A 139,820-nucleotide genomic window follows, 5' to 3' on the forward strand; every position below is an offset into this window, starting at 1 on the left:
CCCTATGAAGATTTCCAGAGCTCTTCATCAGCTTCTCCCTCCTCCTGCCTGCTCTGTCCTGTCAGTTCCAGCTGTCTTGACCTCCCCAGATTTCCATCTCTGGCTCTTCAACTCGGAGAGATTACTGAGCTCTTCTTGGGTTTCCCTTCTTTGTGCCAGTCTGGATTTTACCTCCAGGCAGAAAGCCTGAGACAGGGTAGGACTCACCTCATTCATTTCCTCTTCTCCTGAGCCGCCTGCTTCTCAAGGCCAACTGAGCACTTCGTCTAGTTATCCAGTTGTTTCTGACAGGAGTGCATGGGAGGACAGTCTGATGCTGTCAGGGCAGGAAGCAGAAGATTCTATTCTTCACCGGAGCCGGAGCCGGCAGTTCTGTCCTCTAGTTGTTTTTAACATTTTAATGTAAAACAGCTTTAAAGTTACAGAAACGTTGCAAGAACAGGACAAAGAACTCCTGTACGTCCTCCAGCTGGAGACCCTATTTACGTGTCACCAGTTGCCCCAGTAGCATCGTTTCGAGCAAAGGATCACACATGGCAGCCAGCTGTCTTGCCTCTGCAGTCACTGTCCAACTGAGTCAGCCCCTCAGTCTTTCTTTGACTTTCAGGACTTTACATTTTTAAAAGAGTCTAGGCCAGTCACTTTGCAGAATGGACCTCATTTTGGATCTGTCCAATGTTTCCTCGTGGTTGGACCCAGGTAACGCGTATCACATGCACTGTGTTCTCTCCCTTGTAACCTGGTGGATGACGCCTGAGGTTTCCTGGTCGCACAGCTGGTGGCAATAACTTAATCCACTTGATGAAAACAATATGTGCCGGGCTTTTCCAATGTAAAGTTTCTTTTCTTCCTTTTGTATTTAATAAATGTTTTGTGGGGAGATACTTTGGGACCATGTAAAACCCTGACCCTCACTCCCTTTCACCCACTCAACACGCCTGAGTGTTTCTTGCTGGAATTAGTTCTTCTATGGTGGTTGCCAGACCGTGATGTTCTCATGTCTGCACTGCTTCTATCCCTGCCATGTCATACACTAGATTTTTTTTTTTTAGATGTTGGGGGTAGGAGTTTATTAATTAATTTATTTATTTTTGCTGTCCTGGGTCCTGTGCGAGGGCTTTCTCTAGTTGTGGCAAGCGGGGGCCACTCTTCATTGCGGTGCGCAGGCCTCTCACTATCGCAGCCTCTCTTGTTGCGGAGCACAGGCTCCAGACGTGCAGGCTCAGTAGTTGTGGCTCACGGGCCCAGTTGCTCCGCGGCATGTGGGATCCTCCCAGACCAGGGCTCGAACCCATGTCCCCTGCATTAGCAGGCAGATTCTCAACCACTGCACCACCAGGGAAGCCCTCATACTCATACACTAGATTTTAATATGTACCTTAAGGTCGTCTGGGGAGGGGGTGTTGCTACTTGAAGAGTCATTGAAAAGTGAAAGAAATTATCGTGCAGTTAGTCAATTGATGTCTCCTCCGCTGAAGAGGAGTCACGGATGAGGGAGCCAGAGGTCCAGAGCAAAAGCAGGAAGGGGGTGAGCTCCATCCAAGCCTGTTGAATTGTGGGTGACAGTGAAATCTGTGTCTAGTGAGAAGGTGGGAAGAGGAGACGAGAGCCTGGACACCCTAGGTGACACCCATGTAGCCCACGCCCTGCTGGTCCCCTCTCAGCCGCCCCCAGAGTCCGGCGCCGCTGGATAAAGCGTCGCTGGGGTCTCTTTGGTCCTCAACTGGCTCTGATTCTGTTCTTGCGCCGGGTGTGGGCTGAAATGCAGCAAAGCAGAAAGCGACCGCCAGAGGGCGCTGCCACACCCCTTACATTCCGCCCTGAGGGTTGTCCGAGACTCAAGCGAAGATCTTCCGCTGGCGTCAACCTTTGATAGCGATGGCGGCGGTTCACTGACCCCCACCACTTCCCGGGCACTGCGCTGACTCTTCGGGACTTTATAGTTTATTTGATGCTAGCGGAACCTCACGGCGTAGGAAATCGTTACCTTTCCCGACGAGGACCCGAGGCTCAGAGCGGTGTAGTGACTTGCCTGAGGTCACACAGCTAGCAAGCAGAAAAGCTGGCCTGACCCCACAGGCTGTACCCTCCGCACCTGCCCTGCACAAGCGCTTCCAGGGATTAAACTTCCGTGTTGAAGGTGTTTTTCTAGGTACTCAGGAGTCATAGACAAAAAAGTCACGTCCCTATGGTAAAGGAGGGTGGACGTCACAGTCTTGAGGATTTGGTCCCTAATTCTTTAACATGCCCCCAAGACGGGGGGTGCTGCAGTTTAGTGTTTGGGTGTCTGACTTCATCACCAACTGAGTAAGAAAATGGGGCAAGAGAAAAAAAGCAGGACAGTGAGACATCCAGGGAGCTGGGACACACCAGGAGGGAGGGGTCTGCTGAGGACATTGGGGTGCCTGGTACATCCCCACCTCTTCCTAGGCTCTGCAATTAATAGATACCCAGTCTGGTAAATTGCTTCCTTTCCTGGAGCCTCAGCTTCCTTATCTGTAAAATGGGATCACAATTGTCTGGCTATGAGAGCTTGGAAGGATAGAATGAGATTATGTATTAAAGGCATAACTACACATTGGTGTCAGTGCTGGTAAGAGAATGTATGGGCACCAAGGGGAAAGGGCAGCTGTGAGAAACATGCCCAAGGAAACCAACATGTCCAAGAGGGGCACCAAGGTTTCTGAGTCCAATTCATGCAGGCTGAGAGGGGGTTTCTCTGTCTTGAGGACTGCGGGAAATGGGAGACTGGAGATGAAAATGACACAGTTATCTAGCTGGAAAAGCCCAAAGAATCAACCACCTTCTACATACATACATGCCTTACAAACTCAAAAAACATTAGAACTAATAAGCTGGTTTCAGTAAAAGGTGATTATAAAGGAGAAATTTACAAAAACAATACCCATTCCCTCCACTATAATATCAGTTTAAAATATAATGAAAAAATATCTACTCTCAATAACAACAAGATATAAAGTACCTTGGGATGAATTTAACAAACATGTATAGGATCTAGATTTAAAGGTAAACAAAAATAAAAGTAAACAATAAAACTTTGCAGAGAGACAGAACAGACTTGATTAGAGAGGGATACAGAGCACGGCCTTGAAAATAATATATCATGTTATTAAAATATTCGGATTTTAATTCCATGCTCAGTTTAATCATTACATAAAAATAAATTCTAATACATGTATGAAAATAGTCAAGAAATATTTGAAAAAGAAGAATTATGATAGAAGACTTTCTTACTGTTACTAAAACATATTTTTAACCTATGTTTATTAAAACCATGTGTTATAGGCATAGAAATAGCTATTCAGATCCAAGGAACTGAACAGAAAATCCATAAGTGGGCCCACACTAAAATATGATAATTTAATATGTGATAAGGGAAGCATTTCAAGTTCTTGGGGAGAATGCTTAATAAATGGTGTTTTTAAAAACCTGGCTAGGGCTACCCTGGTGGCGCAGTGGTTGAGAGTCCGCCTGCCGATGCAGGGGACGCGGGTTTGTGCCCCGGTCCGGGAGGATCCCGCGTGCCGTGGAGCGGCTGGGCCCGTGAGCCGTGGCCGCTGAGCCTGCGCATCCGGAGCCTGTGCTCCGCAACAGGGGAGGCCACAACAGTGAGAGGCCCGCGTACCGCAAAAAAAAAAAACCAAAAAAACAAAAACAAAAAAAACCTGGCTAACATCATAGACTGAAAATAAAGCAAAATGCCTATCTTATATCTGAAGCCAGATTTATTAAGAATTTAAACGCAGAACAAAAAACAAAACAAAAAGCACCAGTTTTACTGGAAGAAAATATATTATAGGTTAAAGTTTACATAACTTTAAAATAGAACTAAGCAAAAGCTAACATCATAAAGAAAACAACTGGTAAACTTAACAGGTAAAAATTACCATAAATGAAATTCAAAAGCAAATGACACTGTGGGGAAAATAGTTGCAACATCTATGAAAAGAGATTAGTATTTTTAATCTCTAAAGAGCTCTTCAGAAATCAATAAAAAATGTTTATTTTAGTAGAAAAACTGTCTCTGGGCATAAGTAGGCAATGTACAAAAGAAAAAAACATATGAATACCCAACAAATACAATGTCCAAAATAGAGTAATATCATTTCTTGCTTATTAAATTGGCAAAGATTTTTTAAAATAATAGTAAGACCTAGAGTAGAGGGGTGTGTAAGAAAACAGGTATTTTCTGGGGCACAGTTTGCCAGTGCATGTCAAACACCATTCAAAGGCATGTGGAGCACGTTGGGATTCCCAATATCCCTGACATCCCTGCCCTGTACTGTGAAGAAACCCTTTTTAATCCAACTGGGATAATCTCACCCTCTTGCCACAGCAATTGGCCAGGTAACCCAAACTGGTTTAGGTTTGGCCACTTTACCCTAATCAAGCCAAAGAGACTCAAGGAAGATGTGCTGGGGCTACTGGGATGGAAGATTACTTATTCTTTAGCAAGGACTCCTAGACTTCTGCTCTCCATCCTTTTCTGTAAGGAATGGAATGCATTGAGAACCCTGGAAGTGCTGCAGCCATTTTGCCACCATGAGGGATGGTGCCAAGAATGAAGCTGTCCTGAGGGAGGCAGAGTGGAGAAAAGAGGATTGGGTCCTTGATGGTATTGTGGGACCAGTGAATCACAGCAACCTTGAAGCCTGCTCTACCTCTGGACCTTCTGGCTTTGTGTGTCAGTAAATCCCCTCTATTGTTTGGTTTGTGTTTCCCTAGAAGCAGGCCTAGAGCAAAGATTCAGTGCAAGGCAACACCAGTAGGAGAGTCTGGAAGTGAGACAGGGGAGGGAAGTGTGTTTTATGAAGCCACTTCAGGGAGGCACATCGAGTAAATACACTTAAATGTAACTGTTATTAAAATTAATGCAAAGAATAAAATAAAATTAATGCCTTTGGTGACAGCAAAAAGTTGGAAATAAACTAATATCCAACCACAGGGACTATTGAGTACTACACAACAAATTATTACAAGGTCATCAAAAAGCCCACAACACTGCAGAAATGTAACCATTGACAGAAAGATGTTCATGATACATTGTTAAATAAACAGAGGCGATTACAAGAGAAAAAGTACAATTGTGCCAATGTCAGTTTCCTGGTTTTGATACTGTGCGATCTTTGTATAAAATATTACCACTGGGGGAAGCTGGGTGAAGGGTGCTCCCCACCTCTCTGTACTATTTCTGCAACTCCCTGTGAGTCTACAATTATTTCAAAAGAAAATGTGAAAACAAGAAAAAGAGGACCTACAGAATAATCCTATTTTTTAGAGATCTCTAACATGTATATGGTAAAAGTTTCACACCTTGGTAGTTAAGACTGCTTTTCTGAATAAGTGAGATGACGGATTTTTCTAGAACCTTTTTTCTTTTCCTTTATTTTTCCCCCCATCTCTTTGTACTTTCTGTAATGGAGCAGTTTTAGGTTTACAGGAAAAATTGAGCAAAAATTATAGAGAATTGCCAGATCCCCTCTATCACCCTCCCCAATTTTCCTTATTTTTTAACATCTTATTTAGTGTAGTACACTTGTTACAATTGACAAGCCAATATTGATACATTATTATTAAACAAAAGCCTCCTGGTGTTGTACATTCTATGGGTTTCGACAACTGTATAATAAGTGTATCCACTATTACAGTATCGTACAGAATAGCAGTTTCACTGCCCCCAAAATCCTATGTGCCCCCCCTCTTATCCTCCTATCCCCTCCGCAACCAATGATTTTTTACTGTCTCCATAGTTTTGTCTTTTCCAGAATGTCATGGAATCACCTGGTATGTGGCCTTTTCAGCTTGGCTTCTTCCACTTAGTGATATGCATTTAAGGTTCCTTCATGTCTTTTCATAGCTTGATAGTTCATTTCTTTTTATCACTGAATAACATCCCATTGTATAGAGGTACCAGTTTGTTTATCTAATGAGCATTTTTTAAAATAAAGGGGGAAAGAAAACCCTTCCCTTAGAAAGGGGTATAAAGCACATTTGAGGGAGATGAGGGAGAACAAAAAGGTGTGTTCAGAGCGGCACCGTACAACAGTGCTGTGCACTGGTGAGGCCGGAGCACAGCGGGCATGCCAGGGCACAGGCATCAGGTTGCCTGGACTGGAAAGGGGCCTGGGGAAGGAGGGGCACCGGCAGGAGGTGCTCAGCGGGAGCCCTGGGCCTCTGGGTCCCGGGAGAGAAGGTGGAGGCACGACAGGTGCAGGAGCGGTTAGATCTTATGTGGCTGCATGTTGACCTGTGTATTGAGGAATTTCCTGCCTAGCTCATGGTGGTTTTCAAACCACTCGTCTACCCTTTCCTGGCAGCTGTGGTCTGGAAAAGCTCATCACCGAGCCATCGTTTTATAAATATGCTGCAAGAATTTCCCAGGAGGCCAGGGGCTCAGAGCCTGGACATTTAGCACCTTCGTGGCCAGACTAGCAAGCTGCTGGCTGTCGCTGGTGCTAGGGTGTAATTCACCAGCCAACAACAGCCTGAAAGCCTGATGCCACTGCATCCCCAGAACCAGGGTAGCTGCGGGACGTGGCAGAGTAGCTGTCCCCTCAGTTCTGAGACTCTCATATCCAGGGATGACTGTGGCCTTAAAGGCCATCTGGTCTACCCTTGGGTGTGCCACTGGGATCTCCACGGTAAGCTGTCTCTCTCTGTCTACCCAGAAGCCCTGGTTTCATGGCACAAGGCCATTTTCCACAGTCAATGAGACATTTGAAGCCATTCAACTGGCACCGTTCCTTTCTCCAGACTAGAGGACTTCCGTGGCCATCCTCCTCTCCCTCAGACTCTCCATCTGCATTGACTAGCCCTGTGTATAGGCAGCTGAAGCCTCTCTCCTTCCAGGGAATCGAGTTTAGGTTTCCCTGTCTCGGTTGTGAGCACACCTCCTGTTTTCTGCCTGGGTTAGTGCCGGGGGATCCATGATTTCCTGGGCTCTTGTCTGCACCCATGCTGCTGGACCCACCCTTTCCATGCTGGGGACAATCCAATCTTCCTCTATTGATCTCACACTAGTTTCGCCGTGTTCCTTTTATGCTCTGATCATCAATTAAAAGATCCTTTCTATTGCCCATGGTCATTTTAGCAAGTGTCCGCTCATTTGGGACTTCCATCTTACCAACGGTTGTTCTAGAGATCCATTCTTGGTGTGGTGCCCTTTTCCTGCTTTTTCCCCCCGATATGGTTGACCTGTGACCACCTTACCAAGACTTAACTTGGGAGGAGACAGTCTTACCACTGGCCCATCAGCTGGTGGGATGCCCCCTTCATTTTGGACTCCAGCCCCCTATCTTGTGTGGACCACCCAGAGCCCACTTAGGAAGGGGGGGATCAGGTGGGGCTCCTTGATGGGCAAAGTGGGCTATGCCTTCCTGGGGCTCCCACCTTGTCCCCTTCCTGCTGGTCCTTCAGGAGCCACACCTGCTCTCTGGGGCCCCTTTCTTTACCACCTGCTACACTGGGTCTTACTGCTCCTGTTGCTCCTGGCGACAGGGGGTCCCATTCATCTTCATAAGCACGACCTTTTATTTATGTTTGGCTGTGTTGGGTCTTCGTTGCTGCGCACGGACTTTCTCTAGTCGAGGCGAGCAGGAGCTACTCTTCGTTGCGGTGTGCGGGGTTCTCACTGCGGTGGCTTCACTTGTTGCGGAGCACGGACTCTAGGCGTGCAGGCTTCAGTAGTTGTGGCACGTGGGCTCAGTAGTTGTGGCTCGCGGGCTCTAGAGCACAGGCTCAGTAGTTGTGGCGCACGGGCCCAGTTGCTCCGCGGCATGTGGGATCTTCCCGGACCAGGGCTCAAACCCGTGTCCCCTGCACTGGCAGGAGGATTCTTAACCACTGCACCACCACTGAAGTTCCAGCACGACCTTTTCTGACCTGAGCTCATGGAAATATTTCCCTCGTGTCAAGTGGGGCTCATGTTCATTTATTGTCAGTCTGGGAACCTAAAGCACTTACAGTCTGTGTGGTGACATAGAACTAGCATTGGGGAAGGTGGAGCTTTGTGCATGGAAGATAGGCAAAGTATACCTGAGTAACAGGCCTGTGGGTGTTCTGCCTGGTGCTGGCACTGATGGAGCTGCCGGAACCTGCTCTGGAGAGCAGGAAGCCGGGATCCACCTTAGAGCAAGATCTGGGCATTGAAATCAAGCATCACGCCTCGGGCAAGTTCTTGGGCTTTTTATTTTGAAATAATTTTAGATTTATGCAAGACTTGCAAATATAGTACACAAAGTTCCCATATACCCTTCACCTGGCTTCCCCTAACATTAGCATCTTACATAACCATGATACATTGATCAGAACTAAGAAGTGAGCATTGGTACATTACTCTTAACTAAACTTCAAGCTTTCTTCAGATTTTCCCAGGTTTTCCACTGGTGCCCTTTTTTCTGGTCCAGGATCCCACATCACGTTTGGTCATCATGCCTCCTTCATTTCTTCCAGTCTGACAGTTTCAGGATCTTTCCTTGTCTTTCATAATGCTGACACTTTTGAATAGTACTGGTCAAGTATTTTGGTATTTTGTAGAATAGCCCTCAGTGTGGGTTTGTCTGATGTTTCCTCATGAGTAGATGATAGATATGTTATGGATTTGGGGGAGGAAGACATCAGAGGTGAAGTGTCCTCATCACATATCAGGGTACATGATGCTAACATGACCCAATGATTCTATTAAAATTGATCATTGGGGCTTCCCTGGTGGCGCAGTGGTTGAGAGTCTGCCTGCCAATGCAGGGGACACGGGTTCAAGCCCTGGTCTGGGAAGATCCCACATGCCGCGGAGCGACTGGGCCCGTGAGCCACAATTGCTGAGCCTGCGCGTCTGGAGCCTGTGCTCCCAAGGAGAGGCCACGATAGTGAGAGGCCCGCGCACAGTGATGAAGAGTGGCCCCCGCTTGCCACAACTAGAGAAAGCCCTCGCACAGAAACGAAGACCCAACACAGCCATAAATAAATAAATAAATAAATAAATTAAAAAAAAAATTGATCATTGGGCATAAGAGGGTCTCTGCCAGATTTCTGCACTACAAAGTTACTATTTTTTCTTTTCCACACTCCCTAGTTAGAAGGGAGTCTTCCTTCTTCCCTCCCTTCCTTCCTTCCTTCCTTCCTTTCTTTCTTCTGCACCTCGTGGCTTGTGGGATCTTAGTTCCCTGACCAGGGATTGAACCCAGGCCCTGGCAGTGAAAGCACTGAGTCCTAACCACTGGACTGCTGGGAATTCCCGGGAGTCACTAAATTCAATCCACACTCATGGGAAGGTGAATTAAGCTCTAGCTCCTGGAGAGCAGGTATCAAATATTTGTGAACATATGTTAAAACCACTACTGTAATTAATAAATATTGGGGGGGGGGTGATATCCTGTTTCTCCTTAAAATTGCTCACAGTTTTTAGCATTCATCACTATGAATCACTATGGCAAAATAACGGTGACTTCTATTCCCCCCATTCCTTCTATATTCATTATTAGGAATTGTTCTATAAGGAAGATGTCCCTTCTCCCTCATTTATTTATTAATTCAATCATTTATTTGTGTTAGTATGGATCCATGAATATTTCTTTTATTCTTTGCATTATAGTGCAATATTACCTTATTTTGTTGCTTAAATTTTTCCAGCTTTGGCTAGTGGGAACTCTTTCAGGTTGGCTCATATGTCCTTTTTGTTTGTTTTAATAGACTATGTTTTTAGAACAGTTTTAGATGTATTAAAAAATTGAGAAGAGAGTAGAGAGAATTCCCATATTCTCCCCACTTAGTTTTCCTTCTTTTTTTTTCCCCCTTTCTTTTTGGCCACACCATGCAGCATGTGGGATCTCAGTTCCTTGACCAGGGATCAAACCCACACCCCCTGCCTGGGAAGCACAGAGTCTTAACCACTGAACCGCCAGGGAAGTCTCCCAGTTTTCCATATTATTAACATCTTACATTACTGTGGTACATTTGTTACAATCAATGAGCCAATATTGACACACTGTTATTAACTAAAGTTCACAGTTTATTTGGATTTCCTCAGTTTCTAGTTAACGTCCCTTTTTTTATCCCAGGATCCAACCAGGGTCACTCATCTTGTCTCCTTAGGCTCCACTTGACTGTGGCAGTTTTTAGACTCTCCTTGTTTTTGACGACCTTGACAGTTTTGAGGAGTACTTGTCAGGTATATTGTAGGATACCTCTGTAGTGGAATTTGTCTGATTTTTTTTCTTAGGGTTAGACTGCGGTTCTGGGTCTTTGGGAGGAAGACCACAGGGGTAAAATGCCATTTTCATCATATCGTATCAAGGGTACACACTATAACGTGACATACCTGTCGATGTTGACCTGGATCACCTGGCTGACGTCATGTTTATCACGTTTCTCTCCTGTAAAGATACTCTTTTTATCCCCTTTCCATACTGTACTCTTTGGAAGGAAGTCACTCTGCACAGCCTACACTTAAGAAGAAAGGAGTTATTCCATAAATTAATTGGAATTCTTCTCCACAGGGGATTTATCTATTGTCCTCCATCTATTTATTTATTAAATAATTTATTTATATCAGTATGGGCTCATGGATATTTATTTTATACTTTGGGTTACAATCCAGTAGGACTTTTTTGTTGTTCAACTTGTTTCATCTTTGGCCATTGGGAGCCCTTCCACTCCACTCCTGTGTCCTTTTGACATACCTCCATTAATATGAGGTTTTGCATGGTTTTTTAAAAATACTTTCCTACTTTCAGGCACTTCAAAATGCTCCAGATTCATCTTGTATTTTTCCTGCCTCAGCCCTAGAATCGGCTGCTTCTCCAAGGAGTGTGGCTCTTTTTATTGAATAATGGTATTTAGATGCTAAGATCTGGCTGCAAGGTATGCTTGCTGTTACTGCTGTATCATGGCTTCTGGTCCCTCTCAGAGGATAAAGCCAGGGAATATATATATATATTAACACATGTATACACGCATATCTATTTTTATTTCTGTATCTATGTATGTGTGTATATTACAGTAAACATAATTTCATACTGATATTTCCTACTCTAATCCAGCACTACAGGGTTCCTTCCAGCATCTCATCTGATTTTAACAGGTTTTATTTTTATGGCAGTAATACACGTTGGATGCTGCAGGAAGGCTGTAGTAAACTGCAGTTATCCCCAGTGCCTTCATCTTCAGTCTTTCATCTCGACATGCCCGTTACCTGCCAGACACTTTGCTACCTGACATTGGTCTCACCCATCAAGATGAGTCGACATGCTGCCAGAATGACTCTTTTGAGCCCCATCTTATGCCTGGATCCGCCCTGAGGCTGCACATAATGGAAGCTAAGGACTAGGGAATTAGGTTTGGCCCTGCTCTGGGGCCTGTTAGCATTGTGATAGTTGAGGCATCAGGCAAAGTTTGGGAAACCCATGAGGTTAGCCTAAGATGACCCGACAGGGTCTCTTGGTCCTCTCGGTCTTGTTTAACTCACGCTCCCCCATTTCAGTATAAAGTAAACTAATAGGGACTTAAGTTAGGACAGTGATGCGTTAGAATCTTTGATGCCTGAACCGCGACACTGGTGAGTATAGTGCACCATTGGGGCTGAGATGAGCGGAGTTAAGAGATGACGTGGCACTGTTTGCAGATGACATGATACTATACATAGAGAATCCTAAAGATGCTACCAGAAAACTACTAGAGCTAATCAATGAATTTGGTAAAGTTGCAGGATACAAAATTAATGCACAGAAATCTCTGGCATTCCTATATACTAACGATGAAAAATCTGAAAGTGAAATCAAGGAAACACTCCCATTTACCATTGCAACAAAAAGAATAAAATATCTAGGAATAAACCTACCTAAGGAGACAAAAGACCTGTATGCAGAAAATTATAAGACACTGATGAAAGAAATTAAAGATGATACAAATAGATGGAGAGATGTACCATGTTCTTGGATTGGAAGAATCAACATTGTGAAAATGACTCTACTACCCAAAGCAATCTACAGATTCAATGCAATCCCTATCAAACTACCACTGGCATTTTTCACAGAACTAGAACAAAAAATTTCACAATTTGTATGGAGACACAAAAGACCCCGAATAGCCAAAGCAATCTTGAGAACGAAAAATGGAGCTGGAGGAATCAGGCTCCCTGACTTCAGACTATACTACAAAGCTACAGTAATCAAGACAGTATGGTACTGGCACAAAAACAGAAAGATAGATCAATGGAACAGGATAGAAAGCCCAGAGATAAACCCACGGACATATGGTCACCTTATCTTTGATAAAGGAGGCAGGAATGTACAGTGGAGAAAGGACAGTCTTTTCAATAAGTGGTGCTGGGAAAACTGGATAGGGACATGTAAAAGTATGAGATTAGATCACTCCCTAACACCATACACAAAAATAAGCTCAAAATGGATTACAGACCTAAATGTAAGGCCAGACACTATCAAACTCTTAGAGGAAAACATAGGCAGAACACTCTATGACATAAATCACAGCAAGATCCTTTTTGACCCACCTCCTAGAGAAATGGAAATAAAGACAAAAATAAACACATGGGACCTAATGAAACTTAAAAGCTTTTGCACAGCAAAGGAAACCATAAACAAGACCAAAAGACAACCCTCAGAATGGGAGAAAATATTTGCAAATGAAGCAACTGACAAAGGATTAATCTCCAAAATTTATAAGCAGCTCATGCAGCTCAATAGCAAAAAAACAAACAACCCAATCCAAAAATGGGCAGAAGACCTAAATAGACATTTCTCCACAGAAGATATACAGACTGCCAACAAACACATGAAAGGATGCTCAACATCTTTACTCATTAGAGAAATGCAAATCAAAACTACAATGAGATATCATCTCACACCAGTCAGAATGGCCATCATCAAAAAATCTAGAAACAATAAATGCTGGAGAGGGTGTGGAGAAAAGGGAACACCCTTGCACTGCTGGTGGGAATGTGAATTAGTACAGCCACTATGGAGAACGGTATGGAGGTTCCTTAAAAGACTAAAAATCGAACTACCCTATGACCCAGCAATCCCACTACTGGGCATATACCCTGAGAAAACCATAATTCAAAAAGAGACATGTACCAAAATGTTCATAGCAGCCCTATTTACAATAGCCCGGAGATGGAAACAACCTAAGTGTCCATCATCGGATGAATGGATAAAGAAGATGTGGCACATATATACAATGGAATATTACTCAGCCATAAAAAGAAATGAAATTGAGCTATTTGTAATGAGGTGGATAGACCTAGAGTCTGTCATACAGAGTGAAGTAAGTCAGAAAGAGAAAGACAAATACTGTATGCTAACACATATATATGGAATTTAAGAAAAAAAAATGTCATGAAGAACATAGGGGTAAGACAGGAATAAAGACACAGACCTACTAGAGAATGGACTTGAGGATATGGGGAGGGGGAAGGGTAAGCTGTGACAAAGTGAAAGAGCGGCATGGACATATATACACTACCAAACGTAAGGTAGATAGCTAGTGGGAAGCAGCTGCATAGCACAGGGAGATCAGCTCGGTGCTTTGTGACCGCCTGCAGGGGTGGGATAGGGAGGGTGGGAGGGAGACGCAAAAGGGAGGGGATATGGAAACATATGTATATGTATAACTGATTAAATTTGTTATAAAGAAAAAAAAAAAAGAGATGACGTGGGCAAGCTTCACTACCGCCTTTGATCTTCCTCTGACATCAAAGCCCATGCGCATCTCCTCTCCTTCGTGGTTCCCTGACCTCCCCGCCCCTCTCTCTTTGCCGTCATCTGGATCATCTGGATCGCTCTCTTTCTGGAATCCTGTACCTGCAGCCCTTCCCTTCTGATCTTCTTTGACTCTTACCCCACCTGCTGTTTGGCCTCACCGAGGCCTCCAGCCCTCCCTGTTACTCTGCCGTGATTCACTTTCTTCCCTGCAGGGCTTAGGCCCGTTGGCCAATCACTCCAGTTACTGGTCGCCAGCACCCTTCGAATCGTCTGCAAAACTAGAGCAACAATTTATTAATTCCCAGTGAACAAAATTCAAAAGCAGAAGTCAACAGTCTCACCCACTGCTTCAGGATGATGGCTGCCGGCAAGACCAGGGAACCCGATGAGCACGAGCCCTTTGCTGCCCTGCATTTGCTGCAAAATGCTTTCTGTGTACCGTCAGAAGCAGTGCTGTGTGGAATACCACGCAATGACTAAGGCATTCTGTAACTTTGTTTTCAGGAGAAGTTTCCCGGGCAGCCAGCATCTGGGTGCCTGCTCCAAGCCAGGCTTGCTCAGAGATGAAGGAGTGGCCCCTGCTGTCACGGAACCCACACCCAGCAGGAGAGACGGACAAGGGCACTGGCATAGACCCAGGGCTGTGGGAACACAGGAAGTGCCTGTAATTCAGACAGAAGGGGACCTGGAGGGCTCCTGGAGGAAGTAGCATCCAAAGGGTGATAGAGGTGGGCAAAGTGTGGAGAGGTATGTACGGGCCGCGTAGCAGGAAGAACAAGGGCATATCCGGGGCACCCCAGGAACTCAGTCTGGACAAAATACGACCAGGGAGGGTATTAAAGAAAGAAAGACAGGCAGGCCTTCAACAGTACCAGGCTTAGTAGAGTGAGCTACTACATGGCTGGATAGCAGAGGGTGTTATAGGGGGAGGTGGGAGGAGCACACTGATTAGATGAGGGGAAGATGCTGTGGGGTGAGGGGAGGTGTCAGGTCACCAGAGTCCAGGGCATACCGGGAGGCAGGCAGGAAGGAAGGACCAGTCACCTGCCCTATGTGAAGGGTCTTGGAGGCCAAAGGGACAAAGCGGGAGCCGTCAGGAGGCAGAGGGTGCGTGCAGGGTGGGGAACGAGGAGACGCAAATAGGCAGCGGGATTAGTGAGAGCAGGGGGGCTGGCCTGAATGAGCAGGCCAGCACTGCAGCCCGGGGGGCCAGAGGGGGCACTGCGAGCCGGAGAGCAGGGAGAACAGACCTGAGAAGACAGAGAAGCCCCAGGAGCCCCGTGCTCGGTAGTGCCAGGCTAGCCCAGCCACAGATGTGCTCAGCCTTTGTAGGACTCTCACCATCTTCCAGGAACCGTCCTGTGCGGGAAGTGAGTGGGGCCCAGGGAGTGCAGAATGAGGCCAAGGTGGAGATGAGCCTCCAGCTCTTGGGCCACCACGGGTAACAGTCCTCTTTTCAGTGACAGGGGAAGATGGACTGGCCAAGGGACATCTGACTGATCCACCTGCCTTCTTGGGCTCGTGAGAAGAGCCCAAGTTCAATCCGCGTTTCTCTGTCCTTTCACTTTCCTGATTGAGTGTGTGGCAGGTGAGGGGTGTCCCGAGCCCCCAGCCATACAGATGGCGGTCAGGGTGGAGATCAAGTCCCAGGACACAAAAGCTCACTGTCTGTGTTTTTGGGGCAGAGGGCGGGGGCGGATTAGGTAGAACGTTGGGTGTTTGCTCTCAGGGTGGGAGTATTGCTTCCCAGGCGGCTAGTGGAGGGGCTCTGATGAGACAATGGGCCTGGTGGACTAACATGGAGAGAATGCTTTGGGCAGAGCGACTTTGCAGGAATATTCATGACTGTGGAAACAGGCAACGGAGATGCTGAGGACCTACATGGTGTGGTCTGGTGTGGGGCCAGTACTCAGGGTTTTTTTTTCTTGGCCACACCCTATGGCATGTGGGATCTTAGTTTCCCAAGCAGGGATCCAACCCGTGCCCCCTGCATTGGAAACGTGGAGTCTTAACCACTGGACCGCCAGGGAAGCCCCACTCAGGCTTTCTTGATGTCAGAAGGATGGTGCAGGATGAGCAAAGGATATAAAATGTCACCTGACAAGTAAACGACTGAGCCCTCCCGCCCCTCACAGGGACCGCAGGGGAACTACCCTGCACACTTTTTCTTGAGCCTCTTTGGCCAGCTGGGTGGGGCCTCTCGTCCCTTGGGACCACCTTGCAGCAGCAGGGGTCATTTTATAGCCAAAGGGCCCGGGTGCACTCTGGAGACCATCATTCTTATCCATCCAAGTAACTGCAGACTGGGCGAGCCCTCCCTCCCCTGCCCTAGAAGGTTTAGGAGCTCGGGACTCAACTGTCCCAAGGTCAAACCCCATCTTTGCCCTTGCATGACATGCGTGACTTTCTGCAAGTTGCTTACTGTCTTTCTGCCTATTTCTTCATCTGTAAAATGGGACCATAATAACCTACCCATAGGGCTGCTGTGAGACTAAGTGAACTATACACATAAAGCTATCACAGCGCCTGGCACTGAGAGCATTTAATAACTGTTACAATTTTCTACATGTGATACCAATCTCACCCAGAGGGAACACCTCCAGCATAAAGCCCACCAGTCGTCTCACATCTGCATTTTCAAGGTCCGGTGCGTGAAGGTTACCGACCCACTGGACTGGGCCTACACTGACTACATTTGAACCCCAGATCCTCCGGGAGGACTTCCTTCCTCCCTGGCCCCCCAGGATGCTAGAGCTCCATTCAGTTCTCCCACCACACTCTGTACACCTCACTTGCTGTGTTCTGGAGCTTCTGCCCTCCAGCCTGAGCTCCTCAAGGGTACAGCCCCAGACTGCCTATTCATCTATCACCATAGCCGCAACACTGCCCAACCACTGCCCCCCTCCGCCCCAGGAGGCGAGTGTTTGTTGGATGAATATTCTGAGGACAGCAGAAGCCCCCTGTGGGCTCTGTTCTCTTGGAGCTGACACATCAGCTAGCTGTACTTCTATGAATTCTTGGAACGGAGATGGGTTATGTGTCCAAGATATTTGAGTCAAAATGATCTTGGAGGTGAGCTCAGTGTAATGGTCACATGGAACTAAGCTTGGAGGATGTGACACTTAACACCAAGCAGGACTGTAGCCAAGGGAAAGTGGACCCCATGGTCAGAGATATGAGATGAGAAATACCAAAATGTGGACAATCCAGGTGGCCAAAGCTCAAAGAAAAGAAACAGGGCTGGATTCGTTCCACTGCCCTTTGGCAAATCATGAAAGTCGATGCATATTCTGGATGTGGATTTGCATTCCTTGCCCATACTGCTTTTCCCATCGTGACCATCTGTGGACTAATGGAATGCCTTATTCACAAGCATGGTATTCCACGTTACTTTTCATCGAGAAACTCATTTCACAGCAAATGAAGTGAGGCAATGGACTTGTGACCCTATGATCCACAGGTTTTACATCCTTCACTACCTTTACAGCCTTCACTACCCAGTGGCAGAAGCATCTGGGTAAACAGATTTGGAATGGCCCATTGAAGACTCAGTTACGGCGCCATTTGTCCTGAAAGGACAGAGGTGTCTTAGAGGTGGCAGTATATGCTTGCACGAGTCTCTCCCATAACCAGAATCCATGTGCCCAGGCATCAAGGAATAGAGGTGGGAGCGGTTCCTCTCACCAGTCCCCTCAACAAGGAGGTCTGTGCCTACCAGGGGACACAGAAATGGCTCCATCGGACTGCAAGTTGCCACTCACCTGGCTATTCTGGGCTGTTCAGGACACTGAACCAACAAGCAAATAAGGGGATTATTCTACTGCCTGAGGAGCGTCCTCAAGGGGAAACCTGGGCGCTGCTACACAAAAGGGGTACGGAGGACTGGCTGGAAGCCAGAGAGGCCTGTAGGGTCTCTTTTAGAAATAGCAAGAATGAATGGAAAACTGTAGTAAGTAAAGGCTGGATGGTTAACTCAGATCTTTCAGGAATAAAGGTTTGGATCAACCAAACCAAATCAAGAATCCTGACCAGCTGAGATCCTCGCTGAGAGCGAAAGAAATAGAGTCCGTCGTGGAAAAGGAAGTTACAAATGAGTATCGGCTCCAGCCTCATGATAGTTACAGACTCTACATAGTCTTGCTTGTTACGTGTAAACGCACATAATTTTCCTCTTTCCTCGTTATTTCATGCAAGTTTTGGGGAAGTTTTTCCCCTTTAGTTTCGTTGTTCTATGTTCTATTCAGATGAGCTTGTGACTGAACTGGAGGAATCAGCGTAGCCCAGAGACCCACGCTCACTGCTGAGCATTACATTTCCTGTTTGCGGAGCGGCTAAGACCGTCTTACAATTAGTTGTAAGTTGGGCAGAAACCGAGTTGCTTTTGTAATACTACTAAAGTCCAAATATGTGTAGAAGGGTATGTGTGGATGCTGAGTGGCTAAAGGGGAGGACTGTACCAATGACTAAGCCCTTACCTCTCAGTTTCACACTCACTGTTTTTAACTGTTTTTGTGATACTGGGCATAGACCTGGACACAATTCTACTTTGCCAGCTGGCAGACCATTGGATTCCCCCAACAGGGTGCACTTCAGTGCTGGAGGAAGGAAAAGGGACGAGCTCCAGCCTCACCTCTGCAACAGCAGCGTGTTCCCACAGCTGAATTCAGCTGCCGCTCCCAACAAGCTCAGACCAGCTTCCTTCCGCCCTCAGACACCAGCATCAGGTGAGCAGCACCTCAGTACCTCAGAGGCACCTCCCCCTGGAGTCACTACTGCCTTGGTTTTTTAGTGTCTCCTTTAGGCCTTTTTAACGACTGAGTCAACAATTCTACCATATTGTTAAAATAACTTGCATGGTTTCTGCTTCCACTTGGACTGTGACTGATATACACGGAAAGGAAATTTCTATATATTGAAATGAAGTCTCAAAACTACAGTTTTAAATCTTTCATCAACAGTCACTGAGGCTCTGCATAAGTTTCATTCTCCCATGGTATTTCACATGGGCACTGGTCATTGGAATGCCCCACTTGTCCATTTTTGGGCTAAATAAAGCATTCCAAGCTGAGTTCCGGGGAAGATGGCGGAAGAGTAAGACGCGGAGATCACCATCCTCCCCACAGATACATCAAAAATACATCTACATGTGGAACAAATCCTACAGAACACCTACTGAACGCTGGCAGAAGACCTCCCAAAAGGCAAGAAACTCCCCCCACGTACCTGGGTAGGACAAAAGAAAAAAGAATAAACAGAGACAAAAGGACAGGGACGGGACCTGCACCAGTGGGAGGGAGCCGTGAAGGAGGAAAGGTTTCCACACACCAGGAGCCCCTTCGAGGGCGGAGACTGCGGGGGGCAGAGGGGAAACCTTCCGAGTCGCGGAGGAGAACGCAGCAACAGGGGTGCGGAGGGAAAGGCGGAGAGATTCCCGCACAGAGGATCGGTGCCGACCGGCACTCACCAGCCCGAGAGGCGTGTCTGCTCACCCGCCGGGGCGGGCGGGGCTGGGAGCTGAGGCTCGGGCTTTGGTCGGAGCGCAGGGAGAGGACTGGGGTTGGCGGCGTGAACACAGCCTGAAGGGGTTAGTGCACCGCGGCTAGCCGGGAGGGAGTCCGGGGAAAAGTCTGGAGCTGCCGAAGAGACAAGGGACTTTTTCTTGCCTCTTTGTTTCCTGGTGCGCGAGGAGAGGGGATTAAGAGCGCTGCTTAAAGGAGCTCCGGGCGCGAGCCGCGGCTAAAGGCGCGGACCCCAGAGACGGGCATGAGACGCGAAGGCTGCTGCTACCGCCACCAAGAAGCCTATGGGCAAGCACAGGTCACTGTCCACGCCCCCCTTCCAGGGAGCCTGTGCAGCCTGCCACTGCCAGGGTCCCGGGATCCAGGGACGGCTTCCCCGGGAGAGCACACGGCATGCCTCCGGCTGGTGCAACATCACGTTGGCCTCTTGCCGCCGCAGGCTCGCACCGCCTCCGTACCCCTCCCTCCCCCCGGCCTGAGTGAGCCAGAGCCCCCGAATCAGCGGCTCCTTTAACCCCGTCCTGCATGAGCGAAGAACAGACGCCCTCCAGCGACCTACACGCAGCGGCAGGGCCAAATCCAAAGCTGAGCCCCGGGAGCTGTGTGAACAAAGAAGAGAAAGGGAAATCTCTCCCAGCAGCCTCAGAAGCAGCGAATTAAATCTCCACAATCAACTTGATGTACCCTGCATCTGTGGAATACCTGAATAGACAACGAATCATCCCAAACTAAGGAGGTGGGCTCTGAGAGCAAGATTTATGATTTATTCCCCTTTTCCTCTTTTTGTGTGTATGTGTATGCTTCTGTGTGAGATTTTGTCTGTATAGCTTTGCTTCCACCATTTGTCCCAGGGTTCTATCCGTCCTTTTTTTAAATAATTATTTTTTATTTAATAACTTTATTATATTTTATCATACTTTATTTTATTTTACTTTATCTTCTTGCCTTTTTTCCTTCCTTCCCTCCTTCCTTCCCTCCTTCCTCCCTTCCCCCCTTCCTCCCTCCCTCCCTCCTTTCTTTCTTTCTTTCTTCTACTAATTCTTTCCTTCTACTTTTCCTCCTTTTTATTCTGAGCCATGTGGATGAAAGGTCCTTGGTGCTGCAGCCAGGAGTCAGTGCTGTGCCTCTGAGGTGGGAGAGCCAACTTCAGGACACTGGTCCACAAGAGACCTCCTAGCTCCACATAATATCAAATGGCGAAAATCTTCCAGAGATCTCCATCTCAACACCAGCACCCAGCTTCACTCAACGACCAGCAAGCTACAGTGCTGGACACCCTATGCCAAACAACTAGCAAGACAGGAACACAACCCCACCCATTAGCAGAGAGGCTGCCTAAAATCATAAAAAGTCCACAGACACCCCAAAACACACCACCAGATATGGACCTGCCCACCAGAAAGACAAGATCCAGCCTCATCCACCAGAACACAGGCACTAGTCCGCTCCACCAGGAAGCCTACACAACCCACTGAACCAACCTTAGCCACTGGGGACAGACACCAGAAACAACGGGAACTACGAACCTGCAGCCTGCAAAAAGGAGACCCCAAACACAGTAAGATAAGCAAAATGAGAAGACAGAAAAACACACAGCAGGTGAAGGAGCAAGATAAAAACCCACCAGACCTAACAAATGAAGAGGAAATAGGCAGTCGACCTGAAAAAGAATTCAGAATAATGTTAGTAAAGATGAACCAAAATCTTGGAAATAGAATAGACAAAATGCAAGAAACAGTTAACAAGGACCTAGAAGAACTAAAGATGAAACAAGCAACAATGAACAACACAATAAATGAAATTAAAAATACTCTAGATGGGATCAATAGCAGAATAACTGAGGCAGAAGAATGGATAAGTGACGTGGAAGATAAAATAGTGGAAATAACTACTGCAGAGCAGAAGAAAGAAAAAAGAATGAAAAGAACTGAGGACAGTCTCAGAGACCTCTGGGACAACATTAAATGCACCAACATTCGAATTATAGGGGTTCCAGAAGAAGAAGAGAAAAAGAAAGGGACTGAGAAAATATTTGAAGAGATTATAGTTGAAAACTTCCCTAATATGGGAAAGGAAATAGTTAATCAAGTCCAGGAGGCACAGAGAGTCCCATACAGAATAAATCCAAGGAGAAATATGCCAAGACACATATTAATCAAACTGTCAAAAATTAAATACAAAGAAAACATATTAAAAGCAGCAAGGGAAAAACAACAAATAACACACAAGGGAATCCCCATAAGGTTGACAGTTGATCTTTCAGCAGAAACTCTGCAAGCCAGAAGGGACTGGCAGGACATATTTAAAGTGATGAAGGAGAAAAACCTGCAACCAAGATTACTCTACCCAGCAAGGATCTCATTCAGATTTGATGGAGAAATTAAAACGTTTACAGACAAGCAAAAGCTGAGAGAGTTCAGCACCACCAAACCAGCTTTACAACAAATGCTAAAGGAACTTCTCTAGGCAAGAAACACAAGAGAAGGAAAAGACCTACAATAACGAACCCCCCAAAATTAAGGAAATGGGAATAGGAACATACATATCGATAATTACCTTAAATGTAAATGGACTAAATGCTCCCACCAAAAGACACAGATTGGCTGAATGGATACAAAAACAAGACCCATATATATGCTGTCTACAGGAGACCCACTTCAGACCTAGAGACACATACAGACTGAAAGTAAGGGGATGGAAAAAGATATTCCATGCAAATAGAAACCAAAAGAAAGCTGGAGTAGCAATTCTCATATCAGACAAAATAGACTTTAAAATAAAGACTACTAAAAAAGACAAAGAAGAACACTACATAATGATCAAGGGATCAATCCAAGAAGAAGATATAACAATTGTAAATATTTATGCACCCAACATAGGAGCACCTCAATACATAAGGCAAATACTAACAGCTATAAAAGGGGAAATCGACAGTAACACATTTATAGTAGGGGACTTTAACACCCCACTTTCACCAATGGACAGATCATCCAAAATGAAAATAAATAAGGAAACACAAGCTTTAAATGATACATTAAACAAGATGGACTTAATTGATATTTATAGGACATTCCATCCAAAAACAACAGAATACACATTTTTCTCAAGTGCTCATGGAACATTCTCCAGGATAGATCATATCTTGGGTCTCAAATCAAGCCTTCATAAACTTAAGAAAATTGAAATTGTATCAAGTATCTTTTCCGACCACAACGCTATGAGACTAGATATCAATTACAGGAAAAGATCTGTAAAAAGTACAAACACATGGAGGCTAAACAACACACTACTTAATAACGAAGTGATCACTGAAGAAATCAAAGAGGAAATTAAAAAATACCTAGAAACAAATGACAATGGAGACACGACGACCCAAAACCTATGGGATGCAGCAAAAGCAGTTCTAAGAGGGAAGTTTATAGCAATACAATCCCACCTTAAGAAACAGGAAACATCTCGAATAAACAACCTAACCTTGCACCTAAAACAATTAGAGAAAGAAGAACAAAAACACCCCAAAGTTAGCAGAAGGAAAGAAATCATAAAAATCAGACCAGAAATAAATGAAAAATGAAGGAAACGATAGCAACGATCAATAAAACTAAAAGCTGGTTCTTTGAGAAGATAAACAAAATTGATAAACCATTAGCCAGACTCATCAAGAAAAAAAGGGAGAAGACTCAGATCAATAGAATTAGAAATGAAAAAGGAGAAGTAACAACTGACACTGCAGAAATACAAAGGATCATGAGAGATTACTACATGCAACTATATGCCACTAAAATGGACAACCTGGAAGAAATGGACAAATTCTTAGAAATGCACAACCTGCCAAGACTGAATCAGGAAGAAATAGAAAATATGAACAGACCAATCACTAGCACTGAAATTGAAACTGTGATAAAAAATCTTCCAACAAACAAAAGCCCAGGACCAGATGGCTTCACAGGCGAATTCTATCAAACATTTAGAAAAGAGCTAACACCTATCCTTCTCAAACTCTTCCAAAATATAGCAGAGGGAGGAACACCACCAAACTCATTCTACGAGGCCACCATCACCTTGATACCAAAACCAGACAAGGATGTCACAAAGAAAGAAAACTAAAGGCCAATATCACTGATGAACATACATGCAAAAATCCTCAACAAAATACCAGCAAACAGAATCCAACAGCACATTAAAAGGATCATACACCATGATCAAGTGGGGTTTATTCCAGGAATGCAAGCATTCTTCAATATATGCAAATCAATCAACGTGATACACCATATTAACAAATTGAAGGAAAAAAACCATATGATCATCTCAATAGATGCAGAGAAAGCTTTCGACAAAATTCAACACCCATTTATGATAAAAACCCTGCAGAAAGTAGGCATAGAGGGAACTTTCCTCAACATAATAAAGGCCATATATGACAAACCCACAGCCAGCATCGTCCTCAATGGTGAAAAACTGAAACCATTTCCACTAAGATCAGGAACGAGACAAGGATGCCCACTCTCACCACTCTTATTCAACATAGTTTTGGAAGTTTTAGCAACAGCAATCAGAGAAGAAAAGGAAATAAAAGGAATCCAAATCAGAAAAGAAGAAGTAAAGCTGTCACTGTTTGCAGATGACATACTATACATAGAGAATCCTAAAGATGCTACCAGAAAACTACCAGAGCTAATCAGTGAATTTGGTAAAGTAGCAGGATACAAAATTAATGCACAGAAATCTCTGGCATTCCTATATACTAATCATGAAAAATCTGAAAGTGAAATCAAGAAAACACTCCCATTTATCATTGCAACAAAAAGAATAAAATATCTAGGAATAAACCTACCTAAGGAGACAAAAGACCTGTATGCAGAAAATTATAAGACACTGATGAAAGAAATTAAAGATGATACAAATAGATGGAGAGATATACCATGTTCTTGGATCAGAAGAATCAACATTGTGAAAATGACTCTACTACCCAAAGCAATCTACAGGTTCAATGCAATCCCTATCAAACTACCACTGGCATTTTTCACAGAACTAGAACAAAAAATTTCACAATTTGTATGGAAACACAAAAGACCCTGAATAGCCAAAGCAATCTTGAGAACGAAAAATGGAGCTGGAGGAATCAGGCTCCCTGACTTCATACTATACTACAAAGCTATAGTAATCAAGACAGTATTGTACTGGCACAAAAACAGAAAGATAGATCAATGGAACAGGATAGAAAGCCCAGAGATAAACCCATGCACATATGGTCACCTTATCTTTGATAAAGGAGGCAGGAATGTACAGTGGAGAAAGGACAGTCTCTTCAATAAGTGGTGCTGGGAAAACTGGATAGGGACATGTAAAAGTATGAGATTAGATCACTCCCTAACACCATACACAAAAATAAGCTCAAAATGGATTACAGACCTAAATGTAAGGCCAGACACTATCAAACTCTTAGAGGAAAACATAGGCAGAACACTCTATGACATAAATCACAGCAAGATCCTTTTTGACCCACCTCCTAGAGAAATGGAAATAAAGGCAAAAATAAACACATGGGACCTAATGAAACTTAAAAGCTTTTGCACAGCAAAGGAAACCATAAACAAGACCAAAAGACAACCCTCAGAATGGGAGAAAATATTTGCAAATGAAGCAACTGACAAAGGATTAATCTCCAAAATTTATAAGCAGCTCATGCAGCTCAATAGCAAAAAAACAAACAACCCAATCCAAAAATGGGCAGAAGACCTAAATAGACATTTCTCCACAGAAGATATACAGACTGCCAACAAACACATGAAAGAATGCTCAACGTCTTTAATCATTAGAGAAATGCAAATCAAAACTACAATGAGATATCATCTCACACCAGTCAGAATGGCCATCATCAAAAAATCTAGAAACAATAAATGCTGGAGAGGGTGTGGAGAAAAGGGAACACTCTTTCACTGCTGGTGGGAATGTGAATTGGTACAGCCGCTATGGAGAACAGTATGGAGGTTCCTTAAAAAACTACAAATAGAACTACCATATGACCCAGCAATCCCACTACTGGGCATATACCCTGAGAAAACCATAATTCAAAAAGAGTCATGTACCAAAATGTTCATTGCAGCCCTATTTACAATAGCCAGGACATGGAAGCAACCTAAGTGTCCATCATCGGATGAATGGATAAAGATGTGGCAATGGCAATACAATGGAATATTACTCAGCCATAAAAAGAAACGAAATTGAGTTATTTGTACTGAGGTGGATGGACCTAGAGTCTGTCATACAGAGTGAAGTAAGTTAGAAAGAGAAAAGCAAATACCGTATGCTAACACATGTATATGGAATCTAAGAAAAAAAAAAGGTCATGAAGAACCTAGGGGTAAGATGCGAATGGAGACACAGACCTACTAGAGAATGGACTTGAGGATGTTGGGAGGGGGAAGGGTAAGCTGTGACAAAGTGAGAGAGTGGCGTGGACATATATATACACTACCAAACGTAGAATAGAGCTAGTGGGAAGCAGCCGCATAGCACAGGGAGATCAGCTCGGTGCTTTGTGACCACCTAGAGGGGTGGGATAGGGAGGGTGGGAGGGAGGGAGACGCAAGAGGGAAGAGATATGGGAACATGTGTATATGTATAACTGATTCACTTTGTTATAAAGCAGAAACTAACACACCATTGTAAAGCAATTATACTCCAATAAAGATGTTTAAAAAAAAAAAGTAAATTATCAAGGAATAGAGGTGGCCTGGGGTGATTTCTTACTTCCAAATCTAAACCTTCCTTTGAACTCCCTTCCATTCCAATATTCCTCGTCCTAAATTTAGAAGAATTAGAATTAACAACTATATTTTGATATTAAAAATGTAAATTGCGGGCTTCCCTGGTGGCGCAGTGGTTGAGAGTCTGCCTGCCGATGCAGTGGACACGGGTTTGTGCCCCCGTCCGGGAGGATCCCACATGCCGCGGAGCGGCAAGGCCCGTGAGCCATGGCCACCGAACCTGCGCGTCCGGAGCCTGTGCTCTGCAACAGGAGAGGCCACAACAGTGAGAGGCCCGCATACCAAAAAAAAAAAAAAAAAAAAAGTAAATTGCTATGGCAACGATTAATGTCAATCAGAGAATAGTTTTATGATGCACTTATGTCAATGATACTGCAGTGTCTGGACTATTCCACATTATTTTGTTCTGGAATGCGTTTAAAATGAAGACCCATGCACTGAAGGGCAGAAGCAGCAGTAACAAACGACCCGTGTCCCCATTTCCATTGCATTCAAGAGTCCACAACCAGGTTCTTGCTGATGTTCTCCATTTATTACTGCAGTACACAACTGCTCTGAAAGTGCAGCACTGACTCACTCCTGTCACAGCTTCTGCTCCTCCACTGGCTTACACCTGGAAATTCATTCTTAGAGCATCGTGGACCACAAGCTTCTCTCTGGGTGGGAAATTATTGTCACTGCCAATGTCACAGGGAAACACACACACACACGTGAGTAGAGGGGTAAGATGAGAAGAGCCCTGGAGAGGAGTGGGGACCAGTTTCTGAGGGGTCCTGGAAACAGCCTGCCTGTGCAAAGGGGACAGTGACGCCCCACCTCCCAGCAGCAACCTGACATGTCTACTAGGTTGGCTCTGGTGCACCTTTTCTCCTTCGTCTCTAGAACTGGTGATACTGTAACCGTAACTGTGTCCTATCTCAGTGTAGCAGAGGCGCATGGAGTCAAAAAGAGTTGAAAAGACCTCGCAAGCTAACGTGGAAAACAGGTGGCTTGGAAAAACTGACTCTTCAATCCCCGATTTAAAGCTGTTAGGCAGATCTGGAGAGCTCTGGGGGTAAGATGCTGCCTAGCAGAAATAACTCTTGCTCTAGCCAGCATGTGTTTGATGGGAAAAAAAATAACTTTTGAATACCGCAAAGAAAAGGTTGGCGGGGGAGGCATGTGCAGCTCTAGAAAACACAAGAGATTAAAAAATCTGAACAAATGAGATAAAAGAAAAAAGTAAACACAAATATGGACAATACACCATAACACTCGGCCTGACGAAACCCTCACTCACGAACATTATACACATATGCACCCACACTCACACACTAATAATAGGCAGACACCCAAAGGAGGGCAAATCCAAACATCTGCTCTCTTTGGAATCTTCATGGCAAATCTGAGTTTAGGCAAAAGTGAAGACCTCCCTGGGTCTAAACTCAGAAGGCAGCCTTTGCTCTCCATTTTAGCCAATGTTACTCCGATATTTGAGCCCTTCACAACTGTCTGGGCACTAGAATTTATTCTTCATATTCCTGGAGTTTAAGTCACTGCTAGATCTTATCTGATCTAACTTCACTTGTAATGGAAGCACCTCCCTTTTGGCTCTATACTCCCGTTCTTTTAGGAAAAAACATCCCAAGACAGTGGGTAATTCCAGGGCGTTCAGGAGTTGGAAAGTAGGCAGACAGTAATATAAATACAATAAGGAAATGCCTGTTACTCTCATATGATTTCTCTGCGACCAGGTGGCTAAGGCCCCCTGGCCTGCAAGGATAGGTTTTAGGAGAGGCCTTAATTTAAGGTACTGCGATCCCTGCTCACAAGAGCCAAGTAAGACGGTGCTCCTTGGAGGTTGCCGTAGGACTGGTCCTCGGTACTTATTTCAACCCTAGGTGCTCTTTGACCTCTCTGATTTCAGTCCTTCTGGAGTCAGATCACCCAGCTTCTCTGAAGTGTGCCTGGTCACTTTCAGAGCCTGCCGGCAGCAGCTGCAAGGTTTCTGTCCAGGCATCCTGGATCGGCACGCATCTGCTAACACGTACACCAGGTGATGAGGACTGAAAGTAGGTTTCTCCAACCACTGCAGACAGGTATAGCCATGCAAAGAAAGCCATCCATCATGGTCACCTTTTCTTCAGATGTCCCAGTTTCCGGATCATAGAATTCACCATATTGTGTTAATACCTGGCAACAACCAGCTTTTGCTTTCCTTCCTCAATCAGAGGCATGCAAGAGCCCAGAGAAACAGGCTGGACACACAGGCCCTGCTCATCTGGGAAAACGGTTTCAGAAACTGCCCTCAGCTCCTACTCCTGTACTTGGAAACTCTATTATAACCTAGCTCCTCATTAAACTGGATTCTGCTCCGGTTTAACTTATGAAGTCATACCTTCTAAGTCGCCTCAGTGAAACCAGTGTAGCCCACTGGATTAAACTTCTAAGTGCAGCAGTGCCTAAAAGGAAAGAGTCCCACAGGAGGGAAGACTGGAGGGCATAAGGCAGGAGACAATACAAAATCAGTAACACATTTTCCGAAAGTGGTGGGCTTGGGGGAAGAGGGGCGTGAAATAAACAAAACGTCCCAATAATTTAATGGCAGATCTAGAAGACAGCATTTATAGCTATTCCGGGACTCTCCAACAAAAAGCTCTTCCTGGATGCACAGACATTCATAATACTGATCACGCTCAGTTGACAGCTCTGGCTTGTACACGTGGTCACGACGCCCTTTGTACAGCAGAGGAGAGCACGACAGGGTGCCCAGGAGGCATCTGGGCAGCACACAGAAAAAGGAAAGGCTGAACTCCCCTAACAGAACCCCATTAAAAAAAAACTTTGTCTATTACAAAGTCACGTTTTCCATTTTTTCCGCTTTATAAAGTCAGCGATGCTGGAGGGTGTCTAGCGGAATCCGTCCTCCAGGAATGAGTGCAAAAGGGGAGCACGAGGCTCAGGGACGTCCCCTCAGTGAGCAGATGGAAGGGTCAGCCGGAGACCTCCCATCCGTTTCGGACAAACACACACATACAGAAAAGGATTATTGCCAGCTTGTGTACTTTCACAATGTGATTTTTGTATTTCGAAAGCTTGAATTGTCCCTGAAAGAAAAAAATGGGAGAAAAGAGAGCATTCAATACACAGGTCATCTCTAGGCAACACACACACACACACACACACACACACACACGGAAACCTGGCCTCGGCAGCTCTCGGGCCCTCCTGACACCCCAGGACCTTCCTTCCTTGCTCATCTAATGCCAACACAGCAACCTGCCTCCCAAGTCCCTTCAACCACTTGGACTCAACTGGTTGCAATTACAAAAGGTCAGGAACAACCCAAACGCGTGTCAACAGGGGACTAAAAATTAATTAATAGGGGACTAAATATTAAAGGGATACTGTGCAGCTTAAAAAAAAGAAAGGAAAAGAAACTCTCTACTAATATAGAAAGATCGCCACGAGAAACTGCTAACAACAGTAAGGTGCAGAACAATGTGTGGACCTGATGTGCTGCCTCCTGTGTAAGCGAGGGTGGAGGAAATAAGGCTCATATCTGCCTCAAGGAAGTCATACATAATAAAACGCTGTTACCTGGGGCGGTGTGGTGGCAGGGGAAGGGACACCGTGGAAGCTGGGCAGATGGAGAAAGAGTGGGACGGAAACCTCTTTCTCTCTTACACACACACACACACGCACACGTTTTTTAAAAAAAAAATTGAACCACAGATTGTATTACATATTCAAACCAACCAACCAACCAACCAAAAATCCCTTGGTTCAAAACTTATAGCTGCTTATGAAAGGATATTCCAAGAGGTGAAGCCTGAGTACACTTTACTTTAGAAACTTAGCACGTGCACACACGCATGCGTGCGTGTGTGTGTGTAACAGATCTTGTGATGTCTTCTTAGTTGCCTCCTATTGGATGCAGACAGGTTCGGCCGCCCACTAGTACCTCTCCTGTTCCAGCCTAGAAATCCAACAACACCTTAGCAGTTCACATCGCCATTTTAATCCCCAAATCCCAGGGTTGGAAGGGGCTTTAAAGGTCACTGCATCTACTGCTCTGGCCCAGTGCTTCAGACTTAAATTTGTCTGAAATTTTGAGACAGAAATTCTCATTAACCTGATTTTGGAATGATTTCTTCCATTTAATTTTAATGGAACATTCTAGAAGCTTTGGTTTTAACTGACCTGTCTTAAAATTGCTACAATTGATAGGGTATCTGGCAATTGGTCCAGAGTGAATTAATACTGACGAAGGAATATGCTCAGCCCAGCCAAACAGCACTTTTCTCCTGCTGTTGGCTAACAGATACTCCTCCATGATGGTGGCAGGCTGACAGTAACTCACAGCCCTCACTACACAGAGAATAACTGCAGACAAGTACACTGAGAGGAAAACTGGATGGAGCTGGCGTGGGTGAACTCTGTCTGGGAAGAAACTGATGTTATCTCAAAAGCCCACTGGTATTTTTGTAACTGACATGCATGACCATGCAGCTCAATGATCAATGCTATTGAGAATTTCAATGATTTCCATCTAAGGAGTTGAAGACTGAACACAAAGAGAACTTAGTGGGGTAATCATCTTTTTAAAGGGGCTTTCAAAAGGGCAGACCCCACTGAGGGGCCGCAAGAAGCTAGCAAAGAATAAGAATGCATCTGATCATAAGACAGAGAAAAGCAGGTGTAACTGAGGTGTGCTATTTGAGTCCCCTTAGGGACGCTGTGCTGTGACAGAGTCTGCACAATGGAGGACACCTCTAATAACAAAGAAGTGGTTAGGAAGAAGGATTTGCTGCTTCTTTCTTCCCCTTTGATGCCATCTCTGTCCCCACAGATCAACTGGATCACAAAAGTCAATCAGCAGGGAGACTAGAAAGCCAGGGGTGCAGGAAGGTAGAGTCAGAGAACCTTCTGACTGTGGGAGAATTATCTGTCTTATCTGGAGTAAGAGAGATGGCAGGCAAATATCTGGACTCAGCCCTTTCTGCTGTTTAGTGATGTAAAGAAGAGAATCTTTAGGATTAATCATCACCATACGCAGGCCACCTACGTTCTGGAGAACTCCTGCACTGTGCTGGGGCTGGGCCAGAACAAACCCTCCCGGTGGCAGGTAAGCTGAAGGGCTCTGTAACACCTTCCCACTAAGATACGTAATATTTACTCTAATTCTGTTGCCACAGATCTCTTCATAGTCAGAAATCTCTAAGAAGTCAGAATCATTCTAAGGTTTATTTGTAAAATGGAAATGGGGAGGGCCAGAGTAACAGAGCCAGGAGAATCGAGCTGAGTTTTTCCAGAGTCTGAGATAAAGAAAAGCAAAGAGCAATGAGGGTGGGCAACAGGCTCCTGACAATGACAGGCTGAAGCAGGCGGGTGGCAGCTGGCGGCTAAGGTCCAGCCTTTCTAAAAAAAAACAAAGTGGGTTGAGAAGAGCTTGGTGCCAAATTTAGTCTGAGGAATGTGTTCACCTCAAACCAGCTGGGAACTAATCCTCAGTTATGTCCCTCACCCCAGGCTGCAGGGCACAGAGAGAGTAAGAGAAAGGGAGAAGGTAGACAGGAAGTGGCAGAGGCCACAAGCAATTTTTCTTTTTCTTTTTTTCTTTTTAAAAGATGGGCTTCTCTTCTTTTAAAAGCAAACTAAAATTTAGACAATCTAGACTGAGCTCCGGAAAGCTAGACCCTCCAGGCACCTAGCAATGTGCAGACTATTGGGAAGGTTTCTGGGTTTGGGTTTTTTCAATGGCTTTCAATGATATAACAGATCGTTTAGAAGGAAATGATAACATTTTTACATCATGGTCTTCAGGGAATCATTCTCTGGCTATTCAGCTGTCCGGCCCAGGCCAGCTCTGGCTTCCTCCTCTCTCCCTCCCTGAAAAGCAAATAAAATTGCAACCCCCCTAGGTTTACTAGGGCAAACTTCAATCTCTCATTTCTACCGAGCGACCACACCAACTTCATTCGCCATCAAGAGAGACCACTGCTTCTGTGCATGTCAGCCTAGACATGCAGGGACCCAGAATCTACCCCACCCCCACCCACCCGACCGCCCCAAACCAGCAGCTAACTGAGACTTCTACTGAAGCCATGGTTAAAAGGGCGGTGTTTATTTGTAATGGTAATAGAGGTCAAACGACATAGTCCTGAAATATTAGCAGCCACATGTAATGTCACAAAACATCAGATAAATTGAGGAAAAGTATTTGTGGTTCAAGAATTATTTAAATAGCAGTTTTTTATTTCTCCATACATAATGATCTACTTGGAAGGGAGAAGAGGGAGGGAGGACAAGAAGGCTAAAGTTTGGGGCCTCTAAAATGGCAGCTCAAACCACCACAAGCTGGGTATGCGCATCTTCTTGGAACACCCCTTTTACCACTTACAAGGTTAAATCAATAAAGGTGAAATATGAAGTCCTTCTCAAGTCTGTTAGGACAATGAAGTGAGTTGGGTTTTTTTGTTTAGACTCTAATACTCCTCTCATTCTCCCAAGTCTGTGCTTCAAGGAGAACACCTAACCCATGAATGCTCCCTTCAATTTGCCCTATAAAAAAGATATTGGGGGGGGCAACAAAAAGAACAAAGAGACTACAAAACAGCAATTATGCAACTTACACAACTATATGACTTTTCAAAGCAATTCAAAGATCTTTTTCCTGGGGAATTTAGTGTTAGCTAAGGGGAGAGGGAATAATTTTAAGTCTTCTTCCATTCTGTCTATTCCAATTTCATTTTAAAGCTTTTTTTTTAAATGGAAACTAAGATGCTGTTGAATTTTAAAGGCACCACCATTAAGAGGTAAACGCTGCCAATTAAACTACGACAAAAACCTTTCTCATCACATTCATTGTAAGCATCCCAATTTTAGGGATATTAAAAGCAAAAAAGAAAAAAAAGGAACCTTAGAATTAAATACGGTAATGCTATTAAAACAAATCCATTATAGCAGCAGGCCTCTGGAAATTTAACTGATTTATTTTGAATATCTGCTGTTTTCCAGCCTACAAATCAATGTATCAGTATTAGAGCTGATACATGTTTTTCATCCACCTCAGAATTCTATATTGACTATACTTTACAGATAAACTCTTTAAATTGCAATTTTGAAAATCTAATGTTATCATCTAGAAGCTGAATTTATAATAAAGGAATTAAACTATTGCTAAAACAGATATGAGTGGCACGAGTGTATAGGAATTCTGGGACTGTTTATTACTCAGACCCCTGGCCACCCGCTTCTGTCCCTCACAGTGTCATGCCATCTCTTTAGCCCATCTGAGGAATGTAGGTCTCCTTTTCTTGAAAAAGCCTCCCTTCCTTCCCGGGAGAGGGGAGTTCTGAAGTAGCTACTACAGCTGACATGTTCTTTTTCCATTTTAGAAATTCTCCATTTCTTAGGGATGGGTTTGGGGCGGGGATAGTTACTGTCCAGGAATGTGCTCTCGGGTCGGGCACATGGGAGATACTGTCCTTTTATCCATTCCTCTCATCCAGAATAAATTTACCCAATTCAACTCCTTCTGCTAAAGAGACAGACATGGACTTGGAACTCCCTTAACTGAAATACAAATATTCTTAAAGTGAATGCTTCAGTTGACCCAGACTTCGATATCCCAGGGTCTCTCTCTGCCAGCAAACACATGGTGGTCTAGCCACAATACAACCTGGAACCGTGCCTCCTACGCAGCCCTGACATCTACCCCCGGTTCACTTTAACCGCTGAAACTCAGAAGTTCCATCACTTGTTTCCTCACAACTGACAAATACCACCAGCAAACGAGACATACCTCTCACCTAACCCATACTGTGGCCTGTGGAACTGTCCTATTAGTCACAGGACACTGCCAGATGGCTTAAAAATGGCCACGTCCGGGCAAAAGGAAATGGATCTCTGGTCCATTTCTAATCATGGAATGTTGGCACCCGAAGACACCAGAGACATGTTAGTCCATGGAACCTCATTTTCCAAATCAGAAAACAGAAGTGTAGTGAGGCTCATCGACCTGCCCAGGGCTTCACCAGGAGACACGTGACCCAGGGAGGCTAAGTCAGTGGCTTTGGACTCAGCAGTTTCCTCTGAGACTGTGGCATCAGTCAATGAGGAGGGGCTGGAGCAGGCTCAATGCTGGCAGAGGCAAGCCTGGGCGCAAGTGGGGAGAGGGCATCCCCTTGGGAAGAGGGTCCTACGGCTGAGAGGTATGTCACAAGGTTACAGAGAAGGTAGACAAGGCCCTACCCTGAGTGTGAGAGACAGAGGGGGAGCGTCCGATCAGCGGCCGCTGCTGTTCACCAGGCCATGAAACTCCTCCCAGGCCCTGGCAAACCAGAGACAAAAAACACAATAGTACATTCAGATCAAAGGCTTTTTAACAAAGAGAGAACAGACAAGATAAACCCACATCCCATTTCAGATACCCTCAAGGTCAAGTGGAGCCCACCGATACCTGGAAGCACAGCAGTGAGGTTCTCCTCCTAGACTTTCCTCTCAGCTTAGCAGGGTGGCCGGCACCTTTCAGGGGCAGCTGGCACTTCTCCTGGCTCGTCTCCTGGCTAAGTCTGGCCCTCACTACTCCCTAGAGGATTTGCACGTCCTTCGAGTCACTCCTTCAACAAGTCTACAGGGGAGACCAGTGAGGTCAGAGCTAAGCTCACCCACCACGGGAGACACCTCCAATTCCCTGAGGCGAAGGGCAGCCGTGCTTTCTGCCTTGGGGACCTGAGGACAGGTGGCAGAAACTATCTTTCTTCATCAGGCCTCACCCTGACGGTAAAGGCAGGTACCCAACAGCATTACAGTGTCCAAAGACGCAATGAGGAAATTACACCACTTTATCTGCTTTCGTATTTCCAAGCTTCTGACCCTTCTAAACTCAGACCCAAATTCTTATCAGGTTACATGTTTCTGATAATACCCAAGTAACTATTACCTTAAAATTTAAGTTGTACATGTCACAGCAGCTCAAAACTTCCAAGGGCCAATGCTCAACACAACTTTAATGCTTATTAACTCAATTTAGAAATTGGAGTTAGAAAGGGATAAGAAATGTGACTGAGGGTAGAGTCTCTTGGAATGATGCTCCACAAAGACCAGGGCCTTGGTGACTGCTGGCCAAAAACCAGGAGAAAGCTAGATCCCCTGTGTATCCGGAAGCCCTAACGCACCTCAAGTTTTCTGAGGAGCTTATGTCCTCCCTTTTTGCCTTAACCATTTTTCAGCCACTTAGGGACAAAGCGTCAGGTAACTTCCCTGGGAATTATATATAAAATGGGTAATTTGGTGTCTTTAAATCTAAAATGCCTTATTGTCAATTATTCCATTCTTGGTTTAAAGGGGTGATATACCCATGGTGACAACATATAGGGTTTAACGTGCTAAATTATTAACTCACTACAGGTTTAATATTATAACCACTAAAATATATTTTATCAGTACGTCTCCTACAGATAGCTTTTCTTTTTTTAAATAGGAAGGGATTAAATACAGAGACCTGGCACAACAAATTCATTCTTCCAGGCAATATTCACATCAGTTTCATTAGTATTTCCCTCTTGTAAACAGCAGCATTTATAAGTTAATGATGTATCTCTCGGAATAAGAGATTGATCTGAAGTTAATGGTTTCTTCAGAGAGAGTATTGCCAAAATACTGATACATGTATGTTAACGGAAGGAAAATGGAAGAGCACCCTTAAGCATGCCAGTCTTTATCAATTCACAAGCTCAGTTTCCACAGAAAGACATCTGCTTCACAGCTCCTTCTGGAGAGATGGTAACGTGGTGAACTTTGAGAGTCCACGAGTGATGTCAGAAGGTCATGTCACTCTTCACTCCAAATGAAGATAAGGGGAAAGCAAAATCTGACGCTTGGGCAACGACCCAGGAAACCCCTCTCTTGCTCTAAAGGTGAGACTTAAATTCTATTTAAGCAATTTAGGTGTCAACAAGAAATTACATGGCTGTGTTGAAGCTTCACCTCATTTATCCTTTTGTTTCCAGAAAGCCCTACACTAGTCCAAACAGAAGTTCTCTGTGTCAAGAACCTTCAGAAATATGGATGTCAGAGTTCCCCTCTAATCCAGTTTAGTATTAAACTGCCCTCCCATTTTCTTCAGCAGTATTTTCTTCATATGTAAAAACTTCAACATGCAGAATGTGGGCAAAGAAGTTTCCTCATATGGATTCAGTGGAGATCAAATAGCTGATCACAGTCACAGGTACAATTGCTGGTTCTCACAGGCTAATGCTTGACTAAGACGCAAATCAAACGCCTAAAACTAGGTGCGAATGTTCTAGCTTTTTTCCATCTGGCATCCCAGGCATATTAGTAATATTAAAACATTTCTTTTAAAGGTAAAGAAAGAACAAGTTAAATGTTAAAACTGTCATGTATATTGAGTTTCTTAAAAAAAAATATCCTTTTTTAAATTACCGTGAGATTAATATAGCCTACAGGGCATTCTAAATAGATTCAAATGACAGGATAACAATGAGTCCTTTAAAGACCACTTTTTACCAGCTCACTTACCAGAAAGCAAATTCTGAGAGCAGGGATCTCATTTCTGTGTAACTCTGTACTTGCCCTTACTCTGGCCCAAATCTCAGTTCACAGCCTTGCACTCAGCTGGCCCTCATACTCATGGACGAACTTGGCCTCCTGCTAGTCTGGGCTTTACCTTGAACATCAGCATGGGGGAACATTTCACAAATGCAAAGCCCAGCAATTATGCTGGTATGACCCAGTGCCACCTGGCTATGATTTAGCCATGGCAAGAGAAGGGATGGTTGGTTCTTGCCTACAAAGTTCAATGTTTAAATACAATGAAATCTAGACGTGGTGAAGTCCCCCTGATTCGACCCATTTCTCCTCTAGAATAAATGAATAAAGAGAAGTCACCTACCCTCAGCTCTCTCTGCAGAGGGGCCTGGTCAGTCTTCCCAACACTGTGGCCCACTGAGTGCAGCTGGCCCTGTCTTCCCTCTCCCATTCCAGGCCAGAGGCACGAAGGGACTCAAGAGACTACTCCAAAGAGGAATCTCCTCACAAAAGGCACTGCTGCTCTCTATGGCTCTGTGCCCCACGTCTTATCCTGGTGGTCCCATGATTCTGGGTTGCAAGTCTGGCTGTGTTATGAGATTGTCCTCAACATGGCGGATACAGTGAATCACCGGATGCCTGCAAGGACCCAAATCTCTGAAATCTCAGCTATGATTGGCCTCATTAGAAAGAGCCACACCCCCGAGCTAGCACTCAATTGAACCAGTTTCACGTTTCTCAGTGGGACCCACGCACCCTTAAGGGGCTAAGAGTTGGCAATAAGCAAGGGTACGAGGTGGCAGGCAGCTTCCCCTCTGCAGCAAAGCAGCTCGTCACGCCCTGTGCGCAGCAGCGGCAGCCTCTCAGGAGTGCAGCAGGAAAAGGCCACAAGCAGTGTGATCAGGGGAAGCCTGGGAGAACCAGATAGTTGAAGGAGGACACTGGAGACTGGACTGAAACAGAGCAAGGTGGAGGCACGCTTGACTGAGAAATCTAAGCCACCCCTGAAAAAGTGCCCCTCACCATTTCCAGGAGCCCTAATCTCCAGAGTAGGTGGGAGAGCACTGCTGGCTCTTTCTTCCTCATTTCCCTTGAGTTCTCAAGTCCAAGCAGCTGCTGTTCCTTGGCTCAAACAGAGCCATACCTGTGGGAGAGCCACAAGGAGCAGAACAAAGCAGAACAGTTCCGGTTTCTGTTCAGATGTGGCAAGGATCACAGGGGTCTCAGGGTCAGTTTGGTGCTTTCTGATCAACCCTTACTTTGGAAGGTGACATCAAGCTCATCCCCTGGACCAGTTACATCAGCTGAAATTAAGGTCAATACAGGTAACATTATAGTGGAAGGCAAGAGGGAAAGGGCCATAGAAGGTAATTCTTTGACAAACGCTGAAAACAGAGAGAATAGGCATTTCCATACATCAACAAATCTCCATCTTCTAGGTCCTTCAACCAATTTGGGGTACGTAATAGAAAAAAGCAACGACACGAACACCTTCAGGAGGCTGAGCCCAGGGCACTTTAGCCCCAGTGTGTGTTCTGTGGGACCCCAGGCCACGTGGAGCCCGATGGTCAGTGAGGATGGTACAGCTCAGGGCGCTGCTGCCGTAATGGAAGAGCACAGCCACTCTGGCAAACTCCACGTTATGCCCACAGCCACCTTCACGGGCGCGATCAGGCAACCTGGCCTAGTGCGGGCAAGTATTTCATTTTTGGTTTTGGTGGCAGCTCCTCAGAAAGCCTAAAGTAACGTAAGGCTTGCTGAAATTCTACATGCAAGTGAGGGGCCTGAAGGCCAAGCTGTAGCACATACACGCCAAGCCACAAGCACATGAGGGGCTGGCACGTGCTACGTATGGTCAAAGGCCCTAAGGAGCACACACTCAAGCAGGACAAAGACATCTCCCCACCCCAGGTCCTGATGCACAACAACCCTGGGGACTGGCAGGAAGGGAAGGGCTAGAACCTTGAGACCGTGCAAGCAGGGCGAGCTCAAAGAGGAAGATGATCTGGCTCTAAGGGGAGAGCAGAAGGGAGAAGGCTGGCAAAGAGCTTGTGGCTTGGGTGGCTTTGGCACAGTGAGAAAACCCCATTAACACAAAGCAAGGAAGCTCTATACGTACAGCCGCACACAGACGGAAGCAGGGCTTTACCTCCAAGCAAGAAATTTCTTTGAAGTAAGACAAACAAAGCAAAGCAGAGGCCAAGGATCCCCCTTTCCAACCTTACAGACTTTCAAGCTGAATTCTAAATCAGAAATCGCTCTGTTCTGGTCATCAGCATGACTAGATGGAAACTAAAATTCAAATACCAAAACAACAGGGTCTCATTTTGAGAGCTAGATATCACCTCGTTATGCCGGACCTCAGCAGAGCTGGAACAAAATACCATGTGACGTTATACAATGGGCTTATGAAAATGAGGCTGCGTTCCCCGGATGGCCCTCCACGGAGAAGTCTGTGCCATTCCTTAATGTGGTGACAGTCAGTCTGAAAGGCCACTTCTTTGATGCACCATAAAGAGCAAGAGCATGAGACAAGCTAGTTTAGCACCGTTTATTAAGTGATCTCAGCTGCTGTTGTAGCCGCTGCGTGTCAGCCTGTTCTTAAGACATAAAATGCTCTTCCGATTCCTCTTGTCCGGGACAGAAGGGTCTTCCAGGTAGCACGCCAACAGAACAAGAGACTCCGATGATGCCAGCTTCAATGATGGTGCCATCCAGAGAAGGAGAGGGTCATGGCACATTCAACCGCGGCTTCCAGAGGTTTTGAAAAAGGAGCCTTTGGGGGCCCAGCCTGCCTGGCATTCTAGTGGAAGTGCAAAATGTTGGCACATTGGGAGAGAAAGAGAGGGAGACGCGCGGGCAAAGTAGCATCTAGGTATCAAGGAGGGCTTTCTGGTCCCTGTAGCTGCAGGGCTGAAGTACTAGGCAGACCTCTGGATAAAGCAGCAAGCAGCAGACTAAAGCAATAAGCCCAAAGGCTCTCCTAGACTCTAAGGACTTGTACGTGTTTCTACAAAAGTCAGGAAGAACTGCTTCAGGGTATTAGAGAGGGAGAACAGTGGAGGGCGGGGGGAGCTGAAAAATACCTCTTTCCCTTTCCTATCCAGGTGAAAAGGTTGCTTCTAGGGGGAATGGGGGTGGGGAGCATTTGGGAACCTTGAATGTAAGGGTTCTAGAAAAGGTAGGTGTGGGTCTCTCCAGCCTAGACTGAGTCTGGCTGGAGGGCAGAAACTACTTGTATTCCAGAACAAAGAATAGGAAAAATCTGCCTAGAGAAAAAAACAATGCTGACCCGGGACTGCCGAGGCAAGCCATCAGGGTCATGGCTAGCTAATAACTGTTGGTGGCTACAATGAGCCACACCCAGCCATGTGACACAGACCACCTCCTATGGCAGCATTCCCAATTAAAAACTGGCGCTTAGCTAGTTTAAGCCAGTTCCACCCACAATATGATCTGGAAATTCAGGGGGAAAAGATTCCCAAATGGTCTGCCTGCTGAACACCATGGCTGGGCTCACTACCAGTAATGCTTTTAATAAGCAGGATGATGATATTATTGCTAATGATGACGATGAGAGCAATAATACTTGGCCCTGTAAGAGCTTTCTCCATCTGAGGACCTTCAATTACAAAGATTAAATCAGCCTCAAACAACCCTGTTGGGTAAAGCGTTATTATCCCCCATTTTCCGATGGGGAAACTGAAGCGGAGCGGCAGAGAGACTTTTCAAAGGCACACACTGATATTAGAGTCAAAGGAGAGAACTAGACCTCCAAGGCCTGACTCCTAGTTGGCTCGCTCTCCCTCCAGTTGTGAGAAAAATCTAACAGCCACTCCCCACACGTTTTCAGAATAACCTGGATTTATTTCTGACATTCAGTCACTGAAGGAGCAACCCTAGCCAGTGATTCTCGTTTGTGGACGTCCAGCCCCACTTCCCCGAGTCTCAGGTAGACTGCAAAGCTGATTCCCCCTTCGGCATCCACGCTCCCCTTAGCTTCTACTCCCACAAACACGCTACTCTGCCTCCTCTACGAGTTCAGCTCTACACACAAGGAAATGGAGTCAGCACTCCTGATACGAAGTCGATTTCCCAGGACAAAGAAGACAGACGGAAGCTAACAAGTTAAAAAGACATGCAAAAGTGGAGTGAGGGCCAGACGGGGAGGAGGGCCTTACTGTTCAGTGAAATTATCTTAAAAAACAGCAAGAAAAAGAGCACTTTGTCTTTCATTTTACGACAGTGGTTAGTGCGTGAAAGACAAGACAGCCTGTGTAAATAAAGCCAGCCCAGGCAGTGCAACTGGGATTCTGCAGAAGGGCTCTCTCTCGCACAAAGCACCCCACAGTGTAGGTGCACAGGGAACCTCGCCAGCAAAGAACTGCCACAAGTGGCCAGAAGCACTAGGGGAAGACTGGTCTGTCCCTTCTCCTGACGTCAGTCTCCGTACGACCACATTCCTCTGGGCCCAACTAAGGACCTACTTTTGCTAAACTTAGGGACACGCCCCCCGCAAGCCCCCACAACACGTACTTGATGCTGTCGGTGTGGGTTTTGTATTCCATAATGGTGTTGGGAGGTAGGTTAAGCACTCGCCGAAGCGTATCCCGGATGCGGGCTGTGGTGGCTTGGTCGCTGGCAGTCTTATTCCATATTGAAATAATGTCCTCCTACAGGAGGAACGACAGAAGGAATCATCAAAGCAAATCGGAGGCAGTGAGAAGAGTAAAGGCAACATGTGAAGCAGACCTGCCCGTGGGGTGGCTTACCTGAAACCGGACAGAGACCACAGCCCCACAGATCTCCTCCCCGACCATGAACTGTTCCCCCAGCATGGCCAGGATGAGATTCTCCCAGCAACGGGACGCCAAGCCTTTCCGCAGCCGAATAATCCACTTTCCACCATTTTTATTTGCATCATCCTGTGAAAAGGGAGAAAGCATTTAAAGTTAAAATATGGTTTCACAGCTCTTTTGCTTTTGCTTTAGGGCTAACGATCCCTTGATCACTAAGAAGTCTTGTTGCTTCCCAATTATTCAACTCTATAGGAAAAAATGGCCAAACGGACCCTTTAAGAATAATCCTCTCTTGGGAATTCCCTGGCGGTGCAGTGGTTAGGGCTTGGCACTTTCACTGCCGGGGCCCCAGGTTCGATCCCTGGTCGGGGAACTAAGATCCCGCAAGCCGCGGCGTAGCCAAAATGATAATCATCATCATCATCATCATCATCATCATCCTCTTTTTTCAGAACTACATCACAATGAAATGATGTCAGATTTCAAACACAGATCACTCCTTACTTCATTCGCCATAAGTTTATCAAGAGTTACCATGTCCCAAATACAGACATGAAGCCACAGTCTCTACCTAGATCCAGTCTAGTGAAGAAGATAGACAAGAAAATTAATTACAGCAGTACAGTTTGACAAGTACTGCTGTAAGAGAGATATGCATAGGTAGTTCAGAAAGAACATGACAGAAACACCCAAGAAGAGGAAAACATTTAAGCCGGGCCTTGAGGGACACAGGAGTTAGCCAGGTAAAGCAGGTGAAGGGCTCTGCAGGCACTGGGAAGAACATGGCAGTGTGCAAACTCTGACTGTGAGACAGAGATGCAAAGAGGAAGGTCTAGCTACAGTGAAGGGAGGATTTAGGGATGATGGGTGACAAGTCCTGAAAGGTAATTAGGTGCAAGATCATGTGTGTGATGGAGAGCTGCATAAGATTTTTAACTGGGGTATGTGTGGGTGATCCCGTTTGTCTTCTAGAAAAACACTCTCGCATCAGAATAGAGAAGATAGGTTACAGCAAAGAGATCATAGTGCTCAGCTCTGGGTCTCCAGTTGCTGCCCATAAGCTTATTTTTACTCACTTTAATCATATGTACCCTATGGTAATATATTACACACACACAAAACCAGTTCTATGGGAAGAGTAATTTTAAAAAATCCTTTAATGTTGTTATAATACCATGTTAGTGATAAAACAATCTTTGAAAACCATCCACACAAACAATGGAATCAGTGCCTTTTCCTAGAGGTCCTATTTCCAAGGGACCAAATAGTGACGCAGCTTTCAGAGAAGACTTTAAAATACTTCTTTAGAATTAAAAAAATTTTTTTTTTATTTTTTGGCAGCACCGCGAGGCACGCAGGATCTTTGTTGCCCGACCAGGGATCAAACCTGCACCCCCTGCAGTGGAAGCGCACAGTCTTAACCACTGGACTGCCAGGGAAGTCCCGAGAAGACTATAAAATACTTTCAATTTTGACATGGCTTTAAAAACAAATAAAAAAATTAAAAAAAAACCAAACCAAACAAACAAAAAACCCCCAAAACAAAAAACTTGCTCAGAAAAGCAGTCTGAGGCTTTCAGTTCTCACCTCCCACATGGGTTTAATTCCTTCTTTGAAGAGATGGAAGTCACTGTGGCCTGTCAGGTCCCCGGGACGTACCATGTGGCTGTAAAACCTCCAGAACTGCTCCACCTGCAGAGAGAAGACAGCAGAGTGAAAAGATGTTTCTTGTGCTTCTTTGAATGAATGTGAGATTGAAGAGAAGAGCGTAAACGTGGAAGACACTCTGCTAGAGACTCTGCTTTCTGGAGGTTAGGTTTTCATTTGGGGGACTGTGTGGGAAGGAAGGCATGTGAGAGGAAAGCACACTGTATATTTTGATAAAAGAATAATGTAATATTGTTGATACAAGAATAAACTCTTTAGGTGGGAAATGCCAGCCTCAGCTAGGAGCCTTAGTTGGTCAATGTCAATACATACTCTCCTGCAAAAGTCACAGGATGATCATCACACGATGTAAGGGGACCTTGTTTTTACACAATAAAAATGACTTAAGTCTTGAGACAGATTAAGTGCCACATAACCTCAGCCTGAATGTATTTCTTTAGAACCAAATCACTTTTAAAAAAATACAGTATTATTAACTGTGTGAGTTAACTAGTCATTGTGCTGTACATTACACGCCCATGACTTATTCATAACTCACTTCTTTTTTTTTTTTTTTTTTTTTTTGCGGTACACGGGCCTCTCACTGCTGCGGCCTCTCCCGTTGCGGAGCACAGGCTCCGGACGTGCAGGCTCAGCAGCCATGGCTCACGGGCCCAGCCGCTCCGCGGCATGTGGGATCTTCCTGGACCGGGGCACGAATCTGTGTCCCCTGCATTGGCAGGCGGACTCTCAACCACTGCGCCACCAGGGAAGCCCCATAACTGCACTTCTTGATCGAAGATGTTTACCATTAAATACAGCATTAGCTACAATGAAATACATTTTATTTCTGTTTAGTTACTGAGCATTAAGTGACAGAATCAACCACATGCACTACTCCATACCATGGTGCCCTTGCTCAGGCCAGGACGGTCCAAAAACCAAGCAGGACTCAGCCTCTTGCTTAGGGTTTAAGTCCCTTTTCTTAGCTAGAAATTTTCTCTTTGCTCCTCCTTCACAGTCCCGTTAGAAAATTAGACATATTTCTCTATAAAATGTATGCTGATTTATATTCATCATGCTATTTGTTTCTCTCACTAGAGATTTGATAGGAGAGATTACTTCCCTATTCCTCTGCAATTCATGGGGAATAGCCACAAAGTACTGGCCAGTGAAGTGCACACTTTAGGAGGAAAGAGAAAATGTGGAACAGTCTGAAGAAACAGTTGGTATTTGCCAAGACACTGCTGGCTCTAAATTAAACATGAAGCAAGATTCCATAATGCACAGCTGAAAATGGGTACCAAGCAGACAGAGACTCAGGTCATACTCCTAGATCTGGATAGCAACTGAGGAGAAACAGACCTCAGACTGTGTGAAATGGCTGTGCCTTCCATTCCTCTAGAGAGCAGGAACACGGGAAATGTCTCAGGTTACAAAGAAATTAGGAATGAATGCCATCTGTAGGACTTCAACGCAGTGTTTCATCTCAGCCACTGCCATGCTTAATTACACCCAGTGATTTGGGACAGCGAGTGGTCATATGCATACAATGAGCAATAATCTTTTCCCACCCTAACACAGTGCAAAGTAATGAAGTATGCCTACTAGAAACCGTGGCTCACTGTGAATCAGGACTTGAGGGGGGGGTGGGGACAAAGTACACCAACCATTCCCAATCCTCCAATTGAGCATTGCTTTATTAACCGTTTGGTCTCCACCAATCTTAAAGCCATCCTATATAATCTTATACCCAGAATCCTATATCCAAACCATAAGAGAGATGAAATAGTAAGCAGATTGAGAAATAGCATTAAACTTTTATCTTTTTTCCTTCTCTTAAGGCAATTTTCATTTTTGGAACTCCCAACTGAAACCAAAAAATAAACATTTAGACTCAGAATATGAAGTGCAGAAAAGACCTCAGAAATCATCTCAACTACCTTCTTCATTTTCTAATTGAGTAAACGGTTTCAGAACTTGCCCTAGCCCACAAAGTCAAGCAGCAGAAGAGATGACACTTGTGATCCCCACGTCCAATGCTCTTTCCATTTCAAGACACGGCTTTCTTAGTTACCTTAACTTCAAGAACTTTTTAAATGTTGTCAAACACTAGGATTGAGGACAAATGGCAAATACTGCTTTGGCATCATTGGTTTTACAATGTAATTATTTCTTTGTGAGGAATTTAATATTGTGAGGCATTTCCCAATGCCTTGAATTACATGACATTGGTGAGTATAAAGAAGCATTAACCCAAGGTGATGCTGATGATAGACTGTTCAGCTCAGCATATATGCCCAAAGAAAAGAAAACAAAAACCCTCCTTGAGCAAGTTGGGTAAATTCATATATACCTTTCTTAAGAGGGAAAGAAAAATGCTAGAAATAGTTATAATTATGCTAAAATAACTGAACAAATTCCTGAATGAAAACTTACTCCCCAGTTCAGTTTCTTCTCTGATCCTCTGAGCGCTTAACCAGTTGTTTACAACATAATGGCTGCCATTTTACCTGTAATGTCTAGCAAGCAATCAAAATGTCTGTGGATTCAGGAATGTTAGGACTACATGGATATTTTTAAGTTTAATTCTACTGTTCTCTCTGCCAAGAATTTCTTCCTCTTCTTATCACATGTTCAAATTCCTTAAATTCAATCTCAAACCCATCTCCTCCCAAGAGGCTTCTCCAAGGTGAAATTAATCCCTTCCCTCTGCACTCCAAGAGCACTCTAGCCAGGCCTTTCTTACAGCACTTCCCACTGCCTCCCTGTATTGGAAATTCCTGGGCATGTCTTATTTCCCTAAGGGCAAGGTTTTGTATTCATTTTAGAACCCTATTAGTGCCTTGAATTCATTCAACATTTCTTGAACCAAATATATACCAGTGCACAAGCTATTTTTAATAATTCAAAAAAGCCTAGGGCTTCCCTGGTGGCGCAGTGGTTGAGGGTCCACCTGCCGATGCGGGGGACATGGGTTCGTGCCCCGGTCCGGGAAGATCCCACATGCCGCGCAGCGGCTGGGCCCGTGAGCCATGGCCGCTGAGCCTGCGCGTCCGGAGCCTGTGCTCCGCAATGGGAGAGGCCACAACAGTGAGAGGCCCGCGTACCGCAAAAAAAAAAAAAAAAAAAAAGCCTAAATTTACTGGTGGTAAGAGAGCACAGGCCAACTAAAACAAGATCTTTGCTTTTGGCTGAAATTATATCAACTCAGCATAGTAATCAGATGATCTGATTATCAGTTACATATGCATATCTGATTAATAATAAACAGATAAATATAGCTTCTTCTAGTAAACAAACATTTTTAAAAACTGGAGCCTCTTGGCATGCATTTTGGTATATGGAAGAGTAAAAGAGTACAGGCTCTGGAAGGTGGTTGTCACAGCCTAACCCAACCTGAGCTTCAATACTGGTTCCTCCACTTAATCAAGTAAATTATCACAGACTTGAGACTTCAGATCAGATACTTAACCAAGTCTCATTTTTCTTATTTGTAAAATACGGATAACATCACTGACCTCATAGGGCTATCATAACAATCGAAGGAAATCACACAAAGTGCTTATTATTGTGTCCTTCCTCTTTACTAATTTATTGTAAAATTCATTTTCTATTATAGTTTTCTTTTCCAGTGTCTGCATTTTAAACTTGACAAATACCTCAATAATTTCAAGAAAATAACAAATCCTGCATTTGATTCGGCCCAGAGATTGACTGTACTGCACCTACAAAATATATAATAATCTTCACTGAACAAGACCGGTTTTAGTCGCAGACAGCTTCTCAGGGTGCACAACTCCAGCTACCTGTGAGGGAGATAAGACAGAGCGTGGGCTCTCTGTACTGACAGTACTCACAAAAAAATAGACTTCCTTTTCTTTCTGAACACAGAAAAAAGATGCTACTTTATGCATAATCACTAACATATCCGGAACTGTAATGGGAGATTATTAAACACAAAAACTCTAATTTTATTCTCAACTTTACTGTCAAGCTTCATGAGAACAGACACGTATTATAAAATTTTGTATCCCTCATGACACCTTGCACACAGTAAGGACTCAATATCTACTTAAACAAGCCTGTATTTCTGTATTGTCCCCTTCTGACCAGTTCCACAATTCACATACTTATGGATACTGACGTATGTTACCTATGGACGTGTAATGAGAAATCTAAGAACGAGCCAATTTGACTTCAGAGACTCAGGTCAGTGAACTAAGGAAACCAGAATCCTAAGTATGTTACCAGGAGGGTATATAAACACAACGATGTAAACACAGGCATGAATGTACTACCAAGGCTCGCTACATTAAACCACCCAGTACTCACAGAGGCAAAGGTGCCAATCTGTTTGATATTCTGTTCGTAGCTCTGTGAGCTGGTGGGACGGCCAGGGGTTCTCCTGGAGTACCAGAAAGTGTAGTTATACTGCAGGGGGTGCTCTGCTGGCCCAGGGACAACAGCCTGTGAATTAAAGAAGGTGTGTTAATCTGGGCATTTTTCACGTGCTCTGAGACTGAGAAAACATTTTACAGTGTCACCCCTTACCACCTCCACACTTAAAAAGGATACACCCTCAGTCACCTGCAGCGGGCTCAAGACTCTGCTGACACAGTAAGTTAGTGGTTAACTGACTCTAGGTTCCTGTAACATTTTCTCTGTTCTTAATGCTTTCATAACTTTCTAATTCCTATCATAGATATTTATGTTTGTATCTTATCTCAACATATTCCCAGGCCAAGTCGGCCTCCTCTATGACACCCTATCACTTACTGGCTAATGACGTTGGGCAAGTTGCTTAACCAGTCTGTGCCTCAGCTGCTTATCTGTAAAGTGGGGAAAATAATCACCACCGCCTCATGGGGCTGCTGAGAGGATCAAATTGATTAACAGACGTACAGTGCTCAGCACCATGCCTGGCACAGAGCAGTACTCAATAAATGACAGCTACAAGCATTGCTGATACTGTTAAGTGGAAACTCCTTCACCCACAGGCTCATTCACCTTTGTGTCCTCTTAGCACCTAAATGCCTGCATCTGGAAGGTATTCAATATTGTGGGATAAATCAGCTCAGACTATTACTAACTAAACAGTCAAAAATTCTAAGTGACCTGCAGGATTTGAAATACTGAGCAGCAGCTTCTGAAGCAATTAACATCCTTGTTAAACTCCAGGGTTTATCTCCCCTGCCTCAGGCTAGGAGGATGCTGGAAAGCAAGGCAGCATCTCAAGATCATGTGGCAAGGGAAAAGTTCTAAGTCCCAAAATGAACTCCAGTGTTTCAACAACCTTTTTTGAGAACAAAATCAGATATTACAAACAGGATGCCATCAAGTTAATCTGCATCTTCCAGATTTCCCAAGATAACCAAGTCTCAAGTCCAAAGGCAACCACATCTATACAGCACAGAACTTACCTTCCTCTTGCTGCTGCTCTGACTCTTGTCTCGTTCCGTTTTTTCCTTCTCACCATCTTTCTGTGTGCTGTTTTCTTCATTCTGATCGTGGTCCCCACTGTCGTCATCTTTCAATCTAAATGGAGAGGCAGAACGTTACCCCGTGACTGAGCTGATTCCTGCTTATCTAACAAAGCCACCAGGTCAAATGAACTACCATGAAACCAACCCAAAGTCACTCAAAGATACAGGCAGTGAGGTGCACATGAGATGAGAAGACGGCAAAGGAATGCAGAGCGGCAATTAGGAGGATTAAACAAAAATGAAAGTGCACATCAGCTAACTTGTGAATTCCAGAAAGCACCACATTCTAGTTTTCTAAAAGGCTGCGCAAAGAAGCGAGAGGTAAACGGTGAAAGGGATTGTTTTCCTTGCCAAAAATAGTCAATAATGAGAAGAATTTCTGGATTAAATAACTGCTTTGGCATTTCAAATGAAGTTAAAAAACGTACTTTTCTTTCTTGCCACTTCTTCTAACCATCCTTCCTACCCCTCCCCGCTGCTACTGCTTTAGTGTAGGCCTTCCTCCCCTGTCATCTCAATTGCATCGCCACCAGCATGTTCTTTCTGAATGCAAATCTAATCATTTAACTTCCATGCTTAAAACTCTCAACTGTCCCTTGCCCTTTGATGTCCACCATGCAGGATAAAGCACAATGAAATATAAGATCCTCTAGAATCTGACTCCTGCCAACTGGCAACCTCCTTCCCTCCTCCCACCTCCCCAGGCAACCTATATTCCCACATCTGTGTTATTTGCAAACACTACCCGCTCAGCCTAAGGTACCATTCCTCCCACATGTTTCTCCTACTAGAGGGGCCCTTAGAACAGTGTCTCATTAATCTTTGTATCTCCAGCACCTAGGACAAGAAGATGCTGCCCTAACATGTAGCACAAGAAGATGCTGAATTGATGTTAAATGAAAAGAAAAAGAAATTAGAGAAAGGAACGTCTTCTTGCCTTTCAAGTCAAATGTACTTTAGGTGCCACCCTTTCAGGAGCAGTGAAACCACCCTAAGTGTCGTGTAGTGGTTTGCTATGATTTCAAATCCACTTATTTATGACTTAAATGAAGATATTTTAATCCACCTGTTTATGACAGAGACAAAACAAAAGTTGTTTTGAGAAGTAAAGTTGTTTCGCTATAAGAAGGAAGGGTGTTCGGATGTCATCTCATCTGCTGTCATTGATAAGCAGTAGCAGCTCACTTGCTGAGTGGCACCGCTGGGGCCTTATCAATAAAAACAAATAAAGAAGGAGCTATGGTGAGGGGACATTTAGACTATAAATACTGAGAGTTGTGTGAGGAATATCCAAGCGTTTCCGTCCGGGCAAAGCTATCCTTTGCTCTGAAGATCCTGAGCCACTCACTCCCGGTTGGTAGTGACGTCAAACCCTGCAGCAGTCTCAGGAAGAGAAGGGACATGAGTTCCTGCTGTGGCCGAGGTGACTCCTTTAGCAGTGGTGACAAACCGTGCAGTGGCCCCACAAAGACCAGTCTGCCCATCAACACCAGAGCTGTAGCTTCCTGGCAATGTGCTCTAGCTACAAGTGACTTTTATCTTTGAGCTGGCAGCTGGACTTTAGCTGCTGGTTGGCAAAGCCATCCCATCCAGTACCAATTCATATAAAGGTACAACTGAACTAAATTTGGACTTTATTCCTTTCATCTTCCCTTGCGTGGAACAACAGTGTGACTGACCTATCATTGGTTCGGAGTATGGTATGTTATTTCTTTATTAGCTTAACAAGGGACATCTGCATGCTACTGGCTTATGAAATTACTGTAATTCCCACGCTGAATCTGTCGTAAATAAACTACTGGCAAAGAAAACCTGTCTCTGAGCATAATTTGCCACCACCCAAAACACAATACTAAGGCTTTCAGTGAACCTAAAGTTCACTGGATCCAGACAAAAAGATAAATAGAAGGTGAATTCACAAAGATAGTAAGAATGCTGTTTAGTCTAGAGCTGGACCATTAACTTACAGATCTTTTCTGAAATCACTTTTCCGGCCCTATCCAGTCAAATGGAATCTGGCAATTCTCAGGAAAGGTACCAGAAGTGGTCAAATTGTAACTCGGATACAGGAATACCTCAGAGATATTGTGGGTTTGGTTCCGCATCACCGCAATAAAGCAAATATCACAATAAATCGAGTCACGCAAATTATTTGGTTTCTCAGTGCATATAAGTTATGTTTTCACTGTACTGTAGTCTATTAAGAAGGCAATAGCATTATGTCTTTAAAAAGTATGTATCTTAATTTAAAAATACTTTATTGTGAAAAAATGCTAACCATCACTAATTATACAGGGTTGCAATAAACCTTCCATTTGTAAAAAAAAAGAAAAAAGAAAAAAAGCAGTATTTGCAAAGTGCAGTAAAATGAGAGGTATGCCTGTATTACCTTATAGATGCAGAAACATGCTGCCAAGTATTTTGCACTGTTTTTCTTTTTGCCCATGAATCCCCAGTGCCTACCACATAAAAAGCGCTCACGTTAGAATGGATGGGCTAGGCACGCGCTGGGGTGCCTGCTCTGCCCACTTCACAGCCCTAGCTGTAGGATACACTCCCGAGATCGTGCACGGTGCCATGACCGTCCCCAACCCCACCCTGGCCAAGACGTGACTGTGAAGGAAGGGCACCAGACTAAAGGGTGGCCCAGCCTGGCCAATAAGCGATGCCTCAGGGGCTTGCTCAAAATTAGGAGCCAATCCCTCCCTCGGCTTTTCATCCAGGAGATGAAAGATCATATGGATTCAGGAACGAGGGCAGTCCTATGAGTCTCATACAAGAAAAGCCGTGAGGGAATAAAGACAACAGCAAGAGCACAGAAAGTCAGGAGGGGCAAAGGGGATGAGCAGAGCAGACGAGCAGAGAGTGGAAAGGAGAACGGTTCTGTGTCTGATGCTGCCGTCCCTTTGGCTTGGTTCACCCTCCCCGGACTCCTGGGAGACCTAATGGTGCTTACAGTGCCCCTCCCCCTTCATTAAACTTGGGCTGGTCTGGTTTCCTTTTCAAGAGGAACCTGTCTAGCATGCAAGTCCCACAACATTTACAAGCATACTGTGTGTTTAAGAATACCTGTGCAATACCTGACACACAGTTTGACCTCAGCATGGTACAACCAACTCCTTTCCCTCCAGTGGTCAGCCTACTTGCAGTCCCCGACCTCAGCCCTCTGTTGTGTGCATCACCTGGTCTCTGCTCAGAGAGCTCCTCTTCCCCTACTTAACTTGTCCTTCAGGATTCAGACTAAGGACACTTTCTCTCTTTTTAAAAAATATTTTATTTATTTATTTATATTTTGGCTGCATTTGGTCTTCGCTGCTGCGCACAGGCTTTCTCTAGTTGCAGCGAGCGAGGGCTACTCTTCATTGTGGTGCATGGGCTTCTCGTTGCGGTGGCTCTAGGCGCGCGGGCTTCAGTAGTTGTGGCACACGGGCTCAGCAGTTGTGGCTCACAGGCTCTAGAGCGCAGGCTCAGTAGTTGTGGTACACGGGCTTAGTTGCTCTGTGGCATGTGGGACCTTCCGGGACCAGGGCTCGAACCTGTGTCCCCTGCATTAGCAGATGGATTCTTAACCACTGAGCCACCAGGGAAGTCCAGGACCACTTTCTCTTGAAAATATTTCCTGATCTCTCTCTAGGCTGAGTTGGGATTCCCTCTTCTGAACACCCCCATATAAACGTTTGTACTTGTCCCAGCTGTACTGTCATGGCCAGTTTTTTGTCTCCTGATTATGAACATTTCATGAGTTTTTTTTAACTGCTTAGGCCCAAGACAGCTCCTATTTCTCTTCTTTAGGGCATACCACAGGGACTCACATTATTTCTCTCTTCTCAGTTCCCAACTCCCACTATATCCTTTGGGGTCCTTTCCCTTCAATCTTGGTTAAAGAGGGGCACAGTCACCCCAGCACCTTACATTTTTCTAGCCCAAAGTGAAACATATAAATGCCTTTCTTTTTAGTGCTTTTGCTGCTAACCACTAGGAAAAAGAAAAATAACAAAAATAATTATGCCAGAGAAGAAACAATGCTACTGTGATCCCTGGACCCCACCTCCCGACTCCCTTCTAAGATAGTAAATGGAAACCCTAATGGACCTTCATCTTATGCTGTCATTTCTTGAGGGTGGAGCTAAGCAACCACTCTGCTTTCTGAGCCTACACTTAAGGCAAGGCATTTTGCATTCTGTCTTCCGGAGGCTACTCTTACCAGCCTGAAGCTGGATGTGAGCAAAGATACAATCCAGATAGAAAAATCAGTGCTCAATACACTTAGGCAGGCAATTAGCATCTGAAGCTGTCCAGGCTGAGTGGCACCTAATTAGCTCACCAAGCTTCTGCCCAGATATGTCCTCATACTCTAGACGATTCACTGCAGGTAGGAACTTGGTCTAATTCATCTTTACATGTCCAGCATCAGGCAGTGGCAGAAAGCAAACACGTTTAATGAATGGATTTCTAAAATCAAAGCAATACAAGGCAGACTAGGATGAATGTTGAATAAGTGGTTCAGACAATAATTAAGAATGGGCCAAGGCTAAGAAAAAAAGAATAGGGACAAAATCAAATATGGCATCTAGATTTGAAAACCAAGCTCAACACCATAGGGACTGCAGTATAGTGAAAGCATCTTAGGCTTTTACATTTGAATAGGATCAATGGCAATGGTAGCTAATGACTTGATGCGGGGGTGGGGTGGCGGCTATTAGTTTAGGTCCATAGAAGGCAACACAGAAAAGGTGACTAGAGCTCCTCTTTAATCTGAGCCCATCAGATTAGACTGCAGTACTCAACTCCAGGCACTGAACTTTTCGGACTCTGGCAAACTGGAACATGTCCTTAGGAGCCATGTGGTGAAGAATGCAGAGACCAAATATGCAGCCGTGGTCTAAAAACTGCACACTTTTTTGCATGAAAAACAAAGACAACGAAAACAAAACTAAGGGCTGGAGTGCTGTCTTCAATTGCTAATTTCGAATGAAAGACAGCTTTGTTTTTTTTCCTGCATAGCTAGAAGACACATGTTCAGTATAATGAATAGTTAACAATTGGAACTAATTAAAAATGACCCAGGTTAATTTTTGTCAAGATGTGCCTGAACAAATGTTAAACAACAAACTTGGGTTCGAATCTCACCATATGGCCCTTCCTGTTGTTGTGGGCAAGTTATTTAATCTCAGAGTCTCATTTTCCTTATCTGTAAAAGGAGGTAACATGACCCCCTTACAGGGTTGTTAGAATTAGTAGAAATAATATGTGAAAAATAGCAAAATGCCCGTGGAAGCCATTACTGCCACTCTTCAATTAGCTTACTGCAAACCTCCAAATGATCTGGGTAGGGCTGGGCCAGATTACCCATGAAGTGCCTTCTTAAAATGAAATTTTGATTTCTTCAGTTCGGCGGAGAAAGGGGTATAGCGTTGGCAGAAAGCTCCACTGAGGCAGGACTTAGATCTGAAGCTAGGAGTTGCCGGGCTTACGACTGGGCGGTGGGGCGGGGGGAGGTGGTAATTAGTATAGGAATGAGCTCAGCTACGCAGTGGACTGCAGAAGCAAACTCCCAAAGACTTTTTTCAAGTAGCAGAGCCCTCTCAGCAACCAGGAAGCATTCCTGAGGAGCTGCCAGGAGTGCGGGAGTCCAGGACCTCGCAATTTGCAAATCAGCACTCAAGGTACCGGAAGAACTCCAATTTCCCATGGGCAACAGTGGGTCACAACCTAAACTAATAGTAATTCCACTTTACATTTATATCTTAAATGTAGTACTTTATATCTTAAGGTACCTTTAAGCATTGCCGAATGTGATTGGATCCTTATCAGAGCACTAACCACTAACGCGGTTTGGGTAACAGAGGCTCAGAGACTGGGTAACTTTTCTAATGTCAAATAACTGGTAACTGGTGGGTCTGAGGCTGGACATCTAGGTCTTCGGAAAAGAAGACAGATTTACTGGACTACTAGAAGAAAGCCAAAACATAATCTACCTCCAGATACAATCGCTGCAGGGAAATACGCAAAAATATCTTGCATTTCCTTTCTGCACCTCCCGATTGTTTGATGCTGGAACTAGAAATCAAACAACAGATAGGGTACATACAGAACTGCAGGAAGAGGCAATAACAAGTATACCCGTTGGGCAAGAAACCGAGCAGCTCTTGGAGAGTGTGTTGGAAGAGGGGAAAAGGAGGGGGAAGAGAACGGAAGCAGGAAGGAGTCTCGGGAAGATGAGAATTCCGTAACTGAGCAGCCACTGCGCTGAGCGCGGCAGCCACGTTACCTCATTGCATCTTCGCAACTCTACGACATGGGCTCTGTTACCGTCCGCACCTTGCAAATGAGAAAACTGAGACTCAGGAGAGATGACCTGCCTAGGCCAGAGGGAGTGTGTGAGAAAAGCTGGGTTCAGAAGCAGAGCAGCCAGGCTGCGGAAACACCCAAACCTCCGGTCTCCGCCCCTCCACGCAGCTGGCAACCCGCACCCGCCCGGCAGGGTGTCCGAAAATCTCCTTCCAGGAGGCACGGCCACCTCCTCCCGCCCGGACCCCGCACTTCGCTCTGGGTCCGTATGACCCTGGGGTCCCTGAGACCCCTGCATCCCTCCTCCCCAACCTCCTCCTCCCCGCTGGCCGCCCAGGCCCGGCCGGCCCGCAGCCCTAACCAGAAAGGGAGGCCGGTGCCGCAGTTTGCGCCGCCGGCGGTCCCGGCGGGGCCGGACGTGAGGAATGGTTGGGGGAAGGGGCCCCGGGAGGCGGCCACGCGCCACTCACGCGTCGAACTTGTTGTTCATCCTCTCGCCGCCGCCGTCGCCACTGCCTCACGGAGTGACTTCCGCTTCGCCAGGTCCCTCCGCCTAGGGTCCGACCACTTCCGGTTGCGCGGGGCGCAGCGGAACGTCGGTGAGCTGGCCGGGAAGGGGGCGGGTATGCCGGGACGCAGTCGTCGGGCGGTTGCGCGGAGCTGCTCAGGTTCGGTGGCTACGCGGGCTGCGGGCCTCGGCTCTGTCCCTGTTCTTGCCCGCCGCCCGCCCGCCCTGCCCAGGGGAGTGCGTGCTGACCCCCTCCCGCGGCGGGCTCCGAGAAAGACAGCTCCGAGTAGCCGACGGCGCAGACTCTGGATTCACGGCTCCAGACACCAACCCCGGTGGGGCTGCACGATCCGGGACTCTCTCTTAAGCTCCCTGAGGCTCTTTCTTCTTTGGTACTGGCCATACTATACTGTAGTACCCGCCTCTTCAGGTTGCCGTGTGGATTGAACGAGGTAATCAGTTTCAGGCGCTAGACACAGTAACCCTTCGTAAGTGGTGGCTATTGTTAATCTTTGGTTACTTGTGCCAGGAGCTACAGAGCTGATCTCCGCCTTCTGAGGCAGTCAGGTTGAGAGACTCACTCCAGGTGACTAAGCTAGTAGAGAGGCTTACAGGAACCAGAGATGATCCACCGTCATCAAATTGCCTGATGCTCCAAATATACAGCAGTGCGGGCGCCACACACACACACACACACACACGCACACGCACACATACACACACACACACACAGTGGAATAAATGAAATGAACCTGCTGGTGATTGATCCCCAAAGCCAGCAACCCTGTACTTGGGGGAGGTCCTCCCCCCCAACAATGTCCCATTGTCAGGTCTTTATGTGACACTTTAACATTTTTTAATCACTTTCACCCGCACCTTTGATCCTGTGATGAGGGGAGATAGGAACTGATATCTGTGCCCATATTTACAGATGAGGAAACAGGCTCAGGGAGCACAAATGACTTGCCCAAGTTGTCTTGTCACCAACAAAACTCAGGCCCCAGTTACACTCTCAAAGCATGGCCTTACTCCCCGCCCCACCCCCACCCCTGAAAGACCCCGGCCCTCGTTTCCTAAGTGGGGCAAAGGGAGGCTGGTCAGGGTCTCCTCCCAGCCTCCCTGCCTCCCTGCCTCGCTCATCCTTGAGATCAGTGCAAATTCCCTGGCCTTTGAGAAGAGAAGGAAGAGGCGTCCGTTTTCCAAGCCATAGAACTTTCTTAGAGTGTCTAAGATTGGGTCAGTGTTGGGAATTGTGGACTCCAACCCTTATTTAGCCATCATTGTTCTGGGATGCCCCTCTTACTCGGCCTCAATTTGCCCATCCTAAACATGGGGGAATAGTGATTCTTGCTTATCCATAATGCTGAGGAGCTCTTAATAATGAAAAAAGATAATAAAACTCAAAAACTGTTTGGTGATCGATGGCAAAAAAATGCATCTGGTCTTCCCTGGTGGCGCAGTGGTTGAGAGTCCGCCTGCCGATGCAGGGGACACGGGTTCGTGCCCCGGTCCGGGGGGATCCCACATGCCGCGGAGCGGCTGGGCCCGTGAGCCATGGCCGCTGAGCCTGCACGTCCGGAGCCTGTGCTCCGTAACGGGAGAGGCCACAACAGTGAGAGGCCCGCATACCGCAAAAAAAAAAAAATGCATCTGAATGGAAAGGTCACTGGTGCACATGAGTATTGGGTGCTTACAGCCCCAAGAAAGTAGGCAGATGCCAGCTGGAATGGGCTGCTCCCCTTCTTTCGATAGAGCATTGGCTACCACTCTTCACTTCTCTCTTGACTTCCCTCCTTTAGGAGCCTGCAGGGAACTTGTAAAAGGGAAGGGAGGCCCAGGCCTGGAGGGGTAGGACCTTGCCTAGTTGGGGATAGGATAAAACAGAGTCCTTAGGGCTTCAGAAATGACGGGAGTTGATAACACTTTGCTCAAGTGAGGGGAGTGCCAGGAATAGCAAGCCAGTGCCACGTAGATGCTGATCCCACTAATACACTCTGCCAGCATCCCATCCCCAACCACTCCAGGGCTCCAGCTCTGTCTTTTTATTTCCCCAGCTTTTCTCAGGAACGGTTGGCTCACGTGGCCCTGAAGGGTGCTTCCCAAAGAGCATGCTCATGACCTCAGCAGCAGAACACAGCTGATAAGACTCCACATGGCTAGCAGCAGTTGGTTGGCTCAGTCGGATGAGGGCAGGTAGGAGCGGGGGTCTCCAGGGAACGGCAGGGCAGGCATCCTGTTGTAGTGGGCCATGAGAAAGATTCCAGCAGTGCCACAGACAAAGAGCGAGAGCATGGCCAGGAAGCAGACACGGTCTAGCACTCGGCCCACCAGGAACCACTCCTTGTTCCCCTGAGGGTGAGAGGCAGGGGATGAGATGACCAGCGGTGGCACCAAGCTGGATCCCGGTACCACCCTTGGCCATCCAGCAGGCCTCCGTTCTTCATTTCCTTGAGCCCTTCTCACCTGCCTCCAGGCCTCAACCGGGCTTCTTCCACGGGCCCCTGGCCCCACTCCCAGTTCCACTTTTTCCACCCTATTGCCCTACCGTGGCCACCCCACTCATCCTGCCCCATCTCAGGTCCAAGTCCCTCACCAGGTACACAAACCCCAACCCCACCCCCGACTGGCTTACACTGTCAAAGTGACTCTGCTGGTACCGGGCGCAGGCAATGACGTTGCAGGCTTCCACACAGGCCTGGATGGCTGGGGTGGCCTGCTTCAGGCTGCCACACCACTCCTGGCTCTGCCCTGACTCCGGGCCTTTCTCTGTGGAAGAGGGAGACTAAGGTTTGGAAGTAGAATGGAGGAGAAACAGTCTGAGAAAGTGGCCTCTCCTTAGAGACCCCACCCCCTCTCTCCCCAACCTGGACACTTGCCCAACACTCATCTGCTGTGCCTGGCACCTTGGCCAACAGACCCTTCCTGTCTGAAGTCCCTGGGGAGGAGTGTCCCCAGTGTCACACCCCCTGCCTCACCTAGCTTCTCTAGCGCTGCCCTCACTAGCCCATTGCGCTGGTGCTGCCGGAAGAGGAGCTCACTGCGGGGCAGGCAGAGGGCCACCTCCTCCCCAGCTGTGATTGACCACCGCGTGGAGGAGCCATTCTGTAGCCGGGGCCGGGCGTCCTGCACAGCTGCTGGGGCCAGCGGGCGAACGTGCATCCGCAACAGCTGGGGCAAGAGCCGCAGGAACACCTGAAGAGGGGATGTCATGGGTGGCTTAGCTTAGCGGCCAGCAGACCTTCCTGGGTGACTGGGCGGCCAGGCTGGGCTTCAGAGCAGAAGGTGATGGTTGGCACGAAGGGCTCATGCGCTGGGGGCCCAGAGGCTGCACTTCAGGGGCAGTGGCTTGGCCCCGGTACAGCTTACCTGTTCTGCGCCAGACACTGAACCTGGGCCCCCAAACTTTTGTGCACATCAGAATCACCAGGGCACTTGTTGGAGACACAGGTTCCTGGGCCCCACCCCTGGCCCAGGATGCCTGGGGTAGGCTGGGAATCTGCATTTGTAACAAGGGTCCCAGCTGACTGCTGCAGGTGGGCTGCAGATCACACGGGCACTGGAGCCAGGCTGCCTGGGCAGAATCCTGCTTCCTCCACTTTCTAGCCATGTGACTTCAAGGAAACTATTTAACCTTTCTGTGATTCAGTTTCCTCATATGTACACTGGAGATGATACGAATACCCACTTCATAGGGGATTTATGAAGATTAAATAAGTTACTATATGTAATACACCTGCCACATAGTAAGCGCCTGATGTTATTATAGATCCATTTGGGCACGTGCTTCTAGATGCACATGGGGCAGGTTAGCTGCTGAATGTGGTAGGCGAGGACTATGCCCAGGGACAGGAGTGCAGGGGAAGGTGCATGTAAGCGGAAAGGGCAGGAGGATGCTGGAGTGGGCAGGGGCGGGGAGCTTGCCTTGCGGACCCCTCGAGCCATGGAGTGTGTGTGTGGGGACCGCAAAGACACGTTGAGCACGACCACAGCATTCACAACGATCAGGATGGTCACCGCCAGGAGGAAGGTCAGGTACCTGCCGGGGTGGGGCAGGCAGGAGGTGGGGCTGGCCCTTCCACACTCCACCCCAGGAAACATCCCCACCCATAGTGGCTGATTCCCCCAGATCCCTTGGGGTGATGGGCTGGCATTGAGGATGATGGGGATGGGGGTGGCAGGAGGGCAGCACCCTGTGTTCCTGAGAAGGGAGGGGAGGAGGTAGGCGCAGGCATGAGGACTGGCCTTACTTGCTGATGAGTGGCACCGCCTGGGAGGTCTCAGGCACCTTCTTGGCCACGAGGAAGAGGAAGACAGTCTGGGCCAGGAGCACGTTGATGGCGACGGTACACTTCTGACCACCCGCTGCCCACGACCAAGAGGCCTTCAGAGCGGATCTCAACCTCCCCACCGTGGGGCACCCCCCTCCCCACAAGGAGTCCGTGTCCCCGGTCCCAGGTCATGGTGCCATTCTGCCCTTCCAGCTATCCCTTGTGCCGCCGGCTGGGGCCGGGGCTCCCCTCCTACAGGCGCTAGGTACCCTTGGCAGGAAGGAAGTAGATGAGGATGGCCACAGAGGAGATGAGTACACAGGGCGCAATGATGTTGATGACGTAGAAGAGGGGCTTGCGCTGGATGAGCAGGTAGAAGACGACCTTCTGGTGGCCGGCCTCCTCGGCTGGTACCGCCTCATCCAGCAGCATCTTGGCTGGCCGGTGCCGGATGGCCCACTCTCCGTTTTCTACGGGCAGCAGGCTGGGGTGGGCACAGGGAGTGCAGGCAGGCAGATCCCTGCAGCCCGTGTGACCCAGCTACAGGGCAACCAGCATGTGCCCAAAGGAGCGCCACTGAGGGATGGGAACAGTGTGGGAGGATGGATGCTTGATCCCCCTCCCGCCAAAACTGGAGTAATTATCATGGGGAAAATCAGAGGTTGGCTGGGCCTTTAAATATATGTATTTTGTGGTTTACTGTAGTTTTCATCTTGAGTTACACGGGAGGGGGCGTGATCTCGGCCTGGCCCTGCCTGCACAGCCAGGTCCAGCAGGGGCCTTGGGTAGAGTTTACCTGTGAAGGCCTCGGGGTCTATGAAAATCCACTCGATGGTCTGACCATCTTCCTGGCTCAGCTGCAGATTGATCTCGTTGGTGCTGTAGGTCTGGGACCTGGGAGATGGGGAGGGAAAGAGGATAAACTTGAGTGTGTGTAGACTCACCCATGAGGTCACATAGACCATCACCTGAGGGCAACTGTGGGCAGCTTTGCCTCAAAAAGTGCAGCCAGGAATTTCTGAGTTCTCCACAAAACCCTGGCACGAGACGAGGCAGGGGCGGGGAGTCAGGCTCCTTGGGATCTGGGGAGGTTTGAGCTGAAGGACCAGGAGACTGCGGCTCAATGCGCTGCCCTGGGGGCAAGAGCCCAGGGCCACCCCGTGTTCCTCCCTCCCACCGTCTCCAGGGCAGGAGGGGCCAATGGTGAGAACAGAGGAAATACAGTGTGTACCTCTCGGGTCTGCTTACTGAGGAGGGTCTCAGGGAGACTGTTCCTCTAAAAGCCGGGGAGACCCTCTCACAGACCCTCTTTCCCCATCAATGGACGAGGATCCTGAGACGGCGCCGTCCTCTCCGTGGGGCTGTAGGGTGTGGTGGTCTAGTGTGGGGGTGCATGTGTGCCGGCGTGTGTGTGCCTTCTCGCCCACCCATCCCAGTCACTGATGTCTCTCCTTCGGGCACAGGCAGGGAAACCGAGGCAGCGAAGGAGGATGAGTGAGGGGACCGAGGCTTAGCAGGGAGAGACACGGGCATCTTCAGGCATCTGGGCCTGAGACAGACGCAGAGGCCCCAGGGAGGTGGAGCCAGGCCCCTGGGTCCCCACCCGACCAGGGCCCCTCTTAGAGCGGCTCCCGAAATCCCCACCCCAGCCAATGGCCTCACTGGAAGATGAGGGAGCAGTTCTGCCAGTCGAAGGGGAAGTAGGTGACGGAGACGGGGCAGGAGGAGCGGAAGATGGCGGGCGGCAGCCAGTACACGCAGCCGTCGGGAGACAGGAGCACGTTGCAATAGAGCGCCACCTCGAATACGCCGTCCACGCTGCGCACAGGCCAGGCCACGTGTGGATGGGGCCCGGGGCCACCAACCCCGCCCAGCCCGCCACACCCCTGCCCGGTCTCCTCCTGGCCTGGGGACCGCTCCTCCCCCGGCCCCCTCCCCGCCCCCCTTCCCCACCCCCCACGCGCCAGGCTCCCTGGGCCCAGCTCCTAATCCCTGCCGCTTCCCCCCCCACCCCGCTTCATTAATGGTCATGACAGCAACTGACAGCGGTTAAGCTCCCACAGAGTGCCAGAGCCCGAGGGCAGCCCTTACCCGCGCCTGTCCTGTGGGCCCCCGAGAGAGCTGTCCTCATCCCCACATTAGAGGGACGGCGACCCACCCAGGAGGCCCAGCCCGGAGGTGGTCTGGGGTCAGGTCTGGGGTCAGGCCTGGGGTCAGGTCTGCTGGCCCCGGGCCCTACCCTTAGCCCCCGCACACCAGTGCCCGCGGTGTCCCCAGGCTGCACCGTCTGTTCGCCTGCCTCTTTCTCCCAGAGCCCCCTTGTCCTGCTGGGCCCGCCCTTGCGTCTGTCTGTCCGCCACCCCCCCGCCCGCCCGCGCCGCCTCCTCACTTGTTCTCTAGCACGATGTCCGGCCTCCACACCATGGTGGACGGCACCCGCAGCACCCACAGGCCGTCGTAGTCACGTGGGTCCCAGCGCAGGCGGTAGTCACACCACTGCTGCAGGGGGAGGGGTTGCCAGGCCCCCCGACCCCCAGGAATGGGGGCCCAGCCCGGGGGGGCAGGAGAGGCAGGGATGGGATGGGAGGGAAACAGGCAGCTATGAGGGCCTTGGGGCCCCAGGGTGGGAGCTGCTAGAGGAAAAGTGGGCGGCAGGGCGGCTTATTACCATTTCTATCCAGACGTTGGTGGTGAGGGCCTCCTCTCGCTCATTCTGGGGGCACAGAACAGAGGGCTAAGCCCCCAGGTGTTAGTCCCTACAAGACCCCAGCCTCTTGGGCGGCCCCATGGGAGTTTTCCAGCTCCCTGGTCTCTCCCTGGTGGGCGCTGCCTGCTCCCGGCTGCTGGCGCCAGCCCCTTCCTCTCCCCCCATCCCCGGGGCAGGGTGGGATCCCCTCCCCGCCCCCGTCCTACAGGCCTGTGCTCACCAGGGAGATGAGGTTGGTGAGCGTGAGCTTCAGGCTGACGTTGACCACGTCGGAATCGTGCTTGGCAGGCCTCAGGTGGGGGACGTAGCTGTGCATCAGGTCCCCGAGCAGACGCTCCTCCTGGCTCCGGCCCTGGGCTCCTGCGACAGACAGCGGTGAGCCTGGGTACAGGGGCTTTGGGGCCGAATGAGGGGGAGGCCACGGGAGGGTGTGACATGGGGAAGTAGGGAACCGGGTGTGGCGGACAGGCTCCAGTAGCCCCCCAGACCCTCCATCCCCTGAGGCCTTGGACCCCTGCTCCTGGCCTCTCCGGGCCCCAGACCCGCTGTGTCCACACCCAGGCAGACAGCCAACAGTGACAGAAGGAGCAGCGGCCTCTGGCCCCCGTGCATGGTGCCACAGCTTTCTGCAGTGACAGGGGTGGGACTGCAGCTCCTCAGGACTGAGATAGAGGGATGCAGCCTCTGGGTCTCATGTAACAGCCCACGCTCCCTCCCCAGCCAGGCCAGCCAGGCCAGCCCCACCAGCTGTCTGACCCCAGCGCTGTCAGCTGTTCCAGGATGGACACAATGCCGGGCTCAGGTTACCCTGGCTGGGGAGGACAGAGGGGCCCTGTCTGCCCCAACAGAGACGGTCCAGCCTCCATCCCCACTCTCAGGCTCAGCCGACCCAGTCCTCCGTCCGCGTTCCAGCGGGGGGGCGCTGAGGACGCAGCTGGGGACAGATGGGTGTGGGAGAGAAAGGCAGAGGGCTGAGGAAGGGCCCCGACCGAGGACCCTTCCTCCTGCCCCCTCCAGCGGGTCAGGATCTGGGGAGGTGTGAAGGCCATTGGGGAAGCGTGTTTTGTTCCTGAGTTTCTCTATGACATGGTCCCTGACATCTTCATGGGTCACTCCCCTAGACTGAGACACTGGAGGGTCAAGTGCCTATGAGAGAGATGCACTAGGGCCCCCAGACAATGGCACCTTAATGCAAATGAGGGGGTCAAGTCAGGGTTCTCTGGTCTCTGAGGCATGGAACTCAGATCTGGTAAGCTTTAGACGAAGGAGAGCCAAGGAAGATTTGGAACGCAGGCTCCAGGGAATAGGACAGCCCCTGAATAGGGGCTCCTCAGGGGGGCCTCAGTATTTATTAAGTCATCCACAGATTTACGGAGTCCCTAGTGTGTGGCAGGACAGCTCTAGGCCAGGGGGACCCAGGGATAAGCCCGAGCCGCTCACAGGAACTCACAGTGCAAGGGAGGCAGGCAGGCAAGATCAAGGTCGTGGCCCCTGTAGAGTCAGATGAGGGGACCTAGAGGGGCCAGAAAACCAGCTCCATCCACGCTGTGGTTTGTGGTCAGGGGAAGAGTGGGGCTGAGGCTGATCTAGGAGCCGAGGGCCCTGCTGTCAGCTGGCCACCTGTCTTCTGACCAGCTATTCGAAGCAGACAGGTCAACATGACCCAGTACGTGGGCAAGACGGAAAACGCAGGTTCCCATGTGTGCCGCCCACCCTTCAGCATCCTGTGGGACAGGGTGGTGGAGGCCTCTGAGGGCTGGAGGGAAAGCACCATTTGAGGATGTGTCCTCCTCCCCCCAAGCAAGTGGTGTCTGTGGCATTTTAAAATGTGTCAGTAAACTAGAAGTCAGCCCACGTGCCCTGTCCTTGGAGATCCAAATGAGGTTGGCTCAAACCCCAGCCCCTGCAGCGGGCCCACAAGTCTCTGTTGTCTTCTCCAAGACTTTGGGGTGGGTGGGGGGATGACAGTGGTGGCCCCTGTCTTCCCTGATCTACTTCGGTCCTTGCGTTCGGTCCTGCTCTGGGCTCCACACTCAGTTTTCCTGGAAAGCCTGCCCCCATCACTCCCCATTGCTCCCCACGGCTCCCCACCACTCCCCGTGGCTCCCAATCGCTCCCCATGGCTCCCCATCGCTCCCCATCTTGCCCCATCGCTCCCCATGGCTCGCCATGGCTCCCCATCTCGCCCCATTGTTCCCCATCGCTCCCCATGGCTCCCCACCGCTCCCCATCGCTTCCCATAGCCCCCCATCGCTCGCATCACCACCTGAACCATCCCACCCCACGCAGCCACCGGTCTATAGGGTGGACCAGTCCTGACAGCACCCTGGGGCTGGAGTGTTGGGGAAGTGGGTGCTGTCGGGGGACCCACTGTGACCCTGGTAACCTACTAAAGAGGCACCCTTGGTCTAGTGGGGCATTGGGGGTTGTCTTCTCTGGAAGGTTTACAGCCACCTGAGCAGGCTTGACACACTGAGGCCTCACTATTGGACTGTGTAAAATCTGCTGCCAACAGCTCCACCATGTGGCAAAGCAAAGCAACGACAGTGGTTGAGGGATCAGATCTGGGCCATCTTGTCTCTGGGCACGAGAAAGGGACCCCCCCCAGAGTTGGTGAAAAATTCCAGGGAAGACCTGGACTGCCTGCTCATCTGAAGGGTGTAAGTCTAAGCTAGTTTTCATATTCAAAGGGGAAAAAATTAAAGATTTGTACCTTGAATTTTCAGAAGGTTCATATTGGAAAGCAGAAGTAAGTACGGTCAGTTTTGGTTTTAAATGGTTTATATTTTCTTCAGTTCCATGGGAAGACCAAACATTTTGCCTTCTATATACCTGAGCTCATGAGGTCACTGATTCCCTCTGAGGGACTTGGGTTCAGCTGGGACACTCAAGCCTGCACATCAAGGAGATGAAGAATCAGGTCCTCCAACCTGCTCCAGTCCCCTGTCAGTCACCACGCCAGGCTTGGATGCAGGAGGCCCTTGTGAGGGCCCCAAGGGCCTGTTCTCAGTGACTGAGGCCCACGAATGAGGAATGAGATAAATAACCACCCCTAAAATTTGCAGGACACATGTAACTACCTTTACTCCTACTAGCAAATTTGATCTTCAAGACGCCTCATGAGCTGGACTTATCCACACTTTGCAGATGAGAAAACTGAAGCTGAGAGATGAGGGGTGGTTCGCCCAAGGTCACACTGCTAGTGTAACAAGCCACACCAAAGCTTTGTCTCTTAACATGACAAACGTTTAATATCTCACACAGTTTCTGAGGGTCAGGAATCCAGGAGCAGCTTAATTGGGTGGCTCTGGCTCAGAGCCCTTTGCGGGGCTGTGATCTCATTTGAAGGCTCCACTGTGGCTGAAGGAGCCACTTCAGCTGGAGGATCCATTTCCAAGGTCACTCACGGGGCTGTTGGCTGGAGGCCTCAGTTACTTGCCATCACAGGGCTGCTCATCATGCCCCTGGCTTCCCCAAAGTCAGAGAGCCAACTAAGAATGAATGAGGGAGGGAGAGCAAGAGAGAGAGAAATAGAGTGGCTGCAATGTCTTTTACGACCTGATCTTGGAAGTGACACACTGTCGCTTCTGCCTCCTTCTACCGGTCACGCAGACCAGTCTTGGTACCGTGTGGGAGGGTATGAAGGCCAGGAAGCGTGGCTCACTGGGGCCACCTTGGAGGTGGGCCACCGCACAGAACCACAGCCTCTGGCTCCTGCAACCTCAGCCCTTGGCCTTTAGGATAGGACTGGCGGGGGCTCCCTTTGGGGTGGAGTTGCCAGATTTAGCAAATTAAAATACAGGATTCCCAGTTAAATGTGAATTTCAGGTAAACAATGAATCATTGTTTAGTATAAGTATATCCCAAGTCTTGTCTGGCAACCCTATTTTGGGGAGGAGGAGGAGGTGCTCAAGGGGACAAGCCTGGGGGGATGGCCGAGTTCTGGGGCTTTAGGATGGTGCATGTGACCTGAGGTTGACAGACTGACCTCTGGCCTCTGTGGATGCTGAACCTGACCCTTCCACCCCCATCCTCAGCTTCCCAGGGGGACCCAGATAGAGTGGCCAAGGCAGAAAGGGCTGGGGAAGGCCATTCTGCAATCCTGATGCTCCCAAACATGCTAAAAAAACTCCTTCCCTAGTGGGCCTGGAAAGAGAGGCATCCCCAACCTCGGCTCCAGGTGGGGCCTCAGAAGCCCAAGACTAAGGGGTTGGCAGAAGGAGGCGGCTGGAGGAGCTGGGAAGTAAAGGCCCAGGTTCCCACCTGTTCCGCCCCCACCTGAGGGAGAGGGAGGCAAGATGTCTCTGTCTTTCTGACCCCTCACAGAGGGGTCCCAAAAGGCCAGCCTGAGTGGCATCCTCCCTGGTCCCTGAACCAGCCCTCTGCCTCCCCCCACATCGTCCTGCCCCACCCCCAGCCGATGTCCACTCTCAGGCCTTCTCCGGTGGCTCCTGGCTTTATTTGCAAAGGAACCACTGTTGAGAATTAGGGCTTCCCCCTCCCTCCCTTGACCTCAGCTCGTGTCTGCCCCAGCCTGGTAGGACCAACTGGGCTCAAAGTCTCAGGGCTGGGAATTGGTCTGCCCAGGAAGAGCTGGTTGTTTCCCAGACACCCCTGTCCACACAGCTATCCACCCCACCCCCTGTACATCCCTTTCAGGCCAACCGCCTGCCCTGGTCGTTGGGCCAGGCCGGGGAGAGCAGGCCCACTCTAGATGAAGCGCTTGTCCTGCTCCCGGTAGGAGAAGGGGTCCCCGGGGAAAGGCTGAGGTGGAGGCTGGTTGTAGGCGCCCTGCAGGAAGATCCAGGCTGTGCCCAACACCATGATGGGTGTCACCACAAACAGGCAGAGTCGGTCCACTGTGCGGGCTACCCGATTCCAGCAGTCCTTCTCCTGGGGGCAAGGGTGACAGAGACAGTGACAGTGGGGTAAGAAGGGCCCTCAAACCACAGACTCACACCCCAAGCTGGGGCCCACAGCCTTGGCGTATCTGTGGGGCCTGCCTCGGGCTTGCAGCAGATGGGATGTGCTGCCACGTCCCGAGCAAGGGCCCAGGCCCACCTCCAGCCACAGGCGGGGCTGGTCATTCTGTCTGTCCAGGAGACAGAGAGCAGGCCCACAGACTCCCTCCCAGCCTCTCAGTGCTGCCACTGGCCTATATGTGAACTAGAAAAATATGCCCCTTTGTCAGGGGAGAATTTTTTAAAGTTGTGTAGTACTGAACAACCATATAGGGCTGCCTTTTAAATGTCTGGCTTTGTCTGGAGTATCAAGCTGGGAGTTGAGCAGGGACAGAAAATGATTGGCAGCTGGGAGAAAAAAAGGGACCCTAAGGGAGGTCCAGAGTGTGGCCACAACAGGGCAGAGCTGTGCGCCTGTGTGTATATCTGAGTGTGTGCCTGACCCCGCACACTGCTATGGGATTTTAGGCAGGGGATCCCCCTCCCCGAGAGGCCTGGAATCTGCACCCACTGTGAACTCCATCTAAGTTGATAGGTATCTCTGAGGGGAACTGTGCCCCCTTAAGATAGGATGTGCTCGATCAGTGCACTACCTGAACATCTGTACACAGCAACCCTGTGGCTACTCACCTCATTGTAACTGTTCTGGTCCTTCATGTGGTTAACGATGAAGTTGGCCCCATCCACAGCTGGCTTCAGCTCACTGAAGAGCTCCTGCTGGGCCTGCTCAGAGCCTACTGGGGGCCGACCTGTGGACACCAGGCCAGAGGTGGGCGTGGGGCCTCCCTCACCCCATCTCCCATGGATGGGCCGAACTCCAAGCCATTAGGGACCCACGTGCGGTCGTGGGGCGCCGGGCCAGCCCATGACGCTCTGACTGCTTCTCAAACATGAGGTCACTTCGGGACTTCAGCGAGAAGTACTCCTCTGCCTTGGAGATGTAGCCCAGGGAGCTGCTCCTCCGGACCAGGGTCCCAGGGCTGGGTCCATTCTCTGCCGGACGGGACATGTGCAGGACCTTAGGCAGGGTCTCCAGGAAGAGCTATGGCAGGTCAGAGGGGCCATTTTACAAACGTGGGTCACCTTCACACATCCAGACATCTGTGACCCCATTCCTGGCTTGCCACACAGTGCTCCCCAGCCTGATACTGTCATTTATTCTTCTGATCCCCTACTGATGGACAATTAGGTTGCTTCCAACTCTCTCATTACAGCATAGAGAAGAACTCATTTGTTGAAAATGAATTATATATGAAAAAAAAAGTAAGAAAAATGCCCCCAACGCAGAGCTAAGACCAGAAAAGTTGCTAAAGTAGCCTCAGCTGTCCCAAAACAACCAGGTGGCCCTGCAGAGGCCAGGAGGCAAGGACAGTCCCCTTCCTGGGCACCCTGCCCCCACAGTGCTCACCTTCCTTTGAATCAAGGTATAAAAAACACACAGTAGCCTTAACAAATCTTAAGCATGTAGCTAGTGAAATTTTACAGATGCATTCAGCTGTGTAAACACCTCTCAGATAAGATAAGAACTGTATCTCAGAAATGTTCTCTCCTGCCTCACCCCCATCAATTTCTACCCACGCCCAGAGGGAACCACCATCCTGACTTCTAGCACTAAAGATTGGTTTTGCCTGTCCTTGAACTTCACAGAAAGGAAATCTTGCAGTCTCTTTAGCATCAAGCTTCTTTTATGTAACATTCAGCCTGGGGCGTGGGGAGCAGCAGGGGCACTTTTGCTGCGGAGTAGCACCCTCTGTTGTGTGTACCGCTGTGGCTTCACCCATCTCCCTGCAGAGAGGCACGTGGACCACCTCCAGCTTTTGGCTATTGAGCCCTCACCTTCTTGACTCCCTCAGACAGCATGTGGGTGCTGGGTGTGCGGAAGTGGATGTTGAGTACGATGACACAGATCACCACGACCATGGTCACCAGCACCATGCCAAAGAGCAGGAACCTGTGGGCACAGGCGCAGCTTGGAGCCCCCGCCCAGGGCGAGGAGTGGTGGGGTGAGGCAGGCAGGGACGGCACTCACTTGCCAATGAGGGGGATGGCCATGGACGTGGCTGGCAGCCTCTTGGAGATGAGCAGCAGGAAGACAGACTGGGCCAGGAGCACCGAGATGGCCATTGATGTCTTCTCGCCACCTGGGGAGCCCATCCTTAGCTGTGACCTCTTGCCTGGGGCCCGGAGGGTCCCATGGTGGCCTCTGCACTACTGTTCACAATGCCATGGTGCCCTGGGCTAAGGAGCTGCCACGTACTGCTAGGTGACCTTGGGCAAGCAGCCTAACCTCTCTGTGCCTCAGTTTCCTCAACCACTAAAAGCTGGGAGGCCAAAGTGAGAGAGTGTGTGTTAAATGCTCAGACGCTGCCTGGCACTGGGTGAGAGCTCAAGGAACCCCTGCCTTCCTTGTTAGCCAACCCCCTGCCACTCAGCCCTCCTAGAGCACAGACCTTCTCTGTCCCTGCCCCACACAGAAAGCCCCAGGGCATCCTCACACCCAGATGACATTCCTGCTCTCAGCCCTTTGCTCAGAGACCCCAGCCCAGCACCGCCCTGCTCTTCCCACCTGCGCCCCTGAGCGTGCTGTGCGGTGCTGGCCCCTGTGGCCTTGGGTCCATGGCCCTGCCCTAGTGCTGCTTCTCGGTCTGCAATGCACCTCGCAGCCAGACTCCAGCTCCCACCCCACTGCCCCCAGGCTGCACTCCTAGTCTTGTAGTTTCTACCCTGTCTGTCAGGGTCCGGGGCGGGGTCACATTTGTCTCTGGAACTCACTGTGCCCTGCTCGTAGTAAATGTCCTGGAGCCAAGTGACCACAGATGACATGTGCCCTTCTCGAACCAGGTGTGTGTAGATTGCACGCCCCATGCTCTGGCTTCCCAGAGACCTTGTTATCCACCCATTGGCTCAACAGCCAGGCCCACGGTCACACAGTGGTGACAACACAGGCCCGATCTCTGCCCTGACAGAGGGACACTTTTGTAGTTCTCCCTAGGGTCCTTGGGAAGCCCATCATGAGAGGCAGAAGGGAGGTCCAAGAGGGATGGAACCCCCAGGGGCCCTGTCCACTTGGGGGATGTCTGACAGGTCACAGAGCCCTCCCGCTGACAGGCCACGTGCCCCTCGTTCCTGGACCCTGGGCAGGGAGCACCAGGAGTGGTGACCCCCGGGAGGAAGTGAGGGGCAGGGCGGGGGTGGCCGAGCTCAGGGGCCCTCGGGGAGGGGCCCGGGGGCTGGGCTCACAGTCCGCCGGCAGGTAGAAGACCAGGTTGATCATGAAGGAGATGAGCACGCAGGGCACCAGGATGTTGATGACATAGAAGAGCGGCTTGCGGCGGATGATGAGGTAGAAGCTGACGTCCTGGCGGCTGGGACTGTCCAGTGAGGCACTGGGGTCCACGTTGATCCTGGCCGGCCGGTGCACTATCTCCCACTCCCCGTTCTCTGAGGGTGGCACATGGATGCCTTGGGGTCAGGCCGGGCAAGGGGGCCCGGGGGCGGGGTGGCAGGCCTTGGGGCAGGTCGGGGGGCGGGGGAGGGTGCTGGGTGGAGTGAGCCAGCCCAGAGGCGCAGCCAGGCCTGTTGGCAGGGGCCTGAGGGGCTTGGGAGTGGGGTGGGGGCACGGACGAGGGTTTACACTCAGTTTCTGGGTATCTTTCCCTGGGGATTGGGATGGAAGTTTCACTCTACAAGCGGGAAGTTTTCCTCTGGGACCGATTTTTTTTTTTCTCCTTGGAAAAAATAGAAGCTGAGGCCATATGTGGTTCAAATAAGGAGGCTTGAGGATAACAAGGCAATGAGAGTAAGAACCCTCCTCCCCATGATGGACCAGCCTTGGGACCAGCAGGCTGTGGGTCTCCTCTGACAGACAGGAGCAAGCGGTAGGGCCCAGTAAAAGATCTGAGCCTGGTCACAGAGAGGGGAGGGGGGCGTTGGGAGGGGGCAACATACACACCATCAGGATGACAGCCAAAGCCCCAGCCGTCCCCTGGGCCCTCTGGGGACAGGAAAGCTAACCACCCCCCTCATCTGTCAGCCACACCACCCCCAGGGACCCTGCTCAGACCGGGAAGGGTCTGGCCTGTCTGTGTCTATCTGCATGTCTGTGTCCCTGTGTGTCCACGTCCTAGGTGTGTGTACGCACACGTGCATCTCTGGGGTGGGGACGTCGGTGTGACTGTATCCGTGGGGCGGTGGTGGGGGGGGCGGTTCTGAGGGGCCAGCCCACCCAGCAGCTGCTGCTCCCGGCACCTGTGAAGCCCTCGGGGTCGATGATGATCCACTCCACGGGGTAGTAGCGGCCATCTTCTTCATCCTGCTTCAGGCTCAGGGTGATCTCCTTGGCCGTGTACTTGAGTGAACTGGGGAGGGCAGTGGGCAGAGGGTGGTCCTCAGCCGCTGGCTGGTGCCACCGGTGGGGGAAAGGCTAGCATAGGAGGTTCACGGGTGGAGGAGGCCACGGTGGGGATGGGAAGGTCTAATCGGCACAGAGCAGGGGCCTCTGTCTGAGGGTGTTTACCTCCCTCAGCCCCTGGCGGGGTGCCCTTGGGGGAGGGGTGGCTGGAGAAGTGGGTGCACCTGAACTTGAGGGAGCAGTTCTGCCAGTCGAAGGGGAAGTAGGTGACGGAGACGGGGCAGGAGGAGCGGAAGATGGCGGGCGGCAGCCAGTACACGTAGCCTGAGGGGTAGATGAGGACGTTGCAGGAGTAGGAAATCCGGAAGGAGCCGTCATTGCTGGGGGACAGGGACAAGGGCCACAGTGAGTGCTGGCTGGCCAGCCGGGAGTTGGCCGAGCTGGGGGAGGCAGAGGAGGGCGGGCAGTCAGAAGCGTGGGACTGGGGGGGTGGCTCAAGACCCCTAAGGAAGGGAGGCAGAGTGGTGGAGGGGGAGCCAGGAGGGGCTGCGGCTCAACTTGTTCTCCAGCACTATCTCTGGGAGCCACACCATGTCAGAGGGCAGACGCAGGACGCTGATGTTCCCAAAATCTTTGGCATCCCACTTCAGCCGGCTGTCTGTCCAGCCCTGGAAGCCCAGAAGAAATGTCAGCAGTGGGCTCTGCTGTTGTCCGGGCTCCCCCATTCCCCCTGCTCCCCGAGCAACCACTTCCCTGGGGGAAGACTGGACAGGGTCTGGGGCTGGGACAAAAGAGGTTGGGGGAGGTGGGTACAGAGTCAGGACTCAGGTCTGTTGTGTACAGCCGTGTAGGATGTGCACTGCACCACTAAGGGAGCTCTATTTCCCTTGTGGACATAGAAGACTTACGTCTGTATTAGGAGTTTCTGACAGGTAGCAGAGAGTGTCTTCTAATAAAACCAAGATACTGTGACAATTTTCCCTAGGTGAAGATCCTAATCCACAGAAGGCTGTGTCTGGGCTTGTGGCAGCACCAGCTGATGGGAAGGGCGGTCGGGCCTGGGGTTTGTCTGTAGGCAGGAACCGGTCCCTCCCGGAGGACAGTGTCGGAGGCAGGTTGGGGATCCCCAAGCAGAAGCGAGCACAGGCGCACCTGGGCCCCACACCCTCCCCACCCCCAGCTCTGTGCGGGGTGTTCTCCTTACGTGCTCAATCCACACGTTAGTGGTGAGGGTCTCTTCAACTTCTTTCTGTAATCAAACAGGAGGACTGTCCCCCCGGGGCCTGCACCCTTTCACCAGGCACCTACTCTCGGCTGCCACCCAGGGGAAACCATGACAATGGCCCGCCCCCAGCAGTCAGGAGTGGATGGATAGACCAGGAAGCGGGGTGGGCATATGGCCTCTCACATGTGTCATGAGTGCGAAACGGGGGCACCCAGAACGGAAGCTGGAGGGAAAGGGGCATCGTCAGCCCAAGGCCCGTGGGCGGCACGCAGAGGCACGGAGAGGGCCCGAGCGCGTCTCCCAGGGAGAGGAGGCCGGGAGGGGACCTTGACCTTCCTCCACGGCCATCCCAGGCCAGGAGACAGCCAGGCCTCCGGGAGGCCATCTCTGCCACCGTCCCCCAGCCCAGCCAGGAGGAGCAGCTCACCAGGGAGATGAGGTTGGAGAGGGTGAGGGCCAGGGTGACCCCCACGGCCTCCTCTTGGTGCGCCACGGGCCGCAGCTCTTTGTTGTAAAGCTTCTCCTCAAACAGGTGCCGGATCAGCCGCTCCTCCTCGTTCAGGCCCCAGCTGCCTGGGGAGGGTCGGGGACAGGGGCGTGGGAGGGATGCTGCCCTGAGGTCCTGCCCCGGGGGAGTGGCCCCTCCAGGAAGGACCGGCAGTGGGAAGTGGGGAGGTGGGCCTGATGCTGGGAGAGGGAGACCCACGTAGGAGGGGACGGGAGGGGAGCCTGCCGTGGGGGACCAGGTTAGGGGTCCTGGGGGACCCTCCAGGGAGGGGTGATGGCCACTCTTACCACACACGACCAGGGCAGCCAGCAGCCCCAGCGTTAACACGGGCCCCTCCATCCTGTTCCTCTGACTGGGTCTTGGGTCGGCCCCTCCTGTCGGCAAGGCTGGGGAATGCGGGCGGGTGGCCGAGGGGACAGGTGCAGGGTGGGGGGCGGCGCCAAGGGAAGAGGCCACCGGAAGCGCAATCTGACACCTCGAGGCTCTGTGGCAGGCTGGAGAAACTGGGGCAGGTGATGCGGGCGTGGGGACAGGGACTGGCCAGCTGGGCAGGAGCCCAAGGACACAAGGCAAAGATCCCAGGCTGGGACTCCCCACCGCTAGTGGTGAGGGTGGGGGCCGGGTGGAGAGGCGGGACATTGGGGGCGGCACTGGTCAGCCATGGACAGCATGGTGGTGACAGGCTGCAGTACTGCCATTTCTTGGGAGGTAGACCGATATGCTGAGATGGGGGGCTCTGCAGCCCCTCTCCAGTGTCTTTGTGACCTCTATCAACTAACTGCTTCCGGAGGCTGGGCCCTAGCCCCAAAGATCCCATGTCCACCCACCCCAGTCCCATCCTAAGAAAGCTCTGGGGTGGTCTCCGTAGATCATAAATAATGTTTATTAAAGCAGTTGTGATCTTCCGATGGTACATCTGGGAAGGTACGTTGGGCCCAGGACCCCTTCCCCCCACGCCCCCGCCCACACCCAACTCTGGCCATGACAGTTTGTCCTCATCTTCCCTGGACCCTCCGCAGGCCCTGGGAGCAGTAGTCCTGACCAGGGGCTGCGGGTGGAGACACGGCTCAGGACCACCTGGCTGGGGGAACCTGAGGGCTGTGTGGGCGGTGCCCCTTCCTCCCCAGCCCTCGGCCCTGCCTTGAAGCCATCCGGGGTCCCTAGGGCTCTGCCTCCGCCAGGGCTGCCAAGCGGAAGGCCTGTAGGGCCTGCACCAGCAACCGGGGAAGGCTTTGTGCCAGTGTGGCTGGCTCCAGACCCACCAGGCCGCCGAAGACCACGTGCTGGCCCCCTAAGCCTGCCCAAACCCAGGCTCGGAAGAGCCCGGTCAGTGTCTTGGAGCCCAGGTCTGCCAGGACCTGCAGAGGGAGGAGACAACTCAGGGGCCCACAGCCCCACTCTTGGTCCCCTTCCTCCTTGCCCCCAGAAACTCTCACTCAGACCCAGCCCTTCCCCAGCCCCCTCCCCCAGTCCTGCACACTTTCTGCTCACTTGGACACCCCCCCAAGCTCCTCCACTCACACGTCCTCCCACTCCTTCACACCCAGCTAGCACCCAGCTCACACACAGCCGCCCTCCCCATCCCCTTCCCCTTGGGCACCACCCACTACCTCCACCCCAGGCTGCTGGGGGAGGGTCTCTCCTGTCTCCCTCCCCATCAGGGCTGACCCAGGTTAGCCTTCCGAGGCCACTGAGAAGGAGTCTGGGAAGCCCGGGAACCCACCTCGTGAAAGTCCATGGCCAGGCGCTCGGCGGGGACCTGCAAGATCCAGGCATGGGTGCCCTGGAGGGCAGCCAACTTCTGCCACAGGGGCTCCAGCCCAGGGCAGCCTGCAGGAAGGGGAAAGACTTTGGGAGTACGAGGGGACTGACACTAGCATGGAACCGGGGTGGTATTCCCACCAGTGCCTCTGGACACCTCCCAGTGGGCAGATTTCTCCTCCTGCTACAGATGGGGCAGCCGAGAGGCAGCCGAGGCTCAGAGAGGTTAAATGATAGCACAAAGCCCAGCATCTGTTGACACTGATGAGGACCCAAAGGCACAAGTTCCCTCAAAGAATCATCCGCCCTGCTGCCAGGGAGCGGGAGAGCGGGTCTGCCCGCGGGGTGAAACTGCTTCCCATCTGCAGACCCCGGGAGAATCCCCTGCGGGCCTCGGCCCGCCCTTGGCCTACTCCACTGGCGACCGCCGGCAGGGGGCGTCATTACCGTTCGCTTCCCCGCGCTGCTCCGACCTCCGCTTCGGGAACCCAGTGCCTGCCGCCCGCGATCCTGGGGAGCTGCAAGGTTAGGGGAACGCCTCGGCCGCGCTGGGATGGGGCGGGGGCTGGGCTGCGAGGGCTTGGGGTACCTGAGTGCAGCCGCTGCTCGCGGGAGGGGTGCCTGGGAGGATCCCGGAGCGACGGAGCGGGCCGAGCCAGGGCCGGGGCCAGGGGCCGCACCCCCGGGCGCGGGCCGAACAGCTCCTGGGCGCCCCGCAGCAGCTCCAGTAGGGTGTGCGCCAGCGAGCGCAGCTCTGCGGGCGCGACAAGGGTCCGAGCGGCTGTCAGACGTGGGCCAGGTCCTCGGGCCCCCGGCCCAGCCCCAGGAACGGGACTGACCACATCGCCGCCGGCGCTGCAGGCACTGCTGGTGCGCCAGGCGCGCACAGGCGCCCGCGGGCCCCGGGCACAGGTGGGCGTAGAAGGCACAGGGCGGGGCGCCATCTGCCAGCGGCTCCTCCGACGGGTCCCAAGCCAGAAGCTCCCTGCAGCTGGGCTCGCGGCTGAAGGGGGCGGCTGCGAGGGGCGTCAGAGGCTAGCCTACTCCACCCCCGCTTCCCCTCTTTAGGCCCTAGCCCCCGAAGCCCTCCCTGGGAGGAAGATAGACTTTCCCGACGCAGGAGGCTGGAGGCGGGCAGGGTGGAAAGGGGCTCGTCCCAGGGCAGTTTGCCGGACACTCTGGGGAGAGGGGGAATAGGGACGGGGCGCTCACCACTCATCTGCTCCTGGAGCCAGTCCTTGAACACAGCCACACGGGTGTAGACCCCAGGCTTCCCTGGCTCCCCGCATCCGTCCCCCCAGGAGGTGACTCCGTACAGGACTTCCCTGGGGCGGGGGCCAGGCTCAGAACAGGTCAGGGGGCCTCCAGAGTCACCCTGCGAGGATCCGAGCCAAGAGAGAGGGCACTGCATCGATCCATGTCACCCTCAATGACAGCCTTATGCCTGGCAGGGTAAAGCAGCTCTGAGCTCTACTGGGGTTACCACTCTTGGACCCATTTTAGAGATGAGGATATAGAGGCTCAGAGAAGTTGAGTGACAGCCTGATTGTAGAAGGAAAGGAGGCCGTCCCGCCCCTGAGGACTACTACTACCCTCCGATCAGTCGGGGCTCATACCTGGCACGAGTCAATGCCCCCGGCCAGGTAGCCGGCACAGAGCATGCTGCTGGGGCGCAGCCCTGGCCCCAGGGCCCTTCTGCAGGTGTCGGCGCTGAGCAGGGGCACACGGGCTTCCCTCACCGCCTCAGCCTCAGGCCCATCTACAGGTAAGCAGTGGAAGGGGCTCAGGTCTGGAGGGCAGGGGTCCTGCTTCGAAGGTCTCCCTCCCCCCACTGCCCTCCTTGACTCCCCCCCGCCTTTGCGAGATGGGCAGCATTTTGTGAAGACAGCTGGGTGTAGGTCAGAATTCTTACACCCCAGCCTTCCCAAACTCCATCACCCCAGCCCCCCAATCTTCCCACGCACACGCGCGGCTCACCCAGGCCCTGCCCTGCCTAGTACCTTCGAAGAGGGCACCCCAGCCCGCGATGGCGCAGGCGGTGCCTGCGGGGGGCTCCTGGGGCTCTTGGGGCAGGCACACGGGGCGCGCCGCCCCTGTCGGGCTCACCGGCGTCCACAGCTGCACCAGGGCCAGGTCGTTGTGGAAGGTCCGAGGGTCAAACTGGGGAGGGGGTGGCGGCACAGCGTCAGCCCGGGTGGGGGTGGGGTGCTGTTCCCAACTCTGAGGACCTGGGGGCTGCCCTCTCACCTTGGGGTGGGGCAAGATGCGGTTCACCGGCACCTCCTCCGCCTGCTCCCCCCGGGGCCCCTCGGCCAGCGTCACCGTCCACAGAAGCTCGTTCGGGGCGCTGCGGGGCGAGCGGCGGGAGACACGCAGCACAAGGATGCAGAGAGGTCCCCTGGAGACCCTGCCCTCCGCCCACGGGCACCACCCAGCCAGCCGGCGCGCCGGGCTGTTTCTCCGCCTGGGGGCAAGAAGGACGGGCCCGGGAGAAGCCGCGACGTCGAGTGGGGAGAAGGCCCAGGAAGGTGAGTCCCCGGAGGATCCGCGCCCTGGCTGGGCTGCCTGGGCGCCTTGAGTCGGGAAAGGGGACGGCCGCCGCCAGGGGGCAGCAGAGACCGGTCCTCGCGCTTGGTGCCCGCCAGCCGACCCCGGAAGAGCTGGACCCCGCATTGGGGATCCGGGCTGGGCAGGGGCCTGGGGCCCGACGTACCCCGCGAAGCAGTGCGCCGCCGTGAGCACCCAGGACGCCGCCACCAGGACGCCGCCGCACAGAGGCTGCCCGCCGAGTTGCAGCCTCACCAGCCAGGGCCAGGCCCCGGGCGGTGCCGCGCTGCCCCCCACAATGCGGCCGTGCGCCCGCGTCACGTTGACAGCGCCCGGGCGCCTCTCGCCACACGGCCCTAGAAAGGCCGAAGTGGCGTCAGGAGGGACGAGTCCCGCTCATCTTCACCACTGAGACCCCTCCAGGGTCCACCCTGCTCTCAGCCCTGCCCGCCTCGAGCCTTTTCAGCCTCACCTGGCTCAGGTGGATCCTGGAGGAGCGGGGCTCGAGGCCCGGGACGCCCAGGTGCTGCTGAGAAACAGACCCCTGAGCCTCACGGACGGCCTTCCACTCTTCTCCAGCCCAGGCTGGGCCCGAGCCCTCCGGCCACCTCACCCGGCACCCCCTGCACACATACCCACCCCCCTTACCCTGCCTGGTAGCACTCAGGGTCTGTTTCAGCTGCCATAAACTTCTCACTGCTCACCAAATAAGCCCAGACTTATTTGTTCCTGCCCTCCTGCCTTTGCACACGCTGTGCCCGTGCCTGGTGTGCCCTTTCCACTTGAGGAGACCTTCCTGAGCATCATCTTGGTTGCAGCCTCACCCAGTCTCTGTCCCCAAGAGGGGGTCAAGTCTGAAGGGAGGGGGCGGGTGGACAGGAGAACGGGCCCAGGGTAGTCAGCGCCAGCTCACCAGGGCATGGGGGGGTGTGATTGGCACAGCTTCGGCACTCATGCAGTCTGTGCTGGATCTCCATCACCACCCGATTTACTGCCCACTGGGCGCTCCTCTGGGCAGCCTGCAACACTTTCGTCCCCTGGGCTGACAGAGCTGCTAGGACATGGGGCACAAGTCATGCACCGTGGGGGAAGAGCTCCTCCGCCTCGCCCCAGCCCTGTGCCCTGCCTTGGGAGACCCGGTGGGGAAGCAGGTTGGGCTCCAGGAGCCCTGGGACAGAATGGGGAGGTCAGAGCCCCCCACGGCCCCCAGGCCCCAGCACACAGAGCAGACGGTCTCAGATTCTCAGCCCGAGGTATCTCTGTAATTTCAGCTGAGCTGGGCTGGAACCTTTGCAAACGGCTTTTCCTTAGAAATCTTGAAAAACAGCACTCCAAAGGTGTAGATATTACAGAACTCAGGCTTACTGACACAAAATAACCATGGCCGAGTTGCCCACCTTGGGGTCCAGGTTGCCAAGGGGATGCCCCCCTGGGCCCCTTCCTCCCTGCTAAACCCAGAACCTTCTGGAAAGCACGCCTTTGGGCAGTGCTTGCCGGCTCCCCTTCCCCTTCCACCCTCGCCCTCCCCTTTCCTCTCCCACCTGTGTCTCAGTTCCTGGCCCCTTCTCCCAGCAGCGTGGGCAGAAAGGGCCAAAGGTCCTTGTGAGTTGGGAGGGCAAGCTCACGTCCCCCTGCCCGAGACCCACTTGCTCTCTGCTCCCCCCACCTCGGCCTCTCCCTCGGAGCAGCCTGGGCTCACCTTGCAGGGTGCTGGGGGGCACGCGCGTGTACAGTGGGTGCCCGTGGGCAGACCGCGGGTCTGGGAGGAGCAGCAGCAGCAGCAGCAAAGCCAGCAGCATGGTGACCGGGAGCCCCGGCAGGCGGCCCTGTGCTCTTTCCCCCTCGGGGTTCCCCCTCCAGGCTTTATCCTTTGGTGCCTGCCCCTGGGCGCTGAGTTCTGGTTCCTCAAATCATCTGATTCTATTCTTTTACATCAAAATGGCCGGCTTCCCTTGGTCTGTTCCTCACCTGGCCCTTAACTCCCAGGAGCCCACGGGGGAAATGGGGCTTGGGGGGCTATATAGAGGACAGCCTGGGGGGGGACACGGGAGGGGGGCCAGGGTGGGGAGAGGGAACGGGGTAGTGGGCTCGACCCTCACCTTTGAAGTCTCATCATCCGGGCTCTGAGGCCCCCCTTCTGTCAAAGGAGCCCTTGTTTCTGCGGCTCCATCAAAGGGGCCTGGACAGGCCAGAAGAGCTGACGGTTGGGCTGGGGGCCAGGCAGAGGGGGGCTGGTGGGCAGGGGCTGGCCCTGTCTCCAGGGCTCAGAGCGGGGGGGCGGGGGGCGGGATTCCCACCTGCCCCTATTCCCCGAGGAGTTTACAGCTATGCTGGGGGCAGATGCTCCTGGAGGGAGAAGACAGGGGGTGTCTGAGGGTCCTCGGCAGCCCCAGCCCCTCAGGAGGTGCCCGAGCTCCCAGCCTCTCTGCCCCTAATTGCTTGGCAGTGTCCCTCCCCAATGTGGCCATTTCTAAAGATGATCAAAGCGCCCTAATTAGCGCAGTAATTGCCGCACTGGGGGTAGCGGGGTGGGAAGCAGCAGAGGCAGGCGGACTGGAGTGGCCCAGAGAGGAGAGCGGGAGATGAAAGGCCCCACCAGTGGCCCAGTTTGGGAAGGACAGGCCCCAGCCGCTTCTGCTGCTCTTCCAGACCCCCTGCCCCTGTGCAGGGCCCGCTCGGCCTGCCCAGCATTGTTCTCAGTTGCTATGACCCTGATCTGGCAGGAGGGAGTCTTCTGGAGTCTCACGGGAAGGGCCACAAACGGGCAGCTCTCCTGGGACCAAGTCCCCACCTGGGGCAGAGAAGAGGTGCTCTTCTGCCCCTCAGAGAATATCCTGGGGCCAAAAAAAAGAATCCTGGTGCCCCAATGCGTGCTGGTGACCCCAGGGCGGCTTTGGCAGGCCTGGTCCTTTTTCAGAATGGATCTCTCATGACATCACCTCGGTAATATTGTCTGCCCAGGAGAACGTGCCCTGGTGGGAACCTCTCCCCTCTTTATTTGTTTTGTTTTGTTTTGTTTTGTTTTCTTTTTTTCCCTCTCCCCTCTTTAAAAGACAGAACTGCAGACCTGCAGAGATAGCCTGGAGTCAGGGTTCCCACGGGGGTGGTTGGTGAGATGCGGAGAGTGGGCGGCCAAAGCCAGCAGCCTCTCCAACCTCTTCCTTCTGCGCCACTGTGGGCAGCAGAGAATAAGCATGACTTCTGTTTTCCTCCCTGAAATTCTCTTCCTACCTGGATGGCTGCGAAGCCCCATCATTCTGGTGCTCCCCAACCTCTCTGAGCACTGACCACAGTGAGGCTCCCACCCCTTGGAACTTCACTGGATTAGCCCACGCTCCCAGTGGTGTGCTGGGGTCAGCTCAGAATGGCTCCTGAGAGCCAGCTGTCGCCATCTCTTCCCAAGTCTGCTTTTGGTGACATCACACTGGTAGCCTGAAATCAGCCAGGTTTGGAGTATTTACACCATGGGAATCAGTAAACACTACAAATCAGAGCTCTTTTTCCCCCCAGAGAGCCAGTCCTTTGGCATTTATCAGCACACCACTGTACACACAACTTTTTCCCTCTCACCGATTACCACCACACCTCATAAAGGTGATACCTCTGATTCAGGAATGCCATGAAAATACTGGCTGAGTGTGGATTACTGTGAGGGAATATTGTGAAGTTGGAAACTGTATTCATCAGAATATCTATACCTCTAGATAGGATGTATATCTAGATGGGGAACCCATAGGGGAATGGGGTTTGGGGTTTTTTGTTTTTTGTTTTTTGTTTTTTTGTGGTATGCGGGCCTCTCACTGTTGTGGCCTCTCCCGTTGCGGAGCACAGGCTTCAGACGTGCAGGCTCAGCAGCCATGGCTCACGGGCCTAGCTGCTCTGCGGCATGTGGGATCTTCCCGGACCGGGGCATGAACCCATGTCCCCTGCATCGGCAGGCGGACTCTCAACTACTGCGCCACCAGGGAAGCCCAGGTTTGGGGTTTTTTGCCTGTAATCTCCAAATTCTTGGCAAGAGGGTGTTAGTTCAACAGAGCCTGTATTTGAAGCATAAACAAAGGTTTGAGAAAGTGTCCAAAGGAAAATTATCTGTGGGACTTCTCTGGTGGTCCAGTGGCTAAGACTCCACGCTCCCAATGCAGGGAGCCCAGGTTCAATCCCTGGTCAGGGAACTGGATCCCACATGCCACAACTAAGAGTTCGCATGCCGCAACTAAAGATACCGCATGTGTCAACAAAGATCCCGCACGTGGCAACAAAGATCCCTCATGCTGCAACTAAGACCCAGAGCAGCCAAATAAATATATTAAAAAAAAATTTTTTTTAAAGGAAATTGTCTGTGGTTCCAAGAGAGAGCATCAAGGTAAGAGACCCAGAAAGCAGAGAGGTGGGTGGGAAAGCCTAGCAGGCCTCGCTGGAGGCCAACAGCTCAGAAGCATCCTCCAAGCTCTGCCCATAGGTTCTTGCGTTCCAGATAGAGAGATTAAGGCCTAGAGCAAGCCCCTCACGACGGAGGACACTTCCCCTGGGGAATTCCTCGGGGAGTACACTTCTGCCCATTCAGCGCCTAAGTCCCTCAGCTGCTTGGATTCGGCCAAAGCCAAGTGAACCAGGCCAGGGCACCAAGACAGTGCCTTCCCACCCTGCCTCCTGGCCTCCCTCTGGTCTGCAAGGAGGGGGAGGAGCAAGAAAACCTGGAGCTGCGTGTCTACGTACTGCTCCTTCCACCCCCAGCTCCCCTCAGGGTAAAAGCCCCACCATCACCAAAGCACTGAGGGACCTCACAGCACGGACTGCAATTCCGCTCAAGCTCCTCTGCCACTCCTGTCCCCATGGCTGGGTCACGAGCCCACCCCTCTCCTCTGTCTAGACCCCGCCCCAAGTCCAGGTCAACTTCATCCACTTCCACAGGCCGCCTCTTGAGAACAACGTCTAAATCCACATTTCATGAAATGATTGTGTTTATTATTGGTGACGGGTGCACTTGCTCCTTACCTACATCTCTCGTTGGAACGTGACGGAGAGGCCTTCCGGCCACTGTCCCAGCGGTTCCTCTCATCTCTGTCACATCACCCTCTTGTATCTTCTTTAGAGCAGTCGCTTCTCTGTTGCAAGCTGTCCAGCGGGACTCTTGCCTGTTTAAGAGGCTCGGTCTCCACAGTCTGGCTGAATGGGCAGCTCCCCCCTCTCCCTGCCCCACTGCAGGTCTCACTGCCGGACCCCTGTCCGAATCCATGTGCCCCCAGGGCCCCTCCTCCAAGTGGATCAGACAAAAGGACAGGAGAGGTGGACCTTTGGGGTGGCACAGTGTTGGTGGAGAGAGTGTTTCCCTCACAGCTCCAGCCAAGCGGGAAAGAGGGCTGGAATCCCCGGAGGAATCAAGGAAACCCTTGCTTAGGAATCAGGGAGCTGGGAGAGGGAGAGATTGGCATTTCAGTGCCCAGTGGAGGTCAATTCAGCCAGAGGACTCGCTGACCAGCCGGGGCCTCCAGAAGTGCCAAGTGGGGAGGGGCCCATACCCCCGACCACCTCTGAGGTTCCTGGTCCCTAAGCATTTACAGAGAGACTTCCACTTGTGCCCACAGGCCTGAGGGCTGGTCCCAAGTGGGAACGAGACTGGTGGCTTCAGGCTTTGGAAGGGTACGAAGGGTGTGATGGGTACGACGCTGCCAGCTGTATGTTGCTATCACCCGTGTCCGGCAGGCAGGACCAGCTACACAGTTTGCTGGGGTCCCAGTGCAAAATGAGAACGTAGGGCCCCTTGTTCAGCAATTGTTAAGAATTTCAGGGCTTCCCTGGTGGTGCAGTGGTTGAGAGTCTGCCTGCCGATGCAGGGGACACGGGTTCGTGCCCCGGTCCAGGAAGATCCCACATGCCACGGAGCGGCTGGGCCCATGAGCCATGGCCGCTGAGCCCGCGCGTCCGGAGCCTGTGCTCCGCAACGGGAGAGGCCACAACAGTAAGAGGCCTGCGTACTGCAAAAAAAAAAAAAAAAAAAAAAGAATTTCAAGATGGTGGCATGTGGAACATTAAACCAAGTGTGAGGCCTTGCTGAGCTCGGGGCCCTGTACCCAGGGACACTGCCCTGAGGGACCCTTCTGTCAGCTGGCAGGTTGGACCCCTGGCACTGCTCGTTCTCAGTGAAAAGGAGCTACGGTAGCCTTAGGGTCTCGACTCTGGTTCTCCCTGGCCCAGGCGAATCAGGAGCAGATGCCCCTTTCTGTCTCCCTATCCCAACACTGAAGAACGGAAGGTGAGGGGAGACCCCTCGGCACCCTCCCACCCCCACTAGAGCCCCTGAAGCTCCTCCCAAGCTCAGGGAAGGGAGAAGTGATTTTATCAAGCCAGAGCCTGGAGTTTCAATGGACAATGCCCAGAAGGGGAAGGCTCAACGCTGGGGGGTGGAGAGCGCTCAGAATCTGGCCCCATGTTGGGAAGAGAGCTGCCCCTTGCAGTGGGAAAGTGACCTCTGCCTGGCACAGTCGAGAGCAGTGCCTGGAAAACTTAAACTGTTTCAAATCTACGTCCTGCTGTGTCGAGATTCCCCAATAAGCTGGTGAGAGCCATCTGCAGTTGTGAGCTCGGTCCTTTGATGTCTGTCTGCTGCAGGGAAGTAGGGCTTTCCATCTCATCCTGGTGGTCTCCCCAGCACCTAGAACAGAGCCTGACACACTGTATTTGCCGAACAAATGAAGAAATGATTACTGGCCCCTGTTCTTGGTCCAGGGACTGGCACATTCAACTTCCATCTGTCCAAAGCAGTCCCGGGTCCCTGGGTACCCCTCCTCCCCTGTCATCAGCCCTCTTTCCACGTAAGGGGTGGGGCCTGGACTGTGGCCCACATTCACTCTGCCCAGTCCCATCCCTCTCCCGTGGAGCGTGGGTCAGGGGGAGCAAAGTGCGGTCGGGAGCCGGTAGGAACCAGCACTGCACACGGTTATCAGGTATCTCTGAACTCAGACAGAAGCGGCTCGGGGGGGCCACCCGGCCAGCAGGCGGCAGAGCTGGGTTCTCCCCCTCTCCTGCTGCTTCCCTGTTCTTTCCTCTTTGCTTCCTTGTTTTTTCTGGGACTGGGGGCAGGATAACGGTCCAGGCTGTGGGAGGGATGCAGAAGGGATTCAAGGCTCTGTGGGTGACATCTGCAGCTCCTGCTTTCTCAGCCTCCCCTCCAGGCCCCAGTCTCCAGCCTGGGAGGGGAGCCGGCCTTGCCTGCTGACCCTTCTGCCCTGAGTGCCCTCTGAGGCCACAGCTGCTCCACGTCACCCCTCCCGCAGGTAGGGGCAAAGTCTCAGCCCCAACCTCCCACTTCAAGAAGAGGGAGGGAAAAAACCTTAGACCTTTTTGTCGATATGTCTGGAAACCCCCAGCAGGCTCTTGATGTGGGCCAGCCCCGCAGTCTCCCTGCTGGCACGGAGCCCTCTCTCTTGTATTCAGAGGAAGATGTACGGGGGCCCTGGACCTCTGGAAATGGTGAGGAGAGACCCGGGCACTTGCCACCCCGGGGCAGAAGCTGCCTCTTCAGGTCTCTACACTTATCCCCTGGGGGAGGACCTTCTGCTACCTCCCTCATCAGGGTCCTCCGTGCCCCTCCCCAACCCTAACCACCCTGACCTCCTGGACCATGCCTGGACCAGGGGAGTGGACAAAAGGGCAGCCGGAGGGGGACTAACCCAAGAGCTGACCAGGCCACCTTTGAGAGCAGTGTCCCAGGACATGATAGTGGGATCCACAGCTATGCCTGCCACCTCTGCTGGCCAAAAGTGGCCAGCTAGGCAACAGACGTGGCCACGAGCTGGCTTCTGACTCAGTGGAATGTGAGGAGAGGTTGAAGTCGGGCTCTCCTTGGCATGACAGGCTGCTCCGGCCATGATTCAGGTCTCAGGCCTGTGGTTCTGACTGTACCTCTGGGTGACTTTGGATGAGGCACTTTCCTGTTATGAGTTGGATTGTGTTCCCCAAAAGATGTGTTGATGTCTTAGCCTCCAGTACCAGAGAATATGATGTTGTTTGGAAATAGAGTTGTTGCAGATGTAATAGGTTAAGTGAAGGTCGTACTGGAGTAGGGTGGGCCCTTAATCCACTACGTCCTTACAAAAGAGAAGAGACACACAGGGAGAAGGCCATGTGACAACGGAGGCAGACACTGGAGTAGCTGCAAGCCAAGGATTGCCGGCGACACGGGAAATAAGGGGCAATAAGAGAAAGGCCTGGAACAGATTCTCCCAAAGAGCCTTTGAGAGAGCATGACCTTGCCAACACCTTGATTTTCTTGGCCTCTGGCTTCCAGAGCTGCGAGAGAATAAATTTCCACCCAGTTTGTCATAATTTGTGATGGCAGCCCAGGAAACTCATACACTTCCCTGTCTCTCAACCTCATGTTCCCAGTCTGGGAAATGGGATAATAATATCCATCTTGCTGGGAGGGTTAAAAGGACACCTGTTAGGTTTCCTGCAAAGGGCTGGCAGGGATTGTCATCAGTGTTCTAGATCAGCACCTTGTAAACGTTGGGAATCCATAGGAGGCTGTCTCCCTGCGTGAACATGGTGAGGACTCAAGGGCCTGATCCTGGAAGGCAGCAGGGGAGATGTTGGCGCCTAGAGAACTGGAGAGAATGGGACCTCGGGAAACGGCAAGGGGAGGGACTCTCCAGGTCCTGTGTAGCCTGATGCTCAGAGGGTGTCTAAGTAGGGAGGTTCCCCTTGCCCCGAGGGGCCTTCCTCAGGCATTGCCTGTCTCCTTCAGCTTGTCAGCTTTATTGGCTGCTCTGACTTCTCCCTCCCTTTTGGGCTGAATGTGAGTGCTTTTTTGGCCACACTGCACAGCTTGCAGGATCTCAGTTCCCCCGATCAGGGACTGAACCCAGGCCACGGCCTTGAAAGAGCCGAATCCTAACCACTGGGCCACCAAGAAACTCCCAGGCTGAACTTGACTTTAAAAGGGAGAGGCAAAGGTGCTGCTTGGGGGTGGGGTGCTGAGTTGGGGGCTGCCCCCTGTGGGCTCCATGGGTCTCGGAGAATGGGTTAGTCCTGGAACCTGCACCCAGGGCTCTCTGTGGTTGGCGAGACCCCTGGCTTCTCACCCAATATCCTCGGCAGAAGCCACAGGCACGGAAGCATCCAGAACACATTCTATACTCCCCCCAATTCAGAATCCAGCCTTTTGTATACATCCCATAATCCTTGCGGTCTCCATCCTTTCCCAGCACCCTTTCCTGTCAGCCTCTTCTGAAGTGCTTGGGAGGAGAAAGGGGTCATCCCCACCACCTCCCCCAGGCTTCGTCCAGCCTTCTCCAGTGGGGCCAGCCCTCTACCGTGGTCACTGGTATCCTGCAGGGGATGGGGGCATGGCTCTGCTTTTCCATTTTAATCATGGACTCCAACATCTTTGCTTCTTCATTTAGTGAGAAAAGTTGGAGAGTGAGGGTGAATTTTGCTAAAAATACCAGGAAAACAGAAGCAAAGAAAATACAAAAGCTCAAGTCCAGAAGAGTCCATAGAGCATTAGGTGTTTTGCTACAGACAGCATCTGCCAGGATGAGAACCGCTGTAGGCCGGCTGCGGGCTGGGTGGTTCACCTCTCAGGTTGAACCCTATGAAATCCATCAAAATGGTCCAATACATTCAAAAGAGCTGCAGCAGCTTTATCTTAAAATGTCAATATTTACAACATGCCAGAAATTACATCTTTCTCACCATTTAAACACGATAGAAACCTTACGTAAGGAAGGCCCATGGAGGCAAATTTCTTTTAAGTTAATTATGTGTGAAATTTTGAATACCATTGTTCAACTTTGTGGTTAAAAGACTGCAGACCATTCCACAATTCTGCCTGTTTCCTCTCCATTTTTTTTTTTTTTTTTAGCTTTTGTCTTTCTTTCTTGTCATCTCTCTCCATAGGTTTTCTTTTTCTTTTCTCAATCTTGGTGTCAGCTGTGTTTCCTTGAAATTTGCTAATTTAACACCTTCAATTTCTACTAAAATATTCACATTTCTCCCCCTCCTATGTGAAAAATTCTCCCTAATCAATACTTTTGTTTGTTTATTTGTTTTTGTGGTACGTGGGCCTCTCACTGTTGTGGCCTCCCCCCGTTGCAGAGCACAGGCTCCGGATGCTCAGGCTCAGCGGCCGTGGCTCACGGGCCCAGCCGCTCCGCGGCATGTGGGATCTTCCCGGACCGGGGCATGAACCCACGTCCCCTGCATCGCCAGGTGGACTCTCAACCACTGCGCCACCAGGGAAGCCCTAATCAATAATTTTTATTCCCATTCCTTTCAAATCTTTTTGTTAATATGAGATGATCTTTTTAGAAAACACTGCGTCTCTGATAAAGACATATTTACTGGAGTTATGTAGTTTCTTTCAACATCCTTCCCTTTATTTTCTTTTGTTAAAATAAACTAAAATTAAATTTAATAAATTACATATAAATATTCAATCAGATCCCTTCTCAGAGCAATATTTCTATCTATTTACCTCTTTAAACTTCTACCTGTATCAGTGCAAAAAGAGACTTCTGGAAATGGTTATTATTCATTAATTATGGCTATTTCTGATAGGAAGATTTATTTTTGTTTTGCTTTGTACCTTCTATTTTTATACTTTTTATTTTTATAAATTTATTTATTTGTTTATTTTTGGCTGCGTTGGGTCTTTGTTGCTGTGCGCGGGCTTTCTCTAGTTGTGGCAAGCGGGTGCGACTCTTCTTTACGGTGCGCGGGCTTCTCGTTGCGGTGGCTTCTCTTGTTGCGGAGCACGGGCTCTAGGCGCGCAGGCTCAGTAGTTGTGGCGCACGGGCTTAGTTGCTCTGTGGCATGTGGGATCTTCCTGGGCCAGGGATTGAACCCGTGTCCCCTGCATTTGCAGGCGGATTCTTCACCACTGCACCACCTGGGAAGTCCCGCTTTGTATCTTCTTTGTGTTTTCCCACTTAGTTTGAATTCTTTAAGCATTTGTACAAATGTAAAACATGAAGAATGTAAAAGTAAAGTGCAGGGCATCAAGTAGAAAGCTTATCAATGATACAAAGTTTGTTAGTGCAGTATTTCACCCTCTAAATATTAATGTGGAAAACTGGTCGACTGTAAGCAATTTCTTGTGGTTCAGTGTATTATAACGTATTAAACCTTTAATAATAGCTGTTTGAGGCAGGCGTTATCAGGCTCAATTTACAGATAAAGCCACTGAAGCTCAGAGAAATTGAATGACGTGGCCAAGACCACATCACCAGAAACTGGAGAAGCAGAGATTAAAAGCAATTCCACCTGCTGCTGAAGACCGCTCCCCTGACCACTGCCCAGCCCTGTCTCCTGAGTCCACGGGTGCCTCCCGGCTGTGTCAACATACCAGGGTTTGCCGAAGTTTCTTGACACGAAGGTCAAAGGTTCTTCTTGACAGGGTGGAGGGTTTGCCTGGCGGTGCTGAGGCAGGAGGGGGTGGGGCAGTGCAGCTGTGATGGCACCGGGGGGAAGTGTGGGCGCCCACAAATGGCAGGCAAAGCGGAGCGTGGGAGGACAGAGGCCTGGAGGCGTCGGAGGGAGGTGCAGGACTAGAAACCAGGGCCTCACATGCCACCAAAGCCCTTCCAGCATCCATCTTGCACCCCTAGGTTTGTTCTACTCCCCTGGGCCCCTGAGGTCTGGGAGACCGAGTGCGCGGTGGCTCAGCCACTCTCCGTGTCTGGCTACCACACACGGAGAAGAAGGGGGGAGCACACATTCACCAGGACCCCCTTGCAAGGCCTCACCACCCTCCAGTTGAGCATGTCCAGCCCCCTGCCCAGAGCTCCAGGCCCCATCACCCGGGGTCCAGTGGAGGCTGGCAGCCAGGGCCGGGGACCAGAGGTGGGGGCAGCATAAATCCCCCCGAGGCAATGATGGCAGTGAGCAAGGCGCTTTGCCTGCCACAGTCCTTCCCCTGCGCGCGTGCACGCACACACACACGCACGCACACACGCTGAAGTGCAGCCCGTTCGCAGGCTTTGAAACAGCAGGGGTTACCTGCAGCATCAGCGGCAGCCAGGTTGGGGTGGGGCAGGGCAGGCTGCGGGCAGGCGTCCTAGGCTGAGGCTGGAGGATACCAAGGGAGGAAGCAGGCCCCCGGCGGTGGGACCTGGGCCCCTGGAGATGCTGCAGAGGACGGACGCATGGGTGGGATGCCAAGGGCTTGGTGAGGGCCAGGGCCAGGTGGATGGCCCCTTCCCACTACTGTCCGATCCTTTCCTTCCTGTGTCCAAGGCCTGTAAGTGGACAGATAACTAGGGACACTAACTCAGGACCTGAAATCACGGCCAAGCAGCCCCTGTCTCCTGTCCTGGCCTCAGGGTCATGTCCGCTACTCAGTCCTGGGCCGCTGCATCCTGCTGACAGATGAGAGGGACCGAGGGTGATGAAGGGACCGAAGGGACCCCCAGGAAGGAGGACACGTGTTGTGGGTGTGGCAAGGGGGTGGCAGAGTTGCCATTAGTTGTTTCCCTCCATGACTGTCATGGGAATCACGCCCGGGTTGCCCAGCACCAGGGAGGAGGGGGTTTGGGAGGGGGGAGGGCCCCTTCCTTCCCCAGATCAGGGAACTGAAAAGAGCCGTCACCTGGGTCTTCAGAAAAAGCCTCTGAATGGCTGTTTCAGGGTGAGGACATCGGGGCTAATCTTGTCCTGTACCCACTTAGCCAGCTAGCCTTGGCAGGGGCAGCAAAGCCCCAGTAAAAAAAAGTAGGGCAAGCTGGCCCTTCCAAGCTTCTTGGGATGCTGAGGTTGTGGTGATGTAGAGGTGGGGTTGGTCCCTGGGGTACCTCGTGTCCCACCCTAGGGCTCAGGCCTACCGTAGGGGTGCTGGTGAGTCATGCCTGTCAGTCTGACAGTAAAGCCGGCCCCCATGACTCTGGCGGCAGCAGAGCATCCTGCCCACCTGCGGGCACACCCAGATGGCATTTGCTGAAATAAATTGCCAGAGAAAATAAATCCTGCACACACGATTAATGGGAGGCAGGGAGGCAGACAGCCGCCACAAAGAGCCACTGGGGAGCAGAGTGACAGTCGGGCACAAAGCCAGCACAGCCACGGGGCCTCCAGGAAGGGGCTCTGGTGACTGCACAGCCACCAGGGTCACTGTAGCCCTGGCATTGCCGCCAAACAGGGGGTCCAAGCCTGCAAGCTGACAAGGCCCCAGGGGCTCAGACAAGCCCCCGGCTTGGCTCTCCACCGTTTCAGGCGGTGTGGTGGGGATGGGGCGATCCTGAACTTGGAGCCCCCGTGACCCAGACCTGACTGTCCCTGGTGGTTGGGGGCCCCCACGGGCCAGAGGAAGGAAGATGTAAAGCCAAGCTCTCAGGAAGAGGGACAAGGGCTGTGGAGACAGGACTTCCCTACTGACCAGCTGTGAGTCCTTGAGCAAGTCATCTCCTGTCTGAGCCTCAGTCTCCTCATCTGCTCAATGGAGCTAGTACCTGTGCCTCCCACGTAAGGTGGTTGAGAGTTGCACCTGAAGCCATCCACGTAAAGCACCTACTAGGATGTGGGGCACACAGGGGACCGTCCCAGCCAACAAAGGGGTAGTCAGCGTCTCTGATGTGTCCATGCTGTGCTGGGGACTGGGGTATAGTCCCTGCCCACATGGAACTTATAGGCTGGTGGTAGGTAAGTGTTGAAGAAATAATAATGGCATCATGTATATAATTTCAAATGTACAAAGTGCTGTGAAGGAAAAGGCCTGCATCCTGGGGGGATGCAGGCAGTGGAGTTATAGTCTGGAGGTAAAGGCAGGTTTCCTGTGGACACTGAACACAAGTGAACTTGTGGCAAAAATCCAAAAGTTCAGCAGTTCACTCTGTTGGTGAGGCTGCTGAGGAACAGTCTAGTCACTGCTTGGGGAGTGCCCAGTGGTCCAAGCCCCATGCAAGGCAATTGGCAATACCTGTGCAAGTACCTACCCAAGTTACACACACTCTCATTGTGAGACTAGTACTCTTACTCAGGGCATTTTATCCTACTTATCTGTACACAAGCACACTTACGAAATGATGGATGTACAAGGATGTTCACTGCAATATTGTTAGTAAGAGCCAAAAAGGAGCAACCACCCAGGTACTCTTCAAGAAAGGACTGGATTAAATAGACTGTGTACAGCCACACAATGGAGTACTATACAGCTGTAAAAAGGAACAAGGAATCTATCCTTATGGAAAGAACGTTAAAATAGATTTAGTGAAAACAAAATGCAAAACAGAGTGTACATAAGATACTTCCTTTTGTATAAGAATGGGGGAAAATAAGAGCATAGATTTTAATTTTCTTCAGAAGACTACATAAGAAATTAATAAAACACCTGGCAGCTATGTAGGGGTTGGAACCAGGTGCTTGGGGACAGGGTTGCAGGAAGGCTTTTTACTGTGCATTGCTTTGATTTTTGAATCAATTGGGTGTATTATCTACTAAAAAGTTATTTTTAAAAATAGTATTTAAGCGACATTGTTTCTTCCTGGAGGGCAGAGGGCTCCCTGGCGGAATCACGGAGCAGAACTTAAGGAGCCAGAGCCCCCGGGGGGAAGCTGGTCCCTGGATCAACTTACAGATTCTGGGCCCGCCCTCGAGCTGGAGTGGCCCGAGAATAGGTATTTAAACTCTGGCCGATTCTTAACAAACCAGGTTTGGGAACAGTTAATCCATCCAACCTTCAGAGAGGGATGGGGCCTCAGAGGAAGGGGGACCGCAGCACGGGTGACCCCAACCAGGCCCCGGACTCTGGGTCCTGTGCTCGCAGGAAGGCCGAGGACTCAGCGGGTGGGGCCCGGGGAAGCAACGGGAGCCCTGGACCGCGGATGCCCGCGGATGCAGATGGAGCAGCATCGCGGAGAGAGCGTCGGGTGGGACGCCCGCCCCCCGATGGGGATTCTAGAGACAGAAAGGGTGTGCGGCTCTGCGGAGCACGCGCTAGCTCGGGGCTGCACCGCGGGCCTCTGAGCGGCGCAGCGAGAGGCCCACAGACCCTCCACGCCCGGACCCCGAGGAGGCCCCTCCTCCCGACCGACCAGCCCGGCCGTTCCCGGGCCGACGGGGCCGAGCAGGCATGGGGCGCCTCCTAGTGGCGCTCCGTCAGAGACGCAGGCCTTGAAGAACCCGGAAGCCCCCGACCAAGTTCCAGCACTCCAGCACCCCCAGGGAGGGATGGAGGTGCTAAGTCAAACCAAGGGGTCTCACAGCTGGGACAAGGGATTCGAACTGGGAAATTCAGGGGGAGATCTTGGGGCAGTTGAGGAAGACCTCAGTGACCGTGGCTACCCCAGTTACCCCCGCAGAGGATGGCCTGTGGCTGTCAGTTTCAGAAGCACCGCCCCCATGGCGACCCCTGCCCCTGTCCCCGCTCAGGCCTCCCCAGCAGAAGGGCACAGCCGCCTGCCTTGTGTTCTTCTGAGGTTCAGGGAGTGAGCCTCCTGCGTTTTCTGCCCTTGCCATGTATTTCCACCCTACCCCTCTCCCCCCTTTTCCCCAAGACAGCTGCTGTGTGTTCTCTGAATCGTCTTTTACCTGCTTAAGCCACAGACCCGGGCAGATTTGCCCACCTGTGAAATCCCGCGTGAGCAAAGTTTTGGACCAGCCAGCACGTATGGCGCTGAGAGGGACAAGAGGGCAGGGCCGCAGGTGATGGTTGTGCTGGAGGGAGGGGGCATAGAAAGTGGAGGCAGCTGGCCTCCCCACCCCAGCTCCCTGACACTTGGGGCCCTGGGCCTGGGATTTGGGGCTCCCCCTCACCTCATCATTGTGTCTGAGCATCTCCCTTCTGGGAGGCTCCCAGACCTTCCCTGCTTCCCAACTAGTGTGCACGCGCACACACACACACGCACACCCGGTTGTGATGGTCCTCCGAGCAGAGGGCATCTGAACCAGGCCACTGCGGACTTTATTAAGTGCTTACACGCACTGGCTCCACTAAGCCTAAAGGTACGCCCATACTGCAGATGAGGAAACTGAGGCATGGAGAGGTCGACAGCTTACCAAGGTGAGCCAGGATTCCCAAGTCTGGACACGAACCCCTCTGAGGAATAAAAGGGGGTGTGAGGACTTGCTCCAGGTGTCATCTTGCTTATATGGGTGTGGCTGGTGCCTGGGGGAAATACTGCAGTTAACAGCAATTTGTGAAGTTCACTGAACCATTAGGATGTGCCAGACCCCGTGCTAGGTGTCCTGCAGGTACTGACTCAGGGATTCCTCACAGAAGCTTCATGCTGTAGGGGCTATAATCCCCACTTTACAGACGTGGTCTGAGTGAGGCACAGCGAGGTCACACAACCTGCTGGGGGTCACACACCAGAAAGGGTGGAGCTGGGATTTGAACCCAGGCAGGTAAGGTCTGCTGCCTGGGCCAGTACTCAACACACCTCTGAGATCATGACAGCGGGGCAGGCTGCCCCAGGGTCTGTCTGGAGTCTGTCTCCACCTGTTTTGCTCTCTCTGGACCCTTTGTCTCTGAACCACACTGTCTCTAAGTCCTACTCTGGACCCGGCCCCATCTTCTCCTCCTCTAGAGGCCCCTCAACCCAGCAAGCGCTGCCTCATGGGACCCAGGCTATGGTGGACTGGGGGATCGGTGAGGGAGGGGCTCCTTAAGCAGTGCAGGAATTTGGAGCTGGAACTTGCCCTCTGTATTGGCCCCCCTCCTCCAAGAAACAGGTTATCCATGTGGCTGGAGGCCCTGCCCGTTGGCCTAAGCCAGTTCTGACTGCGTGGTGACCAGTGCCCTCCCAGCCCAGGAAGCTCAGCATCAGGTAGAAGGACATCAAAGACCAAGGCCAGTCTTGATACCAGGCCTTCAGCCTGGCCCTCCCTGGAGGCTGACTCCCCCTTGGTGGCCGACCCACCCAGTTTGACCGTGGCCCTGACTAAGGCATCCTTGCCCTGTGTGAGTGCAGGCATCTCCCCTCTTTGCACCACCCCCCAAGTCCTTGTCTGTCTCTCTGTCTCCCTCTCTCTCTCTGTTTCTTCTCTCCCTGCTGTATCTCTGTTTCTGGATATCTCTGTGGCCCATCTGTCTCTGCCACCCGCCCCCGCCGCCCTTCCCAAGCCCTCTCTTAAAGCCCCCAGCATCCCCCACCTTCCCAGGGCTTAGTCTTCAGGAAGCCTCCTTCTCTCCCCCAAGCTCTCTTCCCGGCCTTGTTGGGGGTGGAACGGGAGGAGGGGCACATGTCTCGTCCAGGCCTAATATCTTAATGCAAAGCCATTACTCACCCAGAGTCCAGGCAGGGCAGGCCGCTCCCCTCCTCATTTGTCATCCAGAGTGAAGCCTCTGCGTTTTTCCTCTGGGATCAGATTAAGGGACTGACAGGCCGGGTGAACAAATTTAGCTGCCAGTGCCACCTCGTCACTCCCTCCTGCCCCAGCCTCCCAGGCTCTGGGCCCCTGAACTTTGAGTAGGGGAGATCTGAGGCCTCAGAGAGTCCTGCTTCTTGGTTCTGCTCCTCCTCACCCTGCAAGGGGTGAGGGGTAGTGGCAGGTTTTCTCCTGAGAGAACAAGAGAGAAAAGGAGCTGGGTCCAGAGTGACCAGGACCCCTCGGATCTATTGAGCATTTATTATAAAAATAGAACAGCCAACACTATATATAGCCCTTAAAGCCTGCCAGACCTGTTCGAAGCCCTTAGCTGTATTCACTCATTTAATCCTTACAACAACCTTATGAGGCAGGTACTATTATTATCATCATTTGCAAAGGCTCAGAGAGGCTAACTGACTTGCTCAAGGTCACACAGCTAGTGGAGTCTATGTGTCAGTTATGGTGCTTTGTTAATTTTTTTTTTTTTTTTGGCCGCACCGTGTGGCATGCAGGATCTTAGTTCCCCAACCAGGGATCGAACCTGTGCCTCCTGCAGTGGAAGCTCAGAGTCTTAACCAATGGACTGCTAGGAAGGTCCCCCTGTATTTTTGTTAATTTTCTCAACACAGTATCTGTAGTAACCAACAAGGACCTATTGTATAGCACAGGGAACTCTGCTCAATATTCTGTAATAACCTAAGTGGGAAAAGAATCTGAAAAAGAATAGATACTTGTATATGTAAAAAACAAATCTATTAATACTACAATGACTCAAGAAGGGATATCTAACCTGGCATTGTCATGAATAGAATAAGTATTATGTAAAAATCTTGATTATAATAACAATAATTTCACTGAAATAAAGACAAGAAAAAAATATCTGTGTAGAGGGGTTAGTATCATTCCCCTCTTACAGATGAGAAAACTGAGGTGTTTGCCCAGATCTAGAGCCCTCTGGCACAGCTCTGTGCCCCACCATGGTCCCTCCCTTTCTCTTGTTTCCCAGGGACAGGCTCAGTTCTGCACTCAGCCAATTTGGGGGAAGCAGTAGTGTGAGGCTCCTTGGCTTGGGCTGTCTGCCCCTCAGCCCCGTCTTTGGGGCCACATCCTCCACCAGGGCTCTTGGTTTGCAGGGGCAGTGTTCAGAGTAACCCATCATCGTTGCACCTGTCTCTGGCCTTCTCACTGAGCATCTGCTAACTGGAACTCAAGCCCCAAAGCTGAAAGCCAAGAGCTTCTTCCATGGGAGGGGCAGAGAAGGGGCTGCGGAGCCCACCTGGAGCCTTCTTGCTGCTGCCTGGACACAGACTCTTTCCACTTTCCACGTCAGCCTGGTTCCCATAGTAACCACTGGCTTGCTGTCTCCTGGCAACTGAGTGGTCCTCAGAGTGGGAGGCAGAGCAGTGGAGAGTGGCTGGCTTTTGAGGCCAAAGAAGTTGGGTTCAAATCCCAGCTATGCCATGTCATAGCTGTGAGGTCTTTGGCAAGTCACTTAACCTCTCTGAACCTCTGCTTTCTCCTTTGTGAAATGGGATGATGTTGTTCAAGGATTAAGCATGCATGATTAGGTTGACAATCTGTGAGGCTGTGAAGCTAGGCAAAGGTGTGGAATGAATGAGAGAGGGCCAGCGGGGCACTGCTGGGCCTGGGTAGGAGTAGAGGGAGGTGCAACCTTGGTTTCAGGTGAGAGTCGTGTGGGTGGCAGCCCCCCGGCCCCAGACTCTCTGGCCCTTCAGATTACCACAGTCCAAAATGTGAGGCTTTTTCTCATCAATTGCCCAGGGACCCTTCTAGAGAAACTACACCCCCATGACAGTTCGGCCTCCCTCTTCAAACTGCAACTTATAGGCTACCAGAATCGGATAAGTGGTAAGCCCTTTACATATATTCTTTAATTTTACCCCATAAGACAGACTCTTTTTATTTAGCCTAGTGTCAAATGTGGAAACTGGGGCTCAGTGAGGTTAAATTACATGCCAAGGTCTGGAAGCTCACAAGAGACACAGCTGAGACTGGAACCCGGATATCTCCGAGAGCCGCCCTCCCTAACTTCTTTCGGGCGCTGTCTCTTGTGAGTTAGGAAGGAAAGAGTGGGGGAGGGAGGGGTCACCTAAGGACGGAGGTGCGAGGAGAGGGAGGGAGGGAAGGGGATCCCGGACAGGCCCGGGAGCTCCCGAGGTGAGGGACCCAGGGCCAGGAGACGGGACAAGGAAATCTCCAAGGCGCTTAAACACTTCCGACAAATTGCCTGGCGGCGGTTCCTCATCCCGAGGTGCCCGGGGGAACCGCGGGGGGGGGGGGGGGGGCGGGCCGCCGCGCTGGCGGGCTCGGGAATTAGCTGCGTTTCTCGGCACCGCTGGGCGGAGGCGAGGGTAGAAGGGTCAAACCCAAGGGGCGGGTGGAGCCGGCGGTCCGAGTGCCCTGGGGCAGGGGAGAGCTCCTGGGCGGTGTCCGCAGAGGTCCGGTCCCCAGCCAGCCCCTCAGCTCCCCCGGCAGGCGCCAGGCCCTCGTTCTATGCCCTGGATGGATTGGGAGCGGGTGGGGGGCTGAGCGGGACGTGACCAATACTCCCGAGAGAGCTCGGGCTCCCCGCCCCTGTCTAGGTGAGCATCCCCCACCCCTCACCGCCCTCCAGGCTGAGCATCCCCCATGCGCCCGCCCAGCCCCCATCCCGGGCCAAGGCCGAGGTCGCTGCGGCAGCTCTGGCTGCCTGATTCAATTAACTAATTCCCGACAAGACAGATGTGCAATTCCGCGTCGCCTGCTATTAGGAGGAGAAGGAGCTCCCCGCGGGCGGGGGCGGTGTGGTGACGTCACGGCCCGGCAGCTGACGTCAGGGGCGCCCCGCCAGGAGTCCCTCAGCAAGCGGGCCCGCCTGGGTCTCTGCAGTGAGTGCGTGCTTGCCTATATACGTGTCCGCCCGTGTGCGCGTGTGCACACCTGTGTCTCCGTGAGCCGCCCCCCGCCCCCCGCCGGGGGACGCCCTGGCCCTCGGAGTTCTCCGCTGGGTCCACGGTTTGTTCCAACCAGGCAGACTCCTAAGGGTGCGACCTCCCCCTCCTCTCCTCCCCTCCCCTCCCTACCCCTTTTTGCTCTCTGAATTTGTCACCTCCCCGGCCTTGCTCCCGTGTCTCTTACCTTGGTGGACCTTTCTGTGCGGTGTGTGCACAGTGAGGCCCACACCACGCACACAGGTGTGCGCACACAGGTGTATGCCCACAGGCGCATACTTCCAGACATGCACACAGTGGTGCCCAGGTGCACACAAAGGGACACAGGGGACCATAGCAACCTCCCAGCTACACATCCACGCACATGTCCACTCACATGTGCACACACAGGCAGGGCCCTAGGTCTGGCTGGGAGGTACTGCAGGCCCCCCAGCCCCGGGGGCCCTGGCCTCTTGTGGGAGGGGGGCATTGAGGAAGGGGCAGCAGAGGGGGAAGGGAGGCCTTGTCAAGGACACCCGCAAGGAAAAGAGAAAAAAAAAAATGAAGTGGAAGAAATAAAATCAAAAGGCTTTTAAGGCTGCTCTCCCCAAGTAGTTGATGTCTTGGCTGCGATTGCCGGCAATGAAATATTGTGCTCTCTGAACGCTTAATGCACAGAGCCCTGCACCCCCCTCCCCCAGCTGAGAGGCAGTCCCCTCTCCTCTCCTTCCCTCCCTCTCCTTCCCTCCTCTCCCATCCTCCCTGGCAGATCTGCCTCCTTGCTCCCAGAAGGGCCCAGAGTGTGTGGTGGAGGGCGCAGCTGATGCCCACTTCCAGCCTGGCACTGACCCCATGACATGCTCCAGAAGCCACAGCTGGCATGGGGGCTCCAGCCCACAGCCTGGGCAGGAGAGGAGAGCCCACCTCTGGGCTGGGACCCCGGCTGATGCCTGGCAGTTGTGGTGTTCAGGGCTCTCCCTGCAGAGATGCTGGGTCTGGGAACTTCAAGCTGAGGCACCCTCAGCCAGGAAGGGAAGAACGTGGAGATCCATGTGTGCCTGATAGGGATCCCCAGCAGCCTGGAGAGGCTGAGGCTCTTGGAGTCTGTGTATGTGTGTCTGTGTGTGTGCATGGGGGGTTGGGTAGGTGGGGGTGGGTGGGTGGGTGGATGGGTAGAGGGAGTCCTGCCCTAATTCTCAGTCCTTTTTTAGAAACTGAGCTCAGGAATGGTTAAAAGGCCTGCTTGCAGTCTCAGCTCACATTCCAGCTCCATCACTTCCTGGCTCTGTGACTTTGGGCCAGCTCTCAGCCTCCGGTGCCCGAGTTCCACGCCGGGGAAGATGGAGCAAATAATAGAACTGGCCTCAGAGGGTTATTGGAGGATTAGAAGAGAAAATATAAACAAAGTGCTCAGCACAGGGCCCGTGCACGGGGAAGGAGGTAAGGAGGTATCTCTGTAATCTCCCCACGGGCTCCACCCGCCCTGGCCCGGGACTTAGAGGGGCCTGACTGGGAGCAGCCTGAGAGGTGGTGCAGCCCTCCAACCCCCTTCTGCTTCTCATCCTTCTCCTCCTCTCTCACCCTTGCTTCCACACCCCACCCCGCCCCCAGGCAACTGTTCACTGTGCCTTTCTGTCAGGGCAGCCAAATTGGCCAAATCTCTGTAATGCTAAAAAATTGGCCCATTTGCTGGCAGAGAACATTGACAGAAGGGGAGAGCGGTGTGCATCGCAGCCACAGATGAGCGGGGCAGGGTGAGGGGCGTGTGGGGATGTGATGGGGCTCTGGGTCTCTTGGGGGAACCATCACGGCCCAGGGAATGGGCAGCTGCCAGTGTGTGTGTGTGTGTGTGTGTGTGTGATTGCGGCCCCACGGTATGCCAGACATGCTGCTGGGGGCTTTCATAGCATCACTTCCTATAAACCCAGCAGCAGCCCTGAGGCTTTGCCCTTGTAATTATTCCCATGTTACAGATGAGGAAACTGAGGCTCGGAGACAGGAAGGACTTAAGCAAGGTAGCTCAGTGGGTGTCAGGGAGAGGACTCACCCCCTGGTCCCAGATTCCACTGGTCTCCATGAAGCCCCCTTTCCAGTGTCCCAGCGACCCCCAAATGCCCCAGGAGCCTGGCTCCTGAAGTCTCTGCCCTCTGTCCTGCCCCCTGGCCCTGCCCCATGGGGATTTCTCACTGCACTGGGGCAGCTGACCAGGCAGTTCACCTTGTTGGGATCAGCCATGCCCAGATGCTCCTCAGTGGAGAGGATGAGGTGTGGGAGGAGGTCCTGTGTGCCCGGACGGGGATCGGGGAGAGAGGCTGAGGGCTTCTGGCTGGCCCCAGCCTTCCCTCCAGGAGATGCTTACATGAGAATGCCCACCTGTGCATTATCTCAGATGGACATTATTGTCCCCATGCTTGAATGAGGAAACTGAGGCTTAAAGAGGCCAAGTGATCTGTTCACAGCTAGGTAATTGTGGTGCTGGGATTTAATCCATATTCATCTGACTCCAGAGCCTGAGATTTTTCACTCCTTTTTCTCCAGTGATGGAAAGCTACCTCACCGGGTGTCATGTCCTATTCAAGGACAGTTTTAATCCTGAAATTGTTTTCATTCATTCTTTCATATTCTATAAATACTAAGTACCTCCTAGTGCCTGCACTGTGCGCTGGGGACACATGATGGATGAGATCCTTCTCTGCTCTGGGGCCCGGCTGCTGCATGCAGCTCCCTCACTCCTGCAGACCCCGGGAGACCCTGGCGACCTCTGCGCTGCTCGGCGATCCTTGCCTCTTCCCTTCCTCTCTTGCTTCCTTGCTCTGCTTACACACAGATGCCAGTGAACCAAGCTATATGGGCACAGGGTCACCATGCCTGCCCTTGGGAGGCTGAGGGAGCTGCTGGGGGTCCTTCCTCTGCAGTCCCCAGCCCCCATCTCCTACTCCGTCAGACCTCAGGCAAGGAGGCAGGCACCTGGCTGTTCCCTGAGGATATGGTTGACCTTTTGGCCCCCCTGAATGACCAATACAACAAGGCCAATGCCCTGGGCTGAAGAGAGAAAGGCTGGCAGCCTTGGGAAGAGCCTTCTTTTCTGGCTACAGTCTAGTCCTGTGTCCCGAGATATCACCAAGTTTCCTGCTGAGCTGCTGCATGCCCTGCCCCCCTGGGCAGCCACCTCCCTGCCCCCCCGCCCCCCAGGCCTGACTGTTCATTCCCAACTTGGCCACTGTGCACGAGGTGAATGAGCCCCCAGAGTTGTGGCCCAGAAAATGAGGGGATGCTGAGGGAGATGGGGCACTCTGGCCTCTGGCTGGCTGGAGACAAAACTAGAATCCAGCCTCTCAAGTCATATGGCTCCTTTTGACCATCTTCCTACCTCCATCCCTGGCAAAGTTCAGCCACAGGGAGGCTTCGTGTAGGACTGCCAAGGCCCAGCAAAGCAACGAGGTGGCTGGCTGCTGCTGGGTCCTCAGGAAGCTGGGCTAGGAGGAGGGGATGCTTCTGATAGCTAAATCCTGAGTAGACCAAGTGTCTCTCTCCCCACTGTCTTTTCCCCTTGTCCTCTGGCTTGATTCCCTAGGCTCCTTGAATGAGAGGTGGTGATGTATATTGGCTATGACTTTGGGCTCTAGTATCAGGCAGTTTCGGTTCAAGTCCTTCCTCTGCTACTTTCTGGCTCTGTGACTTTGGGCAAGCTCATTCACTGTACACTTTGGTTTCCCTAACTGTAAAATGGGCGGATAATACTGGCATCTACTTCTTGAGTATTATGAGAATTCAATACGAACAAATGCCCTTTATTAGAACAGTGACTGGTACAGTGTGAGCCCTGATGGCAATGATGGTGGTGGTGATTTTGATGGAAATGATGATGATGATGATAATTGAGAAAGTGATGGTGATGATGGTCATAATTTTAATGATGACGTAGGTGATGGTGATGATGGTGGGTGGAGATATTGATGGTGAACTTGGCAAAAATTATGGTGGCAATAGAGAAGGTGAGGGTGGTGATGATGGTAGTTGTGGTGGTGATGATCACAGTGATGGTGAAAATGAATATGATGGTGATGATGACATGACTATGATGATGGTGATGAATTTGGAGAAAATGGTGATGATGATAGAGAAGGTAAAGGTGATGATGCTGATGGCGAGGATAATGGAGAGCGATAGTGGTGCTGATGGTGGCAGAGATGGCGATGATGAAAATGATGCAATTCCTGGCCCACAGGAAGGGAGAGAACAAGCAGAGAGAAAGGAGGTATGATCAGTGCTGATCAGTGACCTTTCACCTGCCCCACCCAGCAAGGCCCAGCTGCTCTTAGCCCACCACCCCTAGCCAGCCTAGGAGAAGGCAGGGGCCTTGCTTCTTTCCAGCCGGACACTGATCAGTCGTTAGTCTGGGCTCCGATCTGACCATAGCCTCTTGGCCCCATCTAGGCCTCTGGGGAGTGTCCACAGGTCCCAATGGACACAGCAAGCCATGCCTCTCCTGCCTCAAGGGACTTGTCAGCAGGTGACCATGGTGTCCAGAGTGGCAGGCATAGCGCTGTGCATGGACCTTGGGCAGGGGTCTTAAGGCTGTGGCCCTTCCTTCTAGACTCTGAGGAGGGTCAGGGTAGGGCTGTGGAACTCTGGCAGGCTCTGCAAGAGTGGACAGTCACGTGGCTTAAAGGGTCAGGTTGACATAGTGCTTCTGAGTTTGTCATCAGACCACCCCCAATCCTGTTCCACCACTGACAAGCCAGTGGGTCTTGGCTGTTTCTTAATCCCTGAGTCTCAGCTTTGTCACCGTCCTGACACATGGAAAAATAATGGTATCTACTGGGTAATAGCTATTTTTGTAATAATCCTATGACTTAGGAGCTCAGCAAAGTGCCTGGCATCTAGGAGTCACTTGGCAGATGTGGCTTTTGTTGTCTCTGATGGGCTGCACAGATCCTGGCCAGGGCCAGACCCTGTGTGCTCATGGGCTGGGCCAGGGGCCGGGCTGGGAACTCCTGCTGCTGGGCCTTGTGACAGGTGGACTGGGCTGGCAGTCTGGGCTCAGACGTCCTACCTCCCTGTCCCTTCCCCATGCCAGGCGGCTGGCCCTCAGTTGCCCCCATCTCCCAGCCTCCCCCTGTGCCCTCTCCACAGGCTGGTGAGGGCTCTGACGTGTGAAATAAAAAGGGATTTTAATTACCTCTCAGCAAAACAGCAATTAGAGAGAATCACAGCACAACAGCAGTCCCTCCCCCAAGCCCTCCCCCTGCCAGGTTCGCCTTCACCCCTTTTTCTCCAGCACCCCCAAGCTCTGAGGCTGGATGGAACAGGAAGTCCTCCAATTCATCTCAGGCCCCCTGTGCCCCAGGGGTGGGGTGGGGAAGCCAAAGGATGGGAGGGGGTCTGTGCTGGGCGCGGGGCAGGGGTGCCAAGGGGCGCTCAGGTGGGGCCTCCCTCTGCCTCCATACCCTGCAGGCAGCCGGTACCCACCTCTCTGGGGTCCGTGTGGGCCCCCCAGGGCTATGTATCCACTGCGTGTGCCCTGGTACACTCCCGTCCCTGTGTGTGTGCATGGCTAGCACGTGTGAACACCCGTGTGTGCATGCAAGCATGTCAGCAACCTGGGGCAGTGCAACCCCTGGGATGAGCCCGCCACACTGGGAAACAGCGCGGTTTCCAACAGGCTTTTAAAATAATTGCCTGTGACCCTGAGCTGTAGCTCTCTGTCTGCTGTCCGCTGGCCGCCCCCGTCCCCTGCCCCCCTTGCCAGGGGTCACTTCTCTGTCCATCTGCAGAGCCTGGGGCACCTGTGCCGCATTTGGGGAGGGGGCCAGAGAGGGCGGGGCGGGGTGTCCCCACGGGTGGCCCGAGGCTGGGGGAGGTGGTGGGTGGCTGATTGAAGCGGTAATTGCAGGCAGCAGGCCCTAGCTAATGCATGTTATGATTAAGCCCCATTACTGAGGCGCTCAAGCACGCGGGTGGGGCGGGCGGCGGGCGGCGGGAGGAGGCCGACTGTGTGCCGGCCTGTGCTGGGACTGACTGACGGTCTTTCTCATGGTGGGGGGGCAGGCGGGGGCCACTGCCACCTCCGTGGTCCCCTCCCCCTCCAGCGCTGTAGCCTGCCCAGCCGAGACAGGAGAGCCAGAGCCTCAAGGTAGGAAAGGCATCCCCCAAACACACGTGCCCACCCCTGGGCAAAGGTCTGAAAGCCCCTGTTCAGTTCTCTCAGGGGCCCAGCCAGCATGGGAGGAGTCATCTCCTGGCCATTAATCCTGGGGTTCTGGTGGCTCTGTCAGGGGCCCCCTGGTAACCATAAGCTCCCAGCCCCAGTGCCTGGCAACATCCTGTCCTTGGGTTGCAGAAGCCAGAACAGCTGCATTTGGACAGCTGACATCAGGGACCCAGGCCCACCCCATTTCATTGGGTGCCATAGGTGCTAATCAGGGACCCCTCATGCCCACTGGGATGAGGATAGGGCAGGCCAGAGCCCACCCATCCCCTGCAATGTGGGCCCTGAAGTCTGGACTACTTCTCCATGGAAAGTGGACTTCATCCCCCTTCTTTTACAGAGGCCCAGAGAGGTTCTACAACTTTTCCAAAAACACACAGTAGGGCCTGGGTCAGAGTGTTAACCTAGTATTCCAGCTTGGACACTCACAAGCTGTGTGACTTTGTGAAAATCACTTAACCTCTCAGGGCCTCAGTTGCTGCCTCTATAAAATGGTGATACGAGTAGCACCTACTCCTCGAATTCTGAGGATTAAAGGAGATAGATAACTTAGCACTTAAAGCCCAGGACCTGGCCCAGAAGTCAGCTGCTAATCTTCTCACACAAACTTTGCTCTTTCACCCATATCTTCTGCGGTAGGCAAAATTCTAAGATGCCCCCCAGGATTCCTGGACCCTGGTGTACACACATACTTCTCCCTGTTATTCAAGCAAACATAAATCTAGGTACTATTATGAAGGGATTTTGAAGATGGAATTAAGATTCCAAATCAGTTGACCTTAAGATAGGGAGATTATCAGACCTAATTACTTAGGCCCTTTAGAAGCAGTTTCTCTGGCTGGTGGCTGAAAGGTAGACAGATTCAAAGCATGAGAAGAATTCAATGTGGGAGAGATTTTCCACTGATGACTTTGGAGTTGGAGGGGTCACAAGGCAAGGGACGCAGCGGCCTCTCCAAGCTGAGAGCAGCCCCTGGTTGATAGCCAGCAAAGAAGGGACACCTTGATTCTCCAGCTGAAGGAATGGAATTCTGCCACCACCAATGAGCTGGGAAGAGGAGCCTGAGCCCCCGAGGGAGCCCAGCCCCAGCGGACCCAGACTTCAGCCCTGTGAGGCCCTGAGCGGAGACTCCAGCCATGCCACGCCACGCCCAGACTTCTGACCTACAGAAACGGAGACAATAAATTCCTGTTGTCTTAAGTTGCTACGTTTGTGGTATTTTGTTACACAGTGATAGAAAACCAAGAACCCACTTTGGTAAGTTCTGGCAGAAGGCCCTAGGGCATCCAGCTAGGAGGGAGCTTGGTGCCAGGCTGAGGGCAGCAGTGGGTGGATGTGCTCCCACTGCTGGTACCCCTGTGAGGCCAGAGCACCTGCCTGGGGCTATAAGGGGCAGAGGGGAGGCAGACACTTGGCCGCGAGGCTTCCTGCCTGGGGCCCAGCCGGGGGCTGGGGACCTTGGCATCCTGCTGCCTGTCCTCAAATCTGACCTATCACTGCATCCAGAGGATGTCTGCGGGAGGCCATCGCCATGCACCAGCGCAGCCCACAACCGGGGGTGGGGGGCCTCAGGCAGAGGCAGGCGTGGATGTTCGCGGCGAGCATAGGTGTTGGATGGGGGCTCTGATTCCGGACCCTTGCCCTCTATCCCGAAGCTCCTCAGTGCCCCCATGCAAAACACACAGGCTAGAGGGAGGCCCTACCCAGGGCCAGGGTCCTGTGCCCAGCCCCTCAAGTCTCTCTGCGCCCTGCTGTCCTCTCCCCTCTGCAGCCCTGCTTTCTCTCCTGCAAGGGACAATTAGTGGCCTTGGCTATAATTAGCTAACGATCCCCTTCAGCTCCAATCACTTGAAATGACGAGGGAGTGCTGGGGGAGGGGACCTCAGCCCAGTGACCCTGTGAAGCCTGCAACAGGCCCTTCAGGTCCTGCTGGCTTCTCTGGGCTCTGCCCATCTCAAGCCCCCCTCCTTGCCTCACAGGTGATGGGCTGCGGTGACGCTGACTGGAAGAGATGTCCTAGCCTCTGGGGTCCACCTTCCTATTCCCCACCCCCAGCCCCTGTGGCCTGCTTTGCATCCTGCGGCAGGAGCTGAGCCACCTGTCGTGGCCTGTCCATCATACAGTGAGCCCAAGGGGACTGACTGTCAGAGCTAGAGGCCCGCAGACCTCAGACTCTCCATCCCCTCTCCTCCCTGCCCCCCTGAATCACCACCCCACTTGGGCTCTGTCCACCTGGACCACACCACAACGGCCTGTGGCCAAGGCCCTGCCACTCAGGCTGGGCAGGAAGGACAGGGGGATGGGGACATCTGGGGTCCCGACAGAGCTGAGGAAAAGAGGCCATGAAGATGCCAAGTCACAAGACAACCTCAGGTGGGGACAAAGGCGGTACAGGATGTACCCAGGGCAACAGACAGAAAACAACTGGGCACTTCAGACAGCGAGACCCAGGAAGGGCCCTTGCAGGTGGGGTGTGGAGGGGAGGCCAAGGCCCAGCTGCAGGCCCTGAGATTCCTCCTGACGTTTCTGGGCAAAGCCAGCCTTGGCACCTGCTTGGTCCCCAACATTCAGCACTCCTCTAACACAGTTCCTGGACTGAGATCACGGCCGGGCCCTGGCTCCGTGCTGCCTTCCTTTGGGTTCTGAGTGCCAGGCCTGTCCCCCTCAGAGTGTCCTTTCATCTCCCAGCTCAGGGTGTGCATGTCCCCAAGAATCCAAATGCAGCAGACATGGGTTCAAATCTCAGCTTCAGTGCTTGTGAGCTGGGTGAACCTGGGCAACTTTCTTTCCTTCCCTGGGCCTCAGTGTCCTCCCTGTAAATTGGGGCCAATGACAAGGGCCTCCTGGTGGGGATACAGGGACTCAGTGCGGGGAAGCAGGCAGAGAGACTGGACAGAGCATGTGCACGGGAGCTGCTCCACATGTGTTACTGTCGGGGCTCCACCACGGCTCTGGGGGTGAGGGCAGCCCAGATCTGAGCAGGGGCCTGGTCCGACAGCCCAGACCATGCACCAGGCTCCAGGGTGACCACATGGTCATGTCTGTCCTGCAAGGAGAGGCCCTCAGGCAGCGTCCCTCAGGTGGGGACCTGCTTGGCCCTAGGGACTAACAGGGGATCCGGGAAGCTTGAAATGGACCTAAAGGAGGACAGGAGGGGCACTAGAACAAAGGAGCAAAGGTGGGAGTCCAGTCCCCTGAGGAGGCAGGACACTTCGGGGAGCTTGAGTGAGGAGACTGGAAAGGGGGCTGGAGCCAGACCAAGGAAGCCTTGACGATGGCACGGAGGGTGAGGGGCGGGAACGGGCAGGATGCAGCAGCAGCGGAGCCTGGGTGGGCAAGGGGAAGAGACGCCTTTCCTCCGGTAAGGAAGGGAGAAGAACTAAGGGCCGGAACTCAGACAGGATGGGATGGGAAAGAGGCGAGGAAGAGAGAAGCCTTTCCAAAGCCAGATGCTGGGCCTTGGCCCTGAAGTAAGGAATGAGGAAGAGGAGAAAAGTTAAAGATGAGCTGGGCTTGGAACACAGGGGGCCTCCCCAGCCAGCAGGTACAGGTGGGACCTGAGGCCAGAGGGCAGAGTTGGGAGGCTGGGCCACCACCTGGGCGTGAACAAGACAACCTGTGTCCCTCGTCTGGGGATGGTGACACGGGGGACCTCTGTGTGGGAGATGCTGGCGTATGCCCATGGTACAGGGCACTAAATCACACAGCTCGTGGTGTCCCATTTACTTAAAAAAATAAAGCAATGCTGGCATGGGCCTAGATGCTCATGCTGAAGTGGTCACAGAGCTTACCTTACCTTGGGGAGGGCTGGGAACAGGATGTGTGTGAAGGAGGGCCCGCTTGTGTTGTTAAAGTCTTATAAGACAAGAATGTATTTCTGTATATTTCTTGTATGAAATAAAAACTGATCTAGAGTTTTGTAGGTGACCCCAGAGAAGAATCTGCGCACAGGGGGGATGGAAGTCTACCACAGGGGGCATGGGGGAGGGGAGGAATGGCCCCCTCTTGTCGTCTGATGGGTCCCAGAGCCAAGGAGAGCTGTGTGGAGGGACTGAAAGCCTGGGCAGGTTTATAGGTGGGGCGCTGCCCCAGTGTGAGACCTGGCCCTGGGAGATACTTCACACAGGCTGTTCCATGAGCCAACCACAGCTGTGTGAGAACGTTCCATGTCTATCAAAGACATCGGCTGTGCCAGGCTCTGGGCTGCACAGTTGAGTAAGATGCGGGAAGTGTAGTGGGTGCCCAGGGAGGGCAAGCCCCCACCCATGGAGGTAGCACAGGACCAGAGGAGAGAAGCTGGCATCCCAAGAAGGATGCGTGGCAATTGGCCAATGGAAGAGATGCCGGGAGAAGGATGTTCCAAGCAGCCGGAACAGCAAGTGCTAAGTCCCTGCGGTGAGTGAGAGCCAGCTAAGGTCTGGGAAATGACAACAGGTCACAGTGACCAGGGGAAGAGAGGTAGGGGGTAGGGAGACAGAGAGAGGGAGAAGAACAAAGAAGGATGGGAAGAGGTCACTGCCTCGGGGCCACTTAGGTGTGAGTTCTATCCTGGGGGTGAGGAGGGGCACTGGAAGCCGGAGGCCAGTGGGGGGACTGGGGCAGCTCTCCAGGCGGGGGTGGGCATAGCAAGGTGTTGGGACCTAGCAGAGGAGCTCAGCTGGGGTTCTGCACTGGGGAGCCTCTGGAGCCCAGCCCAGTGAGGGCCAGGAAGTTTGGGGGAGGAGATGGACAAGGCCAGGAAGCCCAAGGGCTGTCCTCCCTCCAGGCCCAGGAATCTGAAAGCAAGTGGAGAGCAAGGTCCCTAGCCCCTTGCCTGGCCAGGAGCAGATCCCACTGGGAGCTCAGGCAGGACCAGCGGGCACCCTACTCACCCCAACTGGTGATGGCAACACAGTGGAATGAAGGCACAGGCTGGGTGGTGGGGTACATGGACCCTTGTACCCAGCTTTCCAACAGGAGTCTGAGTCAATACCGTGTAGCGGCTGCCCGGCAACTCCGGCCTTTCCCACCCCTTCCCTGCCACCCTGGCCACTTGGGAGAGTCATTTCATTTCTCAAATTAAAAATCCATTTTGTGCTGTGAATAATAGATGGAATGAGCCCTGGGAGGCTGGGTGGAGGACAGGAAGCTGGTTGGGGGACATGGTTTCCAAGGCAAGGAAGATCCTGCGGCACTGTTGGAGGTGGGGAGTGGACTGGTGGGGGTGGGATGGAACAGGGGGGCATCTCCCAGAGCAGAGTCAGGGCTAGGGGGTTCAGGTTCGAGCCGCAGGCAAATAGAGGCCCAGTCTTTCCCTACACATGCAGGCCAGACAGGTGCAGAGATGGGTCTGATCACGATGGGCTCCAGGCTGGCTTCAGGTCAGCAGCCCTCCTCTGAGGTCAAGCACTTAGCACCTCACTTGGTGGAAGCTGAATACACGGGAGTCATTAGCGTGGGGACTGCTGTACCTGTAGAGTGGGGCGTACTGCTCTGACCCCTTCCCCAGAATCCAGGCCCCGTGATGCCCCGCCCAGCAGGGTGGGCTAGAATCTGGGAAGGGAACAGGCAGAGGCTCCCCTCACTTCTGCCCCTAGCGCTGTGCCCCTTTCTCTCTCCGGCCAGCTCCGGCCAGTGCTCCCCTGCCCTCCCTGCCCCAAACCAGGCAGCCAGCTGCCTCCTCAGGGCTTGGCCGTGTCCTGCCATTCTCCTGCTCCTCAGTCGGGGAGTCATTCTGACAATGAGAGGGGACACCGCGAGATTCACAAGGAGAGTGAGGAAGCTGGGGGCCAGATGCCTAGCGCCCTCCGCGCAGCTTTCCTTTCTGAGGAGGGATAGAAGGGCCCAGGAGGCGGGGCCTGGTCACGCCTTATTGGTGGGCGGTGCAGCGGGACTAGGACTGAGTGGTCATGGGCCCAGCCCCCAGTCAGGTCCCGTGGGTCCTAGTGGGTGCGCTCAGGCCTGGGGGAGCCTCTGGGCTGCGGTGAGGGATGAGGTGCTGTACAGAGACGCAAGATGGAGCCAGGCAGGCAGACAGTGGCCTGGCCGGGGAGCTGGGAGGCAGATGAACAGATCAATGGCAGCTGAGAGTCTGGGAGAGGGATGGCCAGGAGGGGGGTCCTACAGCTGCCCTGGGAGGGAGGGGGGATGGAGGAGGAGCTGAGGGCCTGGGTGCCCCACCCCTCAGTGACTGGAGCAGCAGAGTCCCTGGGGAAGCATGTTTGCCTTTGTGCCTTTCTGTCGGAAGAGAGTCGGCTCCCTGAGACAATATCCATTTTTATATTTCTTGGAAATTTCGCGGCATTCATTTCAGGGAAAATAAAAAGCTGTCATTGCTGGAGAAATGATACCAATCAGGACCTGAAAAGGCTGGAAAATTATCCTCCTGGAGACAAAAACGTTGAGGGAAAAATGCAGATTAAAAGCACAAAGAGACACTTTGCCACCGCCCTGCCCTCCCCTCCCCCTTTATGGAATCACCACAGTTTACATAATTCCACCTCCCCTAGGTAGAATTAACTGGACGCAAGAAGAACTCACGGGTCAAAGGAGGACCCTGAGATGGCCGGAGATGGAGGCACAGAGTATCCAGAGTGGTAGCTCAGAGGTGGACAGTTGGACAGAAAAGGGACAGGCAGGATGGGGGCAGAGGTGGCCACTCAGGGCCAGTGGCCAGTAGCCAGGCTGATGAGCAGCCTCAGGGAGGGGACAGGGTATTGGGTCCTTTATTTCCTGCCTTGTTGTGGCTTTTATCAGATGGGGCTCCATAGCAGTCTTGGGCTGTCTCTAAGGTTGTTTAGGTCAGTCTTGCAAGCTGGAACCGTCAGGCCTGAGAGTGCTGGTGTTTTTGTGAGGTCCCCTGCTAAGGATGCTGGAAGCAGAGAGACGGGTAGGGCAGGACGGAAAAAACGTGGGTCACAGAAATAGTATCATTCATCCAAGAAGCTCCAAGTTCCCTGTGGGTACAGCGGTGAGTGAGCCTGGCAGAAGCAGGCCTTGTGTCCAGGGGCTGGGAGTCGTGGGAGGGAGCTCCCACATTAAGAAAGCAAGTTGAACCGGAAGAAAGGAGTGGGTGGATCAATTCATAGTCCCCCCTGGCTCCTGCAAGGCGGGCTCTTTCGTTAGTCTCTAGTTGGTCCCCCGGCTCCACTCCACCGCCTACCCCAGGTGCTTTCAGAGCAGTGGGTACCAAGGCCAGTCAAGGTCTGGGGAGGCGCGCGGTCTCAGCGCTGCGGCCCCTTCTTGCAGCAGCCTCTGGGGCTCTTCCTCCACCACTGCCAACCAACACCCCGACGTGTCCCCAGGGGAGGGCTGGGCATGGGCAGGAGCTAAAAGGGAGGACCCGGAAAACCCCTTACTGAAACCCCTCTGGTCCAGGCGCTGTGCCAGGCGGTACAGGCGCGATTTCAGCGCACCCCACAGCCTTTCAGCGAGTCCTCCCTGCACGGTGCTCCCGTCCTGTGGGTTGGGCTGGCCCACTAGCTTCTTTATTTTCAGCTTGAGCCTCTTTCAGGCGGGTTGGTAGGCATCCCTGAGTGGAAGCACCGGAGCGGAGGGGACCTGAGGCCCTCACTCCTCTTGGGGCTGGAATCCCCGGAGCCCAGGGCCTGTGCTAGACCCTTGGGAGCGTGTTCCCGAAGCCTCCTTCCCCGCCCCCGAGCTGCCACAGAGCTGACAGGTAGCCGGGATGGAGGCAGAAAGAAGGAGGGAGCGCTGGGGGGCGGGCGGAGGAGGGTGGAGCCGCCCGCGCGCCCCCTCCCTCGGGGCCGGCGGGCGGTGCAGCGAGGCACGGCAGCAGAGGAGGCGGCGGGCGCACGGAGAGAGCGGCCGCCCGCCCAGCTCTGTCCCGGCTCCGGCTCCGGCCCCGGCCCCGGCCCCGGCCCCGGCCCCGGCTCGGGCTCGATCCGCTCTGTTCCCGCTCCGCCCGGGCGCGCACCTGCCGGGTAAGTGGCACCCGAGCCCGCGGCCGCCGCGGCCACATCAACCACCACCTCCGCCGCCACCGCCGCGCCGAGCCTCCAGGCTTTGTCTGCGTCCTCGCAGCTCCGGCTCAGGCTGCGGCTGCGACTCCCGGGCTTGGTTCTCTGGCTCCGCGGACTGCGCGGCGCGGGAGGCTCCGCACCCAGGGCTCGGGGCGCGCGGGGCCAGCTCGCTCTGCGCCGGGGATGAAACTTCGCCCAAGTTTGGGTTCCGGGGAGAACCTGTTGAAGCCGGGAGTGGCCCAGGGCGAGGACGGGGGACGAAACCGGTTCCGGGTCCTTTAGGGCCGTCGGGGCTTTCTCCCTGATCCTGGGCGGGATGGCGCGCCGGCGCGGGCCGCTTGGGAACGGGACTGGTGGGCGTTCTGGCCATTGAATAGAGAAGACAGGGCTGGGGAGGGCTCTGCGGACATCCGCGAGGACAAAGTTTGGTTCTTTAGTCGCTTTCTTGAGCGTCTAGTTCCAGTGCGGAAAGCTGAAGGCGGCTTCAGGGTCTGCATAGAAGGGGCACTGACCGCACCTCCTTTCCCCTGCCTCCGCTTTTCCCCTCCCCCCACCTGGCCTTGGCTGTAGCAGGTCCGGAACAAGAAATGCAAAGAGAAGAGAAACAGCCTTTCATTGAAGGCCTGCTACGTGCCAGGCCCCATGCTCGGTGCTCCCCTGCTTTATTACGGGCCTCCCAAACCTGCGGCGGGCATATGTATGCGGGGAGAGGGGAGGTTAAAGGACCCCACTGTGCAGTGTGGTAGATGGTGGCCACTCTGAGCGGTCCCCTTCCTTCATTCTCCGAGTGGCGCAGGGAGGCCAGGCCCCAGGCCCACTCGTTGTTGGGGACTCGGGGTGTTCTCCAGCCTTTGGACCTAGGCCTGTGCCCTTCCTCGTCGTGCTCGTGGACCCCGTCGAGCCCCAGTACCCTTCTGAGCCTGTATCTACCTTTCCCGCAGCTGCGGCCCTGGGGGACCATGCGCCGGCCCGGTAGGAGCCTGGCGGCCGGTAGTATCCTGTAGCGGAGATCGCCAAGGGCTGCGCGGTGGTGTCCGCGGCGCCATGGAGGCCCCGTATTCGATGACAGCACACTACGACGAGTTCCAGGAGGTCAAGTACGTGAGCCGGTGCAGTGGGGGAGGCGCGCGGGGAACTTCGCTGCCCCCCGGCTTCCCGCTGAGTGCGGGGCGCAGCGCCCCCGGGGCCCGGGCCGGGCTGCCGCGCTGGAACCGGCGCGAGGTGTGCCTGCTGTCGGGGCTGGTGTTCGCCGCGGGTCTCTGTGCCATCCTGGCCGCCATGCTGGCTCTCAAGTACCTGGGCCCGGGAGCGGCGGGAGGCGCCACCTGCTCCGAGGGCTGCCCGGAGCGAAAGGCCTTCGCGCGCGCCGCCCGCTTCTTGGCCTCCAACCTGGACGCCAGCATAGACCCGTGCCAGGACTTCTACTCCTTCGCGTGCGGCGGCTGGCTGCGGCGCCACGCCATCCCGGACGACAAGCTCACCTACGGCACCATCGCGGCCATCGGCGAGCAGAACGAGGAGCGCCTGCGGCGCTTGCTGGCGCGGTCCGGGGGCGGGCCCGGCGGCGCAGCCCAGCGCAAGGTGCGCGCTTTCTTCCGCTCCTGCCTGGACATGCGTGAAATCGAACGGCTCGGCCCGCGGCCCATGCTCGAGGTCATCGAGGACTGCGGGGGCTGGGACCTGGGTGGCGCGGCGGAGCGCCCGGGGGCGGCGGCGCCCTGGGACCTCAACCGGCTGCTGTACAAGGCTCAGGGCGTGTACAGCGCCGCCGCGCTCTTCTCGCTCACCGTCAGTCTGGACGACAGGAATTCCTCGCGCTACGTCATCCGTGTGAGTGCACCCCCCCTCCCGCACCGGGCACCCCACAAGCGGCTAGGAACTAGGGGTGCCTCGGCCTGGCACGCCTGCCCCGCGCTCCCTATGCGCCCAGAAGACGGGTGCAGAAGGGGAGGGGCGGGTAGAGGAATGGAAGGGAGCGCGCACCGGCAGAGCGCGGGAGGAGGGCGCAAGTAATTTCCCTCGAGTAATTGCGGTGTTTAGCAGAGCCGCGGGAGCCGCAATTTCCCAGCCCTCTGGCGGCGGCGAGAGCTCGGAGGGAGGGGTGTACTGATGGGCTGTGGTGACAGGCCTGTCGGGCTGGGGCGGGCTGGAATGCCTGCGGGGCGGGGGACCAAGTGTCAGTGCGCCCCTCACAGGTAGGGAAAGGACAGGGTTACAGGAGGAAAGGTGGGGGGCGCCCCCCTCTGTCCCCAGGCTAGGCCAGTCAGGTGTGTGGGCCTAGACCAGCTTCTCTGGAATGAGGGAGGGGCTACTGTCTTTATGCTCCACGGGCTGGTGACAGTGGATGTCTGGCGTGTCCTCAGTGCGCCCTTTTGGATGGGAATTCAGTCTGTTCGCAGGAGCCGGGAGAGTTGATCTCTGTCCCCCTTCTCTCTCCACAGATTGACCAGGATGGGCTCACCCTGCCAGAGAGGACCCTGTACTTAGCTCAGGATGAGGAGAGTGAGAAGGTGTGGGAACATGGGATGGGGTTCAGGGAAGGCCTGGGGCTCCGGGCGGCCTGGACCAGGGCCTGGCACCGACTGCATCCTTGCCGTGCCCCTCCTGGTGCAGATCTTGGCAGCGTACCGGGTGTTCATGGAGCGCCTGCTCAGCCTCTTGGGTGCTGAGGCTGTGGAGCAGAAGGCCCAGGAGATCCTGCAGCTGGAGCAGCAGCTGGCCAACGTGAGCAGGGCGACTGCTGTGTGCTGGGGGCGGGGAGCACTGGGCGGGGCTTGGTCAACTCCGCCCTCCATCCCCAGATCACAGTGTCAGAGTATGATGACCTCCGGCGAGATGTTAGCTCCATATACAACAAGGTGACACTGGGGCAGCTGCAGAAGATCACCCCCCACGTGAGTGTGACCCAGCCCTGGTCGGGGAGGCGCTGATCTTGGGACTCCTGGGCTGTCCCCTCCCCAGGGATGAGTAAGGCCTTCCACGGCCATGGACTCACATGTCCCCTTGTTGCCTCTACCTGACCCCCTCCCTGTCTTCTGTGGTCCCTGCCACCCCACCCCACTGTCCCCATCCGTGGTCCCACAGCTGCGGTGGAAGTGGCTACTGGACCAGATCTTCCAGGAGGACTTCTCAGAGGATGAGGAGCTGGTGCTTCTGGCTACAGACTATATGCAGCAGGTGTCCCAGCTCATCCGCTCCACACCCCGCAGGTACAGCTGCCCGTCACCCGCCTGCTGCCCGCCTGCCCCCCAGCCCGCCCCGCCCCCCCACCCCGCATCCCAGACCTATCTGCTTGGAGAGCTTTTAATTTCTGCCTCCGCCTCTGTCTGGTATCCACCCACTCTGGGGAGGCAGGCAAGGAGCACCGGAAAAGGAGTCCAGACCCCTAGGTTCAGACCTGGCTGTCCCACCTACTCTGTGGGACCCTGGGCAGAGCTGTGAGCTTCCCGAGCTTCGGTTTCCTCATGTGGGGATGGTGAGGCTTGAGTGAGTCTGAAGTCAGAAGGGGAAATTGTGGCCGCAACTCTGCCCCCCCGGGGCCACCTTGAGGAAAGCCTCCCTGGTCTCTGCCCCTCTTGGGAAGGACCTGAGGCCTCTCGAGGCCAGTTCTGAGGCAGGCAGTCACCCCAAGTGGTCATTCTTCCACCCCACGGCGAGTCAGAAACCAGTGCTGGCCGGTGCCCCGTCAGCCTCAGGCGCTCTGCTCGGTGGCCTGAGATGGGTCTGCTGCGTGTTGGGGCTGGGAGTACCTGGAATGACCCTCAGTCCTGTGCAGGTGCTTGGTCCCGCCCTAGGCTGGGGGCTGGGGGCCGGGGCGCCCGCACACGTGAGCCTGTCGGGACACCCAGCTGCTTCACCTGGCCCTCAGGATCCTACACAACTACCTGGTGTGGCGCGTGGTGGTGGTCCTGAGTGAGCACCTGTCCCCACCGTTCCGAGAGGCCCTGCACGAGCTGGCACGGGAGATGGAGGGCAGCGACAAGCCACAGGAGCTGGCCCGTGTCTGCCTGGGCCAGGCCAACCGTCACTTTGGCATGGCGCTCGGTGCCCTCTTTGTACATGAGCACTTCTCAGCTGCCAGCAAGGCCAAGGTCAGGCTGCCCTGGCCTTGAGGGTAGGGGTGCGGGTCCTGAGATGGGCATGAAGTTCTTGCATGGCCTTGGTCCAAGCATGAGGAGCATGGGGAGCCCTGCACATCCCCCTGCAGCCAAGGGCACCGGGCTCAGCTGAGGGCTCGGCCCTCTCTGAGCCTCCAGGCTACTCCTCACCAGGCTTCCTCCTCCAGGAAGCCTACCTGGTTTGTCAGCTGCAGGACCCTCTCCCCACCAAGCTCCTGCCCTCCCTGCTCTGCCATGCTCAGTGGGATGGCCTTAGGAATGCTGAGCAGCAAGTCCTGGGCTTAGGAAGTGGTGCTGAATGATTAGGGGGTACCCCTTACTCCAGGTGCTGGGGGCTCAGAGCTAAGGCCTCCTGGGTTGACCCTTGATTCCTGACCCCCGACCCTGCAGGTACAGCAGCTGGTAGAGGACATCAAGTACATCTTGGGCCAGCGCCTGGAGGAGCTGGACTGGATGGATGCTGAGACCAAGGCGGCCGCTCGGGCCAAGGTGACATGGGACCCTTTTCCCATCTGTTGGTTCCACAATCACATATTAAGTGCCTAATGTGTGCCAAGTGCTGGGATAACAAAAGAGACAAAGACACCTCTTGTGGAGTTGGCATCACCCAGCCTGCTTTCCCCTTTGCCTGAGCCCCACCCCTATGCTGGCCCAGGAGCTTTCTCCCTTAGAGGGGTGGAAGGCTACCTCCTGAGGCCCTGGCCCACTCATCACCCTCTCACCTGCAGCTCCAGTACATGATGGTGATGGTGGGCTACCCGGACTTCCTGCTCAAACCCGAGGCTGTGGACAAGGAGTATGAGGTGGGCCTGCCCCTGCCCTACCCAGCCTGACCCATCAGGCTTCTCCAGGCCCATGGCCAAGACCCCCATGGAGACCAACCACCACCAGAGAGAAGGAGCCACAGCCCTCAGCTGACGGACGCTGGGAGGGTGTGGGACCTGCTGGGCGCTGGCCTGGCCCTGCCCCGGCCTGCCGCTGAGAGCTGCCATCCCCCATGCAGTTTGAGGTCCATGAGAAGACCTACTTCAAGAACATCTTGAACAGCATCCGTTTCAGCATCCAGCTCTCAGTCAAGAAGATCCGGCAGGAGGTGGACAAGTCCACGTGGGTACCTGGCCTGGAGCTGGGGGGTCAGGTGTGCCATGGGGTGCCACGGGGACAGTGTTCCTTACCAACGCCAGGAGGCTGATGCCTCACAGACATGCTGGTGGGGAGTGAGGACCAGGCCTGCACAGGGTGCGAGTGGGGGCCGTCAGGGCGTGGGATCAGCCCGGGGGAGGCCCAGGATAGAGCTGTAGGCTGGGACCCCAGGGCATCCTTTAAGGAGGAGGAGACTGGGAGGTGGGGGTTGGAGGGGAGGGAGTGTGGGTGCCCCCAGTGACCCCAGCCTCGCTCCACAGGTGGCTCCTACCCCCACAGGCGCTCAATGCCTACTACCTACCCAACAAGAACCAGATGGGTAAGGGGTGTGTCCAGACAAGGGGCAGGGCCTGGAGGTGGGAAGGGTCTCCCGCTGACCGTGCCCTCCCTGCAGTGTTCCCCGCTGGAATCCTGCAGCCTACACTGTACGACCCTGACTTTCCACAGTGAGTAGGGAACCTGGCATGAGCCAGAGCCACGGCCGTGGCCTGGTCTGCGGGGTGGGTGGGGACTGCTCAGATGGCCTCATGCCTGGGCTGGGCATTGCAGTCATGACAGCTGCAGCCCTGGGTCCCCATAGTCCCACTTCATCTTTGGTTATTTAGAAAAAGGTGTAGGTTTTTTTTTTCATTCTTTTAAATGTCCTGAGTCCCCCTTACCTGGTTTGAGGCTTCTTTGGGTGTTGCGAAACTGGAACAATCCTAGCGATGAGGAAAAAGGCCAAATCCCACGTGGGGTGCCTGTTTCCCTCCTGTCTCCCTCCAACCCTGTCTCCTCCCCACAGCCCTGCTCTGTTAGATGTTATTTCCTAAAAGGCAGCTGCACAGGCATCACTGGCCCCTTTTACATACCCCACGAGGAAGCTGAGGCACAAGCGTTCTGGGACCGTGCAGTCACTGGCCTCCCTGGGCTACCTCGTGGCCTGGCCAGGGCCTCCTGAGGCCTGGGCGGCAGCTCGGCGGGGCTCTCAGAGGGCGGGTGAGGCTGGGGCCTGACACTGCTGCCACGGGCCCAGGTCTCTGAACTACGGGGGCATCGGCACCATCATCGGGCACGAGCTGACCCATGGCTACGATGACTGGGGTGAGGCCTGCGGGCGGTCTGAGGGGTGGCGGAGGACGGGCAGTGGCGGGCAGGGTGGTGAGGGCCAGTGGAGGCCCCGCGGCTCCCCTGTGCCTGTTGGCTGGTGGGTGGGGAGGGCCTTGGTGCCCAGCCGGGCTCTGCGGTGAAGGCCAGTCTCGGCCCGCGCCCCCTCCCCGCTGCCCACAGGAGGCCAGTATGACCGCTCGGGCAACCTGCTGCACTGGTGGACCGAGGACTCCCACAGCCGCTTCCTGCGCAAGGCCGAGTGCATCGTCCACCTCTACGACAACTTCACCGTCTACAACCAGCGGGTGAGGCCCCCTCGCTGCCCCCTGGGCCCCTCAGGCCTGGCCAGTGCAGACTAGGAGCGTGCACACCTCCATGCACGCTCACGTGCCTGAACAAACCCAGCGCCAAGCTCCGTGCACACTCGCCAGGGTCTACGTGCACACTGACTTGGGCGAGAGAATGAGTTCGCACAGACTCACACGCACGTGGGGCACAAAGTGGGGGAGTCCTACCCAAACCCCCTGGGAAAGGGCAGGTGGGTGGAGGCAGGGCCCAGGGAGGCGAGGCCCGAAGGAGGCCAGAGGGTCCTGGGCGGCCTCCAACCTCTTCCCCTCTCGCCAGGTGAATGGGAAGCACACCCTTGGAGAGAACATTGCGGACATGGGCGGCCTCAAGCTCGCCTACCATGTGAGCTGCCCCTGCCTGGCCCTCGATCCCCGAGGGAGGAGTGGGGGGCGGCACTGAGCACTGGGCTAGCCATCCCTCCCTCCCCATCCTGGTGAGCTCTGGGCACAGGGTCCACTGGAAGAGGGACTCCTAGGACCCCTGCCTTCCAGGAGAGCAAAGAGGGCTGCCTGGAGGGGGTGGCACCTGCCTGGGGTTAGCCTTCTGGGGAGGGAAGAAGGGAGGGGTCCGGGGGGTTCAGCAGGGTGGGTGGTGCGCAGAGCTGACTGAGTGGAGGGTGCCAGGTGGCCCCGTTGTGGGCACCGCAGCTCCATGCTCTGTGCCCCCAGGCCTATCAGAAGTGGGTGCGTGAGCACGGCCCCGAGCACCCGCTGCACCGGCTCAAGTACACGCACAATCAGCTCTTCTTCATCGCCTTTGCCCAGGTGTGCGGGCGGGGGCCAGTAGGGGAGGGGGGAGGGGGGCACAGCCTCCAGCCCATCTCCCATCAGCCACCCCTCCGAGAGCCCTGTGGGTTCTGGTGGGGGATCGAGGCCTAGTGTGCAGGGCTTCGTCAGTGGACGCCTGGCCTCGTGTCCCCACTCCTCCCCTCCACCCCCTCCTGGCCCAGAACTGGTGCATCAAGCGGCGGTCGCAGTCCATCTACCTGCAGGTGCTGACCGACAAGCACGCCCCTGAGCACTACAGGTAACCCCCGCCTGCCTGGGCCTCATCCCCTCCTTGTGTCTGGGGTGGGAGCGGGTCGGGGTGGGAAGGGACATCTGGGGTGTGGTGGCCTGTGCCACACACTCTGTGGGTCTCTCCCCTGCCCCAGGGTGCTGGGCAGCGTGTCCCAGTTCGAGGAGTTCGGCCGGGCCTTCCATTGCCCCAAGGACTCGCCCATGAACCCTGCCCACAGGTGCTCTGTGTGGTGAGCCTGGCTGCCCACCTGCACGCCCCTACTTCCCTGCACGAACTGCCTCTCGCTGGAGGCCGGGGCAGGCATGGACCCGGCTCTGGTCCACTCTAGGTGCCATCCGCCTCCCCAGCCCCTCCAGGACCCAGCACCCAATCACTCACTGTCCCTCACTTCAGGAGGGACCCAGAACAAGGTTGAAGTTGGGCTCCAGGAGGGCCTGGGGGAGAGACGCTAAGGTCCCCAGACTAGGCTCTCGGGAGCCAGACCCCCGCCCAGGCTGGATTGTACAGGCCCCGCCTTCGCTGTGTTCTCGCTGCTAAGTCAGGTCAATAAAGCTGCTCTACTCTTGCCTCCGCCTCCTCAGGGGCCCCCAGAGCAGGTGGGACTGGATGAACCCCTGGGGGAGGCTCAGGCCCTTAACAGAATGAGACCCTAGAGAAGACCTTTTTGTCCCCTCCTGGTGGCCTCGGCTGGGCTGCCTCTGTGCCACCTCCCCAGCTCTTGTCTTTCCCACCAAGCACCCACGCTGCCCTCCACCAAAGTCCTGCCGAGGCCCCTGCGTGGTCCTGAGGGTGTCCCTGGACCAGTCTCGTGGGGGCCAGAACACCAAGCCTAGTGATCTACACCCCAGCGTGACGCTGGGACTTCACGTCTCCTGAATGTGCAGAGTGGTGCCCCCCCCACCCCTGCGGGAGTTTCTGCAGTGTGCCCTAGCCAGTCATCGCCCCAGGCTAGGCCTTGGCTCAGCTTCTTGGAGAAAGGGGGCCGGTGATGCGCGGCCTCCAGGCGTCCCCTCCAGCCTGGAGCTCCTGGGAAGAGAGAAAGGGAGGAGTGGTGGGGGCAGGGTGCCGAGGGGGCTGCAGGCGTGGCCCAGGGTGGGAGGGGAGGAGAAGTGCTGCTCTGTCTTGGGTGGGAGGGAGGAGCCCCACTGGGGGATCCCAGGCGTCTGCAGGGCTGAGGCTGCCGGCTCTACCTGCTCCGGTCTGTTTCTCTTACTTCAGGGGTGGCCTAGAGAAATCCGCCACTCCCTGAGCACTGCCCGCTAGGTGTGGCCTGTCCCCATCTCCTGCTGCAGGGGTGAACCTCTTGCTGGTCCAGCTCCTGTCTTTACGCTCAGATAATGTCTGTCTGCCTCTCAGCCTTGAGTGATGTTTAAAAAGTCCCTGTTATCTGAGCCTTGGATGCACCAACCTGAGGGAGTGGGGACAGAAAACGCACCTGCCACACGGATCGGGCCACAGCGGAGGGTGGGGCTCCGCAGAGAAGAGGCAGGAGCGAGGAAGGACACCACGGGAGCCAGCGGGAGCTGAGGTCCCCGGGGCGGGGGCGGCTCTTCCTCGGGGAAAGACGGTAGAGGCTGCGCTAATCAGTCCAGGGCGCAGAGCCCTGCTCAGAGCTGCCTGTGGGGGGGCGGTAGGGCCCTTGTGTTCAGGGCTCCTGAGAGGTGCTGTGTTTATGGATCTTCCTTGGTTTGCTCCTGAAGCCTCTTTCCCCCTGGGCTGGGCACATACATACCATGTCCTTAGGGCAGTGAGGGCAGAAAGACAGTCTAGCTCCCTGTCTCAACCTGCCACCCACCTTCTGGTCTGGGACTTTCTGCATGCGGTGCCTCACCCCCTCCCTCTGGGCTGGGGTCTGGCTGGAATCGTAATCATCAGGCCCAGCCCTCTGGTCCCCGCCCCGGCTCCCTGCTTTGCCCAGCTCCACCCAGGACTGATCCCTCCTGTCTCCCTGCCAGCCTAGGGGAGGCCTTGGGGTTGGGGGACCTGTAGTGTGAGACTCCAGCAGGAAGTGCAGCGAAGCCCAGGTACCCCTGGGGCCAAGTTGCGGAGGGGGCCAGTGGGGTCGGGCATGTGGGGGAAGGTGGGCCCCTGGGATAGGACATGGGGTTCCTGGCCTCGAGACTAGTTCTGAGCTGGAAGCTGGGAAGCCTGGGGGCCTCAGCTGCTGGCCCGGGGCCTGATGCCCAGTGTGTGTCCCAGCTGGGGACCACCCACCCTCCCGGCAGGGTTGTGGATGACAGGCCGTGAGGCCACCAGAGACCCCTCCGTCTGATGGATTCCTACTGGCCTCATGGTGGTGATATCACTGTTACCCGGGGCTGCAGGACTCCTCGCATCTTTGGGGAGGACCGAGGGAGACCAGGCAGTCAGAGGGAGTGCAAGCCAAGGGCATACCAAGGACAGAGTCCCGGCCCTTAGGGCCCATGAAGTTCAGACTGCCAAGGAACCCAGAGCCATGGGGTGGCCCTGCAGGGCACGGCTGCAACCTGTGTGTCACCCACTGGTTCCCAGAATGCTTTTCCAGAGAGAACCTGAGAGCATCCTCACTGCAGTGAGGCTGGACAGAGGACAGAGACAGCGCCTTCTACAGACAGGGAGCTCAGGGGAGTCACGTGGCCTGTGCAGGGTCACACTGCTCGTGTCAGCTGATGGGCGCGTCTTGGTTGCCGGGTACTCTGGAGCTCCGGGTGTCCATACTACACTCAGCATCCCCTCTCAACAGGTTCTGTTAGGAAACCGAGCATACAGCGTAGACGCTGGCCATTTCGTTGCCTACCAGGCCCTGTACTTGCAGCCGAGTTGAGGGTCCGCTGACTGTGATGCTGCTGAGGTGAGGACTTGACCCAGCTCAGCACAGCTGCCCATGTGGACTCAGTTTCCCTTGTGTTGGGTGAGGGGTCATGAGTGCAGTGGTGAAGGCCCTTCCGGTTGTGCAGTGACTCTAGAAGCAGCCTCAGGGCAGGTCGGTGCAGGGCTGACTCCATCCATCCCTGGGGGTGGCTCACCGCGCAGCAGTCATCCTCTGAGCGGAGCTTATTGGGATGACAGAAAGCAATCTTCAACCAAGCGTTTAACAGCGGGGAAGTAAAGGAGCTCGGGGGTGGTTTCCAACTGCACTTGAGCTTCCACCTGTGAGCCCTCGTGCACCGGGGCTCACGGTTCGGCCATCCGCGGCTTTGAGCCCGAGCCTTGAGCCTGGGGGTCACTGCTGGGTGACCTTGGCAAGTGCTTCTCCCTCTCACCCTCTCTGGACCCCAGGAGCATCACTGGCAGACCCGGGGGTGTGTCTGAGGGTGGGCCCGCCTGTGGGGGGTGGGTGTGAGCCCCTCTCCGCCCAGGACTGCACAGCTGCTGCCTCTGCAGTGAGAGCCCCACACTGAGGCCTCTGCCATCAAGGTGTCACCGAGCAGCCCTGTCCCGCAAGCCTTTCTAACCAGTTCAGTGGAGCCCAGGTTCAAGTTCCCGCCACCCGTGTGGTTGCTTCTGTGCTGACCCAGGTGCCCAGCGCCCTGGGGAGCCCAGCTTGTGAGGAGCCCTAGAAGCAATATTTTTAAATGGCTTGAGCCCTCACTCCAGGTATGCTGGGAATTCCAGGGTCATCCATGAGCAAATACCTCTAGGGTGGGTCCTCAGGGGGCTTGGGCTCCTCCGCCTTCCCCCTTGGGTGGGCTGATCCTTCCCCACCCCACCCCCGTACCCCCCATGCTGGGCAGCACCCTGACTCCTTCCCTCCCCAGGGGGCAGGTGGAGTCAAAGACAGCACTGCAGGTCTGCTTCCTGGGGGGCCCCTTTCACTGCCTCTTTCTCTCCCCTTCAGGGCACCTCACCCCTCCCCTAAACTGGTTTGAGGAACCCCCTTTCCCTGGATTTAGTAAAAAGAGCAATGTCCCATCCCCTCTGCCAGCTCCGGGCCTGTCCAGAGGCTGAGCACTGTGCCCCCGAGGCTTCCCCTCGGGCCACCCTGTAGCAGAGAGGACAGGACAGGACAGAGCAGTGGGCAGAGCATGGGAGTCCAGCTTCCTCCCGTCTCCACAGCCCGTGTAGGAGCTTGGACTCGAATTTGGAGGGCACATCACTGAGCAGGACCTTGGCAGTCATGCCTCCCCTCTCCACCCCACGTCCCAGGAGGGACTGCAGAGGAGGGGTTGTTTTTTATGGATGTGAATTCTGCCACCTCCCACCCCTTAGAATCCATTTTTGTTTCAATGGCGTTTCCCCTTCCAGCTTCCCTTGCGAGGCGACACAGACACCTGTCACCACCCCAGCCTGCAGGGGTCCCAGGGGACTTCTGGAGAAACTGAGACCCTTTCCGCCTTGGAGCCAGGCAGCCTCTAGGGTATCTGTCACTGCACAGCAGGTGACCACGAGAGCCAGTCCTTGGGAACATTTTCCAGAAAAATGCAGGCCTCCAGCACATTATTTTTAATTCCTTCATAGGATTATTGAAGGTTTCGGAACGATATGAAACTCAGCCCATCCTCCCCAAAGAAGTCCTCGCTCTATAGCCTCCCTTTTCCCGGAGGAGACCCCAAATTTGGACGGTAGGTTGCTGAGCGGGACCTCAACAGCGTGTACTTCACCCTGAGGCTGAGCAGGAGAGCTGTCCCCTGTGGCAGCCACAGGGCCATCGTCCTGGCCTCACAAACCGCCAGGGGCTGGGATCCTATGTCCCGAGTCCCCCTTGCCTTTGGGGAAAGCTAGTTGCACCCTGTCCTGGCCTTTCCTTCAGAGCCCTCACGTGAGCTGGCCTCCAGCCCTGGTGTCCTGGTGGGATCCCTGCTCCGTGAGGTCAAAGGGGACCCCAGGCTCCCGACCCTGCAGACAGTTTCCCCTCCAGGCCCGACACTAGCCTTTGTCCCCAGTGCTGTTCACGGGACATGGCTTATGGCTCATCTGGGGGCTCCTTGTTGGCCCGGGTGGGGTTCTCAGCCCTCGCTCGTTTACAGCCCACCTTTGAGCTGCCGTCCCACAGGTTCCACTGGCCATGGTCCCTCCCACCGGTATGGGGGTGTCCCTCATTTTGCCCCGTGTCTCTGGCTGAGTTCGCCCTCTGCCTTGTGGTCTGCTGTCCTAAACAAGGGCCCGCCCCACCCAGGCCTCCTCCCTGCCCTGCCTGCTTTACCGCACAGGGTGGGAGGCGCCCCCTGCAGGGCACGCACCGTTCATCCCTCAGCTCCAGCCCTTCAAGGACCCCTGCCAGCCAGGCTGCTGTCCAGCAGGAGCTCATGGGGACAGAGGGGAAAGAGGCAACACCTGCCTCCGCGACCTCAGCTGCGCCCGGACCTGGGAGCCTCTGGCAGCGGCTCGGGCTGATTCACTGGGCTCAGGCAGCTCAGGTTCCCCCAGCTGCTGTGACATGGTGCTGTGAAGCTGCATCTCTCCTTGTCTACTTTGCATAAATGATAATAAAAAACCCTCTTACCTTTCTGCGGGACCAAAGCATCGCAGGCACTGCTGACAGAGGTCTGCGTGGAGAGGTCTGCAGGCGGCTACTTCCCTCTCACCCGAGGAGCCCAGGCTGGGCTGGGAGAGGAGGGGGTGCCCTGATGGCTGATAATGAGGAACGTGCAAGTCTGGTGAGCAAAGAAAGGGCCAGAACAGGGCATGGGATCTGGACACCCCCATATTGAGGAAGGACGGCGGCCTCACCATCTGGGACAGCGGGGCGGCTGTTTCCTTCCTGAGGGGCAGCTCCAGAGACACACAACTGGTCCCCAGGCACAGTGCCAAGCACGTCGGTGCAGGCTTGGCATCCCTGGCGGCAGGGTCAGATCAGGGGACCCTGGGCTGTGGCTTGGTGTGTGTGTCCGGAGCGAAGAACCCTAAAGCTCTGCTCAGCTGGAGCAAGCAGGCCCTGGGACCCCCTTAGATCAGAGGGTGCAATTTAAAACACCGCACAGCTTCCTGCAGGTCTCTGGGCCCCGGCACACCCCAACACTGGAGGCGGGATTGGGGGAGGCATCCCCGAAGGGGCAAGAGCCTGTCGTGCAGATGCTGACCAGGTGGGGAGACCTGTTTCTGGAAGCAGAGGGTGGGTAACAGCCTCAGATGGTAATGTCAGCCCCAAGGTCAGGAGGAGGGAACATCTGGCATCCCATCGGAGGCCTCTGGAGAGGCTTCAAGGCGGCACGCCTGTTTTTACCCATCATGAAGCATCCTGGGTAGCCACCAGAGCCATGCTGGGCTCGATGCCCAGCATGGGACAGGGGGTCACAGGGGCTCCAGGAGCTGGGGGTGGGTGGGGCTGCAGGTCTGGCTGGGACTGAACCCAGACTGAACCGGCCCCAGGGCCCAGTCTGAACTCTGCAGGGCGTGATGCACCTGTGGTCACGGGAGTCATTTGGCCTAAGAGTCCTGTCCGGGGCCCAAGCATGCCTGACCTCCTGGTGGAGTCTCAGGGGGTTGGGTGACGGGACTCTGGGCCTTCCAGAGGGCCTAGTGTGTGCCGGCGTCTCCCAGGCTTTTTCTCATTGGCAGCTTTGCCACATCCCTGGGCAGTCGGCACTGTTCCTATTTAATGTCTAGCTCCATGCTGCTGTCTTCATCCTGATGGAATAAAATTTATGTTTGGGGGCAGGAGAAGACAATTTAAGCATAACACACTCCCTGCCCGTATTGGGCCCCCCTCTAACGGGCAGCGTGCACCTGCATTATACATGAAGCCGGCCTTCTCGGAGGTGCAAACGCCTGCTCTATCATGAAGATCGGTGCCGTTTTTTATCTTTTCTGACACCGGCAGTGTAACTCCGTACAAGATTACATTTCTTTCCCAATCCTGTAAGGGGTCATGGCGACCTGTTGCTCACTTTGTATGTGCTTGTCTGGACTATGTATCTTAGGTCAACTTTGTGTAAAACCCCAGTGTGTGAGTTTAAAGTACGATCCTTTATCTCAAAACTGTGTGTGAACAGTCCTCAGAGGTTTCTGAAAGACTCTCTCCCGGGTTATAATCCTCAGTTGGCTCAAATAAAATTCTCTATTTCTTCTTTAGATCACTATTGATTAATTTTTCATCAACAACGGTTTTGACCGGGCACCCACCCTCCAGCATGGTTCTCAGGTGTCCTGGGGAAGAGAATGTGGGCCCTGCAGACAGGGGGCTGACACAGTGTCCCCTCCTCATTTGCTCACTTCTGGTGGATTGCGACCTCGTAGAATTGAGTGTGTCTAGTTAAGTAGATTGATAGATTATATGATCTAGGTTTTAACAAACGAACCCTCCCAATCAAGTGGCTTACCAAAAAATCCTGTGAAGAAACTACAAATAACACCCATAATCTACAGCAGGTGAGCAACCACAGAAGTGGCAGCTGTGACACTCCTGACACAAGCTCCTCATCACCCATGGTACAGACCTGACAAGAAGTCAGCCCCAAATATAAAACATGAAACAAAAGCAAACCGTTTGAAGCACCCTCACATCCATCGTCGCCGGAGAAGCTTGCTCTGGGCGCCTTGAGGTCTTCGTCAATAACAGCAGGAAACTCCTCTGGTGAGCAGCTAAGTTTTCAGAACATGAAGACAAACCCCGCAGCTTTTTCCCAGTGATGTTTAAAGTGACGTGATTTTTGATATTTCCCTAAGCAATGATGAATATTTGGAAGGCTCTTTTAAAGTTTCTTGCATGATAGCATAAGACAAAAAACACCTACCACCAGGCAAACATTTATTCTTTCTGCTGTAGTAACAATGGCAGAAACGATGAACAGCAAATGATCTGTCGACAGACTGAAAGGCATTTCTTTGCCAGCACATACCTTTGGAAGATGTAGAGAAAACACTGCTCTAGACGAAACAAAAAATGTTAGAGCAAATTACCCAGTGTGGGAGGTTTGCTATACAGTTAGTTGGCTGAAAGTACAGATGTTTCTACACGTCGCAGCTTAAGGTATTTGCTGGATTCCATTCCGATAATCAAATACACAAACCACTTTTTTCCCCCTGTGTGAGCCACTAAAGGAAAGATATGGCAGGGAAGATATATTTCCAACATTTCATACGTTGTTTAATAAAAACAATGTCATGTGCGGAAGACAACGTAAGTGCACCCATTGATGGAACAGCTACTCCGAACAGATTTGATTTTAAAGGATATTAGATGATAAAACCGGCAGTGGCAGCAGAACCTGCAAAACTCGCTCACTGGCCCATCCATGGTCAACCATGGCAGGAAAGAACTAGAAAACTTGAGGGCACATAAAATGCTGTAGGAGCCATCAGCGGTGTTAACTTTCAAAAACCAAGATTGTCCGAGTAGAGGAGAAGCTCTATGATAGATACTTGGTGATGAGATTGGGTGTGACCATGAAAACGTTCCAGATCAACCCCACAGAACGAGCCATGTTTATGGCAAGGTATGGAAGAGAGCTGTCATCAGTCCTCCTACCCTCTTTCTTCCTAACTTCCTTTCCTTCTTAAAGACCAATGGGCTGATATTTTTCCAGGTGACAAGCATGTTGACCAAAATACTCAATAAACAATCCATAATAGGAATTGTAAAGAGCTTTATCTGAGCCAAACTGAGGACGATACCCTGGAAGACAGCCTCCAGATTACTCTGAGAAACTGTTCCAGAGAAGCACGGATTTCAGCACTGTTTTACATCCTGTCAGAACAAAGAACATCAAACAAGTCAGGGATGCATTCCTTCAAGGTTTCAAAACAACTAGATCAGCACATACATACACAGAGAGTCAGTATGGCCTTGGCACCTGGGAAGGGAGTCTTATCATGGAAGGAGGACCAACACTGGCATCTCAAGAAGGGAGGAATTTAATTTTTATTTTTAACTTGGATGTTCTTTATCCCTGGTCAATGTGTCCTTTTCTTAGTAATTAAAGTAGATGTACAATGTTTGATAGGCCACAGGCAGGCTGTTCTAGTAAGCATAAAATTCAAGTTAACTCATGTATAAGCCAGAATGACTTCCCCAGACCTCAATACGTGAAAATTTCTTTTATCAACAGCGATCAGCCTTAAGCACCCAATAAAAAGCTTGAAAAAAATAAACACACTTTCTCTGCACCTGCCTCTTCCAGATAAAGATGTTAGAACTGATGCTTGAGAATGTTTCCATGGACACATGATTTTGTGTCCAACACTGTTTGACTGGTAAAACCCCTCATACCTGCACATTGTTTAAAAACTTGGAAACAGAAACTGTTTGTAATTTGGGTTTAATTTACATACCGTAAAATTCGCCCCTTTAAAGCGTACAATACAGCGGTTTTTTCGAATACCCAAAGTTGTGCAGCCATAATCACTAATTCCAGAATAATCTGTTTTTAAACCTGTAGTTTGAAAATGTAGAGTCTCCTTGGGTTTTGAACCCATCTATGAAACATGAACAACCTCCTTCCATTCAGCTCCATAGCTTTGTGACAACCACTAAAACCCAGAGTTGAAGTAAACTGCCCTGAGAGCCTGGCCTTCAAATTGATGTTTTACATGTTAAATCAAAATTTTAGTAAATACAGGGACATACTTTCATATTAACATTTCTAGTGAGAGCAAAATGCTTTCTTTCTTTTTTTTTTTTTTTTTTTTGCGGTACGCGGGCCTCTCACTGTTGTGGCCTCTCCCGTTGCGGAGCACAGGCTCCGGACGCGCAGGCTCAGCGGCCATGGCTCACGGGCCCAGCCGCTCCGCGGCTTGTGGGATCTTCCCGGACCGGGGCACGAACCCGTGTCCCCTGCATCGGCAGGCGGACCCCCAACCACCGCGCCACCAGGAAAGCCCAGAGCAAAATGCTTTCTTGCAACTTTGTAAATGTACAAAGAAATTTGTAATTTTATAACATTTATCAGAAAATATGGCTGTCTTCACCTTTATAAAATTCTTTGAAATGTTCCCTTTGGGGTGGGTTAGATACTCAATCAGTGCAGTTATACTGGAGCGAGTGCTCGGGAATGTTTTCAGGCAGGGGTCAGACATGTGACGAGGCTGCACTTCCTCTCTGGTTTCTCAGCTCCCACCTGTGTCTCACAACCCGCAACAACAAAGAAAGCAACAGAAGAGACTTCTCCCCTCAGTAGCCAGCAGGATATTTTCTAAGAGTCAGGTCCTGTTATGCCCCCGCTCAAAGCCTTCCAATCACATCCCCCAGGCTGGGTAAAGTGCAAGCTCCTCCCCCTCTGCGCCCCGCCCCCAGCCCTCCTGTCCCCTCAGCTTCTACCTTCTTTACCCGCCCCACTCCCTCCGACTCTGGTCCTGGCACCGGCCTCCCCGGCGCCTGCCGCTGCTGCCTGAGGGCCCCTGCACCGCTGTCCTTCGGCCTCGCTCCAGTCCTCACTTCCTTTGGTCCTTGTTCAGCTGTCAGCCCCTCAGGCAGCCCCTCCCTGACTCCTGATGTGAAGCACCCCGCGCCCCTCACACAGACACACACTCTGCCCCCACTTGCTAAGGAGTTTTCCGCCTAGAACATATCACTCCTGGCATCACACTGTATAACAGTTTATTTGACAACTGTTTTGTCCCTCCCGGAACCCACAGCTCCCCCGCTGCTCCTTGGCTCTCCCAGCCTGGAATGGGCACTGGGGCGCGGGGCACCATCACGGTAGCTGAGTGACGTGGAACAAGTCTCCTTCCTGGGTCGCCGTCTCCTCTCTAATGGTACCGCTGGGTTCCCAGGAGGGGCAGCTGAGGACTTTGTGTCGAGGGCCCTCTGGCTGTCCTGGTCCCAGCAGCCTCCTTGGCCAGCAAGTTGCCTACAGGGTGGGTTCCAGGAGGTCAGGAAGCCACGCCTCCGCAGGGGCCCCTAAGTCCTTGGGTCTCCAAGAAAGGCGAGGCATGGGTTCTAGGCGGGCCTAGGGACAGCCCTGCGAGAGTGCCTGCCTGGTCCGCAGGCAGGGCTACGGGTGCCGAGGGGAGACTGCGTGGTCCAAGCCCCTGCCTTTCCTGGAGTCCCGGCTGCACAGCACAGAATCTTAGGCCACCGAGCTAGGGGGCAGGGAGGAGAACTATGGGTGTCACAGGAAACTCAGGGCCTCAGCCTCCAGGGTGGTCCGGGCCCATGAAGGGCGGGGGGCTGAGACTCCTTATCGCTGGGAGGTGAAGGTCTGGTGGAGGTCCGGGTGGGAGGCGCGGGGCCGGTGGCCAGGATGGGACGCCGTGGTGGGGACCCGAGGTGGCAGCTCGGGTGGGGCCTGGGCTGGGGGCTCTTGGCGCGGGAACAGGAGCCCCCGAGGCCCAGGGCGGGTGCGGGTCAGTGCGGGCCGGCCGCCAGCAGCACCGGCAGCAGCGCCCCGACCAGGAGCGCCAGCGAGGGTGGGCAGGCGGCCTGGGGCGCGGCGTCGGCGGGGGGCTGCAGGGGGCAGTCGGCGGCGGGGGGCTGCAGGGGGCAGTCGGTGGCGGGGGGCTGCAGGGGGCAGTCGGTGGCGGGGGGCTGCAGGGGGCAGTCGGCGGCGGGGGGCTGCAGGGGGCAGTCGGTGGCGGGGGGCTGCAGGGGGCAGTCGGTGGCGTAGGGCTCCACGCAGGCGGCGAAGGCCATGACGTGCGCCACGAAGGTCTGCTCCTGCACGCCGTGCACCAGGTGCGCCTGCGGGCCGCGCGCGAACACCGCCACGTCCTCGCCGCCGTGGGTCTCGCTCTTCAGGGGCACGGCCGCCTGCTGCCGGTACGTGGGGTCGCCTGACCAGAGGGTGGGAGCTCAGGGCGGGCGGGGAGGCGGGTCCCCCTCCCGTGAGTTCCCAGCCCGGGTCCCGCCCCCAACGCAGCCCCCTCTGCACTCACTGCTTTCCCTGTCGTTGACGTTGGGCCTTGAGGCTCCGCCAAGCACGTACCCCGGGCCATTGCCATAGAGGATGGAGGTGTAGGACTTGCCGTCAGTGGCGTTGTCAAAACCCAGCCCTGCAGGGAGGGGGCCCCGTGACCACGCTGACCCCAGCCTTCCGTGCGCCTCCTGTTGCTGAGCCCGGCCACTTCTTGCCTATTCACTGGCTTACTCCTCACCAGAGCCGTGCAGGGCAGTTGCTGTTACTACCCCACTTGGCATATGAGGAAACTGGCTCAGAGCAATTTCTGCCACGTAACTTCGGAAAAAGCGCCCGCGCCTCTCCCTGGGCTTACCGAAAATGGAGCTTCCACGCAGTGTGTAGCCGCCAAAAGAGAAGACATGGGAGTGGTCGGCGGTGACGAGGATCAGCGTGTCTGCTTCACTAGTGAGCTGGGTGGCCTTGGCAATGGCATTGTCGAACATGACCGCCTCGGTCAGCGCCCTGTAAGCTATGCCTTCATGGTGACCGTGGTCAATGCGGCCTCCTGCAAGAAGGTCACATAGAAGATGCTAAATCTGCCCCGACTGCTCCCTGCCTTCCTCTGCTCATCAAGGGGCGGCCACTCACCCTCCACAAAGAGGTAGAAGCCCCGGGGATTCCTGCTGAGCACACGCAGGGCTGCCTCTGTCATCTCCTTCAGGGATGGGTCCTTGGTGTTGTCTCTCTCGGCCTCAAACTTCATGTCTGTTGGCTCAAAGAGGCCTGTGGGAAAGGGAACCAGTAGTGACTGGCAAGACAGGGTGCAAGGAGGACCCAAGGCAGCCATCCTGGGGGAGGACAGTGGGCTGGGCGGGGTCATTACCCATGATGTGTGTTACACTGGGGTCCTTAGATGCCTGAATGAGCGCAGTGCGGTTCCACACGTACTGGGCACCCTGGGAGGGGCAGGACCAGGCCTCAGCCCATGGCCCGACACCCTGCAGCCCCTGCCCTGCTGTGCCCCCTGCACCCACGAGCCCCCATCACCTGGTGCTTGTCCCGCCACTGTTGCACCAGGTTCTTCTGATCCTTCCGGATTCCGTTCTGACTGGCGTTGCCTGGGTATTCAGGGTCTGGGGTCCCCTCAGGAAACATGTACTTTCGGCCTCCACCCAGGATCACCTGGGGCCAGGGATTAGGGCAGGTGGGTTCGGGGCCTGGCTGGCCCTTTGCTCCCTCCTCAGACAGCCCCTAGCATCCCAGCTAGGTCTGTGGGAATGGCTTGTCCCCCCCGTAACGTCTACACTGTGCCCCACGCCCCAAACCCAGGGAGACCCTGCCAGGCCCCAGGGCCGTGGGTGGCCTGGGATTGTGGCGGGGGTGGGACCCACGCCCCCACCCAGCCCCGCCCCTTGCCCCTCATGTCTCACATCAATGTCCATGTTGCCGATGAGCTGCGTGGCGATGTCCTGGCAGCCCTCCTTCTTCGCCTGGTCAGGCATGTCCGCGTCTGAATACCAGTTACGGTTCACCGTGTGTGCATAGGTGCCAGCTGGCGAGGCATGCTGCACCCTCGTAGTGGTCACCACTCCCACTGACTTCCCTGGGGGTGGCAGAGGTCAGGATGGGCCACTGAGGTCTCTGAGCCTGTCCCTACCGGCGAAGCTGGCCCCAAGCCTACCTGCTTTCTTGGCCCGGTTCATCACAGATGTGACCTCATTGCCATGTACCGTGCTGCACAGGTTGTAGCGGGCAGCCGCACTTACACCAATGGTCTTCATGTTGGCCTTGACCCCGCACAGGTAGGCGGTGGCCGTGCCTGCGCTGTCTGGCACCTGTCTATCCACGTTGTATGTCTGCGGGCAGAGACGCTTTCCGCTCTGCTCACGGGCGTACACCCGGATCCTGACCCAGGCCCTGGGGCCCATGCTCACTGCACCCGGGCCCTACCTCAGCCCCAGCCCTCCTGGGACCTTCCCTCCTGCCATGCTCCCTAGCCCCACACCCACCCCTCCGGTATAGAACACCCTGAGGCCACTCAGCCCTTACCTTGGACAGAGCCAGGTACGGGAATTGGTCCATGGCCAGGGGCGTCTCAGCTCCCAGTCTGCCATTCATCTGCCCCTTTAGGATCCGAGTGGCTGTCACCGTGGGCACCCCCATCCCTGTAGGTACACCCTGTGTCAGGCCTGAGTCCCCAGGGCCACCCTGTGTCTGCCGGCAGCCTAGGGTTCCAGGGCTGCAGGGCGACGGGATGGACAGGCCCAGCACACTCACCATCCCCCAGGAAGAGAATGAGATTCTTGGCAGCCGTCTGGATGGGTTGCAGCTTCTTAGCAACAGCCAGGGCCTGGGCTGCCTGGTGGTTCCAGAAGGCTGGGTCTTCCTCTTCAACTGGCCAAGGGGAGAGTGGACTCAGGTCAGCCTTGGGGAGCTCCCTGTGTCGGGGGGCAGCTAGGAGGCGCCTCATTACCTGGTCTGAAGCCAAGGGAGAGCCGTAGCTGCAGGCCTAGCAGCAGCAGCATCCAGGCCCCCTGCATGCCTGTGCGACGGCGGAGGGCGGCAAGGCTGGGACCCTGGGGATGTGGCTCTCCGGCAAGGCTGGGACACCAGGGTATCAGCTGCAGTACAAGCTGCCTGGGCTTAAATCAGGGGAGGACTTTGTCCCTGCTGTAAAAGGCTCTGTGCCCCTCCCAGTGCCCGAAGCGGCCACACCCTGTCCCTGGTCCTGACCTATGACTTTAAGCCATGTTGCCAGAGGGAAGTGGAGGGGTGTGGCTGAGTGCACAGGGGTCCTGAAGGAAGCAGGTCCTTCCCTCACAGGATGGTCCCCACCTGGCTCTTCAGGGTGGGGTGGGGATTAGGGGGCAGAGGCCCTTTGCCTGAGGACCATCCGCAAGGGCCTGACGGGGGCCACTCCCATCTCTCTGCTCACCAAGTCCTGTGGGAGAACCATCTCTCCTTCATTCACCTCATGTGTTCAGTAGCTTCTGAAAGTCAGCATGGCCTGGTGTGGCTCTGGGTGCTGAGCGAGATGCGATTGGAAGCCCACAGCCAAGGCCAGGGGCTGGGGTTTGCCTTCCTGATGCCCTGAGGCACAGAGACACGTGTGGGGGGTCTGGCTGCCCTGCCACCCACTCAGCTTCTCACCAGTCTTGGCCTGGGCAGGTGGAGGGGGCACGGGGCTGGTGGCGGGAGAGGAGGGGCCCTGGAGCCTGGGCCTAAGGTTCTCCTGCTGTGGAAAAGGGTACAGCTGGGTGATAGCAGAGTGGGGTCCTTGTGTGTGTCTCCAATTACTGAGGGCTGGGCTGGGCCAGCGTGTGTGTGTGTGTGTGTGTGTGTGTGTGTGTGTGTGTGTGTGTGTGTGTGTGTGTGTGTGTGTGTGTGTGTGTGTGTGTGTGTGTGTGTGTGTGTGTGTGTGTGTGTGTGTGTGTGTGTGTGTGTGTGTGTGTGTGTGTGTGTAAGGTGCCTGTAAAGGGCTGGCAGGGGTGGGATTAGTGCCCTGTAGCTGAGGTTGACCTCTGCTTCCTTGGACAGGTATGGAAGCCAGGGGTGAGGCTGTTCTCCCCACAGGCAAGGCACACTCACAGGCGTAGCTTCTGATAAGGAGCTAAGAGGTTTCAGTTGCCCCAGGCTGGGTTCAAAACATTCCTCCAATCCAGCAATCCCACTTCTGGGTATGTATCCCAATGAAAGCAGGATCTAGAAGAGGTATTTGTCACCCACGTTTGTAGCAGCAGTATTCACAGTGCCAAGAGGTGCAAGCAACTCAAGCGTCTGCCAGCAGATGAATGGATGAAGAAAGCATGATAAAGCTATACATTGAATATTATTCAGCCTTAAAAAGGAAGGGAAGTCTGACGCCTGCTACAACACGGATGAACCTTGAGGACACGATGCGCAGTGAAACAAGCCAGTCCCCAAGAGACAAACACTGTGTGATTCTACTTCACTAGGTGTCTCAAGTTGTCAAATGCATAGAAATAGAAATTTGGATGGCGGCTGCCAGGAGCTGGGAGGAGGGGGACCAGGGACTTGTGTAATGGATGCAGGCTTTCAGGTTTGCGAGATGACAAAGTTATGGAGACCTGTGGCCAACGATGTGAATATATTAACACTACTGACCTGGACACTTAAAAGTGGTCAAGATGGGAACTTTTATGTCATGTCTTTTACCACAATTAAGAAATTTTTTTCAAAGAAAACAACGTGTACCTCCCAGCCCCACCCACCCCAGTGGACCACGGTAGCCCCTCCCCATGTGGCCACCTCACTCCCTGAGTCAAAGTGCCCTGGCCCCCAGCATCCCCGTGCCCGGCCCCACTCCCCAGTGTGCCCTCCCCTCAGGCAGAGCTTCTGGGCTCTTCCTTTTTTAAAAAAAAAAAATTATTTATTTGATTTACTTATTTTTGTTGCATTGGGTCTTCGTTGCTACTCGCGGGCTTTCTCTAGTTGCACCTAGTGGGGGCTACTCTTTGTTGCGGTGCGTGGGCTTCTCACTGCGGTGGCTTCTCTTGTTGCAGAGCACGGGCTCTAGGCGAGCAGGCTTCAGTAGTTGTGGCTCACGGGCTCAGTAGTTGTGGCACACGGGCTTAGTTGCTCCTTGGCACGTGGGATCTTCCCGGACCAGGGCTCGAACCCGTGTCCCCTGCGTTGGCAGGTGGATTCTTAACCACTGCGCCACGAGGGAAGTCCTCTCCTCCTCCCTTGACCTGCTCTTCCACCCGCTCACCACGCTGACCCAGGTGAAACTCTAGCTCTCGGAGGACATACCAGGTTAGGGGGCATCCTTCCTGGCCTCTGCGAGTTGCTTCCATAGCTGCCTCTGTCACCTGCATAGTCTTGTGCTCAGAAAATTCTTGGCTACAGGTCAGGAGAGACTAACTCCTGGGCAGGCCCTTAATTAATGAATCGGTTCCTTTGACCAGGCCGTAGGTTAAAGTTTTGTTACTCCAAGATTAATCTTTAGTCCAGTGAATTCCCAGTCCCCATTTTTTTTTTTTTTTTTTTTTTTTTTTTTGCGGTACGCGGGCCTCTCACTGTTGTGGCCTCTCCCGCTGCGGAGCACAGGCTCCGGACGCGCAGGCTCAGCGGCCATGGCTCACGGGCCCAGCCGCTCCGCGGCATGTGGGATCTTCCCGGACCGGGGCACGAACCCGTGTCCCCTGCATCGGCAGGCAGACTCCCAAGCACTGCGCCACCAGCGAAGCCCTTCCCAGTCCCCTTTTTTAATCTGAATTTTTGACGTAACTGTAGATGCACTTGTGGTGGTAAGAAATAATAGGGATCCCTTGTATGCTTCGTCCAATCTTCTCCAACGTTATAATTCACAGATTTTCACATTTCTCTTCAGATTCCCCCATTTTACATGTGCACATTTGTGATTGTGTACGTTCTGTACCATCTTATCACATGCGTGGGTTCATGTAAACACCAGCACAGTCAAGGTGCTGAGCAGCTCCAACCCCACCTGTTCCTTTATAGCCACCCCACCCCCTGTCCCTAATCCCTGTCCCCGTATTTCTAAAATCCTGTTATTTCAAATAAGTTACATGAGTGGAATCATACAGTCTCTGGGACTGGTCTTTTTCACTCAGGCTCATTCCCCGGAGATGCACCCGAGCTAGGATCAGCTGTTGACTCCTTTGTGCCACTGAGCAGTGTCCGGGGTGAGTGGACCCTGCAGCGTGTTTAACCATTCTCATGTGCAAGGACCTCTAGGCTGATTCCAGGTTTGGCTGTTATGAATAAAGCTGCCACGAATCTCCACGGACAGGTTTTTGCGTGAACGTTTCATTTCATTCCATTTCTCTGGGATGCGTGCCCAGGAGTGCACATGCTGGGTCACAGCGTTGTTGCATGTCTAGTGTTTTTTGTTTGTTTGTTTAAGAAAGCACATTCCCCTGCAGCCCCCCAACCAAAAGGATCTGCCTGTTTTGCAGAGGGGTTGCACCACAGAGAAACTGGGGATCCAGTTTCTCTGCGTTCACACCATCATTTGGTGTTGTCACTTTTTAATTTTAGCCATGCTAATAGGTATGGAGTACAAAGTTTCCTTTAATGCTTTTCTTATGATGAGATTAAGTGATCATCAGCTACCCCTCTTGGTTTCTTGTGCATTTTGTCCTGTGCCTGGGCAGGACCAGAGACCAAATATAAACCCCGTGTCTCTTGCAGTAAACAAAGGATGTTTGTCCATGTTCCCACCAGGGCACCTTGCCTCCCTCCTCTGGGCCTGAGTCACCTGACTGTGATGAGATGCTCTTACACTGTCCCCTGGGGCCCAGGGATGACAAGGCAGCAGGCAGCAGAGCTTTCTGCTCTGGAGTAAGAGATGACACCTCCAGTCCTGCACTCTGGGGTTACGGATACCTCGGGCCAGGGGATGGCCAGCTGCATGGAGCCTGCTCTCTGGGGGATGTTTGTCCTGGTCTCTCTGTTCTCTGGGAAGGAAGGTCTTGTCCTGTGGGGCCCCATCTAGAGCCCCAGCGCCCTCCACCGTTGTCCCCACTTACCACCCTTGGCTCTCTGGGCTGTGTCCCAGCCCCCAGCATGGTGGCCCCTGCAGGCACTGCCGGCAGCGGGCGGTGTGGGTGTGTGATGCTGAGCCCACTGCAGCACCAGCCGAGCCATGGGGGATGCCTTATGCCTGCCTCCTGCCCTCCCAGTCTCACGATGTCCCCTGGAGATGTAGTGACAGTCCTTCCACTCAGGGGAGAGCAGGGCAGCAGCTGGGAACAGAAAGGCTGTTGATCATCAATAGGCCACACCACCCCCACCCCCCCGGCCAGCACTTTGGGGAAATGGAGGCCTCCCTCTCTAGGGGCAAGTGCTCCCTGGGCCCTCGTCCCCAGCTCTCATTTCCGCTTCCCACCAGTCCTGTAGAGATGGTATGAACGTCCCCACTCGTGCTGGGATGAGGGAAGCCAACACGAGTTTTATTTTGCCCTCTTTTCCTTGGGGGCCACATGGAATCAGGGAGGTGTTGAGCCTCCTGAGGCCAACTGGGCATATGGCAGGGAGGTAGGAGGGCACGTGGTGAGCCCTGGGGCTGGGGAACGTCATCTCAGCCTAGTCCAGCCAGAGGGGCAGCGCCTGGCTGGTGTGGGATTCCTAATGAGGTCTTCCCCTCTGGACAGGCCTGCCCATGCAGTTCTGAGGCCCGGAGAGGAGGGCGGGCCACCCATCCCTCCTCCCAGCATGCCTGAGGAGGGCGGGCCACCCATCCCTCCTCCCAGCATGCCTGAGGCAAGGGCCATCAGGAAAGTTGGTCATAGGGAGGCCAGCATTGCTCACATAGCAATTAGGCACATCACAGCCCCTGAGCCACTGATGGCTCAGAAAGGAGCGCTCAGCGGAGAGCAGAAAGGTCACGGCCCCAGGGTCACAGGCTCCTTTGGAGTTCTGTGGAAGTCAGCCGCCCAGAGTTCTCAGAGGTCACATGGAAGGTGAAGGTGCTTTAGAACCTGGCTCTGCCCTTCCCGAGTGGCAGATGGGAGTGGCTGGAGAACAGCCTCAGCCTCGGGAAGGGCCAGTCCTGGGGGGCCTGTGGAAGGAACCAGAGACAGCACGAACCCCAGGGCACCCAAGGGTCACACGGGGGGAAATGTCTGCAGAGATGTGTTCTGGACTCAGCAGAGCTGGAGGGCGCACATCGGGGTTCATCTGGGGACCCGAGGGATCATGCTTGCCCTCATGCTGGGAATCTCTCCACCTGCAGAAGGGTCAGCACTAGTTTTGGCATTTGGAGTTGGAGGGAGGTGGCCAAGCTGAAAGGAAGGCCCCAGAGGCAACTGTTAGTAGAGAGAACTCATGATACCGGCCTTGGGAAACAGGTCGGGAGGCGGGGCTGAGGTCTCAGAGGCTCTACGGGGCTCTCTGAGAGAGGCTGGCTAGAGAGGGTCTCAGAGACAAAAATCAGAAGCTCGGCGGCTGCTTGTCCTTTAAAGGAGACAACTTGATTCAGTTTAAAGTCTCTTGAGCAGCGACCGCATGTAAAGCATCCTGGAGGCCCAGATGAGCCCCTGCAGACCCAACCAGTACGAGGCCTCCTGTCTAGGAGGGTGCGGCAGGCCTCAACCCACTCATGCTCCCGGACACTGTCCCTGGCGGTCCAGTAGTTGGAACCCCTGGTCGAGGAACTAAGATCCCACAAGCTGCGAGGTGCAGCCAAAACAAAAACAAAAACAAAAACAAAAAACCCAAGAGCCTCCTGTAACTCAGGAGTGAAAATAATTTCACGTTTATTTTGTATCATAAGATCGAGGAGGACAATTTTATTCCAACGGTACCTTGTGTAGTTTGAAAATCTATTAAGGTAAAATATGCTAAAGGAGAGTTTTTGTTTCATGTTCTATTTTGCACTTCAGTTTCTGTTGCTTCTTCAATA

At 53.3% G+C, this 139,820-nt stretch overlaps 6 protein-coding genes across 12 annotated transcripts; 1 reads left to right on the plus strand and 5 right to left on the minus strand.

Annotated features, from left to right (window-relative positions):
* Positions 1-26,318: 26,318 nt before the first annotated feature.
* On the minus strand, positions 26,319-55,340 carry EIF4E2 (eukaryotic translation initiation factor 4E family member 2). 3 transcript variants are annotated; one of them, XM_082631005.1, is made up of 8 exons: positions 55,252-55,340; positions 48,428-48,542; positions 47,340-47,474; positions 42,945-43,049; positions 41,331-41,483; positions 41,095-41,231; positions 34,261-34,339; positions 28,979-29,111 (listed from the first exon to the last, which is right to left on the minus strand). In XM_082631005.1, the coding sequence occupies exons 1-7, from the start codon at positions 55,269-55,271 to the stop codon at positions 34,294-34,296; spliced, it is 711 nt and encodes a 236-aa protein (XP_082487131.1). In that variant the 5' UTR covers positions 55,272-55,340; the 3' UTR covers positions 28,979-29,111; positions 34,261-34,293. The 3 variants fall into 3 exon arrangements, with proteins under 3 accessions (XP_082487132.1, XP_082487131.1, XP_082487130.1); XM_082631006.1 differs by lacking the exon at positions 34,261-34,339 and having other exon boundaries at positions 26,319-29,111; XM_082631004.1 differs by lacking the exons at positions 28,979-29,111; positions 34,261-34,339 and adding an exon at positions 39,096-39,361.
* Positions 55,341-57,464: 2,124 nt separating this feature from the next.
* On the minus strand, positions 57,465-62,876 carry CHRNG (cholinergic receptor nicotinic gamma subunit; the record flags this gene model as incomplete). Of its 2 annotated transcripts, XM_082630389.1 has the most annotated exons (12): positions 57,465-57,638; positions 57,922-58,055; positions 58,265-58,481; positions 59,211-59,325; positions 59,537-59,651; positions 59,827-60,027; positions 60,354-60,451; positions 61,220-61,375; positions 61,947-62,056; positions 62,226-62,270; positions 62,485-62,624; positions 62,822-62,876. In XM_082630389.1, 12 exons carry the CDS (start codon positions 62,874-62,876, stop codon positions 57,465-57,467), a joined length of 1,560 nt encoding a protein of 519 aa, XP_082486515.1. The 2 variants fall into 2 exon arrangements, with proteins under 2 accessions (XP_082486515.1, XP_082486516.1); XM_082630390.1 differs by lacking the exon at positions 61,220-61,375.
* Positions 62,877-66,974: 4,098 nt separating this feature from the next.
* On the minus strand, positions 66,975-73,717 carry CHRND (cholinergic receptor nicotinic delta subunit; the record flags this gene model as incomplete). Of its 2 annotated transcripts, XM_082630391.1 has the most annotated exons (12): positions 73,597-73,717; positions 73,229-73,374; positions 72,781-72,825; positions 72,135-72,244; positions 71,801-71,956; positions 71,474-71,583; positions 70,466-70,666; positions 69,255-69,366; positions 69,062-69,176; positions 68,063-68,267; positions 67,856-67,974; positions 66,975-67,157 (listed from the first exon to the last, which is right to left on the minus strand). In XM_082630391.1, the coding sequence occupies exons 1-12, from the start codon at positions 73,646-73,648 to the stop codon at positions 66,975-66,977; spliced, it is 1,554 nt and encodes a 517-aa protein (XP_082486517.1). In that variant the 5' UTR covers positions 73,649-73,717. The 2 variants fall into 2 exon arrangements, with proteins under 2 accessions (XP_082486517.1, XP_082486518.1); XM_082630392.1 differs by lacking the exon at positions 72,781-72,825.
* A 752-nt stretch (positions 73,718-74,469) lies between these two features.
* PRSS56 (serine protease 56) lies at positions 74,470-79,431 on the minus strand (the record flags this gene model as incomplete). 2 transcript variants are annotated; one of them, XM_082630451.1, is made up of 13 exons in its annotated part: positions 74,470-74,667; positions 75,033-75,139; positions 75,518-75,580; positions 75,660-75,824; positions 75,910-76,086; positions 76,283-76,445; positions 76,687-76,829; positions 77,071-77,230; positions 77,318-77,417; positions 77,784-77,973; positions 78,090-78,143; positions 78,558-78,668; positions 79,317-79,431. In XM_082630451.1, the coding sequence occupies 13 exons, from the start codon at positions 79,414-79,416 to the stop codon at positions 74,470-74,472; spliced, it is 1,731 nt and encodes a 576-aa protein (XP_082486577.1). The 2 variants fall into 2 exon arrangements, with proteins under 2 accessions (XP_082486577.1, XP_082486576.1); XM_082630450.1 differs by having other exon boundaries at positions 76,286-76,445; positions 79,317-79,416.
* A 33,633-nt stretch (positions 79,432-113,064) lies between these two features.
* ECEL1 (endothelin converting enzyme like 1) lies at positions 113,065-119,971 on the plus strand (the record flags this gene model as incomplete). 2 transcript variants are annotated; one of them, XM_082630505.1, is made up of 17 exons in its annotated part: positions 113,065-113,850; positions 114,462-114,530; positions 114,634-114,744; positions 114,822-114,914; positions 115,105-115,229; positions 115,889-116,111; positions 116,529-116,627; positions 116,867-116,941; positions 117,142-117,245; positions 117,542-117,600; positions 117,676-117,727; positions 118,297-118,364; positions 118,551-118,675; positions 118,995-119,060; positions 119,387-119,482; positions 119,668-119,744; positions 119,872-119,971. In XM_082630505.1, the coding sequence occupies 17 exons, from the start codon at positions 113,065-113,067 to the stop codon at positions 119,969-119,971; spliced, it is 2,328 nt and encodes a 775-aa protein (XP_082486631.1). The 2 variants fall into 2 exon arrangements, with proteins under 2 accessions (XP_082486631.1, XP_082486632.1); XM_082630506.1 differs by having other exon boundaries at positions 117,142-117,239.
* A 10,970-nt stretch (positions 119,972-130,941) lies between these two features.
* On the minus strand, positions 130,942-133,971 carry LOC309809864 (intestinal-type alkaline phosphatase-like; the record flags this gene model as incomplete). The annotated part of the gene is made up of 11 exons (XM_082631319.1): positions 130,942-131,366; positions 131,469-131,585; positions 131,805-131,996; positions 132,080-132,214; positions 132,315-132,387; positions 132,479-132,613; positions 132,862-133,034; positions 133,113-133,287; positions 133,481-133,596; positions 133,709-133,825; positions 133,905-133,971. 11 exons carry the CDS (start codon positions 133,969-133,971, stop codon positions 130,942-130,944), a joined length of 1,725 nt encoding a protein of 574 aa, XP_082487445.1.
* Positions 133,972-139,820: the final 5,849 nt, after the last annotated feature.

Source organism: Mesoplodon mirus (genome assembly GCF_964341445.2).
Source record: "Mesoplodon mirus genome assembly, chromosome: 8".
Taxonomy (NCBI): domain Eukaryota; kingdom Metazoa; phylum Chordata; class Mammalia; order Artiodactyla; family Ziphiidae; genus Mesoplodon; species Mesoplodon mirus.

Excerpts from the sequence above, each read along its gene's own strand:
- EIF4E2 (XM_082631004.1), bottom strand. The coding sequence starts at position 55,271 with ATGAACAACAAGTTCGACGC. Across the intron at positions 48,543-55,251 it reads ATGAACAACAAGTTCGACGC|ATTGAAAGATGACGACAGTG; the intron begins GTGAGTGGCGCG and ends CTCTCCATTTAG. Across the intron at positions 41,232-41,330 it reads TGGTCTCTGTCCGGTTTCAG|GAGGACATTATTTCAATATG; the intron begins GTAAGCCACCCC and ends TTCCTCCTGTAG.